The following is a 144,179-nucleotide window of genomic DNA, read 5'->3' on the forward strand; positions in this document are numbered from 1 at the left end:
TGTGGAAGAATGCCCTTGAAAAAAATAGACGAATCTTGTGACACTGTGAGTGACTGAATACAGTTAATGTTAATCTGATGCGTTTCAGCTAATCGTGTTGTTTTTAATCCTTACATCGGTACTCTGGTGCTCCTAAATGCCATGCACTCTAAATTCTAGTTTAAGAGGAAAATAAGAGGTCATCAGTTTGGAATGGCTCGAACCTGAATCTAATTGGATGTTCATCAGAAATGGTGTTGGTACCATGGATTTATGGTCCACTCGATTTCGTTCGAAAAACGTTATTGATGGGTGACAGATACAACTGCCGAATTATACAGATAACGGCGTTACAAGCCATTAGAGAAGGCAAGGAAACACGCAAATTTGAATTTAAATGGTTCGTTGAATTCTTGAAATATTTTAGTTCTCTTTCCTGCTAGACGATAAACGAAAGACAATCCAAAGTACTAAACCGCAAATATTTATCTGTAATTAAACAATATTAAGCGGATAACTAAACAAAATGAAACACAATTCCTTCAGTGATCGAAATTTTTTGTCTGTTATCAGCTTTTAATTATATGTAATAAATCGACGTCGTGTTCGGACACCGCGTTTTCATATGTTAGGTAGTTGCTGACACAGCAACTTCCGCAATGACTGTTTAGATGTATTTAAAAGAATGTGGTATTATTGATAACTCTGATTATGAGCTTGACCTTACTTTAATTAACAATAGTTTTTACATTACATTATAACTTAGTTTGTATGTATATATATCTGGCACGTATCAAAAAGTCCTTGTATCTTATAATACGTACTAATAATGTTTTATAACTGTATAAAATTATCTTCTCCTTGGTACCAGATATTACAGAAATGTACGGTATGTTCGAAATTCTTGTCATCCAAATACACGCAAGGAGCCAAGTCGAAAATTGTTTCGGAAGAACTATGGATGATTTGAACAGTATGTGAGGTCATTTCTCCTGCAATGCCCCGACTTTGTTTGTTACTTTACTAGGGTGAAATAAATACAAACAAATTTGTTTGGTGTCATGACTGCATCAGCAGTTCACGTGAAATAATCCATGCAACATACTCGATATCACTTTAAAACGGACCATCATAAGATATTATGTTTGTACTACAGGTTTTAAGAATCTTCGAAAATCACAGTGTTAGGTGGTTTTTATTGCTACACTTATACATTATCGTTTTTGTATATTACGACCTTTCCTAAGAGTACCTGTATGGCCCAGATAATTATTTGGATGTTTACATAGCGTATGGACTACTTGAAAAGAGATTTTTAAACACTGGATGTTAAAATTATTGATCCATTTGCTCAATGTTTTGCTGAAGATCTATAAAAGTTGTGTTACTCGCGTATTTCGTTTAACCACTAGGTTTTAAAATGAAAATGATTCACAATGGATCTGTTTCAATGGTCTTACCATTAAGTTCTCACGGTCCTTCCGACTTTGTTGTCTGTAAGTATTCATCGTGACTCATTTTGCATTGTATGACACATGGACCAGGAGATATGATGCAATCAACACTGAGATGCGAGAAAAATCTACCGCATCATACCTGAAGTTTAAATGTATTACCTGTTTGCTAATAACTTTATTCGCCACATATTTCGCAGAGATTATCCACGTATGCCATTGAATGTACCTACACAGATATGTCATATTACGATAAACAATTCAAGAGATTTGATATCATAAACAGTGAGATGCGTGAAAAAAATGTCACATCGTCCATGAAGTTTTAATACATTCATTCTTTACTAGTAAGACACTCCTACAGTCAACTTAAGGAAATCTCTAACACTAGGCAGCGCTTTTGACAGCTTAAAACTAGGAACAGGATACGGCTGCGGGCGAAATAATAGTGATCTACACATCTACGAAGATGCGTTGCCACAGAGAGATTAGCAAACCCGCGTTTTAGGTATGAAAAGCAGATACTGTACATTCTAATATAAAATTGACGTAATTAATACCCGGACAATACTGGATTTGTCAGATAGTGAAATATAGAGAAGTGGAAGATGCAAACTGCCAATGCCCATCGATCGTCTCCGTTTCGTAGGACCTTCGCTAGAAATCATCTCATATTATCGCTTTTAGCTATAAAAGGATGAAACTGGCGCTTCTCGCCGCCACTTATTTAGTGAATGCTGCTGGATATTCCTTCAGCTTCAGAATTGCTGTACATTTTGACGAACATTTTAAGACAATCATTTCTGAAATATTCAAAGGCAGACTTAGGAGGTCCTGAACTTTTCGTCTGATGGTTGCAATAGGAACCTGAAACTTTTAAGATGTTTTATATCCCCTTCCAACAAGCATTTAAAGAGGTACGATCTCTGCAGCCACCATCGGAGAGATTTCAGGCGGACTGCTACGGTCGCAGGTTCGAATCCTGCCTCGGACATGCGTGTGTGATGTCCTTAGGTTAGTTAGGTTTAAGTAGTTCTAAGTTCTAGGGGACTTATGACCTAAGATGTTGAGTCCCATAGTGCTCAGAGCCGTTTGAACCATTTTTTTTAGATTTCAGGCTACGTTTCTCAGTGATGCCTTGAAACCGACGAACGATCCGTCATATTTTGTCATACAAGAACTGAATTTATGAAGTTAAGCAAGTAAACAACATAACACTGTCACGATGTTTATTTACCGGAGGGCTGTTATATGTGAAGTCTGGAGTTTTTACATTCACATGGTTTTATCAGTACTTGAACCACAGTTGTACGTGTGCTGCCAAAATATCGAAGTCTTACTTCTAACAATGTCATTACGACCGATAGTTCTAGCGGACATCCAAGCAGAGATTATTGATTGTTAATGGCTTACTGTTGAATACGCAAAAGATTGATCGCCTGGAACGTAGTAGGAAGATGATTGGAAAGAAGATGCCGTCGACGATATTACTAAAGAAGGAACAAAGGGTCTAAATAGATCAGAATAGGACACGAGTTGAACTGTGACCTTGTAAGGTGCATGCTCATTTTAGAAGTAGTTTCACTAATGCAAGGTGGACCTAGTCTGCCCTCATAAAAACTACGCCTTTTAATAGTCCAGTAATAATCCAGCTAACACACCAAGAAATATAGTCTGGCTAACGAACTCATCGAAGTTAAATGAGCATCACACTTTTACAATATCCGTGCAGTGAGTAGTTGTGAACATGAAAAATCAGTCAGAAGATCCTACAAATATCTAAATTGTTGTGGTGAGCTTTCTATAACTGGTTACTGTGCCATGTGAATGTAGACCCCGTACTCTGTTCACAATAATCAAATGTGAGGAATTGAATACCTCCCAGCAATATGACTTGAAGTCGATTGAATAATATTGCAGTTCGAAAGATTTGAATATATATGGTTTCCCAAGTCGTGCTAGACACCTCGGAGTAGTTATCTGAGGTTGCTTGGATGACATGAATAATCACACTTCTGTAGGATCAGGCAGATCGTCTCTCCAACCAGATGCCGCCATCAACACCTAGATTGTCAACTGAAATGCGCGCATTAGAAAGGGGATATGTATTGTTAAAAATAGAACAATCCGTCTGATGTATGAAACAGTTGACGACATTTATCAAATGGTACGTTTAGAGGAGACAAACGTAGCGTCTTTAAACGCGCTATTACCAAATGGCAACAGGCACGAAGTTCAGATCATTTATACTTAAATACTCAGTAATGGTTGAAATGAGAAATAGTACTTGATTTTAAATTGTATGGTAGGCTCAAAACTGAATGAACATAGCGACATATCACCCCTTGGCATCACAAAGCCACGTGAACACAATTCAGATATATCAGCATCACATGTGTTCAATTTCATACACGACAAAAACAAATGATTGAATAAACTTAAATGAAGGAGAGAAAGACTGAATTGACGACGTAAGGTTACGGACTCAATGACAGTTCCATTCTATAACAAATCTCATGTCTACCTGGCTTGACAAACAAGTGAACTGATTGCAACTTCACGTGGAACCATGTTCACTTCCACAATTATGTCAAGTTTAGCGTGAAGAAATTAGCGAAAAATTTTGCTGTGGAAGGCAAACACTTCACCAATGATTTGATAGAATGATCTTGTATACGAAAATTCCTTTGTATAACCAAAATAAATAGAAATACTTCACAGACACTGCATTAAACACCAGTCAATGTCTTCGAGAAGCTCAAGAAACGAAGTGTCCTTTGGAAAGCAACTCATTGGTGTGCACCCAAGCAGCCGAAGTGCTAATTAGTCAATACACCAGTTTCTTTCTGATAACGAGCGGAAAAGTGGAGTGGAGGGAGTAGAGTTCTGTTTAGCATAGTACGGTGTAGTCTAGAAGTATAAAATACAAATTTTTCGATGTAGCATTGTAGCAAAGTAGAGTTGAGCAATAGCATGTGCCTTCTTGAGTATGGATGAATATAGATTTATGCGGCCTGTGACCAAAGTGTAGCATATATATTTTTAAAATCATATTTAATTTAAGTTTTTACATAGCTGTCATGCCATAATGCTTAGTTCTACTGACTAAGTTGAATTAGAGAGAAGACGCTGGTGTTTGTTTAGAATACAATTTATTGCGAGATTATCTACTCTTATTGCTATAATTTAATACCCAAAATGGTCATCTATATCAATGTAATTGATGAGTCAGTATGTGTGCCAGATATTTATCCAATGAAATCTTATCTTAATTAGTATAATTTCTGTGTGACACACTACGCCATAATCAAATATGTCTGCTTAAGATGAAACTGACTCTATGACGTTTCAGTGGATATGCAAAAATTGCTGGGAACTGAAAAAATATTGAAGTGATGTAGTACTGTTCATTATTTTAGGAAATTTGAACATTGTGCGAAATATAAGACGGCATGAAATGCAAGATATTTTGTTTCTGAAAAGCAATTACTGGTGTATTACAAATTTTAATGGTGTTACACATGAATCAGAAACTTTTAAAAATACAACAATAAGTAGCTTGTTTTCACACGGTATAGCTTCATTCAGGACTAGTTTTGTGCTTTATCCAATGTTAAAATGCTACAGCGAATGGCAAATACAGTCGAATACACTGCACCACAGAGTCTGCAGAGATACAGTGCACTGCACAGCCATGAGACTAGTTGCAGTATACTGTGACACATCCTGTGGTCTGCTGCCTTTTGCGATCTGCCACTGCACAACTGTTCCAATTATTCTGCAGCTCATGTACAAGATGTTACTCACTTACACTGTTGAGGTGCATAAGCAAATTCTACTGACAGCCCTTGGTTGCGTATTTAAAAATTACTTCACATACCACCTTGTGTAGTAGGAAGGAACGAACCAATTATGATGTCTTTCCCATAAACGTTCATTGTGACCAGCAACTGCCACAAACACTATCCATGGTGCATCATAACGTAAAAAGCTTCGGCACCTGACTGTCTGTTCTTTAACCAGTGATTGTTTGGGTGCCTGCACTGCAGACTAGCACTGCACTGGAATAAACAAAAATTAGCTGACACACCCCAAAGCAGGTGTTGATAAGACTTATCTATGAGACAGTGCACCACCTGCCTGAGGGACCAGCTGCTTACGCTCGCACATTACAGGATAGTGGATTCTACATTTACACATTTTTTAAACACAGTGTAGTCTATAGCAAATGCCGCGCAAGCGTTAATATTGCAACTAGTGGACATGTGGCATCACTCTCAAATCATTTTATTTAGCCACAGACACATTTTTACAAGCAGTAATTATGACATAATTTTTGTTGCATCCAGCGACCAACACTCATGCCAAGGTAGCAAATATAGTCGAATGCATAACAGGAATTTGTCCCATTCTGTTAAGAGTATATCCTTCCTCAATAGTGCTGTGTACAGCAATTTAATTTATTAATACTTACAAATCGCTTAGTATCAGTCCTGCATGGAAGCTTTTTTCCTTACAACAACCTGCCAGGAGGTGGCTGAACACAGTGCTGAGCTACTTCAAGAGTATGGAAAGATTTAGGTGTAAGATAAGATTATGCAACAGTACAAGACGGAGGTGATGCCGCATTCTATACTTTAATAAAGAAATTAGGAAACAATCTAAGTTATGCAACAAATTATGTATTGCATAGATTGAATAAACAAGCTGTGATAAAAGACTGTACTACAAATAATAGGGACATGACACCACATATCTGTACTTTAATGGGAGAATGACAAAACATCCTATGATATATATATATATATATATATATATATATATATATATATATATATATATCTCTTCCTCTTTATACTGCTTTTTCTAAGTGTACCAATAAATCAGTAATACTACTTAAATGGTGCATATATATATATATATATATATATATATATATATATATATATATATATATATATATATATATATATACACCATTTAAGTAATATTACTGATTTATCGATACACTTAGAAAAAGCAGTATAAAGAGGAAGTAACTGGACTTTAATGTGAACACTAGATATTAGAGGAAGATAACATCATATATCTATAATTTCATACGTACAAATATATGACATTAGAAGTTCCTCCACATTATTGCTGCTGCTAACTTAATTTAAGCCTCTTTGGAGATGATTTGCTTATTATTAAATGATGTGCTACCACCGTCATTTTAATAAAAATCTAATGGAATATCTATAAAGAATTGTGAGGATTTCATACTTTATATCAGAACACTTTTATTCATTTCTAATGCTATAATAATAATGCTGAGTTATGCTTCTTATATAATACTAATACAGGGAAATATAGTAATATGCATGATTGGAAATTAAACACATATAACTTTTTAAAAAAATATTCATTTTGCTACTGTCACACATGCAAATTTTTTAATGCATGGTTGGTTTTGCTATTTCCATTCGCCATGTGGCAATATTTAGCAAATAATTTCCTTTTGTAGACTTTAAATTCTGTTTGCAAGGTATCATCTTCACATGCAGCTATGCAGTCATTCAGTTCAATGGACACGTAAGCTTCATGTTCCGTTATACATTCCACTATGTAACTGATGGAACCTTTGACAGTATCATTTAACTGAAATATTATGTCTGTTGCAAAACACACCATATCATATAGACTATGAATGTTTGTAACACTTTTGCTTTTTAAATCATTTTATGCTATGCTTAGTCTCTTGATCTAACAGTTCCAGTGTCATACAACCTAACATTTTTATTACTGAGGTAGTAAAACGATTGGTGCTAGTGGTGGCGCTCTTGCTGGAGAAAACTTTGATGTTAAACTCATGTGGGTTGTATTCAGTGGCGAGTTAGTTCTCGATGTATAATAGATTTTTATATAAGTGTCTCCAGTCTGTCTGACTGAACCAAACATATCTACATTCCTGCACATCCTCTAGTTCAATTATAAAGACAAGCTCGATATATAGTACTATTCCATTTAGATCTCTAAGTGATGAGATAAAATGTAGTTGTGAACATCAACATCGTTTTTATGGCTAACTAGGTGGATGAACTGGCGCTTTTATAAAACCTATAGCCTCTCCCCATCTCAGTAACTGTTTAAATCATCATAGCTCACATCATTGTGAAATGATGAGGACGGCTTCTATAATGAATTTCCTGAATGTAGGTCATGTTGCTAGAGTAAAAGTGGATCATAGGTTAAAAATAGAAATGCTCGGATTTTATACTGGGGCACTTTACCAGTCAGTGGACAATTCCTGTATGGGTTCAGAAACATCAAAAATGTTGCAAGTAAATTGAGACTTTGTAGTCTGTATTACATTACTGAACAGTGGTGTAATACGCCTGACAGTCTAAAATATGCCTTCTTAATACATATGCACCACTACATTTCCTCACCATGTAGGTGCTTTTGTGCAGAGGGCAATGGTGTGCGTTTAGAATACTTCTAGATTGCTTGTCGTAATTTGCAAATCTGATTACAGATCTCTGATCACAAATGAAGAAATAGTTGATTTTGTGTCAAAAGAAATGCTTTCTTCACTGTCATTTATCAAAATACATAATAGTTAGAGCACGAAACGCGCTGGAAGGCTAATGAACTACAGGAAACATGCAGAGGATTTATGAGTGGTACATTGACTGAGAGCTAGCTCTGCAAGCACGTAAATGTAACATACATAAATAGGCAAAAGAGACAAAGCGCTCTACAACTACACTGTTGAGGACAAATCACTGAAAAGTGTAATAAATGCAAAATACATGGAAGTAGCCATAAAATGGACTGACTATGTAAAACAGAATGGAGGAAATGCTGGTAAATGGTTCATATTCACTGGAGGAGTCTTAAGAAAATTTATGCTGATCAGCTAGAACATTATGACCACCTACCTAATAGCCAATGTGTCCACCTTTGCCACAGATAACAGCAGTTATGCACCGAAGCTTAAGCAATGAGACCTTGAAAGGTCAATTGAGGGAGCTGGCACCTCATATGCACACACAAGCCATTTAATTCCCGTAAATTTCGGGCAGGGGAGCGATGAGCTCTGGTACCAAGCTCAAACACATCCCAGATGTGTTCGATTGGGTTCAGATCTGGCGAGATGGATGGCCAGAACACCAATTGGAGCTCACCACTGTGTTTCTCGAACTACTCCATCACACTTCTCGCTCTCTGACATGGCGCATTATAATGTTGGAAAATGCAATTGCTATCACGAAACATGAACATCATGAATGTGTGTACTTGGTTTGCAACCTGCATACAATACCCTTCAGCCATCATGGTGCTTTGCACGAGCTACACTGGACCCATGGGTACCCACATGAATAGTCCACAGAGCATAATGTAGACGCCACCAGTTTGTCTCCCTTCTGCAGAACAGATATCAAGGTGCTGTTCCGCTTGAAGATGACAGATTCGCGACCTCCATCAGCATGATGAAGGAGGTATCGGGAGTCATCAGATCGTGCAACACTCTGCCACAGCGTCAACATCACACTGATGGTCACTTGCTCATTTCAGCCGTAGTTGCCGATGTCGTGGTATTAACATTGGCACGTGCGTGGGTCTTGGCTGTGGAGGCCCTCTGTTAGGAGTGTTCAGCGATCTTTCTGTTCAGACACACTCGTACTGATGTTGGTTCCGCCACAGCTCACCTTCTGTCCTGTTTTACCAGTCAGCTCATCTGCAACATCCGACATCTGTAATGAAGGATGGCCATCAAACCCCACAACGTCTGGATATGGTTTCACCTTGGTTTTGCCACGTGATGACGACACTCACCGTAGCACTCCTCGAACATTTAGGAAGACGTGCAGTTTCAGAAATGCTCATGCCAAGCCTATGGGCCCTCACAATCTGTCCTCAGTCAAACTCATATAGATCACACGCTTTCTACACACAGACAATACACTCACCATGCATGTGTCTGACTCACAGGCATTCTTCGTCACGTGACGCTGCTATCTCCTGGATAGTTTTCTGTCAATAGTAGGTCAGTGTTCATAATGTTCTGGCTGGTCAGTGTAATTCAGTCACGATAGAAGTGGCTCACAAACTCATGTTTGATCGACCTCCGAGTACTGCTCATCAGACTATGACCCTTACCAAGTCACATTTTTACAAGAGGCAGACAAGATCCAGGGTGGAGTGACATCCTCGTGACTGTTAGGGAGATGGTAACAAAAACTCCATTAGTAGACGCTACAAGAAACACACTGTACATCATGGAGAGGATTACTTAAGAAAATCCAAAAGAGTATATTCATGACAATATATTATTTGCACCATGTACGTCATGTGAAATGAGCAGACGAGAATTATGAGGAATTAGAGAGGACTTGCGAGTTTTTCCGACAATATCCTTACCTCGTGCAATTCATGAATGGAACAGACACTGAGGTTAAATGGTGAATGTACTCTCCACCACACACTGTAAGGTGGCATGTGGGCATTACGCATCTGATTTTTGGTACAGCATTCGTACTGACAGCATCATCAATTGAGAAAACATTTTGGAAAGGAAGAAATTTGTGTTATGCATAATGCATGATAGTTCAATCAGATCTTGGCCACATCCTAGAGGCTGTCACAGGGCAATTCGTTAACCAGCAAGTCCATGGTGTTTCCTTGGAACGAAAAAAATATGGACTAAATGGCAATGGCAGATGTGTGATTGTTTTAGTAAATACGTCAGTGTCGGTCTGGCAAATGGTAAAAATTATTTTCCTTCATCGGATCATGATTTCTTTTTATGTACAATGTGCGTTTCGAAAGGTAGAATTACACCCACGTAATTGTACACTAGTAGGTGCCCAGGTAGTTTTGATCAGATAGAGTAGACACAATGTCGAATACATAGCCCACTAAATGCAACTAACAAGAGAGCAAGTTCACCTATGAGTGCTGCCCAAGGGACAGGAGATACACGCTTAGTTGAAAAATGTATTCAAAGTTGGCCATATCACCTATTCCAGTCTCAAATAGCACATGGGAACAGTGAACAATGCATGTGATAAATTGCTAAGTCATTCCATACTCTTAAAATAGCTCTGCATTACGTGCTGTCACCTTGAGGGAGAATGGTATTGTTTGAAGTGGTGCTGACATTTGGGTGTGATACCAAGTGATGTATAACTTAAATTACTATGTGATGAATGTTGGCAGCTACTCTCTCAGGCATAGCTGAGAGACATGTCTTATCTGTTACTGCTGCAGTTCAGGGAGCTTAAAGTGTCTTCAGGTGCAGTGCTAGTGCACAGTGGAGGTCTCAATGAAACAGGTGCTGGGCTAAGAACCGACATTACGATGCAGTGACTCTCTCCAGCACGATATGGCATGGGCAGATGTGGTAGTGTTCATTAGTCAGTGTTAATGTTTATAACGAAAACGTCACAACAGGTAGATCACTTCCTTCTACACCAGGTGGAACACGTGGTAATTGTCAAATAATGAACTGTGGGATATCAGTGTAATTTTCTTATGTAACTCAACTGTGTAATTTGGCAATTACTTTTATGTGATAAAGACAGCTGGCCACTTGCCGTGGCACAGGCACAACACTGTGAGTCTCGTGGCTGTGCAGCACATTATCTCTCTGAGGTCTCTGGTATGATGTGATTGATGTTCTATGAAGCATTTGTAATGCACAACTACTTTAATAATAATGTTGCCTGACTTGGACACATGTTGCTTCCAATGGATATAATCTTTAAAAAAGTTTTGGTACATACTTCACAATGCTAAAACATCACAGTACACCAGTACTTGATTTTAACAAGGTAACTGTTTTGCATATCATGGCATTTTATACATGCTGAAACTTCGTAAATAAATAGTCCATGACGTATCAACTGGGAATTTTTAATTTCAGCCTTATTTATTTGTCCAATGTAATTTGATGGTGCGACTCTTAGGCAGCCTTGTTTGTTTGTGATGTGCTAGAATGTCATTAATTATACTAATAAAGGTAAGGGTATCTTGGAAAAACTCTGGCAACGATATTGAGTCATACATTATAGCAATAAAAATATGGATCACATAATTTTGGAGGTGTCCAAAATGGATAATAGATTGATAGAGATAATTAACTGGGTAAAAAATTAGACTCTAAATAAACACCAATACCTACTTTCCAGACAATAGGATAACACCACAGGGTTGTCACTTACATTGTCAATAAAAACAACGTAATAGCCTAAGTGGCCTACTGGGCGAGGGGATTGAGGGGGTGATGAGAGGAGTGAAAATGGCGATGGCAGTTTGTTTACATGAGGGTCATAAATCACTGGGCCAGAAATCGCTCTGCCCTACTGCTCAAAGCTCCTGAGAAACTACATAGAGGAAGCACTTCAAAGATCGTGACTGTAGTCGGTACTGATTACGGAAACGTCGATGCAAGGTATCTGCAATGCCTAGCTTGCGAAATAAAATAAGAAAATAATTGAAAATTTGAAAAAAATAGAAAGTATCCAATTTACAGGTACCTTTCAACCTATCCGTAGGAAAGGTACAACTATCGATCTAAGCGATATGGTGAGACCACGAAAAACTCAAATATCGGTGACCTTGGCGGGATATTAACAGCGAGTTTAGTGCCATAACCATTGCACAACTTCGATCGATAATGCCAGTGAGAATTGAAGAAGTATATGAAAGAATTTAGTAGGAACGTATTAAGACTGAGATTAAGGTGCGGTATATATTTGTTAACTATACAGGAACTTGCTGCTGACCGTACATACTAAATAGAAAACGGAAAGCATTGAGAATGACAGAATGCGTGGATACTTATCAAAGGCCCACTTAAATAAAAATCATCCAAATCAAGTCAGACTGAGCATGACAAATACCACATTATGAATGGAGGACGAGAAGGATATGAGGGATGTGAAAACGAGACGTAACTGAGCGTACTACCCCAAGGAGATGGAATACTGAAGCTGCTTGACGTTCCTCTTTATTCAGTGATGAAGCAAAGATAACAAATTGGATGCAACTACTCGTTATGTAAAATGTTTGCAAAGGCTCAATTTTCACAATGCGGGGAAAAGTCCGTACCAGTTGCAGTGCTGCACTGCAGGCAATTTTTCGATCCTACATTCGCTGGTGGCTATCTCCGAATGTTCTTTTTTTCTGGTTCCGAACGACGTTCGTCACTCAATTAAGTAAAAGCACAGCCAATACACATTCGCTGTTTTGTAGAAGGAAGAGCTCATGCACAGGCTTTTAATGAAATTGTTATTTCGCTCTTCTGCATTGGAAATTGTTTCCGAAATGGAACGCATTTTTCTCGTCCTGTACGGTGTGCGCATGTTACGTATCTCCCTTTCCGTTTTTTTTTTTTTTTACTGAATGTGGAACGTCCCTTCACTGCTGAATAGACATTTCATACTGTGCAGAGAGAACTCTCGTGTTCGGCTATACCGTAAATCTACGAGGGAGCCAAATATTGCCAGAGCGCCGGCCTGGTTCCTCACTTAGCTGTTTGTTTGCCGTATCGATACGGTAATGACACGTGGAGGGACCAAATTTATGCTACCCCAGAAAGCGATTCGGTCCGTTCTGAATGTGACCCTGTAATGTGGCGGCGATGACCTCACAGAGACACAAATTACCTTCAAATAGAAAGCTCTCCTCTCAAAACTGTGTTGCTTTTTCTGCCACACTGCGACGAAGAGTCTAAATGTACTGAAACGATGCGAAAGGAGTTAACGTTTCGGAGTAATAGGGAAAAAAAACAAAGGAGACTGGAACAGTGAAATCACAAATTTATGGAGGATGTTTACGTTGGAATAGAATGAAGAGAGTGGGTAGTTTCTCTGATTTAACAAAGGGATTTGACTACGAAATTTTTCAATGAAGGCTAATTCTTTGCCATCAGCTGTATTTGGTACAGATTTGCCACCTGTCTGTGGCACATGAAAATTTGTGTCGGATCGGTACTCGGACCAAGATATCACTCTTATCCCGCGCAGTCGTCTTAAACACCTTTTCTTATATTTAACCGCCTTTTTTAAGACAAATGTGAACTTATTTTTTAAATATACAAACAGAATATGTTCGACGTTTATTCCAAACTTTTCATAAAAATAAATTAAAAAATGCCATTAAAGCAGAAAACAATAACAAAATAACCAGGTGCGGATTCCCAAAGTGAATTAAAATGACATCATTATCCAAAGAAAAATAACGTCCGTATCTCGAGGCATCAAACAGAGGATGGCCAGTCGTCTTCTCAGAATCTATAGTCCGTAAGGTTTCGCTACTGTATCCAGTTGAAACTAACTACGCAATAAAACTTCTCAGAGTTGGGAGACCCCAAACCTTGGGAGGATGCATGACTGTTCTTCTTAAGAAACTGCAATAATGTGTTCCATATTTCGTTCGGCGCAGTATCTTCTCGTGTTGTTCGTGTAAGTACCTCCAAAACTGCATCACTTCCATTCAATTATCATCATATATGCAACTCACCGCCATCCCTGCGATCCAGTTCATCGCATTAGTTGGTTGTTGGGTGAAGTATGTCACATTTGGGTAAAGAATTACCGACGGTGCGATCTCTGTCTAAGTGATACAGCTACGAAAGGCTATGATTCAACGCGTCTGATTCCACACTTCCATCACTTTTCCCCACAGTAAACGGTGTTCATCCATCAGCCCACTACTTGTGCGGAGAGGCAAATCAACTGCGTTTATTATGGGCAGTCTGACCAGTGTCATATACTTGCGACTAACTAGAACATACCACGGGGTTCGGGCCACCGAGCTCAAGCACGTGCGTGAGGGGGTGAGAAGGAGCCAGAGTGTGAGCGAGGTTCTCATTAGTTATCGCCGGTCCACGTCGTTTCTGTCATGATACCACATTAAGAGACGATAAATGTCGCATCGTCGCGTCTCTGGAAGCGGAAGCTCATGGCGGACGTACCTATAGTCTACAAGAAACGTTGCAATGTGAGCAAGTATCGGCGAAATGTTGCCAACTAGAATAGGCAGCACATAAGCTCTTTTCCCTCTTTCTGCGAGGTTTCTACACCATACAGCGTCTCTCACATCCAAGTTTCCATTTACCTCTTTCCAGCACTCTTCTCGCATGGCCCTGTCCAGAATCGCACGCTGTAATGTAATGTGAGCCCCACTGCCTTTTTTTTTTTTTTTTTTTTTTTTTTTAACTAATTTGTGCCGCATTTTATTCTGAGAAGCACAGTAAAGTATGTAAATACCATAAATGTAAATGTGACTCAAAAGGAGCTTGAAGTGATGTGAAGCGCAGCTGGACAGCAAGGAACTCTTTAGCACGCAATCGCCGCAACGGTAGTAGTTGTGAATCTTTGAGTATGGTCCCTAAAAAAAAAGACGATTTATTAAAAAAAAGAGGACTGTTAATCTGTATCTTGTGGAAAGAGGGCGTGTTGCTAGGCCGTCGATCAGAACGTATTGTTACGTTTAATGAAAATTGATATTTTAGTGACAAAACCGAGTAAAATTTGTGTAAGAGTTGCCAAACATTTATGTATACAAATTTTGTGGAAGTGAAGAATAGAAATATCTTTTTTTTTTTTTTTTTTTGGAAAAGGAGATTAACTTCATTGCCGTCGCTGTCTATCAATCGACAGAATTGTAAGTGTACAAAGTTCACTAAAATACAGGAAAAGAAATGCGTTCTCTATAGTTTTCATACAATACATAACAACCTCTCGTAATTTCTTAATTACAGTAATTGGATTATGTTCTTGTACAATAGTATGGTGCTGAACTCCACTGAAAGATTTTGATCTAGCAGGACATGTAGTTTGAAGGAAGTTTGTGTGCCAAGCAATCTCCTTTTCTCACGAAAACCAGATTGCTGTTTGATCGAATTTACTTGCAACAGTGGTCCCTTAGGTATGATGAGCTACGAAAACTTGGGCTCAAAGCTATCAGCAATACGGCCAAGTAACGAACAGAGTCGTACATTCCTTCAAATTATAATACTTCACCAACTGGTGCAGAAGCTGATCATTTAAGGAGGCAGCAACCAAAATTCAGGTACCAGTTACGGCTTAAAGTCACATTCAAAATCAATCTGTCTCTCTCCAAACACATATATAAATATTCAAATTAATAAGATAAAAAGTCATTTTATAACGCCTGACTCCATAGTTCCAATGTAGCCGGGCTCTCCCTCTTTTTCTGTGTCGTGGAGGTTTCCAGTGCTGTATTTTAGAGGCCCAACTTTCCTGTGGAATTCTTCTAAGATGTCCATGGCATGTTAGCAGTTTATTTTCGGCTGTGTCTACAACATCTTTTGTAGCTCCCTTTTGTTCTCGTAGGACTCATTTCTTATTCTGTCTCTTCTTGTTACCTCACAACGTCATCTCCAAAACTGTATTTCCATTGTCATTAATTTCTTGATCCTGGAGACTCCCCACAGTTCAGCACCGTACAGAGCAATAGTCTCAACTATATTTTCATATATCTTTCTTTTTCTTAATATATAAGACTCATCCTTTTTTTCCTCAGCGAAGATGACCTGATCGTCGTTGAAACAGAATGATATCACCTACTCTAAATCCCAAGTTTTTGACCTTCCTTTCCCAATTTTTCAGTGCTTCGTTCAAAAATATTTTAAAGAGGGCAGGCGCTAAACGGTATTTTTGTCCCAGTCCTTTGCTAACCTTGAGTTTCTGTGATACAAACTTTTCAACTTTGACACGACAGATTTACAAGTATTATCCGAATACAGCTTTCTAACTACTTGTACATAAGCATCAGGAATGTTCTGGTTTTACATTGCTTCCCCACATCCTAGAAAGTGGTACACTGTCATAGGCTTCTGCAAATCTATAAAAAAACCGTGTGTCTTCCAAGCTATGTGCCAGTCTCTTGTCAGTCACTTGTTTAGTGCTGCAGGCATTATTGATACAGACCTTCCTGCCCGAAGGCCACTTTGTTATTCCACTTATTCAGTTTGCCTATTTTTAAGTCTGTTACCATCTATTATCGATGTAGAACTGAGATTTGCGATAACTCGATGATTTGCACCGTCATGTTTGCTTCCCTTTTTAAATATGTTTGTGATGAACTCGTCTTTAAACTCGACAGGGATTTTGTCTCCACTAACACAGCGAGTAAAGAGCTTTCCGAGATGTTCAAATAACACGTTTGACACAGCTCCAGTCCTGGTCTTTTGCCATTTTTAAGTTGCTTAACTGTATCCTGTACTTCCGCTGTTTTCATCTTCAGGATTTCTATGTCATATCCGTTGCATGAAAGAGAGTTTACATCCTTAATTGGGATTGGTATTCTTTAAACAGTTGTTGATAATATGCCTTCCGTGTATCTAGACCGATCAGCTGTAGGTTTATACTACTTCTGTCATTTGTTATTAGCTGTTTTATTACCTTCCATGCTTCTTTGGACTTTGAAATCCCTATGCAGTTATTAATTTCTTCACATTTAAAGTCCCAAGTCGCAATTTTTGCTCTAACTATTGCTTTGTCTCTCCTCGCAGTCTGGAAAATATCTGAGATAAAGAATGTAAGATCGTGGTGTTATTTCCTCAGTCAGTGTCGACGTTACTATATGTGGTCCGGCCGTCCCATATCCTGAGCATCATCGCCCTCATGAACGGCGCCGACGCTCTAAGGTGGACGTTCGAAAGGCCAAGGACACGGTCCAACGTGTCGATGGTTAAAGTGGCGTAACAGTCTTAAGTATCATCCCGTATTGACAAAGTATTCGATGATCGGCAGAAGGCGATCCACAGTTCCTTCGGCAATATCTGTGCAATATATGCCAACAGCATCACAAGATATACGTTAATATATTTCAAATGTTGTATTATGTCCAGGACTTGTAATAAATTATCTCGCACCCGAACACGAATCATATGGAGCAGGTGACTATAACTCGCCGTCGCCGCGCTTCGTAGACCAAGGGTAAACGGAATTCACAAGCACTTCGTAGTTTCCACTGCTTGCAATTGGCCCAGATATCTATCCAGGCCTACTCTAGTGAGCATTATTCCCGATTTCGCCCTATTCAGAGCATTGTCCTCCGTGACTCCATACGGTGTGATCGAATCGAAGGATCTTCGCACCTCCTCTGCCGATCGCATCAGGAATAGCAGGTCGTCCGCATTCGCTCGCCAGGTGAAACTGTTACCACTCAACTGCAGGCCAGTGAGCGTCTTCCGCAGCCCGTACATGTGTGGTCCAATCGCTACTGCGAAGAGCACAGTTGGTAGCAGGAGACCTTGTCGTATCGAGATAGGCCGTTCACTATCACACTGCACAGCACCCCGTAGCAGCTGATTAAAAACGCCATGCGGCACGTACTGATGTTAGGAAGTCATGAATAGTCCGGTCAAAAGCTTTATGAAAGTCGACAGAGACCACAGTCACTCTTTGGGTCACAACGACGCGAGATGCAGTGCAAGTGGTTATGGAGAGGATCGCTGGACGAGGAAAAATGCAAGGTCGGCAACTTTTATAGTTATATACACTGACATTGCTTTATATCCTATTACAGTTAACAAACTTCAAAAGGTTCAAATGGCTCTAAGCACTATGGGACTTAACATCTGAGGTCATTAGTCCCCTAGACTTAGAACTACTTACACCTAACCAACCTAAGGACAGCACACACATCCATGCCCGAGGCAGGATTCGAACCTGTGACCGTAGCAGCTGCGCGGCTCCGGACTGAAGCGCCAGGAACCGCTCGGCCACAGCGGCCGGCTAACAAACTTCCTTTACAGTTGATGTGAAAGCAGCTTTAAACAGTTTTTTTCTGTCCGTCAGGCAATGGCATTTCGGCCACAGGTATCGAACCTCAAAACAATTAATAATGAGATACTCAGACAGCAAACCTTCTACAGTAGTCAAAGGTTATCTCCACATTAAATACACTGGTGTCCAAAACTGAAGCATCAAAGCATTGTTTCCCCGTCGTGTGTCCATTTCACGATAAAATAACGCAGACGGTCAGCAGATGACTATACGATCGTGTTCTGCGCGCAAGACGGCATGACGGACAACGGAGAACCACGCCAACGATGACGTCAGGGCACCTATCAAAAGAGGGGGGTGTTTACCGTGTAGTCCCACATCCACAGACGCTGTGTACACAGTCGCAAACCGTGCAGTATGACACAGAGGAGATGCCTACCAGGCTCTCTATGGTGGAGGAAGAATGGAAGCAGCACAGTCGCAAACTGACGTGTCCCGATGGCTTAATGTGAATCGTGTTGTTGTTTTTCGGATGTGGTGACAAGTTATAAAGACCGAAGCTGTCGCCTGAAGTCCAGAGCACGGCCGACCTCGTGTGACATCAGAAAGAGAGGACCATTACTCGGTTATAAGGACACGACGGTACCCCCTTAGTATTGCACGGCAGCTGGTACCTGACTCGCAGCATCCACAGGACGTGTTGTAAAAATGCAAATAACTCTGAGCACTATGTGACTTAACATCTGAGGTCATCAGTTCCCTAGAATTTAGAACTACGTAAACCTAATTAACCTAAGGACATCACACACATCCATGTCCGATGCAGGATTCGAACCTGAGACCGTAGCTGTCGCGCGGTTCCGGACAGAAGCACCTAGAATCTCTCGGCCACAGCAGCCGGCCGTCGTGTTATATCAAGGCAAACGTTGTACTGAAGGCTTCAGCAGAGTGCCCTTTATTGTTGGAGTCGTCAACATGCCACCTGGAGTGTCGAACAGTAGGCCACTATTGTTTTCGCAAATGAGTCCCGATTTGGTCTGGTGAGTGATTCTCAGTGGATTCGCATCTGGAGAAAACGTGGAATAGGATTTCACACCCAAAACATTGTAGCCGGCCGGTGTGGCCGTGCGGTTAAAGGCGCTTCAGTCTGGAAGCGCGTGGCCGCTACGGTCGCAGGTTCGATTCCGGCCTCGGGCATGGATGTGTGTGATGTCCTTAGGTTGGTTAAGTTTAAGTAGTTCTAAGTTCTAGGGGACTGATGACCACAGAAGTTAAGTCCCATAGTGCTCAGAGCCATTTGAACCCAAACATTGTGTAAAGAGACAGACATCAAGGAGGATCCCTAATGGTGTGTGCAGAGATTATTCTGACCACTCGAACACCCGTTCATGAAGTTTTGCTGGCGTATCAACAAGTTTTAACTGTTGTCAGGTATCACGCAGAGATCTTAGGACCTCAGGCGTGGTTTTTGTTGGGTGTTATGCGCCCATACTTCATATTGATGGACGATAATGCTCGACCTCATTGTGCACGACAGGATGATTTTTCTTGGAAATGGAAGATATGGCACACATGACGTGGCCTGCTCATTGTTTCAATTTGAACCCCATAGAGCATGTCTGGGATGGACTAGGAAGACGAATAGCATCACGACAGCATTCACCAATCAGTCTCCAAAACTAACGAGCCGCTCTGCAGAAAGAATAGCCGTTATTGCATCAACGTGAGTTTGATGACATCACTCACAAGAGGCCCCGTTTTTGTGAGGCTGCCAGAGGAGGTCCCATCCCATACTGAGTACGTTGAGCAGTGTTCTGAGTGTGTGGACAAGTCCGTTAAGGTGGGAAAGAAACGAAGAACATTTCGTCTTCCGTTCTGTGTTCTTTACATTGTTTCTACTTAACTATCACATGTTTTGTGACAAAATAAACGTTGGAAAATTTTCGTTTATTGCTTTAATTTTGGGTATCAGTGTAGTTAGTGACAGTATCCTACAACAGTAAATGAGAAACCTTATTCATAAGATTATATTTTAAACAATTAAATTTTATCCCAAAAAAATTATAATGACAACGGCGCTGTTGGCACAACGGAAAGATAACACAAAGTTTCCCCATCGAGATATCGCAACCACGCCACACGACTCAGTGGTGGCCAGTGCGATTACGTCTCTATCGCTAATGAGCGCCAATTGTGTGTTGCTATGTATTCTAAGGCACGTTTGATCTGGGAAAATATAGTGTGACACTGCCTTGAGCCGTATCACCATCAGTCGGGCAAAAATCATGTAATCACTATTAAGTGTCGTTTATGGTCGGTATCTGGAGAAGGTAGCCCTGAACAAAGACCCGCAGCTAGTACACGTAACGCTGCATGAGTTCATTGTACAATAAGGGGCATCACGAGGTCTGTAAAAGCCCGATGCAATTCTAGTGGTAAGCGGTCCGGTACAGATGATTTGTTTGCTTCCCGTTTTTTGAGTATCCCCAACATTTCTTCTTCCGTGATAGTTTCCAGGGGCCCTTCTTCACCCATCTGCTTCAATAATGCCCGTACAGGTCGTCTGATATCCTCTCCCATAAGGGGATCTGCCCGAGAGTCAGTGAAAAGCCGGTGCAATCTGCCAAAAATTTCGAAGCTATGCCCCTTCGTGTTCAAATGCCGACCATCGAAGGTGTAGATCAACGATCGGCGCAATCGTCGTTTTTGTCCAGTTGCATGATGCATTGTGAGAGGTTTCCGGATGATAGCAAAAATAGGAGCGATTTATGCAGAGTAAAACTGTGCCCTGTACGTTCGCTGGTCTGTGCCGGAAGGAGCGTAGATGTTGATGAAGTGCGTCCCGTGAATTTAACAGCCAGACCCCTTGCAGGTGGTAGAAAAGAGTGATCAATTGCCGGTATACCTTTCCGTATCAAGATCACTGTAAGTAAGACAGCTTGTCAATAAATAAAGAGATACCTTTGGGTGCACATTGATCTGTGCTTCTTGCACCAACAGGACGTCAGATGTGTAAGACATACACTATGTGATCAAAAGTATCTGGATACCTGGCTGAAAATGACTCACAAGTTATTGGCGCCCTCCATCGGTAATGCTGGAATTCAATATGGTGTTGGCCCAGCCTTAGCCTTGATGACAGTTTCGATACTCGCAGGCATGTTTAATGCGTCACCGAGTGCTGCTCTGAGGAGAAGTGTCAATGACGGTCTGTCAGGCCTGGCACGAAGTCAGTCGGCGTTCCAAAACATCGCAAAAGATATCTATAGGATTCAGGTCAGGACTCTGTGCAGACCAGTCCATTACAGGGATGTTATTGTCGTGTAACCACTCCGCCATAGGCCATGCATTATGAACAGGTGCGCGATCGCGTTGAAAGATGCAGTCGCCATCACCGAATTGCTTTTGAACAGTGGGAAGCAATAAGGTGCTTAAAACATCAATGTAGGCCTCTGCTGTGATATTGCCAGGCAAAACAACAAGAGGTTCAAGCCCCCTCCACGGAAAACGGGACCACACCGTAACACCACCGCCTCCGAATTTTACTGTTGGCACTACACACGCTGGCAGATGACGTTCACTGGGCATTCGTCGTACCCACATCCTGTCATCGGATCGCCACATTGTGTACCGTGATTCCTAATTACACACGACGTATTCTCACTGTTCAATCGTCCAATGCTCCTTACGCCAAGCGAGGCGTCGTTTGGCATTTACTGGCGTGATGGGTGGCTTACGAGCAGCCGCTCGACCATGAAATTCAAGTTTTCTCACCTCCCGCCTAACTTTCAGAGTACTTGAAGTGGATCCTGGCGCAGTTTGGAATTCCTGTGTGATGGTCTGGATAGATGTCTGCCTATTACACATTACGACCCTCTTCAATCGTCGGTGGTCTCTGTCAGTCCACAGAAGAGGTCGGCCTGTACGCTTTTATGCATTACGTGTCCCTTCACGTTTCCACTTCACTATCACATCGGAAACAGTGGACCTAGGGATGTTTGGGAGTGTAGAAATCTCGTGTACAGACGTATGACACAAGTGACACCCAATCACCCGACCAGGTTCGAAGTCCGTGAGTTCCGTGGAGCGCCCTGTTCTGCTGTCGCACGATGTCTAATGACTACTGAGGTCGGTGATATGGAGTATCTGGCAGTAGGTGGCAGCAAAATGCACCTAATATGAGAAGCGTATGTTTCTGGGTTTGTCCGGATACTATTGACAACACAGTGTCTGTTGTTGATGTCGACAGTCCAGACTTGCTGTTTGATGTTCATTATACGAGTTCGAAATGGAGTAAGGGATTAATTTGCATTGTGGACTCCCGCAGTTTCCACGGGAAGCCACATCCATGTAGTCTTCCAACATCAGCGTCTGAGTGGGTGGGCACCACTGTCTCGTCGACAACAGTGTGTGCGTTCACTTCTTTGATATCGTCTTCTTCGTCGCCTCTGTCGAGGATGAAGGAGCTACAACCCCTCCCTGATCCGAATTGTCGGGCTGTGTCCACAACGCCTCTGTCTGGAAGAATATCCTTAGGGGAAGAGTCATCAGAAATGCCTGACATCCGCTCATCATCTGAAAGTGCGTTGTTGCGTCATCATGGCGTTGCAGCCCTAGTGACGTAGGCTTTCAGGCGTTGTAATCATCGCTAATCTCAAATGGCAGGGAATGGGTTTCATCTCGATGAGTCGGCCTTTTTACATCGTTTCGGCGAATGCTGTTTACGCATACGTATATCGACGCCCTGAGTGAGCAGTTCATCTTGGTGTGTAGCCTCCATTTCGTCGCGTATCATGTCATGCATCTTTGCATCCACCTCCTGCTCAAGACTTCTTTTGGTAACCGCTGGCCCTGTCGGGTGTGTGTCGGGCGTAATAGCAATCTATGTATGTCAGCGAGTTGTTACTAAACGTCACACGTGACACCAAAATTCTTGTATTTCTGTATTCCTGAATTCCAGATGTCATAAATTTTATTGTGGAAAACGTGGAACGTAAAATAACTTATAATGTCACGTCGAAGAAGGTGTAATTAGATGAATGATGAACACTAACTTCACTTAACGAAGGTTTATTCAGCACTTGCACATAAAAGAGCGCGGAGCGAACTGCCTCCGGCCGGATCACACACAGTATATATACAGTTACAGAACATTCCAGTACAATGATTGCTGACATTTGTGGACACTTCTAGAATGTACTCGAACCGAATACAGTAATTAAAATTTTACAGTTCAAAGGACTCTTGAACTCACGACTCTCCATGCAACAGTCTAGTATCATAACCACTACACCACGGTTACTGTGCTCCTCAGCCTCTTCTGCGACATTGCTCCCTCCTTAAGAGAACATCGTCTCAGTGTTACGTCGTCCTAGTCCGGGAACGAGTCATCGGTCCTGCATACTCCGTCTCCCGATGAATGATGTTCGTCCTGGCGATGGTCGTCTTAGAATTTCCTTTGCCGCTACTCTCTTCGTCACCTTTCCGCTTGTTGCCTGTCACTGGAGCTTCGAATTTAGCATGGGTTGCAGGATCCTCATAGGGCTTGATTCGAAGGACGTGGACCATATCTCTGATCTTTCGTTGTCTTGTGTCGGGGTCGTAATCCTCAACTTCGTAAGTAACATCAGACAACTGTCTTACAATCTTATAAGGTCCAAAGTAGCGCCTGAGGAGCTTCTCAGAGAGACAAACCTTCCGAACAGGAGTGAAGATCCAGACGAGGTCACCAGGCTGGTAGACAACAGGGCTGTAGTTCACGTCATACCTTCGGCGATCGTTTTCTTGAGCCTGCAGCGTGCGGAGTCGAGCTATCTGCCGAGCTTCCTCAGCTCTGTTTAACACCTGACCCATGGAGTCGTCGTCCACGTCATCAGGATGTAACGGAAACACAGTGTCCATCGTCGTAGTCACCTTACGCCCATGCAGCAGGAAAAATGGCTTAAATCTGTGGTGTCTTGTTTGGCGGTATTGTAGGCAAACGTCAGGAAAGGTAGCACCTCAACCCAGTTGCTCTGCTCAACATTGACGAACACTGAAAGCATGTCGTCCAAGGTCTTATTAAGGGGTTCAGTAAGCCCGTTAGTTTGCGGACGGTAGGCAGTCGTCATGTGATGAGCAATGTTGCACCGACGGTTTATCTCTGTCACAAGATTCAACTGGAAAACTTTCCCTCGATCCGTAACTAACTACCTTGGGGCACTGTGTTTTAATACAATGTCTTCCACGATGATTTTGGCTACCTCGAATGCTTCGGCTGTTTTCACGGCTTTTGCAATGTCATAGCGTGTCAGATAAAAAATGTTTCAAATGAATCTGAGCACTATGGGACTTAACTTCTGAGGTCATCAGTCCCCTAGAACTTAGAACTACTTAAACCTAACTAACCTATCACACACATCCATGCCCGAATCAGGATTCGAACCTGCGACCGTAGCGGTCGTCGGTTCCAGACTGTAGCGCCTAGAACCGCTCGGCCAACCCGGCCGGCCGAAGATCAGATAATCAGTGCAAACAATAATCCATCTATTGCCACTAGCAGACGTTGTAAATCGTTCGAGTAGGTCAATCCCAATACCCCAGAAAGACGTTTCGGCTGGTGGAACTGGTATGAGTCGGCCAGGTGCTTTCTGAGGAGCTGCCTTTCTCCTCTGGTACTCTCGACAGTGCGACACGTACTAACGGACACACCTAAATAAACCTGGCCAGAAAAATCTCTTGCGGATCCTATCGTATGTCTTCATAAATTCTAAATGCCCTGCCTCAGGTGTGTCATGGAATGTCTGTAGAACACATAAGCGCATGTGTTTAGGAATCGCTGGAAGCCACCTCTTTCCAAACGGATCAAAGTTTTCCTTGCAAAGTAATCAACTAACTACCTTAAATTGTCCTTTCACATCTTCTGACCGATTTAAGGCAAGCATAATTTGAAATATCTTGCTGTCCTTCTTCTGCTCAGCAGAGAGATCCTGAAGTTGCTGGTCTTACACAGGGTTTCTTGAGAGACTGTCGTAATCATGGTATTTTCTCCCACTTTTGTACGCTATGGTAATGTCATACTCTTGAAGACGTAGTGCCCACCTAGTGAGTCGTCATGTTGGATCCTTAAGACCTGTCAACCAACAAAGTGAATTATGGTCTGTAACAACTGTGAATGGCCTTCCATAGAGATACTGTCGAAATTTGCACATGGCCCAGATCACGGCAAGACATTCTCTTTCTGTATTTCAGTAGGTTCCCTTGTGTCCTAGAAGCATAGGCTATAATCTTCTGTTTTCCATCTGAAATTTGCACCAGAACAGCACCGATCCCATACCCACTGGCATCTGTGTGTAGTTCTGTAGGTGCTCTCTCTCATATAGACCAAGTACAGGGTCTCTCGTCAGAGCTTTTTTCAGCACATCGAAAGAATCTTGTTGAGCACCACCCCAGATAAATCTAGCATCGGCTTTTAACAACTCTTGGAGTGGCCTGGGTTTGATACAAAAGTCTTTCATAAAACGATGGTAATAAGAACATAATCCGAGGAAGCGTTTTACATCTCGTCTCTAATACTTTTAGGAATAGGATACTCCGTTATAGATCTCACCTTTTCTGGGTCTGGCCGCACACCTTCGTTTGACACAAGGTGTCCAAGTATTTCGATTTCTTTTGCTCCGAAGAGACACTTCCTTGGATTAATTTGCAGTCCGCCTTGTTGGAGACACTTAAGAACGGCCCTGAGTCTTTTTATGTGTTCATCAAATGTCTCTGAGAACACTATAATGTCATCTAAATAACAAAGACACATCGTCCACTTCAGGTGACTTTGAAGATTATCCATCATCCGTTCAAAAGTTGCTGGCGCATTGCACAAACCAAGCGGCATCACCTGAAACTCATACAGACCCTCATGGGTGATGAATGCTGTTTTCTCACGATCATAGTCATCCACTTCAATTTGCCAGTGTCCCGAGTATATTTCCATGGTTGAGAAAAACTTAGCAGCCTTCAGACAATCTAGTGTATCGTCAACTCGTGGAAGAGAGTAAACGTCGTTTTTAGTTATCTTATTAAGCTTCCTGTAATCAGCACGAAAGCACCAACTGCCATCCTCCTTCCTGACGAGAACCACTACTGACGACCTTGGGCTCTGCGAAGGCTGAATGATGTCAGTCTTCATCATTTTTTCTACCTCGGCGCGAATTATTCGACGTTCCGTTGCTGACGCACGTATGCTCTCTGGCTTATTGGTTGATGGTCTCCAGTGCTAATCCAGTGCTTCATCGTATATTTGTCTAATTTGCTCTTCACCCGTGGATTGAAGCATTCAGAGAACTCTTGAAGACTGGCAAGTAGCTTCCTCTGTTGTTCCTTAGTGAGATCTGGTGATAGTCGAGCTAGAAGATCTTGTCTGGAAGTGGTAGCGCTAATTTCGTCCACCGACTTGGCATGGAAGGTTTCTATGATGCTCAGCTGTTCTGCAATTAGCGGCTCAGCGTTTGCTATGAACATGCATCTTGGAAGGATCTGCGGTTCTCGGCGAGAGTTAACTATACACAATTCACTGAATCCGCTCTTAAACTAGACGACAGAGGCTGGGATGACCAAGTTATTCTTCAGTGGTATGCTTCTCTTACATTCCACTACAACATCCATGCGTGGAATGAGACATAACAGTTACCTTTCTAGCGCTGACTGCAAGAATGATCTCTTCATCCAGCTCACATAGTCTCCACACACTCGGATGTGCATCTTCCTGTCCCCAGCATGTCATCTTGTCTAGCATAATCTTCGAACGACCACAATCTATAATTTCCTGAGAAGCTTTCACAAAGTCCCATCCGAGAATGACGTCATGACTACACTCCTGGATGAATTCTAATGGCTGTGTATGGCAACTTAAACCCACACGAATGACACATCTTCCTGCAGGTTCCTCTTTTCCCATTAGCCACGTTTAGCTGACATTTTTGCTGTCGACGAATACAGTTTTCCGAAATGAATAAATATGATGCTTCGGATTCCACAAGAGCTTGGACTGGTCGGCCTTCCATTAGGATATCGACGTAGTTTCCTATCATTTCTGTAGTGATCGACGGCGGAGAATTTTTCTCTTCGGCGGCCTTGCCTCCAAGAAGAGTCGCACTCTTTATTTTTCCAGGTTGCGGAGGCTAGGTGATCGGCTGGAGCTTCTAAACGGCGATGGAGGCCTTCATCGGCGTGTCGGGAAACGTCCTCTCCAGTGGATAGCTAGCGGCGATGGTGACCTACATCGTCCTGCACCCACATCTTCTTGATCACTTTCGTCGTCCCGGAGTTGGAGTTGGCTAAGATCAGTCTGCTGTCTTCTAAAGCGGGAGTCATCAAATATCCGCCGACTTTCTCGACAATAGCGCACCACATGTCCTGGTCTTCCGCAGTGGAAAGATACTGGTTGGTTATCCTGGGTCCTCCAGACGTCAGACTTCCTTGGTGCCCAAACAGGTTCCTCATGCGGCATTGTAGGAACGTAACTCCGCCTGGGTCTCGACTTCTTCACCGTATTAAAGGGAAATGAAGGACGAAAGATTGGATTCAATGTCTGTTCCACTTCCTCCCTTATGATCTCTTAAAGCGACTCAGTTTTTTACTCGCCGTGCAATCCAAGTGCCTTCTGAGATTCCTCTCTCACTATCTGATGAAGAACACGTGTGAAATCAGTTTCTTCCTCCATCACAGACATCGATAGTAGGTTTGGAAGCCGTTCAAACTTCTAGCGTGTAATTCTTTTTTTATGCATTGTTTCGATATACTGGCACCATTTTATGAAGTCGTCTGCTATCGAAACCTCCTTCAGGAGTAGGGCTTGATACGTGCCCTCAGCAACACTCTTCTTGAGATGTACAACCTTATCTTCCTCCTTCGTTCTAGGATCCACTATTTTACACAGCTCCAAGATGTCTTGAATGAAAAATTCTGTAGTTTCTCCTGGACGCTGTGATCTGCACTTTATTTCATCTGCAGCCTTGCACTTCTGTCGTTGTTTATCGCTGAAATGCTTGCATCGTTCCACCTGGAATACTTGCCAGCTTGTGAACTTCTCCTCGTTTTTCTCATACCATTGCTTGGCAGTGTCCTCCAAGTAGAAAAATACGTTAGCCAAACACACGGTGTCATCCCATTTGCTAAATTTGGCTGTACGCTCATATACCTTCAACCACTTGTTTGGATCTTGGCCATCGTCACCAGAGAACCTGGAAGGATGTCTCTTGTGGTGCCACACAGTTGCTGTCATCCTAACGTCCTCTTATTCTTCTGTCTCCGACAGGTTGCGATCTGTTGAATATGGCTCGAACTCGGGTTTCTCGCCACGTAAACGGCGGCTCTGTCGTGACCTGATGAGAGCCACTGTGTCGTCGATAATGTGCCATATCACAAGTTCCAATAACCAGCGTCTACATCAGAATAATTTCACGTAGAAGAAGGTGTAATTAGGTAAATGACGAACACTAACTTCAGTTAACGAAGGTTTATTCAGGATTTGCACATACAAGAGCGTGGAGCGAACTGCCTCCGGCTAGAACACATACGGTACATATACAGTTACGGAGCATTCCAGTACAATGATTTTTGGCATTTGTGGATGCTTCTAGAATGTACTCGAACCGAATATAGAAATAAAAAATTCACAGTTCAGTTTAGTTTTGAACTCACGACTCTCCATACAACAGTCTACTATCATAACAACCACACTACGGTGACTATACCACTCAGCTTCTTCTGCGAGAATGTAGATACCATGGGTGTCAGTAACATCAACATGTGGCTGTCAGAATAAAGCTTAACTGTAACAATACGTAATCTACACAGTTTCTGATACGGAAATGGTGTAAAAGCGAAATTTTATTGTTACAAGGTAGTAAAACGCACAGCGAAGTCCACAGTTTTAATTTCTCAAGTGTGAAGGTGAGTGTAATATAATTTTGGATGTATCACGTTCAAAATCTGGTCCAGAAAATACCTCTGTCTTCTCTACAGAAGTGATCTACACTCCAGAAAATGAAACGCGACGGCTTGTTTACTTTCTTTTATGGAATCTGTTAGCTCGTATGGGGTTACAATTTGGAGCAACTCTGTACATCCACCAGGAATATTCTCTGCTCAGAAAAGAAGGGCGATCAGACTGACCTTTTACGTAATTTCATAAACTTCTTGCACGCCTTTGGTCAGGTGCCTAGGAATTTTAACCCTTCCATTCCTGAACGTACAGTACATCTTGGTATTTGTCTCATTCAGAAGCAAGTGCAACATTCATTCAGTGAACTCTAGACGGAAAAACGGTATGTACTTGGATAACATTTCCTTAAACATCGTACAGAAGGTTTCATTTTCGACAGGTTCCCAACAGAAATAAAAAAATAGTGGGATGAATCACAAGTCTTCAGTTGGAAGTTGAAAGGTTTACTTGTGTCACACTCCAGTTCTGTATATGGCTTACTAGTAGTTGAGTACTTTTCCCTGTAATGTGTTATTGTTCGTATCCTTCTATAAAATTTTTCGTTTATAAACAATTTTTTGTTTTATAGATTTTCTGAACATCATTCTGCAAATTACGTACTCAATCGTACCATGACCAAGAAGCCGTGGCCCACATTATCAAACGGAACACGCCTACAGATACACATTTCTTGTAGGTTTATTACGTTCTTCTTAGTTTTGATGAGATTTTATTGCTGTTTCTTTAGTTGAGAGGTCAAAAAATGGCTCTGAGCACTATGGGACTTAACTGCTGAGGTCATCAGTCCCCTAGAACTTAGAACTACTTAAACCTAACTAACCTAAGGACGTCACACACATCCATGCCCGAGGCAGGATTCGAAACTGCGACCGTAGCGGTCGCGCGGTTCCAGACTGTAGCACCTAGAACCGCTCGGCCACAACAGTCGGCAGTTGAGAGGTCAGTTTTTGTAGATGTCGATAACCTACTTTTCTTATATTCTATGGCCCAATTGCACTAAATGATTCATACCATTCTGAATACCAAGACAACGAAACAAGGGGAGAAATACAGCGTACTGTTTCCAAAAGACGAATATTGTTAGATAAGACATTGTTGAAACTTCCTGGCAGATTAAAACTGTGTGCCCGACCGAGACTCGAACTCGGGACCTTTGCCTTTCGCGGGCAAGTGCTCTACCAACTGAGCTACCGAAGCACGACTCACGTCCGGTACTCACAGCTTTACTTCTGCCAGTACCTCGTTTGGAAGGTAGGAGACGAGGTACTGGCAGAAGTAAAGCTGTGAGTACCGGACGTGAGTCGTGCTTCGGTAGAGCACTTGCCCGCGAAAGGCAAAGATCCCGAGTTCGAGTCTCGGTCGGGCACACAGTTTTAATCTGCCAGGAAGTTTCATATCAGCGCACACTCCGCTGCAGAGTGAAAATCTCATTCGGGAAACATCCCCCAGGCTGTGGCTAAGCCATGTCTCCGCAATATCCTTTCTTTCAGGAGTGCTAGTTCTGCATGGTTCGCGGGAGAGCTTCTGTAAAGTTTGGAAGGTAGGAGACGAGGTACTGGCAGAAGTAAAGCTGTGAGTACCGGACGTGAGTCGTGCTTCGGTAGCTCAGTTGGTAGAGCACTTGCCCGCGAAAGGCAAAGGTCCCGAGTTCGAGTCTCGGTCGGGCACACAGTTTTAATCTGCCAGGAAGTTTCATATCAGCGCACACTCCGCTGCAGAGTGAAAATCTCATTCTGAAGACATTGTTATTTGAACCACCCTTGAAACTAAAAGTATCTAGCAAACAAGTATAGTGATTGTAACAATAAGGCCTGCACAAAGCATTTCGCTTTAGGTTATAATGCACCTAGAGTGTCGGCGGCTTTTGCCTTGCGTGCTGCAGTTGGTAACTGTGTAGTGAATTGTTGGGAGCGAGCTCGGTGAATGATTAGACAAGATGGCGGAACCAACGCTCAATAACTGTATTCCGAATTATATGGCGAAATACTGGATTATACTGTACCGAATGTTGTCATATGCAGCAGCATATTCCGTAAAATTTAAAGTGCACTCTTAAGTTAACGTTTAGCCACAACCTCAAAGTCGGAGCACTTCGAAAACACACCACACTGTCTTCTAAACAATCACGCGGCTGCGCTGCATGTCAGTCCATCATCGCAGTCAGTGTTGCTTTCGCGAACTCTCAATCAAACCATAACATTTCGGGCAACGATAGAGATCAGTCGGTTGCCAAAACTAGTTATCCTCCAGTCACGTTCATTGGCTTCGCCAACTTGCAACCATGATCTGTAAGGTTACAATTCGAAACAACGTCCCAAGAAATCTTGTCATATTCCGGAATATAAGCACTGCAAGAAATACATACGAAAACCAGTAACTAACTTTATAATTCCTAAAAACCGTCTCAACAATCGACAATCTCGCCTGTCCTTGTCGGAAACAAAAGTAATAAAATGTATCTTCCATCGATAGAAGTCATAAGATGTAGCGATTCTTATCGGATTCTGTACAGGTAGTCTGTCACCTGACTGGCTACAACTAACAGAAAATAAGTGCCAAAACAAGAACGCAGCGGAAGAAACTCGGACACCGGAAGTGCACTTTAACCTCGGTTTCAAATGCCACTGAGGGTAGAAGAAAGACCTCACGCTGCTACAGAAAAAAAATGTAGTCATCTTGTTCATTATACACACAAGTGACAAGTAATCATTGTCATCCACAGCCAAATTAGCAAAACGGAGTCTTAGAGATACAAGAAATAATTAGTAAAAAATATAAGTGGTAGGAATGTGAGAGAAGGAAGGCTATTTGAAAGTTACAATAAATTTCAAATAGTAAAGCGAATAAGTTGTTCAAAGGTCACACTATAAGGATATGGGAATGTCCTGCGAACAGCATAAGGCTCCACCTGGGTATGAAGATTCCAGCTGGATTACATCTTGGACAGACAGATTCCGAAATCATATATTGGATACCAAGGCATAACGAAGAGCATGTATAGGTTCAGTACACAAAATTTAGTTATGATGAACGGCAGGCAAAAGTTGAAGAATATTATTCGGAAGAATTATAGTGGAAAGAGGTGTGATACTACTGCAATGAGTACCACAGTAGGTAGCTGTTGTTGAACAGGAGTGGCCATCTCTAGAAAGGGCTCTCTCAAGTAAGACAGAAAAATGTAGGTTCCAAAAATGTAACAGCTTAGGAACGTGTGGGAAACTTTCCAAGAAGAAGGGCTAGGGTATAGGACATGTGTTAAGGAATCAGGGAATAAAACCACGTTCTGGAGGAAGCTGTTTTTGAGTCATAAGTCTTCTGTGTGGTCTGATGCGGCCCGCCACGAATTCCCCTGATGTGCCAATCTCTTCATCTTAGAGCAACACTTGAAACCTACGCCCACAGTTGTGTGCTGGATGTAGTCAAATCACCGTCGTTTTCTACAGATTTTACCCTCTCATTTCCTAATGTCTTAACAGATCTCATATCACCCTGTCCCATGTTCCTGTCAGTTTTTTCGTTTATTCCTTCCCTCTCCGATTATGCGCGGAACCTCCTCATTCCTTACCTTGTCAGTCCACCTAATTTTCGCCATTCGTCTGTGGCACCGCACGTTAAATACTTCGATGCTCTTCTTTTGAGATTTTCCCACGGTCCATGTTTCATTACTATACAATGCTGTGCTCCAGAAGGCCATTCTCGGAAATTTCTTCCTCAAATTAAGGCCTATATCTGATACTAGGAGGCATCTCTTGGCCAGTAATGCCCCTTTTGCCAGAGCTAATCTGATTTTGATGTTCTCCTTGCTCATTCCATCGTGGTTTATTTTGCTCCCCAGGTGGCAGAATTCCTTCACTTCATCTACTTCGTGACCATTAATACTGGTGTTAAGTTTCTCGCTATTCTCATTTCTGATACTTCTCATTCCTTGCTTCTTTCTACGATTAACTCTCAACCCATGTTATGTGCTCAGTAAATTGTTCATTGCATTCAGCAGATGCTGCAATTCATCTTCACTTTCACTGAGGATACAATGTTTTCTACGAATCTTAATACATATAATTTCACCTTCAATTTTAATCCCACTCTTGAATCCTTCTTTTATTTCCGTCGTTGCTTCTTCGACATATGGATTGAACAGCAGGGGCGAAAAACTATATTTCCGTCTTACACCCTTTTTAATCAGAGCACTTTGTTCTTGGTCTTCCGCTCTCATTATACCTCCTTGGCTCTCGTACGAGTTTTAAATTACATGTCTCTCCCAGTACCTTAACCCTATTTTCCTCAGAGTTTCAAACATCTTGCGTCATTTGAAAATGTCGAGCTTATTTTCAGTCGGCAGATCCCATGAATCTCGATTTTTCTTGTGTCTTGCTTCCATTACCGCAACATCAGAACTGCCTCTCTGGTGCCTTTAGCCTTCCTAAGGCCAAACTGATCGTCGTCTAACACGTCCTAAATTTACTTTTCTATTCCTCTGTATACTATTATTGTCAGCAACATGGATGCATGAGCTGATCGTGCGGTAACTCTCGCACTTGTCAGCTCTTGCAAGACTTCGGAATTGTGTGCATCATATTTTCCCGAAAGTCAGATGGTATATCATCAGACTCATACATTCTACACACTGACGGGAAAAGCCATTCTGTTGCCATTCCCCCAACGGTTTTAGAAACTCTGATGGAATTTTATCTATCTCTTGTGCCTTATCCGATCTCACATGTTTCAAACCTCTTCTACATCGACTCTTGTATCGTCTTCTATCACGTCATCAGACAAGTCTTCTCTCTCCTAGAGGCCTTCAGTGTACTCTTTCCGAGAATCTGCTCTCTCCTCTGCATTTAACGGTGGAATTCCCTATGCACGATTAACGTTACCACCCTCGCTTTTAATTTCACCGAAAGCTGATTTGACTTTTCTGTATCCCGACTCACTCCTTCCGCCAATCATTTCTTTCGCTATTTCTTCGCATTTTTCATGCAGCCATTCCGCCTTAGCTTTCCAACACCTCAACATTATTTCGTTCCTAAGATACTTGTATTCTGTATTCCTGAATTTCCCTGAACTTCCTTCCTTCTTACATCAACAGGCTGAAGTATTTCTTCTGTTACTCATGGTTACTTCGCAGTTAATTTCCATGTACGTATGTTTTTATTTCCAACTTTCAAGATTGACCTTTTGCAGATGTTATTTCTTCAACAACTGAATCGCTTACCGAGCTACTCCTTATCATAATATCTATAGCCTTAGAGAACTTAAAGCGTATCTCTTCATTCCTTAGTAGTTCAGTATCCCACTTCTTCCCGCATTTATTGCTCCTGACTAGTCTCTTAAATTTCAGGCTACTCTTCACTACTAATAATTCTTGATCTGAATCTATAATCTGCTCCTAGGTAAGTCCTACAACCCAGTACCTGATTTCGGAATCTATGCTTGCCCATGATGTAATGTAACTGAAATATTCCCGTATCTCCCGGAACGCAGAGCAGGAAAATACTGTAAGAGAAGACACAGATAACATTACGCCCAACAAATAACTAAGAATGTTGGGTGTAAGTGCTAGTGTGGGAGGAAGAGGCCGGCACACGACAGGAAGTCGTGACGGGCCGCATGAAATTAGTCAGAGAACTTATGACCCAAAACAAGAGCATTACTGGGAGAAGCCAAAGCGTCTTACAGAGCGTTCACAACATACTGCGGCTCCCATATGGTAAACATCTCGCTGGATCCCTTTATGAGAATCTATAAAATATCTGATGAGGTGAACTTCCGCAACCTTGAAACATATTTATAGAATAAAAACCCGTTTCAGTTGCCAGCAACTTTCATAGTTTATTCCATGACCGGTTTCGAAGCTTAAAGCTTCATCTTCAGATGGCACCAAGTAATTATGGGCTGACCGCTCCACATGTGTAATCCCGTAATTACGCGGTGGCACCTAAAGCTGAAGCTTTAAGCTTCGAAATCGATAGTGGAATAAATTGATAAAATTACTAACAGCTGACGCGGTTTTTTGTTCTATAAAGACAAAGTACTGTTTACTCAAAAGCGTTGTATATTAGGGAAGCTGTTCAAAGGTATCACGCGAATCTCACCACACGCTCCAAGTACCCTGGCGAGAAACGTTTCTTTTTCGGGAACTAGTGTCAATCACACGAGTTTGCATTTTTCTTTCTTTCTCTCTCTCTCCCTCTTTCTCTCTCTTTTTTAAGTAACCATCAGTCTTCTGTTTGGTTCGATACAGCGCGCATCGAACTCCACTCTTGTCCCAACTGTTTCTTCTCAGAGTAGCACTTGCACCCTGCACCCTCATTTATTTGTTGGATGTATTTCAATCTCTGTCTTCCGCTACAGTTTCACTCTCTATACCTTCCACTAGTACCATAGAAGTTACATGGTCCAGCCACATTATGATGACCACCCCTATGTTCGACGTCAGCATGCAACAGTCACTCACAACGGCATCTGACAGCAGTGGCGGTAGAGGGTATGTAAAGTATGTGTGTGTGGGTGGTGGGTGGGGATGGTGAGGAGGGGGAGAGGCAGAGAGGCGGAGGCTTTCGGACCATAGGTAGAAGAATTTCCGAAACAGATAAATCTGTAAACTATTCACGTGCCGATGTCGTTAAAGCATATAGTGAATGAGAAAATATCTCTATCCAAAACTGGCGCCGAGGCAACTGTGATGCACTACGAGCCATAGATGTCAGGGGTGATTGACGATTGCGGAGATGTGTGTGCAACTGCTGAGCCAGTGACCGCCCAGACAAAGCTACCAGCAATGTATCCTCAACGACTGTTCAGCAAATCTTGCTGCATGTCGGTCTCCGTGGCAGGCGCCTGGTTTATGCACCCACGCCAATTCTCTTCAACAGCGACGAAGGTTGCAATTTGCACGCTAATATCACTGGTGGACGTCCACCACGTGGCGACACACGGTCACTTCACACGAATCACGTTTTTTGCTTCATCGGTCAGATGGCTGTTGGCTTGTACACCCCGAAATATCGGAAAGCAAACACTCTGCATCCAGCGGGAGCGTTATGGTCTGGGGAAAATTTTCGTAGCATTGTCTGGGTGATGTCGTCACTTCGGAAGGCACAATGGAAAAACACAACTATACACCTATCCTTGGGGAGCACATACAATTTGTTTTAACCGGCACGACCCATATACCAGCAGAACAATGCAACGTGTCGCACTGCTCACTGTATACGTGGATAGTTTGAAGAGCATGCAGACTTTACCGTACTCCACTGGCCACCAAACTGTACGGATTTAAGTCCAGTGATTACAAAGTGTACCACCTGACATCTCTACACATATCACATCATTCTGTTCTTTCTTCTTGTCCGTGTTTTCTATATGTACCTTTATTCGCCAGTTCTGTAGAGTGCCTCCTCACGCGTTATCTTATTATTCCACCTAATTTTTAACGTCCTTCTGTAACACCATATTTCAAACGCTTCCAGTCCATGATTCACAACCATACTATGCTGAGCTTCAAAAGTATTTTCGGAATTTTCTTCCTCGAAATAAGGCGCTTGTTTGATGGTATCAGACTTCTCTAGGCTAGGAATGCCTGTTTTGTCTGTACTAACTGTTGCTTTGTATGTCCTGCTTCCTTCGTAAGTAGTTTGTTATATTGCTTCCAAGATAGCAGAATTCCTTAACTTCGTCTATTTCGTGGTCCTCAATTTTCATTATACGTTCGTCGCTAACCTCATTTCTGCTACTCCTCATTACCTTTCTTCGCTTTACTCTCAATCAGTATTCTGTACTCAATAGATTCTTCATTTCATTCAACACATCCTGTAATTCTTCTTCAGATTTACTGAAGATAGTCATGTCATCGATATCCTTTGACCCTGAATTTTAATCTCACTCTTCAGCCATATTTTAATTTCCTTCTTTGTTTTCTTATGTGTAGACCGAACAGCAGGGAAGAAAGCCTATATCCCTGTCTTACCACCTTATTAATCCGGGTAATTCCTTTTTCGTCTCACTGCCTCATTTTTCCTTTTTGGTTCTTATAGATGTTGCATGTTATATCCATTTGCCCATACCTTACTCCAACTGATCTCTGAATTCTGAACACGTTCAACAATTTTATAGTGTGTAACGCCGTTTCCAAATAAAAAAATCCGATGGGTATGTCTTGCTTTTACTTAAGTGCTGGTCCCAGTATAAATGTAAATGTCAGACTTGCCTCTCTGGTGCCATTACTTTCGAAAAACGAGACTGAGTGTCATCTAACACAACCTCAGTTTTCTTTTCAATTGTTATGTATATTATTCGTGCCAGTAACTTGGATTCACATGCCGTTAAGCCGTTGTTGCGACAGGCCTTACGTTTATAAAGCCTTGCTATCTGCAGGATTATGTGGTTGATAATTTTCCGAAGGTCTAGTTGTAAGTTTCCAGACTCACGCATATTGTACACCAACTTGAGTAGTCGCTTGGTAGCGAATTTCTCCAATGTTTTTATAATACCGAAGGAATGTCATCTATCCCTTCTGTCTTGTTTTAGAACAAATGCTCCGAAGCTCTGTCAAACTCTGACTGTCATAGCGGCCATCTATGCCTTCCATGTCAACATCCATTCTTTCCTCAGTTACGTCATTACCCAAGTCCATTCCAACGTAGAGGAGTTCAAAGTACTCTTTCCACGTGTCTCATCCTTCATCTGCGTTTAAGACTGGAATTTCCATTCACTCTTAATGTTGACACTGTTGGTTTTACTTCCATGGAAGGTTGTTTTGAATTCTTTGAATGCTGTACCAGTCCTTAATATGACGACTTATTTTTCGATTTCTTCACATTTTTCCTGTAGATATTTCGCCTTGGCCTCCTTGCATTTAGTGAATATTGCCATATTCCTGAATTTTCATGAGCATTTATATACTTACTCAGCCGGCCGGTGTGTCCGAGCGGTTCTAGGCGCTTCACTATGGAACCTCGCGACCACTACGGTCGTAGGTTCGAATCCTGCCTCGGACATAGGTGTGTGTGCTGTCCTTAGGTTAGTCAGGTTTAAGTAGTTCTAAGTTCTAGGTGATTGATGACCTCAGATATTAAGTCCCATAGAGCTCAGAGCCATTTGAAACATTTTTATATACTTCCTTCTTTTGCTGATAAATTGAAGTATTTTCTCTATTCATAAGGTTTTTTTGCGAGTCTTCTTCCTTGTTCCTGTGTATGTTCAGTTTCTGTGACTGAACGTTTTAGAGATGTCCAGTCCTCTTCAACTGAATTGCCTGTTGTGGTGTTAGTTATACGTATCTATAGCATCAGAAAACTTCAGACCCATCTCACTGATATGCCTCCAGAATAAAAGAGACGTCCGATCAGCGGTTCGAAGGAGCCAGGCAATTTTACATCCCCGTCCGAAACAATGTCTTGGATATGAGGCATTGATTAGGTGTACGTACGCAGCAAATGATAAATAAGACGTTAATGGCATGACAACAGAAGGAACGTGCTAGAATGACAAGCGGTTGTATGCATGCAGAAAAAGTACATTATCCTTGCTGAAATTAGGGCACTTGTTCAGTGACTGTCCTTGTTGTTACAAACGTTCCTTAGTTTTCGCTGTCCCAGGATTTCGTCCAAGAGCTTACGTTCGTGCTCCGAAACTCCTATATTTGGGCTCACCTATCAGCTTCTTCAGGTTTTGCAAAACATTTTGAATCAATCTGTTTATATACAGGCCGGTGTAATAAGTATTTACCAGCTATCGGACTTGTTATATATATTTCACCTACCAATGACCTAACATGGAATAGCTCTAGCATATGGTGTGTGTATTGGAATACTCTTTTGTCACTATACTTTTGTTTACAGATCAAGCAAAATTTGGAAGAGATTTGAGCAAAGAATTCGTAACGACCGATCTAAATCCCCGAGGTGCAGTTCAGGCTAGGTTAAGTTTAATCTGTGATCTGGAGTTGTAAGTGGCAGTCAGGTACGTCCTTACGTTTTGCGAGCAGGTGCTGTCTGCAGGCACTTTATTCCGACTGCTATTCAAGAATTACTACAACATGTGTCCCTGCTAATAAGCAGAGACGTCTCGGCCTGTGTGTGATGTGATTTCAGGATATTTTAGTGTTACAGTTTGTTTAGCACCAAGTGGTGTCTACCGTGACGGATAGGTAGAGGAGCACCACTTACATAGTCTGCACATTCTTCCTGTCTCATTCCTTTGGAATATTTACCTCTGTGGACACTTTAAAAACTGATTTAAGCAGCAGACATCCCTGATGTAGAAACGTGTCATTGACGTGTCATGAAAGCCTGCAAAACCATTCGACACCGTCAGGGACTATTTGAAAGGCTGATACAGTCCATGATTTGACGAGTGCATGGAGAGAAAATTTTAACGGGTATTATGAGTTTCTGTGTTGACACGCGCAGACAGTTTTTACAAGATAAGCTGAAAAAATATTTTAGTATATTTCGTTAATAAACTAAAAATTTTTGACCAAGCGTTTAAATGAACTTTTCTCTTTTTTCTGTGTAAGGAAACTGCTCCTAACATTTGTTATAGCATTTTTGAACACATTTTTGGACACATAAAATTGTGTATGGTCTTGATCTTTTTGTTTCAGATGATAGGTCTTTGAAAATACCCCACATCTCAAAATGAAATAGAATCTGGTTCTTCCAGCTCCACTGAACGTCTTAAAAATACTAGACCATACGTAGTCAGTAGAACGGTTAATGGAAGTACGCCATAACACCCATAACGTTTGTTCAGATTCAAGCCTCATTGAGACAAGAACAGAAACTGAAGTGTTTATTAGAACATAGTTGGAAGTGACGTGGAGATTCAGAATTTCGTTAAGTACGGTTATTGCAGCTTTCTCTCATTTCACTCTTCTCACTCACAGTTCTAACATGTAAGTACATTAATTATATCTTTAATTATTCGGAAGTTATTTTATCACATTCTCCGATCCTTTCAATTGGCAGATCTGCGGGCTAACAACCAAGTATGCAAATTCCAGAACACATGTAAGTTCTTGACTAAATCTGTGAGACCATCAGCAGAATTTGTTTTTATTTTTTATTTTCCATTTTAGTTTCATTTTGTTCCAGGAAGATATAATAAAAGACTGTTTCACAAAACACGCTCACTGTCCCCTTTACGTTACAAAGAACTTCCGTAACACAAGAAAATTTTTCATTGACAAAACTTGCAAGGCGTTAGATATTAACATCTAACTTTGCTCATCACTTCTTGACATACGAGTATGTCGACAGTCACACTACCTTACAATGATTTCCATTCTGCAACTAATACATTTTTCTTTTTTGGTTCTGTGGAACGGAATACTTTACCTACGGGTGACGGCTTTAAGAACTCAGTTCTGCAACATCATGTATATATCCTTACCCTTGCCTATTACCCGTGTACTGTGAGACTGAGCTTACTGAATGGCAGAATTCTGTGGATTTTAATGTGAACCTATTATATCAACGAACTGGGATTTCTGCAATTAGGAGACGACAATACACTATAGCAATAAAACTAGAAATCAGCTTGTCTACCATCATTTCATGTCATATATTTCTCAATAGGCCTGTTCTCTCATTCGTTTCAATATTTTGTAGATGTAGCACTCTGTACGATATTTGCTAACAGATCTATTTTTTAGGAAACCTTTGGGTCACCTGTACCTTTCTCCCTGTTCTTCCTCGATGGCCGGCCGCTGTGGCCGAGCGGGTCTAGGCTCTTCAGTCCGGAACCGCGCTGCTACTACGGTCGCAGGTTCGAATCCTACCTCGGGCATGGATGTGTGTGATATCCTTAGGTTGGTTAGGTTTAAGTAGTTCTAAGACTAGGGGACTGACAACCTCAGATGTTAAATCCCATAGTACTTAGAGCCATTTGAACCATTTTCTTCTTCGCTGTTCCACAGTACTCTTACGGGCGTTCTTGCGCCCAGTAAATGGCTATCTGTTTATACCGGTTGGATATAGTTAAAGTGCAACTACTCGCACAGGTTCAGTGTGAGTTGTAATTATTATGTGGCAGCAAAACTTGGTAGTTTAATGGGTTAGTGCAGAACCGCTTTACGCTGGAAAAAACTCAGGTCTAATTTTGACAACCACGAGCAACAATGCAAGAAAAACGTATAGAAGTGCCTCCATGTGTAATGGATTGGGAACAGGACGCGGGCAGAAAAGATCCAACGAGTGAGAAACACATTGTGTTGATTTTATTATTAACCACCATTTACAAAATTAGTTCAATGTGGGGAGTGGAGATATCGACGAGGTGCTGCATCCGCAAAACGACGTGATCAACAGTTGCTTGCAGCAGTTCCGGTGGAATCTGAGTAACGTGTTCCTTCATACTGGCCTTCAGATCTGGTAGAGACTGAACGTGTCCCTGGTAAACGATTCTCTTAGATATCTCCAGAGCCACAATCACATGGATTCAGATCAGGCGATCTTGCTGACCATGCATCTGAAAAACCACTGGAAATAACACGCTCGTGAAAAGTTGCATGAAGCAGATATTTCACGTGTTGCCACATTTTGCATGAAAACAGTCGTTTCCGTACAGTTACACTCTTCCAAAACAGGACTCACATGCTGTACATAAAGGTCTCGAAAACGTACAAACGTCACTGTACAACTGACAGGTCCTCAGAATGTATTCTCTTCGAAGAAGAACGGACCAGGAATAAGGGTCCCTGTGAATCCACACAACAAAGACACACACGGCGAGTGCAAAATCTCTTTGCGCACAACGCGAGATTGAACAGTACCCGACATTCGGCAGTTCTGTGTATTCACTGCATCCTACAATATAAAATGTGCCACGTCATTCTACAGAATGTTGTCCGGCCACATGTTCAAATGTTCAAATGTGTGTGAATTCCTAAGTGACCAACTGCTGATCTTATCGGTCCCTAGACTTACACACTACTTAAACTAACTTGTGCTAAGAACAAAACACACACACCCATCCCCGAGGGTTCAAAATGGTACGAATGGCTCTAGGCACTATGGGACTTAACATCTGAGGTCATCAGTTCCCTAGACTAAGAACTACTTAAACCTAACTAACCTAAGGACATCACACACACAACATACCAGAGGCAGAATTCGAACCTGCAACCGTAACAGCAGCGCGATTCCGGACTGAAGCTCCTAGAACCGCTCGGCTACAGCGGCAGGCATGCCGGAGAGAGGACTCGAACCTCCGGCCACATGTTATCAACTGCTATTCGTACCAGAAACCCAAAAGCAAATTCAGGACGTTGTTATGGATCATGAAGTTACAGTTGCTTCACCGTCTGGATCTTGTACTGGTGCTGATGAAAACCTATACTCGACGGAGCGTGGGGGAACGGTGGAGGAAATCCGCACTGCCGTACTAGGCAAGGTCCTAGTCGAGGTGGTTTGCCATTGCCTTCCTCCGACCGTAATGGGGATGAATAATGATTCTGAAGACGGCACAACAACACCCAATCATCTGGAGGTAGGTGAAAATCCCTGACCCCGCCGTGAATCGTACCCGGATTTCCGTGCTTTGGAAACCAGAACGCTACCGCAAGACCACGAGCTGCGGACTGTAAATTCTTGTACTGGTATCAACGTAAAATAGACTGCGAAGCTTTCCGTATTGTTGACCAAGCGATGGACAATTCTCGTGAGTCCGCAGCTCGTGGTCGTGTGGTAGCGTTCTCGCTTCCCGCGCCCGGGTTCCCGGGTTCGATTCCCGGCGGGATCAGGGATTTTCTCTGCCTCGTAATGACTGGGTGTTGTTTGATGTCCTTAGGTTAGTTAGGTTTAAATAGTTCCAATTTATAGGGGACTGATGACCATAGATGTTAAGTCCCATAGTGCTCAGAGCCATTTGAACCATTTTTAGCCAATTCTCGTGAAAATGCACGAGCCATAGTAGTACCTGGGTATGTTCTGCACGGTTATTTACAGCAACAGCAGTCTCGTCAATTACTTCCAACGGGATAGGATGCCTCCTTCGCCCAGGTGCCACACCAAGCAGAACCGTGTTTTAGAATTTCATTATTATTATACCATTTAATGACATCGGGCCTCACCCCCAGACCTACCAGTCGGTGACACTTTCTCAGTACAGCATTGTAATTGCTGCTGTTCACATAACACGGTTCCACCAACAGTGCACGATCTCTCTTCTCGGTAGTTGTATACTTCACTCATGTTACGGCTTGTCAAATGGCAGCGTGGATGTCATATCGTCATACAAGTAGTGTACAGCGCCAGATTTGCACCAGGTGGCTACAATTGGAACTACTTTTTTGCATCGTAAATCGGTTCCACATTAAGGCATTGGCATATCTACCAAGTAACTTCTGTACGATAATTACTGCCCAAATTGGATCTCTGTGAGCAGATGCACATTAATTATAACCACTCGCTAGCTCATTCTTATTCGACCTCAGAATGTTTCAATTCCTTTGAGGAACTTCGCTGACTGTCATAGACGGCCCCAACTGTATATTGTCTTCTGTCATTATCTCGTTCACTAAGTTAAATTTTGTTTTCCTAGCACCGTCTACTCTGGAATTTTTCTGACTTACGATAGGATTTCTGAAAGTAAGCTTCACATTATTATGGCAAGACAGGTACTTTTATTGAATGTTGCACTACACTAAATTGATGAACCAGCAGTCCAAATCCAAATACAATAATTATTTTGATTTTTTTACTTCAAAGTAACATAGATGTACTACATTATTTTTCAACTCAATCACCAAGTGCATGTAAGCGACGATCGGAACGTCCTACCAATCGTTCAGTTCCTTAACGATACAAATCCGGTTCTGGGTCACGGAGCCAAGCGAGTGAACGTCTCCTTCGTCGGAAAATCTGCGATTTATTAAGGTCTCCATCAGAGTTGAACATAGTATTTTTACTAGCGAATATTTTTAACATTGTCGTTTATTCTCAAAACGCTACCTACATTACAAAGTATAGTGTTACTAACAAAACATGAAATACGTATTTTCAAACATTTTGTGTGCGCAGATTACTGCACTCCAATAAATCTTTGATGACATACCTGCATTTGTAATGTTTGACCGTACATAATGCATTGTTGCTTTACCTCAAATCGGTATAACAAATGTAATTTGACTGTATTACTATTGTCTTGGTACATTCAAATGTTGAATGTTACGTTGAAATGCTATGTCCGTAACATGGAAATGTTAGCGCACGCTTTCCGTCAGAGGTACAAAATAGCATTTCGAACAGCAGGCCAATTAACGTTTGGATTAAGATATAAAACTGTAAAAAGGGAAAAAATAGTATTATCCATCGGGTATGTATAGGTTACAATGCTGAACATATGATCATTTTTATATACACAAAAATTTTGTAACTAGATACAAGGAGCGTGTCAACGAGAGTGCTTTGGGCCATCATATGTGAAGCACAAAACATACAGAAGGTAGTAGTGAAAATGCTATGAAAATTTTAAGCGTAGCACCCAAAGGAATGAAGTTAGACATACCTGGAAAATGGGAAATGGACAACGGGAAGGCAAAGGAGTCAGATAAATTGATGAACCAACGGTCTGAATCCAAATACAATAATCAATTTGCGCTTTTTACAAATGATTTGTGATTCAGGAAAATTGTTAGCTCGTAACATATCAGTAATTTTTAAGAGAATGCGACTATGTGTGTGCCGTTTATGAATACAGAATCTAAGTATTTAGTTGTAACATTATGATCTCTGCAGAGACCAGGCATGTGAACACATAATAAACAAAACGCAGCTCTGACCGAAACGTTAAGTAGTAAATTACAATAATTGATTTGCTGATTCTGTCATATTTACGTGCATATGCGAAAGAAAAAGCGTCATGCACTCATATAATTGATTCGCCTTGATGGGTAATGGATCCACAATCTTCAGTGCGGTCGCACAATTACATCCAACCTCCAGCGGGAATCTAAAATTACCGAGCATACCAGACATGAACGAGGACTGCTGATAGCTGGTGTTAGGTGGGAATGTGGGTCAGCCGAGGAGCGTGTATACATCGTCGGCGCGTTTCTGGTTTACGCTGTGAGTGGGTGGCACAGCGGTTAACGCAAGTGCCTACTAAGCAGGAGATCCCGGGTTCAAATCGCGGTCCAGCATGCATTTTCAACTGCTGCCGCTGATTCCGCATACAGCCCCGATGCAGCTGTTACCATTAGCTCCATTCGTTTCCTTTCTCTCCGCTCCACCTTCAATTTACTTAACACATAATGTACTTCTATGCCGTCTTTATTCTTACACCTCTTTGGTATGTTGTGGTACCACAATTCCCTGTGCAGCTGGGTGCATTTCATTTTCTACATATAAGCACCGTCGCAAGAAAGAAGCTCTGCAATGACTAAAATCATTTCCTGTTAATATATGCAACTGCACAGTTTGCAAGCTATTTCCTTTCTCCCTAGTCTGTCGTCTAGCAGTATTACTACCTAAAATGTTTCTCTTAATTAGTTTCATTTTGTGTGTCGAAAATCAGAAACTATTACGTACTGTTCTCCTGTTTCCAGTTATACTTACAGTATAATCTACGCCAGCTCTCAAGGTATTTTATATACTATTTCAACATAACGTCCATAAAAACTTACTACAGGAGATTAGCTTGATATGTGAATTTCATCCATTCATAATGACCGATATCGACAGAAACATCAGTCGATAAATACGTTCCTATGCAAACCTCCGCTTTTGTTTCCCGTTCCCTCACAAATGTAAAATAATAATCACTTCTTTAAAATCTTTGAACGATATGATTTTTAACAACCGAAAACCTTTTCCAACACAAACCTGTGAACTAGATCATCGTGTGGCGCGCTCGTTGCTCACCTACAAATATGCTAAACATACTGCTAACCAGATACGCGGATCATCTTCGTTTCTCCCCTCTTCCCCTGAATTTCCAGTGTTAGGACGCTACCGTACCTACAGAAACATGTGCCCAACCCCTTACATCTACGCGATCTCCACCACTCATCCTACGTTCGAGAGACATACATTCCCAGACCGCTAAATGTGCTGTGTAGTTTAGTTTTTTAATCTGACAAAATGCAAGGTGATGCCTTTCCGACTCAGCTGTGCTTCTCCTATAAAAGTCTTTATCACTGCGAATCACTCATACTTCAGTGCAGTTCTTCGATTTTTTCCTTGTTTAAAATTTCGTTAGTGTTTAGAAGACAAACGTAATTTTTAGTATCTATAATGCTTAATAGACTTCTCAAATAATTTAGAAAACCTTGTAAATTTTGTATACTTTGTTAGTAGATACAAAACTACATACAGTTTCAAACTCGTTTAGTTCGCTGGAGCAAACTGCATCATTGCTAACCCACTACGCACAGAGAAGTGACGAAGTGATATATCAAGGAAGGGAAAGACGTAGTTTTGTTACGAGCAAATAGGAAACAATTTTAATTTTTCTAAAAGAAATAAGTACCTCCAATAATTTGGAGTCAGGGTGCCTCAAGAACATTAATATATATGTAGTACAGGTTATTTATGAAACGGCATTATCGAAAAAAGTGTCTCGTAGCAATAGTCTTTTATTTATTTAAGACTTTTTGACGGAAGAGGTGTGCGCGTTATCGCCAAACATCTACGGCTAGAGCTTTCATCTTCAATGAGTATTATTTAGTCCGTGTAACAGGGTCTTATCAACAAATTCTTGTACTTTGATACAGAAAATAACCTGTAGAAAACAACCTTCTGCAAACTATTGAGCTTTGACATAATCCAAGTACTTTGCGGCAAGTAGTTCTCTGCAGCTTTTTACAAGAAGTTATACATACCGGGTGTGACACAGTCCCGTCAAAGTGTACCAAGTTGTTTCCTGTACCATCATACAAGAAGTTGCACAAAAATACATCAACGATGCATTGTAGCACCTAATCATTACAAATATGGCAAATGGCCAGTAATGCAAAAAGTGGGAATAAGTAATGTAAAGTTAATAAAAGCCTCTTTTTTCGGCACTTACGTGTAATAGATGTCTGCTACTAACAACTAATAGTTCAATAACTTAATTTTAACTGTGGTCCACGATTTCCAGTAGCATCTGAAGTGACTCCTAAGTCGTCAGAAGTTATCAGTCCCTTCATTTACTATTATACAATTTCGGTCATAAGTATGCACCCCGCTGTCCCGTAACTTCTTTCACAGACTCCTATCCTCACCTATTCATTGTAGTACTTCTTTATTTCATAGTTAACCTGTCCGTTTAATATGTGGCATCATTGGGTAATACGAAATCGACATATGCACGTAATTTTTCTTCTCCGCATTTGTATAATTTTACCACGCGTAAGCCTAGAATTTATCAGCTGTATGATGTTATAGAGTTTTCTTTCATAAGTTCTCTCGCTTCTTCGATGTGGCCTGGCGCAGGATTGTCTCGTGTGAGAACATCTGCGTTTCTAACACCCAATGTCCTCATTTATTTGTTGATTAATTTCATTGTATCTTCTGCTACAGTTTTTGCCCTCGACAAAACGCTCTAGTGCCGTGGAAATTATTCGCTAATACCTTAAAATTTTCCTATTATCCTGTCCCTTTTTCTTGTCAGCGTTTCGCCGATTCAGCAAAGAGACTCATTTCTTATTAGTCTCCCCAATTTTCAATATCGTTCCTTAATGCCTTTTATCAAATGCTTCGAGCTCCCGGTTTTTTACATAATCAATGATTCACCTCCATACTATGATGTGTTCCAAATATACAATCTCAGATACAGCTTTTTTAAATGAAGACCTATGTTAGATGCTTATAGACGTTTTCTAAAGAGGGATGCTTTCATCACCAGTCTGTATCTCATATAATCATCACTTAGTCTGTCATGTGTTAATTTGATTCCAAGGTAACCGAGTTCCTTATTATGTATGCAAAACGTTCCGCAATTTTTTATTAATTTTATCGCTAAGCTCATTTCCACGATTTCCCATTTTGTCGTCTTTCTACGGATAACTATCAATATCTACTCTGTATTCATCAGATTCGTTATTCCATTCGACATTCATTCCATTCCAGTAATTCTTCTTCACACTGAAGATATCCGTGCCATCTAGGAATCTTACCACTGATATCCTTTCATCCTGAGCTTTAATCTCATTTCCGATTCGTTTTTATCTTTCATTCGTTGCTTTCTCGATGTATAAACTGAAGAACAGGAGAGAAACAATGTCTCCAATCCTTACACCCTTTTTTAATCAAGGTTTACTGTTCTAGTTGTTCTCTATGGTTTTCTTGTAAATATTGCATAGAACCAGTCTTTCTCTACAGCTGACATTTCTCTCAGAGTTTCGAACATGTTGCACTCGTTTACACTGACTCTCGCTTTTTATACGTAGCTAATTTCATCGAAAGTGCCTTCATTCTTAATAAGTCTTACTTCATTATGAAGGACAAGGAGTTACATAAAATTTTATTTTCTTGTGTGTATATAAAAATCTTACAAGAGGACGATCAGTCATGTTAATCACGTGTTTTTCTGAGTCTGAGGTACGTTTCAATGGGTCAGTCCTGAGTGCCTGCTTAGTGGTTCAAATGGTTCAAATGGCTCTGAGCACTATGGGACTCAACTGCTGTGGTCATCAGTCCCCTAGAACTTAGAACTACTTAAACCTAACTAACCTAAGGACATCACACACATCCATGCCCGAGGCAGGATTCGAACCTGCGACCGTAGCAGTCACACAGTTCCGGACTGACCTGCTTAGTGCCTCTTCTTGTTACGATTCCCAGTTTCCGAGAAAATCGGTGCTGAAGATTTACGTGCACCTCCTATATCTGAAGCATTAATTATATTTCGGCCGAGCGTGCCTATTGCAGGGAGTAAGGTTCGCTTTTACCACGCTGGCAGTGCACGTTCATACCGTGCCTGTGTACACGCTCATTCTTTCGTAAATTTCAATTTCGCCGTACAGCTTATCACCAAGCAGTGTATGTCGTGCAAACTGATCAAAAACAGTCATTTGCGCCGTAGTAGAGTTATTAACAAATCAGTCATTACAGCACCCTTCCTTGAAATGGATATTCCTTTTGTAGTTCGTCGTTAAAATTCCAAATAATTTCACTGCTTCAGGGAGTGAAATTTTAACAGCAGCAGATGGAAGTACTCACCTCCATTGTGTCATTAATACCCATCAAACAGGCTGCCAGTACCAATCGATATGCTACAGGTCCCTTGCGGAACAAGGCGCGGAAACAGATTTGAACAAAATTAGTGATTGCTTTACACCACAGTACGCTACAACTCTGCAAGGGAAAGACAGTCACTTACGTTTTCTTATGCGTACAGGAATCGCACATGAGATTCGGTAGGATTGTTCAAAAAAGAGTTGGAGGGGCATTATGACCTGAACGAAACCAGGGCAGTTCACGGAAGTGCTGAACCCAAGAGATTTTTAAAACCTGCGTTTCTTCCATACGTAGGAAAATTAGTTTTTTTTTTTTACATTATTGATTCCTGGGGAAAGTCAGGCTAGTCATTCTTCACGATTAAATCTTTGTAGATCAAAGAGAAGCATTCACCTGCAACGTGAAAATTACCCCACCCATATGTATTCCACTTTTCTACAGTGTGAAGTTTATTTTTACTGGCAAGTTAGAATTTCCACGAAAAAAATTCAAAATACTTTAAACTTGCCAAAGCGTACTAGAGAAATAGTTTCGATGGAAGATCACCTAAAAATAAATTCTTCGATTTATAAAGTAAATTACTACGGCGAAAATATATCCCTTACAATAAATCGTCCAGGAAGTTTTAGCACACGCTGCCAGCATGGTACCCCTAAATTTAAGTCGCTGCACTGAACTCGCTTGGCAGAAATATAGCTAAGGTTACAGATATAGGAGGTATGCATACAGTTTCAACAGTGATTTTCTCAGCTACTATGGGCCGTTGCAGGAAAAGCCGCTAGCAGATTCCCACGACAGGAGCTTCTTCTACGTACCTAATATTCCCCGAAATCGTGGTAATTCCGGTGATCCCCTAGATGGATACAATATTGCTGAAACATAGTTTTCTAAAGATATTAACACTGAAAGAAAGGCTTTGCAGATGCTGTATGCAGCAACTTTTCTAGTGTGAAAACTAACGTATTGCAGCGACCACCCTAAATCTATTTACTGTTCGCCAGCAACGACCTGTCGGTCCAGAAACGCAAGACAAGAGGGTCACTGCGCCGCGCAGTTAGGCCGCACCGCAGCGCAGGCCCGCTGAGCAGCCACTCAGGCTGGCAGAGCGCTCGGGAAGCGAGGCGGCAGCGACAGCGGCCGAGGCTTGTTTCGCCGGCGTGTACCGCTGCCGCCGCCTTATTCAGGTCAAGAGCCCTTTTATGTAGCTCGTAGCCCGGGGAATGACCTTTGTGAAGCGGGGTAAAAATATAAATGGCCTCTTTACAGCGCACTGTAGTTGCGTGATGAAGACAAATGGCGGCAGGCAGACGGCCGGTGACGCCCGCGCCGCCGCGACCAAAGCAGGTGCCGGCGCTTGCCAGCGCAGCTGCTCGTTGTGGCCTCAGTACTGTTCTAGGCACGATGAATAATCCACAGCAACCACAAATCAGAAATGGGAGTATTAGAAGTGAAAGTTGGAGAAGAACAAGTTCACGTTAGTAAGTATGCAAGACACGGTTGAAGTTTATCACCAGTATTCTTCTTCTTTCAAACAATGTCATGTATTCCCTATAGTAGAAGCGAGCTGGCAATGATCGAATTGCCGCTCTCCCGCCATCACAATGTATAATTTACAAATTATAGTTCACATATTTTCAGAAAGTAGGATAATTGAATAATGTTTGAGACAAGTGATATTATATACATTCTCCTTCTTGCGCAGAGATATACTGGGACTCCAAATGAGGGAGACGAAGGGTTGGGATGTGGAACGTATAGGGTAGGATAATTATTTGTCTCCTTGTTTATTTATCCATTCTTCATAAATATTGCCTGTTATATGGAAAGCTAAATCTGGCCATACAACTCAGACGTGAGTGTAATGGAAAGTCTAGATAAGAATTATTTATACCTTCCATACATGTATTACAAAGAAACCTAATACTCCAACAAAGCACCAAAAAAGTAAAAAAAACACTACTTTCTACAAAAAATTACTCTCAAGCCCTGAACCAGTACCCAGCTACTAGTAGTACTGTCCCACGCATTCACTGAATAAAATTTCGCTTATAGATTAGAGTAGATCTAAACTGTAGCAGGCTGTATCAGGTATTGGAACTGGCTCAAATTATCCCAGTGAACAGCCACTGTCTGCTAGATTCCTTGGCTGTAGACCAGCATATCAGCAGCGTTCCTGCTGTGACAATAGATTCCAAGATACACTGCAACTTCATAGAATTCGCATTTCTGTAATCATTTGGACCAATACGATGACCGTGTTAAGAATATCATAAATCACAGTTAAAGATTTTTACCACTTTTGTCTTTTTTGGAAAATGGTGTCAACTGACAGCTCGTGGTCGTGCGGTAGCGTTCTCGCTTCCCGCGCCCGGGTTCCCGGGTTCGTTTCCCGGCGGGGTCAGGGATTTTCTCTGCCTCGTGATGACTGGGTGTTGTGTGATGTCCTTAGGTTAGTTAGGTTTAAGTAGTTCTAAGTTCTAGGGGACTGATGACCATAGATGTTAAGTCCCATAGTGCTCAGAGCCGGTGTCAACTGATAAGTGGAGTGTGAGTGGTATGCTAGCTGAGGAAGAGACAGATGGATTGGAACCTTCATTCTGGATGTGATGGAATGGGTGGGGTAGGTTACTGATGGAAGGAGGGTGTATTTCAGTATGGGAGGGGAGGATAGCACCGTGATCAAGCTCAGAGGACGGTACGACGCGAACTGCCAGCCCCGTCATCTTCCGCCGTACAGTGTCATTTTGGGATATGAAGGGTAATAGGATCAGCACCACACTCTCCCTGCCGTTGTTGCCTTCCAACACTTGGAGCAGCTACTTCTCATTCAAGTAGCTTCCCAGTTGGCATCATGAGGCTGAGTAGATCCAGTTCCAGTCTTCCCGCCAAGAGAACCACTGCGAGCACCAGAAACTGGACCTAGGACCTTTGCCTGGCAGTCAGCTAGGAGGTGGACATGTGAAGGGAAGGCGAATGAATTTGCCTTGAGAAAGGTCTTGGTGAATTTGGATTTATAAATAATGTTGGATGTGCTGATAGAGTTGTGGCAGAAGACAAAGGCTCTAAAGGATAGATGAGGCTGTTGTATCTTGGGACTCAAGTATATGGGAGGTCCAAGAGTGACTAAAGGTTGAGGAGGTGTGAGATCTTTGACCTGTTGTAGAGTATGATTGGGAGAATTTGGTAGATACGGAAAGTGAGTCTGATTGAATGATATCAAATGGTTGAAATGGCCCTGAGGACAATGGGACTTAACATCGGCGGCCATCAGTCCCCTAGAACTTAGAACTACTTAGACCTAAGTAACCTAAAGTCATCACACAAAAAAATGTGTGTGAAATCTAAGGACAAACACACACATCCATGCCCGAGGGAGGACTCGAACCTCCGCCGGGACCAGCCGCACAGTCCGTGAATGCAGCGCCTAAGACCACTCGGCTAATCCCGGATGTACAAACATACACATCCATGCCCGAGGGAGGACTCGAACCTCCGCCGGGACGAGCCGCACAGTCCATGACTGCAGCGCCTAAGACCGCTCGGCTAGTCCCGGACGGCACATCGCACACATCCATGCCCGAGTCAGGATTCGAACCTGCGACCGCAGCGGTTACAGGTTTCCAGACTGAAGCGCCTAGAACCGCTCGGCCACACCGGCTGGCTGATTGAATGACGTTCCAGCGTTTAGAGAGAGCGGTAAATGTGACAGAAACTGAAGAACATGCTACACCGGTGTGACGTGACAATACATCTCTCACCTATGGCAGTTTGAAAAGCAGTGCGAACAGAGCTGTGCCTGCAGGAATCCAACTCCATGATGATACTGTTAAAGGTAGCGCAGCGACGACAGCGCTGACGCGAGATGGCGTGCGAGAGCCAGTGAACACTTTGGGAACAACTTGAAATAGATGAAAAAGACTTTTGAAGTACCACCTAATAGCCGAGCAGGACGGTTTAGTTGGACTCCCGAGTAGCTGTGATGTAGTTTGCGGGTGATAAGAAGTGAGTGCTGTTGGATCAATGGAAGTACTGCAGGACCATTGATGTTTGCTACAGAGTATTTTGTTCCTAGCGGTTTCCTGGAAGGCACGAATTGAGGTAAGGTTTTGAACTGTGTAAGTTTGTTGTCACACAGTGGTTCTGTCGTTTCTGGTCCAAGTTGTTAACTTTCTCACTTATAACACTGGTATCTTGCTTGTAGGGAAGACCAGACTGTTCTTGGCGTGTACTTAGTTTCTTAGGCTGTGCAAGGGTGACTTCTTATTATGGTATGTCTGTTAAGCATTTCCCTGATAGAGTAACATCATCTTAAATACTTCTATAGTAATCATTCCAGCCAGTTGTGCGGGACCCCTCAGCAAAGCACCGGGATATTTTAATGGTTCTCTTGCCATGTGATATAAGCATATCTAAGTAAAGTGAACCCTTGGTGTATTTTTGGTGCTTCGATCTAGTGTTGTTGAGATATTGCTCTGGTTCCTTTTTGCAGTCAGTAACTTAAGGATCTTACAGGTTCTTGTTAATTATGTTGCCAATAACCCCGATTTTGAATACAGGGCCTAAAACTATATTTCAGATACTTTGTCACTCTATTATTTGGAAGAGACTGAGGAAACAAACGTTTATATATTGTTCTCACCGTTACAGAAAGATTGTATTTGGTGCTCTGGCCCTTGTACAGTTAATTAATTGTTGAATCTGGAATGTGTTCTCCAACTATTCTCTTTCCGTGGGTTGCCGTATTCTAATTTTATTGTGTTACATGTTTTCGATATTTCATTATATTTATTGCTGGATCCCTGCATACTTGGCCACCACGTTTCTTGGATCTGCTATGTGGGACATGCACGCCTCCTCCATCACACCAAGGCAGCTGTTTCTCAACAGATTGCTGCGCTCTTTACACCAGGCCTCTTGCGACCACCACAGCGTCTAGGAATGCAGATAGCGCCGCTACTTGGCGTGCAGTCGCAGCGTCTGTATTCCTCTGCGCGAGTACTTAGTACGCCGCCGAGCTATTCGACGGAGAGTTCTGCTCCGGCTTCTAGGTGGGTCGCCAGTCACGTTATGAGACTAGGCCACGCACCCCGACGCCTGTAGCTGCCGCAACACTACCAACACTGCCGCCTCGCACCGTTGCAGAGTTCCAAGGCACTGCCGTGTGACCAGCGATCCAAACGACCCTGCTTCCACTGCGTATCCCCTCTGCCTATGATCAGGACTTCTCCCTTGTGAGCACCGGCTACGTAATAGCTACAAAAGTCATTTCCGTTGTGTTCTTCAACCGCCACAGACGGTCATTTCTGTTGCATTCCTGAATCGTCGCAGAAGGACATTTTAAATTATATTGCATTCGTAGACTTCGTTCTCAGACGGTATTAAATTGAATTCATGTTCAAAAACAATGTTACTTCAAGCGTACCAATCTACCTTTGCCTTTGTTCACCAGTCTGCAGGACATTTCAGATATTACTGTCAGTATCTTGCGACTGATACATGGTTTCTGGATTTTAATTAATTGTTATGGTATTGTATTTTATCTTAATGGAGAGGACATTAGTCATTACTGATGATCTGTTATTCAGTCTCTTGTTCTTAGATATTAATACATAGTTCTTATAAGTTTCTCTTGATTGGTTGTGATGTAAAATCTGTTCAGTGTTGCTAAATAACGACTCAAAATTATGATTACTTACCGCTGAACCCGGACCTATCACGTCATTTTGCGTCACTAGAGTCGGAATTTATCTTAACACGTCTACGACAAGACAAAGATAAACTCCCATGTGGCATAAGGTAGGAACCCTCACCAGAAATAATAACCTCAGATACAGGTATTGTTCGGTAAGACAAAATTTCACGAGTTTCAAAGGATTCCAAACCAGCTCTCCCTGCACTGTTACATGCAACGAAAGCAACAGTTATCCATCCATTACCTAAAGATGAAGAAGTAGAACTTTTCATTAAAGAAAAATTAAACCTCGCGCCACAAAACAAAGTAGGGCCATTGATAAGAACAAATTGAGCAGTTTTACCTACTCCCCTTACTTCGTTCTTTTTCCCCTTCGCGGAAGATGTCGAAGCACCAAGAGTGCCGTCCACATTTACAAGTGTTTTGTAAACAAGCAATCGTCGGCGACGACGATAACAACGTTATCCACATGAGGGATTTTTGTCTATGGGTGATGGTTGCAGGAGTTAATCTCCGTGCCCGACCGGTTGGTAGTTTTTGCAATTTTAGTCTCGAATGAGCTTCCTTTGGGTGGCTACTAGATGGTGGTTCCGGATTTGTTCTTGATCGAGTGTTCGCCCTAAACGCTTAAGTGCTTTAATTGAGAGGTTTGGAAGGTTGTGGACATGTAGCCATAAATCCAACGCCTGCTCAGGTGTTTTTCTTTAGTATAATTATTGCCTGCGATTTTTGCAAGATTAGTGGGAAGGTACCACTGGTTACACAAGGACTTGAAGCCATCGAGTTCGACGGCAATACTGCCCAATGTGAAAAAGCAATAAAGGAAGGGTTAGAAAATTTCGGAAATGGCATTAAAGTTCAAGGTGAACAGATAATAACGATAAGCTTCGAGCCAATGATCACTGTGGCGGCAGCCGACAAATTGTAGTGTGGCACCGTGTGCCTTAGATGGCGCATACGTCACGCCTGTTTTGTGTCAGCTTAGCTGATCAAAGAGTCGTTGTGCGGACGCAGGGTGCAGTAAGAAGTGGGGGAGGCTAAATCGTCTTGTTCCATCACGGGAGGCCAAGTTGGAGGTGGAGGACAAGTTGTGGGGCGCCATCGGAGCCTTCTCGGCGCACTGTGTGTCGTGGGGAAGTGTCAGCAAACACCTCTTACAAAATTTGCTACCTTCATATCCTCCACGTTCTCCATCAAACACCATAAAATGGCGATAGCACTTTTTAGTGACTGTCTAACAAGGAGGGTTAATGAAGAGTTCTGTTGCCATTTTAAGACGTTTCTTGGAAGACATGAGAAGGATACGTCCACAGAAGTGGTATACGTACGAGTACTTACTTCACCACGATACTGCATCAATGCATAAGATCTATGTGATCGCTCTAAGCTTGTGGTTATAGCTTGATACCAGTGCCTACCAAATTTAGTTGTATATTACAACACTGAGGATGGTCACTAAGTGACCGAAAATCGATTTTTCTGACAATAAAACAACAAAATACGGCCAATGCTGATTTAAAGATCAAGTGCATTAATAAAGTACAAAAATAAATACTTCTTAATGTAGGAAGGTGACAAGAAGTTTGGAAACTAGTTACCAAAACAACTTTAGGGGAACATTTGCTCCCCCAGTGATACATAGCATGTCCCTGGAGAAACGGTTAATATCAAGGGATAAGGGAGGAACAGTTACTCGTAGCAAAAATTTCAAGTAAACATTGGCTCAAAAATACATATCTGAAGAGGTACCAGCACATTTTCATCTTCGATACTGTGAAAAAAATTCACTTCTACTGCGAGCTTTTTTGGTGGCATAATTCGTGAGGAGGTAGGCTGGATCAAAATAGGAAAAACATTTTCTAGTAAACATGTTCTCCAACATGCATACCTTAGGAGCTACAAGTAAGCATTTGTTCAGTACAAGAGATAGGTTTCACAGTAACGAGGATGAATAAGTGCTCATAGCTCTTAAGGTATGCGTTTTAGAACCCATGTTTAATTTCTTGCTTCGAATGATCGTTGTACTTTCCGTATCCACGAATACTGATCATTCCTTCTGGGACATTCTGTAGAGGCTGACTGGGAGGGTGTTGGCAACATCTTTTGGTTTCCGACATCCATGGAACGGTGACCACAAGGGTCGCGGCAAACAAGTCGCTGGGATCGGTGGGGCGGGGGTGTTTGCTGAACAGCTACAGTAAATAAATACACTTTGTGGCAGCCGTATCGGCAGTTATAATCTCGATGTTGAAGCTTCAGTACGCTGATCCTCTGATATAACATAACATGGGATTGATGGCTCCGTTCTCAAATGCTACATTAATCTGCACTTGTTTATGCAACCTCTGGCTTCTGGCACGGATAGTAACAGACACGAAGTAGTTTTGCTCTGGTAGAGTTGGCACTTTCACTGTGTCGGTAATCATTTTAAGAAAATTACCTGCAATAAGGTTCTTACCAGCACCTGTGACAGATATGATGGTGGTCGGAATTCCATCGAAAATGGCATTAATGCCAGAACAAGGAGGTTTCCACACAAAGTTCTCGTCTAGTAGCTACATCGTCACTGTGCCTCAGCATACAGAGCTGTTCAGTGGAAATGGTGCCTTTTATCCGTCCTGCGGCTGTCATACGAGTGCGATGAAGTCGCTTGTAGTTTGACGCTTCGTTCTTTACTGATGGTCGCTCACCTGTTCAAATGGTTCAAATGGCTCTGAGCACTATGGGACTAAACATCTGTGGTCATCAGTCCCCTAGAACTTAGAACTAATTGAACCTAACTAGCCTAAGGACATCACACACATCCATGCCCGAAGCAGGATTCGAACCTGCGACCGTAGCAGTCGCGCGGTTCCGGACTGAGCGCCTAGAACCGCTAGACCACCGCGGCCGGCTCGCTCACCTGTCACTTCAACTATGCGAACGGCGTGATTCTCACGTGTTGGCCACTTTGGTGGAGGTCCCGTATCGGACACGTGACGGTTGACGGAATTAGAGTTATAAGTGGTGGTCAATTCGGTTCATGTGCTACACTGGTCATCTGTCTGGGAGCTTTGTTAGAATTTCGAGGCGTTGGCGATTTCCCGTTACGTCGGTGCCACTGGTTTTGGTGCGGTCCATTGTGATTTGTATGATACCCTGAGTTAAACTTGTTGTTATTTCTCGGCAGGCTAGAGAGAGGCGCCGAGCTCTGCACGTTTACTCGACTGTTTTGGCTTTTTGGCTTTGAGCACTATGGGACTTTTTTTTAAAAAAATTCTTTATTACAAACCATAGTAATTATACAGTGTTAACCCACTTCCTTATCTCATTAGTGGGCCATAATAATTATACAACTGATATAATTATGTTACAGCTAATTACAATTTTCAAGTGAGCTGCAGTTGGTATTACATACAATGAGCATTTAATATCAAATACGTACGACTTATATCTATTTCTTATAGCTAGTTCCTATCGCCTGCAGCCTCACATGTGTGCCAGTGAGATATAAGCCTACTTTGATAGCCTTGCTCATCGAGCTAAACCCAAAGAGCATGCCCCTAGCACTGGTCAGGCCACGATGTTTATTCGCTGCAGTTCCCTACCTTGATTTTCCTAAACTAAGTCCTACAAACTAACTTATCCTACGTCCTATCCTTATCCTATGTCCCCTAGAACTTAGAACTACTTAAATCTAACTAACCTAAGGACATCACACACATCCATGCCCGAGGCAGAGTTCGAACCTGCGACCGTAGCGGTCACGCGGTTCCAGACTGTAGCACCTGGAACCGCTCGTCCATCCCGGCCGGCGCTACTGTTTTGATTCAGCGGTCCGGGCTGCAGCGCCGCGCTGCCGTTGCCATAGCGTCCGTATCCGGGCCCATGTTTGGAGAATGGACAAACACACCGTCATTTAACCATCGGACAAACACTCCCGCATGGACAACGTAGTAATAAGCACCCCGGCGTAGAGAAATAACTGAAGGATTTGAATGCAAATAAATCACCAGGTCCTGAGGGAATCAGTTCGATTTTACAAAGGGAACTCTACGGCATTGGTTTTATCGCGAAACTCTCGCCCATCACAAATTCCCAAGCGACTGGAAAAAGGCGCAGGTGACTCCAATACATAAGAAAGGTACAGGAACAGACCCGCAAAATTACGGACATCCCTAAATTCTAAGGGAATTAACTTTCTTGAGACAGAACCTTATGTCCACGAATCAGTATGATTTTAGAACGTATCGCGTATGCGAAATTCAGCTTGCCCTTTTCTTGCATGATACAATGGAGACAACCGAGCGAGGTGGCGCAGTGGTTAGCACACTGGACTCGCATTCGGGAGGACGACGGTTCAATCCCGTCTCCAGCCATCCTGATTTAGGTTTTCCGTGATTTCCCTAAATCGTTGCAGGCAAATGCTGGGATGGTTCCTTTGAAAGGGCACGGCCGATTTCCTTCCCAATCCTTCCCTAACCCGAGCTTGCGCTCCGTCTCTAATGACCTCGTTGTCGACGGGACTTTAAACACTAACCACCACCACCACCACCTTCAATGGAGACAATGGATGAACATTCCATATACCTAGGTTTCCTGAAAGCATTTGGCACGGTGCCCATCGCAGGCTGTTAACGAAGATACGAGAATACGGAATATGTTAACAGATATGTGAGTGGCTGGAAGACTTTTTAAGTAATAGAACCCAGTACGTTGTACTCGACGGTGAATGATCCACGCAGGCAAGGGTATCGTCAAGAGTGCCCCTGGGAAACGTGATAGGACCGCTGTTCTTCTCTGGCTGCATAAATGAACTAACGAACAGGGTGGGTAGCAATTTTCGGTTGTTTGCTGACGATTATGTGATGTACGGCAAGGTATCGAAGTTGAGCGACTATAGAAAGATACAATACGATTTACACAAAATTTCCAGTTGGTTTGATGAATGGCAGCTAGCCCTAAATGTGGAAAAATGTAAGTTAATGCGGATGAGTAGGAAGAGGAAACCTCTAACGCTCCGTTAACGTGTCACTAGTGTCCTGATTGACACAGTCAATTCAGTTAAATATCTGAGCGTAACGCTGCAGAGCGATACGAGATGGAACGAATATGTGATAACTGTGTTAGGGAAGACGAATAATGAACTTTGGTTTCTTGGGAGGGTTGGAGGAAATAGTGGTTTACCTGTAAAGGAGACCACATAGAGGATGCTGGTGCGATCTATTCTTGAGCACTGCTCAAGCGTTTGGCATCCGTACCCGGTCGGATTGGATTCCGAGCTGTTAGAGGTGTTACCGGTAGGTTTGAACGATACATAAACGTTAAGGAGGTGCTTCGGGAACTCAGATGGGAAGGCGACGTTCTTTTCGAGAAACACCGTTGAGAAAATTTAGAGAACCGGCATTTGAAGCTGAGTGTCGTACGATTCTACTGCCGCTAACATACATTGCGCGTAAGGATCACGAAAATAATATATTAAATATTAGGGCTCATACGGAGGAACATACGCAGTCGTTTTTCCCTCGTATTTGCGAGTGGAATAGAAAAGGAAATGACCAGTAGTGGTACAAGGTACAGTCGGCAACGCACCGTGTCGTGGCTTGCGGAGTATCTATATAAATGTAGATATCTTGGCCGGCGCGTCGAAACGCATTCTCGTTCTCAATGGCGGGCGAGTCCACCCCTCTATTCCAAACGACGTTCCGTTAAAAAAAATAAAAAGAAGACCTCACACATCCCATTACCTCTTTCGTCAGTTTCGTGATGAACTGCATATCTTCTCGTTACCAGCCGTAGTAACAGTAATATTTCTACTTTGAATTCGAATAATTTACAATTAAAAATTGGGGACGCTATGAGTTTGCGTTTGGTGCATGTTAGTCCACATGTCGCTGTGTACGAAACGGAGCTAACGTACTGAGTTTTCCTTTAAATTTGATACACGATCTATATCTACAGCCAATCTCTAAAAAATGGATTGCATGTAGTGCACTCGCATCCGACCGTCTGCGCAAACGCGAGTCAATTGAAATAGTCTTATCATCCTTCAGATCTCATAAACGGTTCGAGTTACCGATACGAATTTTTAGCAAATGATATTTTGTCACGTAGCTAATATGCGAAACTTCTTTATCTACTGCGATATAAATGAAAACAAAGTAATGCTTTGTTGGCCTATAGAAAGCTGGTGAAATGAGAATTAGAATGGATTTTGTAACACCATAAACGAAGCAATGACACCTTTATCTTTATACTAAGCATGAGCTTTTCAAAAGCTGTTGATCTCCTCTTGTCATCAATTGTTTGAGTAACAGTAGACGCTTTCTCTTGTCATCAATTGTTTGAGTACTAGTAGACTCTTTCAGCATTCTGGCGCAATTGCGGATCCAATGGCGCGTTAGTGAACAAACACCGTTGTATTTCGGGAATATAAAGTAATTTTAACGTGGTACCAGCAGAAAGAAAGAAAGGTGTACAAGATAGGCAAAAATAAATCGCTCTCTCTAATCCAATTTCTGCGTAATCCTATACCTGTTGGGTTTTCAGCAATAAACGGTTTACATGTTGAATTATTTGTTGTACTGGCATTATTTGTTAATACAGTCTTTTTTGTAGAGTCGCTAGTAGTAAATTACAAGTTCTGCATGGTAGACACTAATATGAAGGCTTCAGCTGTGAAACTACACCTCCTTTACCACGCTGTCCTATCTAGAAGAGAACCCATCCCACCACTAACGCACTCTGTGTTGCTAATGGCCAAGTAATACATTGTACACAAAATGTTGTGGCCACTACATGCGCAGTCGGCTGCGGAAGTGTGGGGGTGTGGGGAGAGCGACAATGGTGAGTGGTCGCTCAAAGAGCTGTAAGGAAATGCCAAGCACTGAAGGGGAAGTGCCGTTCTAAACTGAAGCCTACGCTCACATTTTCTGTAAATATTAAATTGGGCCCATCCACGCCCATGCTTGCATGCTGACCATTCAAAAAGATCTGCTGTCACTTGCATGCTGATAAATATGAAGGCTTCAGCTGTGAAACTACACCTCCTTTACCACGCTGTCCTATCTAGAAGAGAACCCATCCCACCACTAACGCACTCTGTGTTGCTAATGGCCAAGTAATACATTGTACACAAAATGTTGTGGCCACTACATGCGCAGTCGGCTGCGGAAGTGTGGGGGTGTGGGGAGAGCGACAATGGTGAGTGGTCGCTCAAAGAGCTGTAAGGAAATGCCAAGCACTGAAGGGGAAGTGCCGTTCTAAACTGAAGCCTACGCTCACATTTTCTGTAAATATTAAATTGGGCCCATCCACGCCCATGCTTGCATGCTGACCATTCAAAAAGATCTGCTGTCACTTGCATGCTGACCATTCAAAAAGATCTGCTGTCACTTCTGCTTTCGTTATTATATAAAAAGAATTCTGCCCAAAATGCAGCGATTTATTTTCGACTAGCTTCTTAACCATTTGTAACTTCCAGAGAAGCGTCATGAGTAGCAAATTTTGAGTAAAACCTACACAGTTTTCTGGCTCCCATGTCATAACTTGCTTTCTTTGCTAACACAGAGTAGTTTACACAGTCTCACCTTACTAATACCTTGCTCAGATACAACAGCGAGAGAATTTTGAAACATTCGTCCATTAAGTGAGGAAAGTCAGTAGCTTATGAAAAAGCACCTCCACGGTACAAGGAACGTGTAATGTCTTCACATATATTGTTCCAAAACTCATATCATTTGACCATCTACCGATGGCCCTTAAGAATTACACTCTTGCACCGAGAAAGTCCATACTTATTTTAATTACACGGTAGATAACGAAATTTTACATAATATAGATATGGTAAAATACTGTCCTCTTTGCATGCTATCAGTGGCCACAATCTCATTTCGATATCTGAAACAATTTGTGAAATGTGGGGAATATTGTGGATATTTCACTTCGCCTTTATCGCTAGCGCGGCGCGATCGCAAATCAGTGTGTTACATCAAGTCAATTTTGTCGAGATTGGTGACAGATAGATACCTCTACGTAAGTCTAAAGGAAAATTCATAATGTTATCTCATTTTCATACGCAACAACATATTATGTAATATGCACAAAACGCAAAATCTTAGCGACCTCCATTTTTCAGGTCTCTCGTAGTGACTTAGTTTCACGTAAATATCACAAAAACTATGCCCATTAACGAAATGAAGGTCACATCATGATGAACCTGACATATATAAGTAAAGCAAAAATGGAAGTTTTTTATCGAATAGTTTTTGTAAAATCGGTGGGGGAAAGACTGCAGCGTGCGGTACTGGATTCTGTCCTCCCTGGCCGGCCGAAAGCCTCAAAACAATTATCGGCCTCCTCTTCCGAACAAACGAATGAACTTGCCCAGCGCTTTGGACGAGAACTGCTCACTGCACAGCGGCCATCGTATCCTGCGCAAGCTGTACTAGACGCATTCTACAGGCTGTATGCTGCTGTTGCCGTTAGCACGTTTAAAACCCTCCTGGATCAGGTCAGTTGAATCTAGGACTGAGAGGAAGTACTCCAGGCTATTGTCTGGTCTCGCGATTAGGTTTTTACGGATGCCAATCAGCGACTTGGCCTTTTAAATACGCAACACTTATTTAGGTGCTGTGGGATCATTCCAGTAGCGAGTAGTACTAATGTATCTGTCGAAGTATTTCCTCGGTCTACCTTGATTTAGACTGTAAATTTCTGGATTACAAACCGTTCCTTCCGAATATGGTCCTTTATGTATCTTAATCAATATTTGGTCAGGAAGGCGTTTTTATAAGGACAACCGCTTGTGCGGACTTAGTTTCAGGTATGTACACCTGAAACTAGCGATGCTTCAGCAAGTTTATTCTAACAATATGACCGTGATCGTGGGTCATATCGCCACCGATTCAGTAGTATAATCTGTGTGTGTACTAACTTGTGCTACCTCATCACGATAAATTCGGTTACAAGGATCGGTCGCCCCATACATTTGAGGAGCGCGGCTTGCAGCGGATCTGGCGCCATGAGGCGGAGACTTTTATTGCTGTGACTTCGGGCTGCAGATTACTGGCTTTGGCGGACACCCGGTTGCGCCACTCAGGACTGTCGTGGTTTAAAACACGCTTTACGCTTTCCCATTCATTCTGTATTGTTTCACCTGCAATACCGGATTCACATGATACTTCAGCTCCAGTCCACCATATAGCATCTCTCAACTCTGTATTTCATTAAGTTGGTTAAGTTTTTCACCTATCCATTTTGAAAAATCATTACAAATTCTCTGAACTTGAGCGTCTAGGCGCACTCGTATCACTTTTTCAGATTCAAGGACTAACTTTTCTACCATTTGAGACAGCTGCTGCTCGGTAGTTTCCATCGTGGGCTCGGGCTGTCTGCAATTTATGATCATCACTGGCTAAGTAGGCTAAGTTTTGTACTACTTTCTTTTTACCCTCATAACTTTCCTTTAACTAAGAAATTTCGTTTGAAATACTACATAAATCAGAGTCTATGCCCTTTCCTAATTACTTATCTCGCTCAGTAAGTGTACTTCTCACTTGATCAGAAACTTACGTAAACAGTTCTTGGTCTCGTTCTGTAAGTGTAGGGCTCACTTGAGCATACATTTGCGCAGCCAATTCGTCCTGCTCAGCGAGCGTAGTGTCTATTTTCTTGGCGACTTGTTAGTCTCATCCGTCTATTCCCTGTTAATAACTGTTGATGACGGGTATTCATCTTCTTCCCATCTTTCTAATCAAATCTGTAAAAGGGTCTACGCTTTCAGTGGTTTCGATTTGATTGAGGAATAGCGAGATTTATTTCCTCTGTTGCCCGATCAGCACTGCCTTCGAAATCGACCTTATATTCAATATGTGTGTTATGTACGGGTTCCATTGTTACTGTTTCTCCAATTTTAGTCATAGCATAAAATGATCACTGTTATTTAAAACCAATTCTCCTTAAATTGTAGATATTAAATGCTACAACTATGCGCAGCAAAAATTGTTTCTATATGCAGTTAAACAAAACTGAAGCTACATTCTAAAACAGAGGAAAGCCATCTAAGGTCCATCTTCCATGCTTGCTGGCTAAAAGATACCATATTCGTCACAGTTTTTGACAAAAACAGAATTTACAGGTTTTAACGCATTCCAAAGAAACGCTTGTAATGATTTAATTCCAGCTGAGAAGTGCTCAATGACGTATTTGGTAAATGGAAAAATCGTGTAGCGTGGCAGTCAAGCAACAGCAAGGAAGGGTACCCCTCACCTTTACTCCTTTCATGACGTGCCTGAGGAAAGTGTGACACGACCACTATTATCATATATACACACACATGATAGAGCGGACAGGGTGGGCAGCAGCCCACGATTGTTTGCTGATGATGGTGTACTGGAAGGTGTCGAAGCTGAGTGACACGGCAGACAAAATTTCTAGTTGGTGCTATGAATGGCAGCTAGCTCTAGATGTAGAAAAATTAAAGTTATTTTTACGTTCGGATACAGAATTACGTGTCATGATTGACACAGTGGTATTGTTTAAATATTTGCGCGCAACGTTTCAAAGAGATATGAAATTGATCTAACATGTGAGGATTGCGGTAGGAAAGGCCAATGGTCGACTTCCGTTTCTGGGGAGAATTTGGTAAAGTATGGTCCATCCTTAAAAGTTACCGCACGTAACACGCTAGTGCGACCTACAATTCAGTACTGCTCGAGTACTTGGAATCCGACCCGGTACGATTAAAGGAAGATTTGGAAACAATTCAGAGGCTGGCCGCTAGGTTTGTTAAAGGTAGGTTCGAACAACATGCACGGGTTAGGGAGATGTACTGGATTCTACTGCCACCAACATACATTTCGTGTGAGGACCACGAAGACATGACACGAGAAATTAGGGCTCCTACGGAGGCATATAAACATTAGTTTTTCCCTTGTTTAATTTGAGAGTGGAAAAGGAAAGGAAATAAATGACTAGTAGTTGTAAAGAGTACCCTCCACTACGCACCGTGTCGTGGCTTGTGAAGCAACTATGTAGATGTAGATCTATATGTGGTGCTTTTTCCTTTCTTTCCCAAAAATGAAATTCCTTCCTTGATTTATCCCAGTATCCTTTCTACCCAAAACATATGATACTTTCCTTAAATACCGCTGATGCATTTCGTAATACGGGTACGCTCTTTTAACCTTCATCCTTGTGCCAAGGCGGTTTATTACACCAAAACAGCACATCCTACATGAAACAAAGAGAGCCGAGAAGTAATTACATTCCGTAATTTTCAAACGAGCGGCATCACGTTGGGCACCAGATGTGGCGTTACCTCCCGTATCGTGTATGAGATGATCACAGAATGTGTTTCTTAAAGATCAACCCACGGTGAGGATGGTAACCGTGTGCATAAACTACGCGCTACAGTACAGCGTATAGTAGCTTCTACCGTGTTCACCCTTCAGACTCTTTTGTGGAGCCCATTCTCGTACTTATTCGGTCATTTTTGTGTTATATAATGCCGGTGAACAAGTTGAGCGGCGGCATTCTACGGAAACAGTAACCGATAACACTCTCTTAATTTTTGCAACACAATAATTCACAGAACGGAAAAATGATGGTCTGAAATATCTCATGGGGTCCTGGCAGTAAATAGAACAGAATTTAGCAAAAGAAAATCGAAACTGTCCAACAGTTCGTCTCCAAACAATCTACCGCAAAACTCGCCTGCTTTTTTTCCCGATATAAATGTAACGTAAATGGAACAAATGATTATGAGACAAGGTGGTGGATTGAATCAATTATGGAGCTTAAACAATACATAAATTTAATTATCAGTTTCCATGAAATATATGACAACTATCAAACATAGATCTGCTTAGCTTGAGCTCCTAAGAACAAGATCTAACAGGAAGAACACAAGTGAAGCTTACACTTCCAGATATGTCAGGGCCTTGCATTCACCATGTACATTTCATTTTCTGGAAATATCAACGTTTTAAACAGAATTTCTTTTCATGGAATTAATATTATCTTTCACTGCATAGTTTCTTTTTCTTATAAATAGAAATATGTACTCTTATTAGTGCTATTATATCATTAATCAACTAAGCTAAAACACAGAAAAGAAAGAACTAATATGTGATAGTTCAATAATAATACTGAAAATTGCAGTAGAGTATTAAATGCAGAGTTTCCTCCTGAGTTGTAGTGTTGTAAGTCAACCTGCGCCGATAATTTTATTGTTTCCATCATGAGCTACCTGAATAACTTCACTTTCACAGACAGTGAGCAAAGGTACATGACCCACATGTTTTTATATTTAAGTTCAAAGATTATTTAAGATACAACGTACCGTAAATACATCAGAATATATTTTGTTACGCCCCAACTGAGCCATTATTATAAGAATAAAAGCTAACAGAAAAGCAGTTTCCATTTATTTATAGTAAATGATACAGGTGATCGTTTGCCTTTAAACGGCTTTTTCACGGCTAAAATAATGAAAGGCAACAAATATGAAAATATTGGGGTTCCTTTGGTAATATTTTTCTATTTTTGTTATGAAAATAAATCGAGATTTTTAACGGAAAAACAAATAAAGACTGTTTTTTCTTTATTGTTTCCACCCATTCTTCGCACTCTAAAAAACAAACGCGATGTGCAGTATCCAGGAACAGCGTTTTCCATCAGTAATAGTATTTCATTTTTATTTTCTTCTTTCTTTGCAGATTAATGCAACTCCTCACTTACATAAATAGATTGCATGGTTTAAGGACATAATGTGTAACTCCGAGAAGATATGACAGCTTTTTTTTCTATTATAAGTTGCCACTGTGCTCTCCATTCACCTTGCGATTTAATTCTGGCCGTCTTATCAAGTTAAAAGTCCCATAATACATTATGTTTACTGACGAAAACTGCATATTGTTACTCGTAAGGTTCTGAGTTGTTTCATAGCTAACTCAAAACAATATTTACACATTTAGCTAGCTGGGAGTGAATCGAATAAACACTCTCAGTTGAATCAAACTGTTGTAAATAGCGCTTCTCTAATAACAGAATAACGTTTTGCAAATGACAACACTTAATGTTATACTTTTCTACGTAAAGAAAACATGATCTGCAGTAGGTTGTATTATTATTCATTAATTGAGCACAATTAATAAACAATGATATAGCCCATTACAGACCACGTTTTCCATGCTTATTTATGCCTGAATCTGCCATTTGGGCAACAGTTGTGTTAGTAAAAGTGTTTTAGCCCAATAAACGGTTACATAGCTACTGCTTTTAAATTGACGTACTTCAGATAGAAAATGCAGCTGATGATGATCTCTTGCATGAAACAAACGTTTCACACTTCTTGCCATCTGTTGCATAAACCATAAAGCTGCTTGAAGGTGCTAATATGCTCGATACTCGTCAGACTTGTTTGTTAATCTTAATTGTAATCTGTAGCGACGTATGAATTTCTTGTTTATAAAATAATGCGTAATATCTGATACTGTTTTCTTTTTTCAGTTCATGGGTCACATCTGAATCAGTAAATAGGAATCATAAACAATCAAACCAGAATGTGAGAACTCTGTTGAAAGCTAATGAGAGACAATTAGAATAAATACGAATTGCTGTCTTACAGACAGATATTCTGCACTTGTCTCGAAACGTGCTTTCAACGTGACAGAATATTTTAAGTATAACGTATGCCATGAGTTGCACATCATTTAAGATAGATGGCACATTCTCCTCCCACCTTTTAGGGCGATGTATTAGATTCAACTCTTCTGTTTTGATAATGTGTAATTTAACTTCACATATCACTTGACGTCATTTGAAAGGAACTGTCAATAAAGTTTAAAACGAAATTTCTCAAGGAAATTAGTCAAGTACATCAACAGTGATCTAGAAACGCCAAAATGACTGTTGCCATATTATATAACGATATGACTGAATTATAGGCTCAGAAATGCTTAGACATATATCAGTAACACTTTCAAATAACAGAAATTCCTGTCTGTTAAATGATGATGAAATAATTTCGAAATGTGTATAAACGTCAGTTCAAAACGCTACTGTTAAGTCGTCTGAAAACATCAGAAGTGATCATCCAGTGTTGTATATAGTTACCCATCCGTCAGACAGTCGTAAAGCAATGGCAAGTCCTTGTCAAGTAATGTTATTTCGCGTTTTTTGTCGTAAATATATACTCTTTTCTATTTATTTTGGTTTTGTTTTTGTTATTGCTCGCGTAATAACGCATATACGAAAAGAGCCGCGAAATACCTTTTAGTAATGCTGTGCCAAGAATTTCTTTATAATCATTAATTTTCAACAAAACAGAATATATTGGATTCTTATTGTTCTGTATCTGGCTTTCTATTAAAGGAACATTTTTGGTTACTGTAACTCACTATAAAAAATCAACATATCTTCCCTACTTTATAGTTATTGAAAATGGAAATTATTTTGTTATGAAATACTGATGTTACAGTTCGCAAAGATTGTTCAACATTTTGCAGTGGATTTTTGTTAAGCGTAAAACACCAATAATTACCACGACTAGCACAAGAACATGAGACTATTGTCGGAGAAAAATACGTTTTCACTATAAGGTTTGCCAGACCAGAACTAAGCACAACAAAATTCCTATTATGTTACGAAGGTAAATTATCTCTTTTGTACTGTTAGCAATATATTATCAGCAGCCCGCGTCAACCTGCAAAACACATCATAAAATCTGCTGCTCTGCTCTGCAAGTCCGGAAGCTGAAAGAGATGATTTTATTTCACTATTACCTTCCCGCTTCTTTGCGGTATGATCGATTTCTTTTAATGCAGTTTGAATGCGCCGCGGCAGCGGCTTGTTCGTTCGTAGCGCAGCTCTGCACCACGGATAATATTTAAATAACTGAAAATGTCTTGAAAGGATGGGATAATAATTTAAGCAAGCTACTACAAATAATAATGCAAGGTTTCATTAAATAACTCTATTCAAAACATTCAAATATGTTAACTTATCTACAATACACACCTTTTTTCTAAAAATGAGTATGTAATGGCGTACATCGATTAACCATGACAAAAGAAGACTACGTTAGCGTGTACAACTGCGACACTGGCTATCTTACTCCCGTAACTCCAAGAAGAAGACAAAGAAATTAATGTTCATGCTGTATTATTTATACTAGTGATGTTTTTCATCTGTGTATGATATTTATCGTCTGTGCGGTTTCAGTACTTGCCGACACAGATATTATCTAAAATAAATAATAAAAAAAATACATAATTCCATACAATAACAGAATACGATGCACAATATTTTCTCTTTACTACAAAATATGTCTTTTGCTAAGGGACGTTACAATGCCCCCTGGCAGCAATTGACTAACGTTAGGAATGTTCGGCAATATGCTTCCACTAACGTCCGTTTTGTCATTGTCTATCACCTTGTTTGGAATATTCACTGTTCACTTCTTTGCTCTTTTACATTATAGTTTTAATTACACTTTTTATAGTTTTTTCACACTTTGCGAGGTGACCGTAAACCTAGTCCCAGGGTCATTACAGTTTTCTGGCTCCCCCATTTGGGCTACCTGCGATCAGAAAACCTGGGAAAACTGCGCCGGAGCCATGGTCATCTAGCCTGGTTTGTCTTAACACACGGTTTTGTTCATCAAACAAGGGTGGACTTTATCCAATGTTCACAGATAACAATGATTATTTATGTCAAAATGTTAAACCTTTTAGTCTCTCTATTAAAAATGTACCTTCTACACTTTTTCACATTTGTGTTCTCTGTCACAATCAAGGTCAATCATTAAACAGTTCGATAGCAATGTAATGGATTGTCTCTACACTTACTCACGACAAATGTTCTACCGTTGTATGGCATTCGTGTCAGTTTGTTTCACTAATATGACGAAAACATATGACATATATCATCGAACAAGTGAATGTTTTGAGTTATACTCAGCAAAAAAAAAAAAAAATGTTTGTCACGTAATTTCGTGTTCAATAAATCATTTTCATATTCGTACACGAACAACGTAGTTGGTAATGCTCGGTTGAACGTCAACAATGTCGTACGGAGCGGGCGGCGCGAAGCAATTGTTGCGTAGCGTCGTCTGGAGCGCGGCGTGCCAACGACCGCTGAGGTCGACGACCTGCTAGCAGCAACATCGACGGCGTGCTGCGGTGGCGCCCGAGCAGTCGCGAACCGCGCCGAACCATTCACCAATGTCGGCGTGTTGCAGTGGTTTCCTGCGACCGGCTGGCTGGCGGCACGGCACCCGTCTCTGCTTCTCCGCATGGCTCCCCGTCGTAACACATGAAACAAATATTCCACAACGGTGTACTGTCTTTAAGGATACAATTTATTAGCTGTGGAAGAAAATGCACTTTGGTTAAAAGCGTTTATTGTTCATTACGCCGTCGTTTCGCTGGTATGCACAGGATGTTTTGGCGTGATAACAGGTTTCTTGTGGCATTGTGACACTGGTATTCAGGGTTCGTCACACGCACATTGTACTACACACTTTCACTTGTTCTCACGGTTGATACACTGCCAGAGCGTCTTTCAACACGCGAAAATATTTCGGTACACACATACTAAATGTCTCCGTCGAGCGATGTTTGTTTGAATCGACTCTGAACGGATCACTAACTACCGTTTTTACTCACAGTGTACTGTTCGTTGAGCACTGCGCTATGACAGTTAGTCACTCAACACTTAACTTATACCGACGTATATATTGGTGCAGATACAACAGTCATTTTCTGTCCCTACTACACACAATATTCCGTCCTTTCCTAGATTGTTTGTGCACACAGTTTATTTTTAATGCATAACAACTGTTCTTAGCATAATCACTCTCATCTACATTGAGTCCATTGTGTTACCTTCTCATTACACACTTTTAATACTATTACTAGGCATATATTGCTTTTTTTGTAATTATTTAAAGGTGTGTGATTTTTTTGTACATAGCTTTCTTTTCCTCTTTTAGTGTGGCTTGCCAGGTTATCACCCATCTAGCAAACAGATTTTACCATGTGCATGACAGCTTGACTTGGGCATATTGTTCAATAAATACTTCATTTAGTACTAGTATTATTTTTAACGGTCCGTCCTACAGGACTACAGTGTAGTTTCCGCGTAACTTGATTCGCGTACCGCGTAATTAATATTCAAGAACGTGTACCAAGTACACAGGCTTCAATTGAAGCATTAATACATACAAAGCATAGGTTACACGGAACGGTTTTGTTTTTTATTGGATTCTACTCCAGTGTCGTTCTCAGATCACTATTGGCAGTGAACATTACATCACATAATTATTTCGTACTACAAAGTCAATTTTTGGCTAGTATAGACTCTCTCTCAGGGTTCCTTAATTCTAACACAATTACATCTGCTACATATTTATATGAGATTTCATCATTAATTGTACTTACTTACTACAAAATGATTCAAGAAATTAATCATTATTTTATCAACAAAAGATTATTCATTGCTTGAAGAGCATGTAGTATTTTAATGACACTAACTGTCTGTAAACAAAGTCTTCCATTTGCATATTATTGCTCAGTTTACTGATTCTACTTCCTCAAAATTGTAACTATACATAAATTCTTTCTTAAAACTAACATACTTATACTCTAAAACACAATTGAAATCTTCTTACCACTACTATTTACATCAGACATGTCACTGAATAAATAACTTTACATCTTTACGTGGATACAGTCCTTTTATTTTCCCCGTCTGGGGATGTGCTAACAAATAGCTACATTCGTGTGGCACCTTTATTACTTCAAAGGGCCCTGAATATACCATTTGCCACTTACTATTTCGCTTTAGGGTGGCTGAGGATTTGGGGTGGTTACGAATAAGCACCATGACCCCCACATTGTATTTCTGTTTGTTAGTTACACCTCGGTCGTACTTCTTTTTTCTCTTTGCAGCACAGCTGGTTAGTTTGTCCCATATCTTTTTTCTCTTTTCCTCTCTTGTTTCTACCGTGGCTGGTAGTCTCGGTAAAGGCGTCAGCCATTCATTCTGTGTCTCATTAACCCCTTTCAATATCTCTACTGGTGGGTATCCTGTACTTGAGTGGGGTGTTAAATTGTGGATTTCTACAAATTTAGGTACCAACTCAGGCCATCTGGTGTGTCGGTTCCCTATGTAAATTCTAAGGAACTTATTCAATTCTCTGAACGTTCTTTCGACTAAACTTGCTTCTGGATGGAACCGGGATACTAGAATATGCTGTATACCTTGTTCCATTAGGTAATTTTTCCAAGTGTGACCCGTGAAATAAGTGGCATTGTCAGTCGTTATGGTTTCAGGTTTCCCCACTTGAGGCAAGTATTCTTGATTGATCCGTCTGACTATGGTTTTGGCAGTAGCTGATTTTATACAATAAATTGCCAAGTATTTGGAAAAAATATCGTACATGACCAGTATATATTTCATACCTCCTCTGGCCATGGGGTAGGGACCTGCTACATCCACAGATACTAATTGAAGCGGCCAGAATGGAACTATGGGATGAAGTTCAAATTTGGTGGACCTATTATAATGTTTTGCTTTCTGGCATACAGTACAAGTCCTAACTGTTACCTGAATTTGGTGTTTCATTCGGGGAAAGTGGCAGTATCTCGCCATGATTTCTGCACACTTCCCGATTCCTGGATGGCCCCATGCCAAGTGCGTGTGCCATATTATGACTTTGACAGACTGGTTAGGTATGCATACTGCCCAGCCGTCTTCTTTCGTGCTAAGTTTATAATACAAAATATTGTCCACGATTTTAAAACCTTGGTCGTCTCTATTGTTGACACCATTTTCAATATTGTTAATGATTTTTGCCCACATCGGATCTGACCTCTGTAGTTCAGACGTATTTTGACATATATATAGAAAATCCTTCCTGTACGCATTGTCTCGTACTAAAAGCACTTTATATTCGGCGGATTGTTCTAGCATCTCAGCTAACTCCGGTAATCCTACCGGCAGTCGTGACAAAGCGTCCGCTACTATGTTATCTTGTCCTTTTATGTACATAATCTTTATTCGGTATTCTTGTAATGTAAGCATCCATCTCCTTAGTCGGGTATGGAATAGCTTGCATGACATCAAAAAACTTAACGCCTGGTGGTCACTATACACTTTAATCTCCTTTCCATACAGGTAGCCCAGACTACGGCGAGCGCTTCCAGTTCTGTTGCCGAGTAGGCTCTCTCGCAGCTAGTTAAAGTCCTACTGGCAAAGCCGATAATCTTTATTGCTGCCGGGTCGTTGCCTTCCTCCCACTGGAACAGGCACGCTCCCAAGCCATAGGAACACGAGTCCGTCGCAAGGCAAAAAGTTTTTGATAGGTCCGGGTGCTGCAAAATATTTGCATTCAGCAGGGCTGTTTTGATTGCTTCGAAAGCTTGCTGACATTTGTCAGTCCAAACCCACTGCACATTTTTTCGCAGTAGATTTAACAATGACGCGTCATTTAACAACTGATTAGGTACGAACCGTCTGAAAAAAGACGTAAGTCCAATGAATGCTTTCAATTGCCTCTTAGTTCGGGGGCTCGGAAATTCTCGGATCGCCTCTAGTTTTTTGTTTTCTGGGCTGATACCAAGCGGCGTGATAAGGTGTCCTAGGAATTTAATTTTATTGCGTCCGAATTTTGACTTTTCTAAATTTGCTGTCACACCTGCGTGCTTAAAGTTCTCTAATACTCTATGCAGCAATTCCATATGTTCGTCCCAAGTAGCAGTAGCGATTACAAGGTCATCAACATATACTGTGATTTTTTCTAACAAGTCTGGACCCAGTACCGTGTCTAGAGCCGTAATATATACTCCAGCACTTACATTCAATCCGAAGGGAAGTACCTTGAATTGGTAACTTCGCCCTCCGAATATAAAGGCTGTGTACTTCCTTGATTCTGGTGTAAGTGGGATTTGCCAGTACGAACTTTTAAGACCAACCGAGGTCAAGTACTGCACTCCGTGGAATTTTTGTATCTGCTCATCTAAATTTTCTGGGCGAGTTCCGACGGGTATAATGATTTTATTGATATCCCGTGCATCTAACACTAGCCGGATTTTTCCGTTGGCTTTCGCCACTGCTACAAGAGGACTACTGTATGGAGAGAGAGAGGGCTCAATGATATCCCATTCTAACATCTTCCTAATCTCTTTAGCCACTACCTCTCTCCTCGACCAAGGGATGGAGTAAGATGCGCGACAGTATGTTTTGTGAGGCATCACCTCTATGTGATAGTGGTACCCTTTGACTATTCCTGGTCGGTCGGTAAATACCATGGTATATTCCGATAACAGTTGCGTCAACTGTTGCTTTTGTATGTTACTTAAACTTTCAGATTCCTGTACTTTGGTTCGAAATTCATCAACATTTGGTTCAAAATTTCTATCTCCTACATTCGGATAATAGAGATCCGTCACAGGTGAATAATCATTAAAGTGTAGTACCCAGGGGTTCCTACCTTTGATATTAATTCGATTGCAACATGGCACAAGTACCTCCTTCGATTTCATCATAGACAACTCAATCCTCCTACCTTTATTAACTATACTTAGTTTTCCCGAGGAGAGGTCGATCACTGCGTCCCTCTCACGGAGAAAATCTACTCCCAGAATGCAGGCCACCTTTAACCCTTTAACAATGAGGAACGAGCTCACTATGGCTTCGCCCTCCTTATAAATCTCCACCTGCACCTGGTACTTAACTAACTGGCTCTGTGCACTTATAGCTCCAGACACCTTGCAATTATTAACCGGGAAAGTCGGTACACTACGTCCCTTCCCTAGCGCTTTAAACAACTCTGTACTCATTACACTCACTGAGGCACCTGTGTCAATGATTATAATCACTGCGACATCATTGATTTTCGCTTCTATTATGGCTTGCACATTTTCGTTGCTATCTTTCTTACATTCATGCGGTTCGGTCAGTAGATCTTTATCCATACTGATACCGTCGTTGTATCGCAGCATATGTATTCCAGGGATACTATTGTTATTCGTGTTGCTCTCACTCCACCCCTCGGCCAGCGATGGAGAGCATATCGAGGCCGATTCTAGTTTGTCGGATGGCTTGCTTGCGAGGTACTTGGACGGCTATTATCCGCGACCTCTACTATGTTTACGCTTTGGTTTGTGGGCCGCCACGACTGCGCAATAGGCGCGTTCTGCAGAGGTGGTCTGTTGTTATCGTACCGGTCATTACCCTGCCGCTCTGGGCTTGGTCGCTGATTCTGATTCCAATTACGATTACCGTCATTGAAATTGCTATGCCACTGACCTCGCGCATTTTTCCAGCGGTTGGTCCCTGGCAATCCGGAATCGTACCGGTCGTCAAATCGACGCTTTTTGTTATGGGACGGCTGCCCATACCCGTTCTGACTTCTACCATTATTACAATTTTACGAATGCTCTTGCCGCTTGTTACCACCCCCACCATTTCCATGGCTGTGGTTTTGTGCACTATTATTTCTGTCATGTTTACATCCTGATCCATTATTCCGCGAGTGCTCACACGCTGCTTTTGCGTCTTCCTGGATTAAGTCTATTGAATCTAGAACAGACAGGAAATGTTCCATGTCGCTTTCTGGTACGTGTATTAATTTCTCTTTGATATGAAGGGGTAAATGTGATTTTAGGAGTCTTATTATGTCTCTTGGTGAGATAGGCTCGTCCCAGTACCGCGTTTTGTTTATGTACTTCTCGAAATACCGTCTCAGATTCCCAAGACGGGGTGAGTACGGTTCGGGATTGTATACTTCTTTTCTTAGCCGCTCTTGTATACAAGGCGACCAGTATTTCGACAAAAACGCCCTTTCGAACTGTTCATATGTCATGCAGCTGTCTGCTACTTCCGTAGCCCACAATGCTGCATCACCCTGAATGTATGACATTACATATTGAATTTTCTGTGCTTCGTTCCACACACTAGGCAAGATATTTTTAAAGCTTTTTATGAATGCTACTGGGTGTACTGACTTCCGTTCAGTAGCAAACGTTTGAAACTGCCTATTTTTTATCAAACTTTCTTCAACTAATATTTTTGGGCTATACTGGTTTGCTCCTGGGACATAGGCTGTGTGCTCCGAACCGAAGCTACAGCTCTTCGCATTATCGCCTAAAGATTCACCATTGTTGCGTCGCGTATAAGTTTGTGCGTTGCCAGAAACATTGGCTGTTGGCGACATAGTTTCGTGTTCAAGATGTTTGCTACTTTGTGCTAAACCCTTTTCCAAGTCGGATATCCGTTTCTTAATATTCACTTGCCACTGCGGAATATCCTCACTGAGTATTTGTTTGATGGTTTGCACGTCGTTCTGTACCTGACTATTTATTGCGGTACTGAACGAGTCGGAATCTCTATCTGCCATAGCTGCTTGTACCTTAGAATTAATATTTTTGTCGATCTCACTCTCCTTCGCTTCTAGCCATGAGTTGAATTCGGTTTCAATTTTAGTCGCTTGTTCGTTCCACTTCTGCTCTACAAGCTGTGTGGAATCTACCTCTAGCTTTTCTAACCGGTTGGCTAAGACACCTATCTCGTCTACCATGTTAGTGTTTGCTACTTGCAGGTTGTTGACCTGTTCAGTCAACTCCTGCACGGCCTTAGGTATCGACTCATAATTCTGTTTCATACAGGCAATCTCTTTTTTCATATTTTCTAACGATTGCACAAGTTGCTGGTCCCGCTCAGCTTGCTGGCGATCTCGCTCCGCTTGCTGGCGATCCCTCTCAGCCTGCTGGGCAAGTAAATTTTCTGTTAATTGGCGATCTCGCTCAGCTTGCTGGCGATCTCGCTCGGCTTGCTGTTGCGCAAATTTTGCCCGGTAATCCAGCACGCGCACTAATATCGCCTGAAGTGAATTCCCACCAGGCAGATTACCACTCTCTGGTTCCTGCTTTTCTGGAGGTGGTGTAATTTCTTTATCTACCTCTCCTTGAGCACTGGTGGGCGGTGGCACCACTTCCTGTGCCCCTGCCCCCACATTTTCGCATGGTATATCCTCAAAGAGAGTACTTGTACTGCTTAATGCACCCGTTTCTACATTTCCTGCACTAACTAATGGCTGTTCCTCAGTATCCATATTGCTCGGACGTTGACTACGCTATTTAACCATATTCATAAATTACCTACTCGAACACAAGACCTGGCAGTTTTTTCACTTGCACACAAAATATGTTAGTTTCTCTACGATCAACTTTGTCCTGTCATAAACACTAACATCAAACTACACACCACTAGCGATATGAGATCACTTCACTGGAGTTAAGCTTCTACAAACAGGACAACTACACTGTAGTCTTACCTTTTATTTATCTGATCTCGGGGTTCGGCTGCCCCCGAATTATGTAGTCGTTACAGTTTCTCAGTACTATCAGGATCGTTTCCTCTAACTTGCTTGCATTGGTGCGGTTTTTCATGAAAAATTTTTGTACATTCATTAATACATAGCATTAATCATGATACACATACATACATTTATCACTATATACATACATATATATAACAATAAACACTGAAAGAAACTACATAAAATATTCTTGTTTTCGTGGCCACTGCAAATTCGGGCCCCGCGTTTTTGGGCGACAATTTCGCGTTTTTTGTCGTAAATATATACTCTTTTCTATTTATTTTGGTTTTGTTTTTGTTATTGCTCGCGTAATAACGCATATACGAAAAGAGCCGCGAAATACCTTTTAGTAATGCTGTGCCAAGAATTTCTTTATAATCATTAATTTTCAACAAAACAGAATATATTGGGTTCTTATTGTTCTGTATCTGGCTTTCTATTAAAGGAACATTTTTGGTTACTGTAACTCACTATAAAAATCAACATATCTTCCCTACTTTATAGTTATTGAAAATGGAAATTATTTTGTTATGAAATACTGATGTTACAGTTCGCAAAGATTGTTCAACATTTTGCAGTGGATTTTTGTTAAGCGTAAAACACCAATAATTACCACGACTAGCACAAGAACATGAGACTATTGTCGGAGAAAAATACGTTTTCACTATAAGGTTTGCCAGACCAGAACTAAGCACAACAAAATTCCTATTATGTTACGAAGGTAAATTATCTCTTTTGTACTGTTAGCAATATATTATCAGCAGCCCGCGTCAACCTGCAAAACACATCATAAAATCTGCTGCTCTGCTCTGCAAGTCCGGAAGCTGAAAGAGATGATTTTATTTCACTATTACCTTCCCGCTTCTTTGCGGTATGATCGATTTCTTTTAATGCAGTTTGAATGCGCCGCGGCAGCGGCTTGTTCGTTCGTAGCGCAGCTCTGCACCACGGATAATATTTAAATAACTGAAAATGTCTTGAAAGGATGGGATAATAATTTAAGCAAGCTACTACAAATAATAATGCAAGGTTTCATTAAATAACTCTATTCAAAACATTCAAATATGTTAACTTATCTACAATACACACCTTTTTTCTAAAAATGAGTATGTAATGGCGTACATCGATTAACCATGACAAAAGAAGACTACGTTAGCGTGTACAACTGCGACACTGGCTATCTTACTCCCGTAACTCCAAGAAGAAGACAAAGAAATTAATGTTCATGCTGTATTATTTATACTAGTGATGTTTTTCATCTGTGTATGATATTTATCGTCTGTGCGGTTTCAGTACTTGCCGACACAGATATTATCTAAAATAAATAATAAAAAAAATACATAATTCCATACAATAACAGAATACGATGCACAATATTTTCTCTTTACTACAAAATATGTCTTTTGCTAAGGGACGTTACAGGTTGTATATAGTTACCCATCCGTCAGACAGTCGTAAAGCAATGGCAAGTCCTTGTGAAGTAATGTTATTTTTCGCGATTTGTCTGCAACAGGCTTTTAAACACGCCAAAATAATATGTTGAAACCTCTTACCATACCCTCAAGTCCGATTTTTATGTGTATTTTTTATTGGCATTTGGGATACCTAACACATAGTCAGCACCTTATGTGTGATACGTGAGGCGATCCAAACATTGTGTGAAAATATACATTAATACATTGTGATTTTTAGCAAAAATTAAATAAACATATTAAATTACTGAGAAGAAAGTAGTAAAGAGTACTAGTAATGTAGTTTAGTATAAAACATTTAAGTTACATGATGTTTATTAAGAATATGTAGATATCGTAATTCGATTGACAATCAGTGAAGTGAAACAGAAGATCTCTTTATCAAAACTCCTTAACATTTGCTCACATTACACTGTCTTAAAAAGTGTAAGACAATTCTGTAAATTACTGTATTTTCCAAGCAATTATATTATTGATAACAGTGGCTTATTGTTGTTTCAACTCGTTAGTACTGTGCAGAAAGTTACTTGCTGGTCGTGGTACTACTCTCAAGAAAGTACTTGGTGATTGAAGTCCCTTCCTGACACAAAAAATTTTGGAGTCTGGCGCCAATCCTGTGAAGTTTTCACGGTGGAAGTGCTTCCTCGTGACAGCCGTTAGGTGCCATATATCACATGTCCAGTCTATAAACAAGAACGTTTTTAATTGGAAAGGGTGGGGGTGAAGAAACTGGCTACACATTTCATTGTTGGAGGACTCAGAGCAGTGTTTAATTCCACTCATCGTTCCACATCAAATTTATCCATGCTTTGAGTTGATATGGACAAACATCCTGAAAAGCAAGTGGTTCTTGTGAGTTAAGTCACTATATATATATATTATCAAACTTTCTGCATCAAGGCACACAGCTGGAAAAGCATATGAAATTCCTTAGAGAGGACTTAACTAGCAATAGGCACTTTCTTATCAGCTACACGTGAATACTTGGACACTTCAAAGTGTAAATTGGCACAATGGAGTACGTACTTCAAAAACGACCTGGGAAACAAACTACATAGGTATCACCAAACATGATTCGTGGTAAACAACAAATTGATCACATTTCTATAAATAGATACACTACAATGGAGGCACTTAATACAGAAGTTGTTGAGCATGCCACTTCAGATTCATAGAATTATCATGAAATTCAATTTTAGAGTATTGTTTAGAAAAAATAACTAATGCTACACCAGAAAGTGTGATAATTTACTTAAGGAAACGATTTCAACGCATTGATTTTTGGAACGACGTTTAACAGATATATTACTCTGGATGCAGAAGAAATTGTTCTTATTAAAAGGAAACAGAAGACAGCCTTTTGAAATGATGATAGTGATGAGCTGAATAGAGAAACAATGGGCTTGGAACAAATGAAACTATAAAAATGATAAAAATAGAGAATATTTCATAGAAGTCAGGTAATAGGCAATAAAATGTCTCAGTATGGTCAGAGTGCGACATATAAAACATCAGCTAACGTCAATTGAGTCATATTTTAAGAAGAATGACATTAGATGCTTTCACAAAACATTCCAAAATAGTACACAGAATTAAACTCCAGGAAATTCCAGTTCGTGGATCCAACAACACAGAAGAATGCCTTAAATGACAAATTCAAAGAACTACTCAATTGCGAGTCACAAAATGAAGAGTTTATTATCGATTATACAACCACACTCAAAGTCAACAAAATTAGAAGATATCAAAGAATTTAACAAACAACTTAAAAAAAACAAAGAATCAGGGTAAAATATAGCTGCCGAATTACAGAAACATTCTAGTAACATCATTCTATGTTTAACAGAAATCATTAACGAAATATAAGTAACAAAAGCTTACCATCAATATCGAACTTGGAATTAATACATATATGACTCAAAAAGGAAAGAAAACAGATCCTAACAAAAATAGACCGATCTCACTTTTGTAAGCAACAGATAACATCATTTACATCGCACTTTTGAAGATAGCTGAAGGAATACTTGACGCAAATCTTCCAGATTATGATATAGAATCAGGAAGGGACAGTCCTGTGCAGAACAAACATACAACCTATAGAACATAATAGATATGAGGAATTTACAGATTTGGAATATGTGATAATTTTTGTAGATTTTAAAAAGACTTGTGACTAAGTTGTTAGAAATGAACTAATCAAAATTAAAACGAAATTCAGACTAGGTATCAAACCATCAGAGATAAAGAATGTCAACGAAAAAATCAAAGATAAAATTTATGGGGGCACTATCAAAACCTCTTCAACAAAAAAACTCGACTCAATGCCCCTACTTTTCAATTTTTCATTAGCGAATGTGGTGAAAAATGGAGGAAATCCGACAACGTTACGAGATATTGTTAGTAACAATATAAAACATTCAACACTCAATACCCATTTCAATTATCATAAAAATTATAACAATTCAGAATGTCAAGAGTTATGTGTTTCTAAAAGCCTCATAGCTGTATGAAGGTCTTTATTCGCAATTACTGGTTTCACATCAGTATAAACGCATCTTCAGGTTTATCTACGGAGAATATCTATCACTGTGTGAAATTTATGAAATGGTAGAAATACAGAACCACAGATAGTGTTGTCATTAAAAAAAGACAAGTGTGCACAGTGGTTATATTTTAATAATGTAGATGAACAATTATAGAGCTGCAGAATTTCGGACCAAAAGGGCGTTTATCAGAAGTGTAGAGAGCATGAATGTTGAATGAGCCGGGCTAGAGAAAAACGGGGAAGAAACAAACAAAGAATGGGACACCAGTGTGAGTGAGGTTAAAATGCCTAAAAAATTAGCTGATGTCCAGGGAAAGTACTATATGTACACAGAAAGATATCATCAAAAATAAATACCATAGTACGGAATCGAAACGTCGGGAATGGAAGAAATATGAGAAATAGCTTATGGTATAACATCTGAATGACATATTACAGGATTCGGTGGACACCAGTTGTGTACAACTGATGTTAGTAAAACTTAAAATCCTATATTATGGGCATATATCCTCCGTATTTCTAAAGGGCCGATTTCGTAAAAGCATCTAGTGGAGGCTAGCAATACTCTGGACGGCGAAAGGCCACGGTGCCGAAAAGGAAACAAAGTAAAAGAATGAACAACTACAAGGAGGAAATCATGACTTGGAAACGACTAAATTTAGCATATTTTATGATCTGGTTTGAACCTTCGTTTAATTTCTAAATGATTTTTGATGCACTGATTTCTTATCGTTTCTTTCCATGAGAACACTTCAAAATAGCCTTCAGCCGTAATTGAACAGCAGCACAACAAACAAAGTAAATCTTATCTAAATTGAAAGAGAAGGAGGGAGAAAGTAAATGAAAGGGAAGGAACTGATAATACCAGGTCGATCCAGACTTTATGCGGTATCTATGGATGTCTACCATATTGTATAAATATATTGGTTTGGAGTTATTTATTATAGAGCACTGTTTGTTTGTATGACGACTTTCATTACTCTAATAACTATACGTAAGATAATTAAGATTTTTTGGTTCTTCATCAGAATCCAGAGCAACGATTTTAGCATGTCTCAGGTGTAATATTTATTTGTTTGTAGATACTATATTTATTTTTCATCATCTGTTGACAATTATGCTTCAATCATGAGGTCATGCTTTGCTTTATGAGGTTTTCATACGTTTTCGACTATAGGGCATTTCAGTTGGTTCTAGCCTCTTCGTTTTTGTAGTAGGGATATATGTTTCGGCCCTTAGTATTCTAGCATTCCACATACTCATCTTGTGGATGTATGTATTGGTTTGCCTAATTTATTCATACTGCCCTCTGTGGTTTATAGAGGTTGAATGAAATAATAGGACCTGTCATATTGATACATAGGTCCCCGTCTTTTTAGTAAGCAGGATCAGTGGTGGGTTAGCGACTGTTATTCCTGCTAGTATAATATGACCTGCTACCTTATTTTTCTACATGAGTTTTTCTTTTGAAGTTACGGTATATTCACATATAGTCAGACATTTTAGTAACATTTGCGAGTACCGGCTGATGGGGAAGATTGATTGATTTGTGATATATTTTGGACTTATTTTACTGACAGGCAGCCCTATTTGGTTCTGGCCGGCGTTCGGTTCTTATTTATCTGACGAACCATGATCCATAGTTATACGTATTTTATCGACCTGTCAAGTGGCATTTTGCTGGTTCTTACCTTACCATGATGGTGTAATTTTGATAGTGAGTTCAGCTGTGATTTGTATTTTACCAGTCGTCGTATAATGATTACTAAGGGTACTCGTTCTGTAGCACGTTATACCTTCCAGAGATCGCATATGAGTTTCTATGATAAGCATTTCTTGTCAGGGTATGCTGCACAGGTACTAGAATAAGGGGTTGGAACTCCTGTCAAGTTGTTTGTGTCTACTGAGGCCGTAGATTTTTATTAAGGCGTGATACTTTGTGGTTTGTTATAATGGAGGTGAAGGTTCTGTTTGCATTTCTTCTTTTCCCTTTGACTCCATATACATTACACCGGTATGTCAAAGCATGTTACATTTCAGATATTTCAGTTTATAGTTTTCGTAATAAGTAATGGGTGTTCCAGAAGGGATTGTACCAAATTTTTTTGTTGTTGTTACACCTTATCTGACGGTGTACTGGCCTACATGTTTATGTATTATGTATGATTAGAGATCAGAGGGTACCATATTGTCTGAGGCACCCGTGCGAAATCCTAAGACAATTAAGTTGTAGTAGTTAGGTTGCAGGTATTTAAATATGTTTGCGGGTTCTTAGGTTTTATTTCTAGGACGGTTTTATTATGGAGGATGTACTGTTTGAGATGGGTAATCTAGTTTTTGTTTCTTGCGGTTAGATGTTTATCACACAAGGGTGTAATAGTGAACGTAATATTTGAGGCCTGGTGTATTTGGTTATTTACGGGGACATAGTTACCAGAGGTTAGAGAGGAGAGCCTTTTTAGTACTTGGAGACAGGTTGTCACAAATTTGTGTGGTTCTTGTACGTTTGCAATGGGCCTCTTGTTAGCGTCTACCAAGTTGGTTTCACCTTTACCGTTAGGTTCTTGCATCATTTATACACCTTTGGCATATGTCTTTGGGCATTAATGAACATTTTTATTTGGATATGTCTGATATTTGGGACCCTTTTTTAAATTTGTACCGTGGAACATTGTGCTGTTATAATGATCTGGTTGGAAAGGAGTGAAATTTGCTATTTTAGATGTAAATTGTTTTTACATTCGACGACGGCAATTAGTTTTGTGACTGTGAATCAAGTTTATTCTGTGTTTGTGTTTTATACGCTTTTACAATTCTGGACTAGAAAAAAAAGAAAAAAAAACACGAAGGTATTGCCAAATGTGCTCCATTGATACTTCGTAGAATAGTACCTTATGGTTACTTCAACTAACATATTAGAGTACCATAATTTTATGTGGTCGTTGTTTTTTAGTTGTTCAGTTTTCAAATAGTGCCATTGTCTTATGGTTCTTCGGCAAACAGGGCCTGAGGATGGCGGTAATGTGCCGCGGAACTAGTCTTGTGATAGTATAAGGACATTCTCAAAATACAGTTGTGGTGGTACGTTTTCTCATATATTATGCGGAATTGGCAGCGACGCGCATGGAGGACATGGAGAGAGACCGCGGATAGTTTGCTGTAGATGGGAATGTGGGTCGGCTGGGGAGAGTGCCGAGATAGAGTTTACTGCACGTGCATGGTCTATGTTCGAAAGAACAGACACCAAGCATTTCTATCAAGTAAATCTGACATCTGTAGGCGAGATTTATACAAGCTGTTGCAGTTGTTACTCTAAGTTCATTAAAAAAATATCAAATAATGTGTGTTCCTTATAGACTGTGATTTCAACTACTAACACTCCAATAGTCGTCGCATATAGTCGTTGTTACGCTGATTTAAAAATGAAAATAATGACAGGAAAAATATCTTCAGAAGAGTTGCAAATTAAACGGCGCAAGTTGTGGTGTAGTACATGTAGCAAGTTTTACTGGTGGTGGAAGCTGGGAGGTTTATTACGAAAGTATTGTCGCGTCTTTCGTCGTACGCCTATTAAAATTGCGTCACGACGATGTAGAATTAGAACCTGGCCGGCTTAGTCGGCGGCACGTAATCTGGGACTACAAAAGAAGTTATAATTACGCGGAGGAGGAACAGACTTAGCGGGAAGAGGGCGGTCTTTCTGCTTAAGCCCCGGTGGCTGAGCCGCGACCATGAAAGTAGCGTTAATTAATAAGCTGCAGGCTGGCTGTGGCCGCGATCAACCTCCCCCACCCTCCCTCCTGCCGGTAACAAATAAGCAGTTACTGGCCACCAGCCTGCTCCTGAATATAGGCCAAAGGCGTGAAACGACAAGCTACATTGAGTGTAAGGTGATCGACGTGCTGTAATTTTCATTGCTGTTTCCGTAGAAAGGGATGACACAAATGAGAAACTAATTCCACTACGTCATTTCCAGTTTCAGTTATTTATCATACTAGAATATCTGACAGAGTGGTACAATGGCGTGCATGTGTTACTTATCAAACTAGGAGCCTGGCTGAATCATAGTGAGTGAGGTAGTAAGTTGATAAAATCTCTGAACCAGACTCAAACACACCAAACGCATGTCAGTTATGTAACATCAAATGAATTTTATCGTGGCTTATAGCCTCTAAATATCAGACAAACTTTCAGCAAATTGGCGCACATACATTAATGGAGAAAGTAATAGTAATGGTAATAAGCATGTAGCACTTCATCGGTGCCACAGACGATGGTAAGAAATACGAAGATCAAGAAATTAATAGTTGCAGTGAGTACAAGGTTCTAGATGAGCTGTCGAAGAATTCCGTTGATACTCTACATACTGCAGATGTCTGCGAAGTTCGAAGCGAATGCTGCGAGATCTACTTGACTGACACCAGGAGAACAATTTGCTGTCGTGCGTCAGAGTATGAACGCTACATGTAACTGGGTCACCACAACAAATCAGCAATAGTTGAACAGCACCAGGACTTTGTCCGATGTATCCATTTTCAAGAAATTCGTATATTTGAAGCAGCAACTGTACATTCAACAGCGAAAAATAAGAAAAAATGGCTCTGAGCACTATGGGACTTAACATCGGAGGTCATCAGTCCCCTAGAACTTAGAACTACTTAAACATACCTAACCTAAGGACATCACACATATCCGTGCCCGAGGCAGGATTAGAACCTGCGGCTGTAGCGGCCGCACGGTTCCAGACAGTAGCGCCTAGAACCGCTCGGCCACTCCAGCCGGCGAAAAATAAGAAAGGATATCAAAATAATTAAACTCTCTGGCAGTGCGAACAGGGAGAATGGCTTCAAGTTATTAACGGCCTAACTGCCAGCAATCCCAATTCAACGGCCAGCGTAAACAAGCGGAAATACTGTGCGTCATCAATGTGTTGGTGCCCCGGGTACAAATTCCCGATTCGTTGTTGTCTACCAATCACTTAACAGAGTAGCACACGCAGTACTGTACAGCCACCGTTCCATAGAACCCTTTACTTTGACGTATCCAGTTGCATTCAAGAACATCATGTTGGTAGCCCCTGACCAACGATACATAACTACAGGGGAAGATCATCGCTAGAATCCAACAACTAGTTGAGTTGAAGAGCGTCGCTGCAAAGAAGGTCGAAACGTCGGTGTTTTACTTGTTGTTGTGCTTTAATGCACAAAATGATTTTATCCAAATTGAGACTGCCCTTGGAAGCTTATGAACTTACATGAAAGCATTTATTATTTTGAATTCGATGTTTCGAATAAACACATGCCATAGCGTAAATTAACGGGAAAAGAACTACAAGAAAATGCAATGGGAAACAGTAAAATTCGTTTGGTTCTAATCAACATCGAAAATGAATTTAGTTCGACACCATTCCACACTGTAAATAAACTGTTGTTGACTTAGAGCAGATGTTGCTGTAGATCAGTACATAATACGAGTGTCTGAACCACGAATCGGTACCCGCATGTGCCTTGCATAACTGTCTGTTTCGCACTCGCAAAAATCAATTCTGAGATTGTGACAGCTGCTGCTGATATACCAGCTCACCTGGGAACTTCGTCTTACATTAAAAGTACGTTGGTTGTCAAAACGGATCTAGAGAGGGCAGCACAGTTCGCACTTCTGAAGATTCCATGCGAAATTTCGAAAATGTGGTTGTTTTTCATGCATCAATAATTGTCGTCTATAGTCGTCATATTGTTAACTGCTTTCCTATGCATGCAGGCACATGTCATAGACGTGACAATGTGCAGCAACCCAGAGGAAGAAAATGAAATAATCGCTAAATTTCTCAGCTCACTCTAGTATGTACATTGCTTTCGATTTACGCATGTAAAGCAAACAGACCTTCATCCTTTCCCAATACATCCATCAACACCAGAAGCAATACAACCTACATCCCTATTTACCAGTGTTACTTCCTTTCCAGTTTCCGCTCTGATGACCAGTTCCTGCTCCCTAGCCATCTACTATTGCACCAGCTCAATACCTGTAAATCCGTTATTTTTGTCTCCTTCGACCTAGAGGAGGCATCCCAGTCATATTTTCAAAATTCGAATTGACTGTGTCCGCCTTATTGCACCTTTCCTACCTTAACAATACCATTCCCCGTAACTTCGAACGAACTACAGAAGTGCCCCAAGGCTCCATTCTCTCTCCTCTGCTTTATTTTCTGTACCCTGCTGACATGCCCAAATTACATCCACTAATCAATCTCCTTCAGTATGCTGATGACACCACTTTCCTGGCCTTCTACCCTACTCTCCAGGAACCCAACGATCCCTCCAAGTCCAACTGAACCAGTTTACGTCTTTGTGTAACCAATGGCTCCTCAAGCTCAACCTTTCAAAAACCCAGGCAATAGCTATAGGACGACTCACAAGCACCCTCCGTCTGCACGACTTTAAACTTACGACTTAATACTATCCTATTCAGTTAAATAATACACTAAAATATCTTGGAGCAACACTTGACAGTCAAGTAACATGGAAAACTCGTCTACTAACCATCCAAGCCCATAGTGCACTATGACGGCCGGAGTGGCCGTGCGGTTCTAGGCGCTACAGTCTGGAACCGAGCGACCGCTACGGTCGCAGGTTCGAATCCTGCCTCGGGCATGGATGTGTGTGATGTCGTTAGTTTAGTTAAGTTTAATTAGTTCTAAGTTCTAGGCGACTGATGACCTCAGAAGTTAAGTCGCATAGTGCTCAGAGCCATTTGAACCCCTAGTGCACTATAACTACTAACTACCCGAATTTGAGGATTACACCCCTCCATTGTGCTCCACAACTAAAAAACCCTGATCCCACTCATCTTCTGCTATGAAAATATTGCTTGGATATCTGTCCCACCAAAGTTCTTTAAGTCTCTTTATATCCTGGAACGCCACGCACTCCGCCTCGGTCCCCACATCCGTTTTTCATCCCCACACGGCTCCCCCACCATCTCACCGAGTTCCAAACCCTCTTCAGTCTGAAACCGCGCTACTGCTACGGTCGCAGGTACCAATCCAGCCTCGGGCATGGATGTGTGTGATGTCCTTAGGTTAGTTAGGTTTAAGTAGTTCTAAGTTCTAGGGGACTGATAACCTCAGATGTTAATTCCCACAATGCTCAGAGCCATTTGAACCATTTTGAACCAAACCCTCCTCACCCACATCGAACGCCTCCACATCTCGTATACAACTTCAGACTAGATACTAATAACCCCATTGTCTCCCACCTGATAAACAACCCTGGTAGGTTGCCGCACCTGTACAAACACATCCTATCATGCCTACACTTAGAAACACTCCATATCCGAACCACACGCTACGTTAACGAACTCTCTATGTCAAACAATGAGATCCGCCCCAAAAACTTGTCCCTCCTACCAACTTTAACTCTTCCCCACGAGCCCATTCCACATCAGGATTCTTCTCTCCTTTTGCCTCTTCATCCGTCTCTGTCCATTTACTCTTGATACCACTACCCTAACCACAAAAGGAACTCCTCATCACTTTTTGTCTTTCCCCCTCTTGTGTCTTCTTACCTATATAGTGGACCAATATCTTTTCTACCCACATTTCTCAACCCTATGGATTTCAATCTCTTCTCTTAAAAACCTTCCATCCCGATATATGTCCATCATATGTCTTTCAGAATTGATGTGAAAATATAATGATTTTTCTTAGAAGAGTTTCACCATGCTAGAATGTGTTTTTAAAACGTGCATATTTTCGTTTTTCAGCTGTCTGGCCTTCGATTTTTAATTTAAAAAAGAAAACAGTCCTACTGTTGTTTTTCATGTAGACGCAAACAAAATTAATCCTACTCACTGTTTTAAACTTATATGTAACGTTTAGTAACATTTCTTCTGATCTTTGTTACATTTCACTGAAGAGCAAAATATTGTGCCCCTCCCCTCCCCACTCCATGACCTGTTCCCCCCACCTGTAGTCTATGGGAGTGAAATAAAAAGAAGCTCTTAGGACAAAAGGGTAGTAAGCACCTTGGAGATTGACCTCTAAAGTCGTATAACACCGTCTGTAAACTTGATAATGGATTCAGTTACGCGAGGGCATAATTGCGGATTCTGCGTCACCTACTACGTGTAATTATTTTTTCCTCATCACGATGGCTTCTACCAGCTAGACAATGCAACTTGTCACACAGCTTGAAGTGTATGTGCGTAGTTCGAAGAGCACAGGATAAGTTTACCGCACTCCACTGGCCACCAAAGTCCCTGGGTTTAAACCTAATAGAGGATCCGCGGGACCACCACTATCGTGCTGTTCGTTCTATGGATCCTCAACCAATAAACTTAGTGCAGTTGGTCATGGCAGTGGAGTCAGGATGGCACCATAACCCTGTCGGTATCTTCCAGAACCTCACTGACACTCTTCCTGCATGTCTCGCAACGGTCCGCGCTGCGAAAAGTAACTTTTCAGGCTCTTGATGGATGGTCACATTAACGTGACTGCACAGTGTATACTCACTTCCTTATTTAAATAAATCTATAGTTGCATTGAATATCTCTTCTCTTCTTAGGAATTCATATGTGTTTCCTACACATAAGGCTGGAAGTCTTATTTCAGCAAAGAGTGATGTTCAGTTTGATTGCTGACCAAGTATGGCGCCTAAGCAAAGATTTTCGTAATTCAACATCTCAGTGCAGTTTAAAATTTCCACATGTTTAACACTGCTTTTTTGTGTCCAATTCCTGTTATCGTTCCTTAGGAACCCTCATCATTTAATAGATCCTGAGTTCCACTTGAGCTAAATTAGGATATTTCGTCTCCATATCTGGCGATTCATTTACTACTGGCGTAAGTAACATTCTTACATAGTTGTCCATTTTATCTATATTTGTATGAGGTTCACTTTCTAAAATACAGAATTTTCATTAATATGCAGCCTGTGTTATTTTCTTGTCAAACCGACTTTCAGCCTGTAAAGGAATCTGCTGTAATGTATCAGATTATTTGTCAGCATTTGTTTTAGTAGAGGCCTTCTGCTGCACTTTATATGTGAATATTTGCAACCTTCCATAGACATCTACTACCATATCAGAATGTGGTGATTTTGGTGCTTCGATTTATGGACTTTTCCGTTACTTCTTGGTAGAACGGTTTCATATTTAAGGTTGAATAACAAGTACACAGTTTTTCGTCTTCTGATTTTTGTTTATTTGAAACTAGTTTTTGTCTTATTAAGCCATCTTCAGGAAACAACTGACATCAGTCCTGAAGAGGGCCCAAGTAGCCAAGAAATAGTCTGACATAAATGAAAACCAGTAGAACAAAAACAGTGTACTTGTTATTCAACCTTAGGTAAAACATCAATTTCTTACGAAAGAAGAACAGCTGTACTACTCGAAATTAATATGTATCCATAGTATTTCTTATACCCTTGTTTCCAAAAATGCCCTGTCTTACAAGACTGCTTTGACAAAACTCTCAGGTACAATAATTAAATTCCAATTAATAACTTCATTAATGTAAATTAATCCCAAGCTAGAAACGAGAGTAAAATATGATTGAAATTAACCTCAGTGATTGCCACATCCTTTTAGTAGATTTCGTACTAAATTATTCTTCTCCCCTAAGCAGGGGAGGTAGCCAGTGTCCCGCGTCCCGCAGTTATGTGGGCCGCAGCTCTTTTCAAAGGACAAACGCGACGAAGGGGATGAGAAGACTGAACAGTATATTGCCTGTGAACTAAACTACGGCAACAGTCACCGTCGGTGTTGTGTCCTAAACGACGGAATGCCATTGTATTTTTTTTCTCGTGAGCAATCAGCTGGCCTCAGAGGGATACACAAGGCGTAGGCGATGAGAGGACACAATTGAATGACGCCCTGTTCTCATCGGAAAATTAGAAGTCAGGTAATTCGACCTGAAACAATACAAACACAGAAATCTGAGATAGGATGAGACAGGAGGCTGTCTAGTATTCTGTATTTAAGAAAAAGGGACCAAGACCCGTCGGGCCTCTGCCTAGTTAATTGCTGTACTGTTGTTATTTTTAAGAAATAGTGAAGTCTGCTACCTTACGATAGTGTGGATAAAATATAGTGTGTGAGAAAAGTAATCGCTATGCGTACGTACAGGAGACCTGGTTGGCTAAAACCTGCATGTTTCTGAACTCTGACACTAAAGTCTCATACTAATGTTTAATTATATTTAAACTATGGAAGGGAGACTGTTGCAATATTAGAAGGGACTAGATTCACCGGCACTTGAAGACTCACTGTTACTGGTAAAGAAAATCTCGCACAAGTAAAAATTTTGCATCTTGCTTGGGGCGTTCTGTGGAGTTTACTTCAGCCGTAGAAGCGCCAGAGGACGCTACAACAGAGAGAGGGACAACAGTTCTGAGAGGGAGCAATCGTCGGCGCAGGCTAGATGACTTAGAATTTTCAAACATCACAGCCACCATTACTAATCTCGGACTCAACATGTGCTCAGCCAAGAAACTGGGTGCATGCATTGTTCTTTCCGTAGTTGTTTATTTCCTCTTTGACCAACATTCAGGATCATTGCACAACTTCATTGAACTTAATCATTCCCATCCAATGTTGTGCTTTAAAATATTCACCTTCACCTCAGTATCACTACATGACTTCAGTGAATTCAATCGTTCCCACAGTGTTGTGTTGAATTTAACGTATTCACTTGCTCTTCATTACCAGATGTTTGCAGAGCTACTCTTACTTTAATCGAGTTGTAAATTTGTAGTAATACTCAATTAACGCAATGATTTCATGTCAAAGTGTAGGTGTGTTTAACCTACAGTCCACAGAAAATTGTAATAAATAGGATTTTTATTGACTTTTGTTTCATTCAGTAGTTTGACGAGACTACCTATTTTATCATCTTGTGGGTTACTGTACTCATGTTTCACGTATGCTAGTGCCACCCCAGTTTAATGGTTGTATTCATTAAGGGGGATAGGACGTCAAACTGGCCGACTTGGAGCAGGAGAGGCACAACAGGACATTTTAATTTCCACTGTCTATACTTTTACTAGTAAATTGATAAAACTTTGTCAGTATGACAAGGAAGGATTCAGGTTTCACACTCGTAGCAGCGGAAGTTCAAACACATAACAAAATAATTTTTTTACGTGTGAAATTTTATAATTTTTTCACTTACTATTGGCTGCATTTGTTGCTATAGGTACACTTTTCTTCATAAGTAAGAGAGACTGTTCGATGAATTTTGCACACCATACAAACCATACTTACAGGTGACTGAAACTCTAGAATCTATTTAACGTATGAGAAAATGAATGAGCTGTTACGTTTTAAACTTTACGTTTAGAAATAAATAAAATTTTGCAGTTAATTATCTCAATTTTTATCAAAGTTTTTAATAGATTTGGAAAATTCTAGAGTTTCATACACCTGTAAGTATGGTTTGTATGCTGTGCAAAATGTATCAAAGAATCTCTCTTACTTGTGAAGAAAAATGTACCTATAGCAACAAATGCAGCCAACAGTAAGTGAAAAAATGATGAAATTTCATATCTAAAAAAATTATTTTGTTATGTTTTTGCGCTTCCACTGCTATGAGTGTGAATCCTGAATCCTTACTGGTCATACTGACAAAGTTTTATGAATTTGTAAACGTATAGACAATAGAAAATAAAATATCCTGTGGTGCCTCTCCTGCTCCAAGTCGGCCTGTTTGACGTCCTAGCCCCCCCTTCAGTATTCCACAGTGCGACACCTGTCATTAAATTCGTATGATTCTATGGGGAGACAGCTGATTATAAGCAAGGTCACATGGTATAGCGCTTTCTGACACCCACATGGGCATGGGGATGGCTCAGCAACTAACCACAGATTGAAAATGGGGGTCGTCAGCCATGATTTTGCCTTTAATTAATAGCCAATGCGGTGCAGAAAGAATCATCATTCAAACCTTAATAATCATTTAACCAACGAAATTAATATCATTAAGTTGCTAGTGCATAGCTAACTCATACACATTCTTTCAGCAAAAGAAGGTGGCTTGTGTTAGTTTGTCGTAGGCGAGTCGAAAATCGTCATTGAACTTTTGGAGTCCTTATCTTACTGTTTTAGAAGGTTTCATTGTGTTTTCTGTGTAGGTTTATCGAATTTGGTCGAGATGCTGTAACCGTGTTCAAGTGTCACAAACATTCAAGGTTAAATTTAAGAGAGGTTTCCAGAACTAAGGCCACAGAGGCTAGAATCTTAGTGAAGATCAGTGAAATTGGGAAATAAAAATATCAGGTGGTTTAGAAACAATAGATGATCGGTTGAACATGGAAATTCCACAGGAAAGTAGTCTGTAACATACTATCATGGAACCGCAGTGTGGAGGTAGAAGAGGAACAGGTCAACATGCAGAATAGTGGGAACACAATTCATAGGAGAGGACAGTGTGACAAGTCCATAGGCGATGGAAGCATTTGAAGCCACTGGTCATGAAACAGGGGCGCAGAACATCGTAAATCGTGAACCGAATCCACAAGACCCAACAATATTTGATTTGCAAAAATTTTTGACTCAAAATTCTAAAAATAAAGGTAAAGTCCGACGAACAGTTCAGAGAACAATCAAAGAAGGCACATGAATGGGCAAAAAGCACAATGAACAGTTCCAAAAGACAGACAGGAATATCTACGAAGACTGAAAGAGGAATAAGAAGCAAAATAGGAAACTCGCATAGGAAGTCAAGCAGATGTTGGATCAGTTACTACAGGTGTCTGGCGAACACGTGCTTCATAGTAAATTACAGACACTGATGCAAAACATTAAACTATAGCCGATGACTTAAGAGAAGGTGTTGTTGTTGACACAAGGATTATAGAAACAATTAATACATAAGAAGAACCAAACACAGAGAAGGTAATGATTGTTTTAGATTTTATCAAGTTGCAGAAAAATGCAATAATGAAAGAAAATGAGCGAGATGAAATTTTGATCACAGATGTAGAGCAGTTGTCTCTGACTAGTGATTCGTCATCTGATAGAACAATTCTGACCAGTTCGCGCGATCATGAAGAAATCAAAGAATCATTGCAATTTAAGGAAATACAAGCTCACGTCAATCGACAGGAGAGGAAAGCGTTAGTTGCGTTACAGAAGGAGAAAGAGAGGCAAGGCAACTCTAAAAGTAATGAAAAAGATAGTGACACAAGCATGAACGAAGCAGAAAAGAGGTGATAAAAAGAAGAAATACGAGACCCAACGGACAGACTTTGTCGTCTTACAGGCGTGGCCAGACATTCATCTCCACCAGTAAATTCAGGCACAACAGCAGGCACAATATGTCAAGACGTTGACGAGGACGATATCTGAAAATACTTTTGTTTAAGGAAAAAAATACTTTATGTTTCTGGATTCTTCGAACAGTTTACATCCCAAAATTTGGGACATAACAGCTTCAAGAGGCATTGCCAACGTCAAGGTCACATGCACTGAAAATAAATTTTGTTAATTAGTTTTCGTGGAGAAGGACCCACACGAATGTAATTGTGGAAGAGTGTAAAAGATATAAGATTTTAAGCAAAAATACTCAAACAAGTATTGGTCGAAAGACAAACAGGATAAATGAAAGCTAGGAATTCTCAAGATGAAGGCATTTGTAGATATCAGAATGTATTCAATACTTTAACGACATGCTTAACAGCAATCAGTATCTAGACACACCATATGAAGTGGTAGATTGGATTAGGATTAGTTGATGAAGTTGCCCTATTGCCCTCAAAAAGAAATTAAGATAACAGGTCGTAATACACAAAATGAAAGAGCTTACCAACACTTATTGAGGAGCTTTGATTCAATCAAGGCGCAGGAATGAAGGAGTTGGCACACTTTGTGCTCACTCACTTTCAGCTAGAAAGGCATGAATCAGACAAACAGAACTGGGGAGCGTGGAATCCACCTGAAAGAAACAGAAATTGAGGGAATTTTCAGAGACAATTTGGACAATGGGGGACAGCAATATAGGCCAGATGAAAGAAGAAATATGGGAGGACCAGATAATCAGTACAGGAACTGAACCGAAACAGTATAAATACACAATAAAAACTCTGGGACAATTCAGCAGAGTGTGGACTAAGGAAATGATAAGAGAAATTAATTAGCAATACAGGCCACGACTTCACTGTTAGATGATATCAGAGTATTGGGAGCCTTGTTTGTAAATTGCGACCAACTAAAAGAAGCGTTATCACAAAGACAAAAGAAATTCGACAACAGGACAGAGGACACTGGATACCTGCTTATAGGTGTTAATATGGACAGTATCATAGTACTATATGTGTTGGACTGGGAAACCGAGGTGTCAGTAATCAATAAAGAGGTGTATGAAATGTGCGGCACAGAGAAGAAATGGCCAACGTTCAAAATGCAGGGCGTGAAAATACATGGAGCGGTAAACGGCAAGTAGATGTATGTGTGAACTTTCTAGTGATACACAACCTAACAGATCAGAGCTTCACTTTTGAAATATTACTGAGCTGTTTTGCGCTTGAAGGGCAGATTTGTTGTGTGGCATCTGAATTATGAGAGGAGTGAAATAAAGTTTCAGTATAATGCAGGGGAGTCAGGAAGCGGAAGATCTGATGCAATATGTTACAGACTATGAGGAGGAAATATCACCAGGAAGCAAAGCAGAACATGTGAGAGATATGAGCAGCGAAGAAATTAGTCTCAAATATGAGGGCAACTGTGGATTTGCAAAGCTACATAATTTCTACGTACAGAGAATCAGCGAGTGAAAATTTGTACCAAGACTGGGAATCGAACCCGGGTTTCCTTTTTACTAGGCAGGTGCGTTAGCCAATAAGCCACCTTGCCGCAGGGTTCACACAACTGCACGAATTACGCTGGCAAGCCACCCTCCTCGATCCAAATTCTCAAGTCTGCCTTAAATTCCCCCTTACACATGAACAGAATTGCTGAAGCTCTCCTTGGCTCTGGAATGGCACCTCAGCAGCGAACGTAAACGGGAAAACCAGCCTGAAACTCTGGTGCGGGTATTTATTCAAAAGAGATGACACAATTTCAGGGACTTACTGAGCTCATACACATATGATTTTGTGTATATAGACTGAAGCTATGAGTGAAAATTTGTACAAAGGTCTGGAATCGAACCCAGGTCTTCTGCTTACTAGGCAGGTGCATTAGTCACTAGGTCATCTTGTCACAGTTCAAGTGGGTTTGAGCCCAGTAAAATTTCAAAAATTGTCATTTCATTTGCAGTTAATTTCCGGGTTATTTACAGGTAGCTGTCTACAGTTCTGTACGCACTGAAATCCCTGAGCCACAGTACCATCACTCGTGGCTAGCGAAGCCAAAACAAAATTGCACAGCATGTTAGTAAAGGAGTATTGTGCAGCAATTCGTTTTCGTCAAGTTGGGGGGAACAGACGATAACAATACATACTGAGTCAACAAAATTCTTCTGTGTTTGAAGCCGCATTGTCAACTACGAAATTCCGACATTTCGGTTATTGTCCTCAGGGTGTATTGCTAGCATGGCTAGGAAGGCGCCTTGCACCAGTCGGAATTTTATAGTTGACAATGCGGCCTCAAACCCAGAAGAATTTTATTGACTGTGACAAATGCCGCAGAAGTCTACGTTTACAAGGCATACTGAATTGGTAGAAGTTCACAATAGCAATCTACCGCCATTCTCTAGAGCAGTCAAACAATTTTGAACGTCGAATATTTAAGTGACAGATCATCTCTATGAATGAACGTGGAGGCCACAGTGATCGAAGACCATCGTATCACATTCGAGATGATGGAGGAGAAGGTGAAAATCAGTCATGCACCTCTTAAAACATTTTGTATGGCATAATGTACCTGAGCAATGTCGCCGTCCACTAGGTAGTGCGACTGCACGCACCTGTTCAAAAAACCCAAGGAACCAAAGTAGCAGCAGAAAAGTAGTAGGTACGTCGGCCCAATCCAGATGACTATTTTGGGCGTCTAATCACCATGGACGGGTACTAAATGTATCACTGTGACACCAAGTGGAGCCAAGCACGCAGTGGCAACATTAGGAACACCACTGATAAAGGTGAAGTCCCAAACATTATATGGCAAACTGGTAATGATTGTATTTTGCAATTTTCGTAGAGTTTTCCTGAAAGATCATGCTTCTACAGAGCAAACAGTCACAGATGCAATACTACTGAAAGGTACTGAAAAGCTGGGAGATGCGGAAATCTGTTTCAATGGATGTGACAGTATCCATGACGACGCCCGGACTGATTCCTAACAGGACACAGTGACAAGTGCTGCTTCTTAGGGCTGTGAAAGATTACCCTCAGTACACACACACACACACACACACACACACACACACACACACACACACAGTATTATCATTGAAACGTATACAATGACTACTTACTTTTCCTTGGACGAGGAAACCATTGGAGCACAGGCATTTCTAAAAAGAACGCGACGTGAATTTCTAGTTGGAACGTTTCCTGAAGACCCACTACAGACCTCTACAACAAATGTCTTGGCAAAGTCATCTATCGTTGGGAAAAAAGTGTGGTAGTGAAGGCTGAATATGTAGAGAAGGACTGATGAAAGTATTTTTATCACAGCTTGTTTCTTTCGATGCGATAGTTAAAACTCTATGTCTACCTCTCCTACACAACACAGACCTTTTCCTCTAATATATTATGTATTTCGGTACAGTTTTCGTTTCCAAACAGCGTATTATTTTCTTGGGTACATCGAATTTTGTTAATACAGCCCCTTGGTTTTACATGTTTTCAGCTGGACAAACTTAATACCCGCATGTTTCTTTCTTTACTAACCGTTTGATACCTGTAGGAATGCCTTGCCAAAGATGAAACCACTATGGCTCTGCATAGAAATGTTAAAACCACCAGACGAGTCCAGCCTGTGTGTTGTTCCTTGTTCCCCATACGCACCCTTCATCTTCCACGACATCCCGTGCTATAAGCGTGTCGTTACTGGCACGAGAACGTCCGGATCGTAAATTCCCCATCGGCCGTTAATTTAGTTCTGACCGCTAAAGCTTCGCATGCAATTTTATATAGAAAAATATCGTTAATCTGCGGTCATATATTAGTCGAACGCTTTGTTGGCAATAATTTACTGGATATTCACCCTGCTGTAAAACTGTTTACTGCATCTGTACTTTATTATGGTTACCTCACGAGTTTTTGGCTTGGAAATAATAAATTACGTTTTTCACATCCCTGAGACTAGCTTTAGATAACAACGTTCACACAGAATAAACTAACGAATAGTAATAAATGTCAAATATGATTCCGGGTTTCAAGTTTCAAACTTCTTATGACTTGTGAAATTCTTCCGCGGAAGAGACAATTGCGAGGAGAGTATATTAGTAGGCAACGTAACCCTCCTAGCTGGAGGTTTGAGTCATACATAACTGATTTCAACAGAAGAATTGTATTCTTATAATATACTGACACAGAAATGGGGAAAACTTTCCTGAATATGTACACTTAGAACACCTTAAGGAAGAGAAACACCGACCAACGGAAACCATGAGAAGAGGAAACTAGAATCATATTCCATATTCCGTAGTCCACGAAACACTTCAAAAAATCGATGCAGATAAAGCACAAAGAACAACGCAACAAATGAGAAAGTATGTCAAAGATAAACTCTACTTTTTTATAATTCGAATAAAATCATTTTGGGTGTTGAGAACTATTGTGGCACGAGCAAGTACACCAAGTCGCGACAGTGTTACCATTTTGAGTTCTGTCAGCGATATAGAAGGTTCCAAAAACTTTCTTGTTTGTGCACGGCGCAAAACACGTTACCTTTCTCGTAACCCCGTACGAGTTCGGCAGTTACACGTGGATTCTCTGTCCCCCAGATGAATATGTTGTGTTGGTTGACCTTTCCCGAAAGATGAGAAGTGGCTTCATCACTGATTAATTTTCTCCTAAAGTCGTCATTTGCAAGATAGTTCTGCAGAACTGCTGCGAAGTAAAATGTCGTCATGGTTTGTTGCTTTCAGGACTTAAAATTTGTGATTCACTCAAAATTGCTTACGAAGGATTTTCCACATTTTTGGTTGAGAGATGTTCCATAATTAGCCTTTTTCGGAATTCGCAACATAGTGTCCCTACCAAGTTCCATTGATTGTTCTAATGCGTTCTGTTGGCCCGAATGTTTTCCATCACTCAAATATTTTTCTCAACTTTTTTGTACCACTTCATTATACGAAGACTGGAATATCCAACAGTATGCTCGTATGCTACCCCTGTACGAAACAATTATCACCTGAATTTGGGCAAAGATATTAGTTCAAAATGGTTCAAATGGCTCTGAAAACCACGGGAGTTAACATCAACGTTCATCAGTCCCCTAGAACTTAGAACTACTTAAACCTAACTAACCTAAGGACATCACACACATCAGTGCCCGAGGCAGGATTCGAATCTGCGACCGAAGCAGTCGCGCTGTTACGGACTGAAGCGCCTAGAACCGCTCGGCCACCGCGGCAGGCTAAGGATATAAGTGTTGGTGACGTATGCTCGCTGTCTCGTCAAACTGAGCGTCAAAGTCCAATGTTAAACGGCAAACAAATCGTTGCAGCTCTTACAAATCGTATTATACAGCGTATTATCGGGGCAGCTAGCGTAAAACTTCCATACTTAAAATTTAGATGTTGAAATTTGAACTGGTGTACAAACTTTCATGGAACATAGCTGAAAACCATTATGATTAAACCAGCTGTCAAATAAAAAGATAAAAAAACGCATTAAAATCGGGCCTTTGGTTTGGAAGCTGTGATGCCACTGACACACACACAAACACACTTTAAACTTGTAACACCCCTCTATTTGCGTCGCCGGTTAGTAAGGAAAAATGTGCAATAGTAGTCTAGTCTTCGGGCATCCATGCATCACATCCATAGGAAGAGCCCACTTCGATGTGCGTGGATGTGTCATATATCACAACAGAAAAACTTTGTTGCGTTCTGACAGAAGATCCATAGTAGCAGAGGGTTAATTAAAAGCTGAGTTACCACACTGTTTATAACACTGAATTATGAATACGTTACTTACCTCTCTTGAAGTTCGGAACTGAATTTTATAATGTGGTATGTTAGATTTGGGATATGATATGGAAATAAAGTATAAAATACTTTAACAATGCCAAAAATGTGAGAAGTTACATGTTGAAACATCCCACTACTGGGACTTGGATTTGATTTGTAACAACCGGAACATTTAGGTGTCCCGGCAGAACCCAGTCGAGACAGGGGAGCAGAACTCCAAAATCCGGAAGTGTCCGGGCCAAATCGGGACGTCTGGTCACTTTAACTCATATTGATGAGTAAAAATTCCTAATTAAAACGTTATTGAAGTTTCAATAACTTAATTTCAACAACATAGAACCTGTTGTCATAAACAAGGAACTCTCATTGAGTAGACATAAATCGGTATTGCATACTTTATTAGATGCTGGACAGGGTGTCTAAGGTGTTCAGACCGGCCGGGTTGCCTCCAAACATGTCTCCGACGATTGTCTAGTTGAAGGCATACGCGACACTCATCGGTGAAGAGAACGTGATGCCAATCCTGAACGATCCACTCGACATTTTGTTGGACCCATCTGTACTGCACTGCACGGTGTCGTGGTTGCAAAGATGGACCTCTCCATGGACAGCGGGAGTGAAGTTGCGCATCATGCAGCCAATTGCTCACAGTGTGAGTCGTAACACGACGTCCTGTGGTTGCACGAAAAGCATTATTCAACATGGTGGGGTTGCTGTCAGGATTATTCCTAGCCACAGTCCGTAGGTAGCGGTCTTCCACTGTAGTATCAGCCCTTGGGTGGCTTGAGCGAAGCATGTCATTGGCAGTTCCTGTCTCTCTGTATCTCCTCCATGTCCGAACAACATCGCGCTGGTTCACTCCGAGATGCCTGGACACTTGTTGAGAGCCCTTCCTGGGACAAAGTAGAAATGCTGACGCGATCGACCCGCAGTATTGACCGTGTAGGCAAGGTTGGACTACAGACAACACGAGCCGTGTACCTCCTTCCTGGTGAAATGACTGGAACTGTTCGGCTGTCGGACCCCTCCGTCTAACAGGCGCTGCTCATGCATGGTTGTTTACATCTTTGGGCGGGTTTAGTGACATCTCTTTACAGTGAAAGGGACTGTGTCTGTGACACAATACACACAGTCAACATCTATCTTCAGGAGTTCTGGGAACCGGGTAGATGCAAAACCTTTTGGGTGTGTGCATATAAGCCACAATACACTGACGTTTTTTTTTTTGTTGTAAATTCCACCATTGTGCAATAACAAATTGTCCTTCACTGATCCCAACAAGTCGACAATCTTAGAGAGTGAGCCTAAAGCACTTCCAACTGAAAATTACGGAGGGATTTTAACGAAATACTGGCAGAAAGTTGAAAGAAAGCTAGAGATTTTTCAGGCGTGCTCTTCTCTTTATCCACTTCCTAGTTCTTGGTTTTAACTGATAGTACCCACTTAATTTGCCGGGTAGAATATCTGTTGTTGCTGAACACTGTCTTATGTGGACGAGCTCTTCAGGAAAACTGTCGGCATCTGAGCCTGTGTGAGCCCAGTGTACAAGCGGTTTAAGCACACTCACAGTTTGCGACGTGTAATAACAACTGTCTGATTCCCAATACAAGTCTGGGCCTACAACATATTGGATACCGCAAAGAGGCATCATCATTTCGCTTAACCAAAACATCCAGGAAAGGCAGACAACCATCTCTCTCCAATTCCATAGTAAACTGCGTGTTCCTATGGTTGCGGTTAAGATTATGTAAAAACTACATTAACTTTTCTTCACTATGAAGTTACGCTGTGAGAGTACGTCCACACATCTGCAAAAGACCGTTTAAGGGCTATTTATTCAGGCCCTTTCTGCTCAAAGTCCTCCATAAAAAGCTTGGCAGCAAGGGGAGGTGAGAGCCTTTCTTGGCGACGCCGTAAGTCTCCTCAGTATGTTCATAGTTCAACATAAATAGGTTGATTAAAGAATGTGCCAAAAAAGGAAAGCAGTGTTGTCTGCCTGAAAATAATTGCCAGTTACTACTAAAGAATCTGCTGAAGGACTAATGTAAATAGAAATACCTCCTCAAATCTGGGTAAACGGTCTGAACTGCTTAAACAGAGAACCACCAGTGTATTGATAAAATCGTCCAAGTTTCCACCAATGGCTTCAGGAAGGAAGGTGCTTGGCTTTGTCCTATGTGGAAGCACCAACGTTGCGTACTATCGGCTGTAAAGACAGACTTCATTTATGCATTTTTTTATGCTTTATCAGGTTTCAGTACCACTATATAAGGATCCTCGTAAAGATTTCGTAGTGCAGCCCGTTCTGTGCAGATTAAGTTACTGCGATGAGGAGGAGCTTTCAAAAGAGCGGGAAAAATTTCCCTTCTTGTTTCTTCAGCAACATCCAAAGGAAGGCGTCGTACTACACTATGCACAAAATTTACTAGCGTCTATATGCTTTAGGTGAACTTTCACATAGAAGACGTACAACGACTTGTCCCGTGACAAGGAACGCAATAACTGCATTCTCTTTCCTAGGATGCGTAATCATTGCATGGCAGGAATTTCTAAAATGCCGACGAGTTAATATTCGAGGTAGAATGTTTCCTGACCAGTCAAAACACGGAGGAAAAATAAGTTGCATGCTGAAGTGGGCACATATAAGGTCCAATTATCACAATATCTGTACCTATACACCTTACACATTCTCAACTCGTATTATTAACCTTAGGTGATAAATTCAAAAACGTCTATCGAAATGGTGTCCGCTCACTCAAGTGTATATATATAGCATAATATCAGTACTGTTATAGTTCGAAGTCTGCAATGTACGAAACATTTGCTGTATAAGATCATGAAGATTCCTAGATGTTGGCTTGTATGAAAGTGTTTGTTCCAAATCGAATCGCAGACAAATTCTCTGGGAGACAAGTCAGGGATATGAGGTGATGAGCTGACGATTCATACATTCCTCAAGAGGCTTGTAATGTTAGGTCTTGCATTATCCTGTTGAAGTGTTCCCCATTGGATATGACACAACATTTACCATACTTGTGTGGGTGCCTTCTACCCTTCCAAAACCAATTTGGTCATATCCAACAGCTCCCCGTACCATTATTCGATCACTGTGAGCCATCCATAACCATCCCATGCTTCTCAGCTAGAGGAAAAAATTAGAATTTTCCAACTGATTTTTGAATTTTCCACTAGTTTTTGAATTTACCATCACTGGATGTAGGGGAGTTACACTGAGCCATTATTCTGGATCAGCGTTCTTGTGTTTTAACGCCATAGTTAGACAGCGCCAGTATTCAAAACAGAATGAAATAAAGAGAGTACCCTGCATCCTACTGCACCAGCGATATGCAAACTGAATTTTTATAAATCAATGAACATATTACTATTAATTATTGTTTTTGTTATGTTCTCTGCAATGCAGTGTAACTAGAATTTGAATTTACAGCGAAAATTCGAATGTACCGCAAAAATTTGAATTTCCCTTCCGATTCTTAATTTCACATCATGCTGGGTAAGTGGTAGTTAATAGATTAATTTAATTAATTAGTCAATTAATTTAATATCAAAATTGTGTGGAACCCCGTCTTTTACCTTAGTAACTTTAAAGGCAAAGGTCTCAAGTTCGAGCCTTGGTCTGGCACACAGGTTTGAAATCCCAGAGGTAAAGACTGAGGATCTCCCTGAAGGGGAAGGGGAGGGGCCTCCCAATAGGTGAGGATTTCCCAGAGGGGGAGGGGTAATTAATTGATCAGTTTTATTGATTAATTTGATATCAAAATTGCGATGTTGTCACATCTGCAACAAGGGGAGGGGCGGGATAGGAGGAGGGTCTAATGTCTTGAATAAATTGAAACTATCCTCATAGCCCGTTTGTCCCTGTACTAATGGCTACAGGGAAAACGTGAAGAAATTTAAAATTAAATGATTGTCGGAAGGACTAACTCAGCATATAGAAAAGCCAAAACAAACTTCGGTGAAATGAGAAGCAAGATAGAGCGCAATTGGAACTCCGCAGTTAATTGCAATGGAGAGGGGACGGGTGGAAAGAGTGAGGGGAAGGACTTCTATGATGACGTGGCAGAAAAAGAAACCAGAATCGACAGGGAACAGTATCAGAATCGTATTTTAAAAGTGCTTTGGATGACTTAAGATCAAATAGATTGTATTCCATTAGAATACCTAAAATCATAAGGGAGAGTAAGAACAAAACGACTCTTCACGGTGGGGTGTAGAATGTATTAGACTGGTGATATACCATCACACTTTCCGTTAAACACCATCCACACAACTCCGAAGACAGCAAAACCCGACAAGTGCGAGAATTATCGCAAAATTAACGTAACAGCTGATGCGTCCCAGTTGCTGACAAGAATAAGATACAGGAGAGAGGGAAAGAAAATTGAAGATCTGTTGGATGACGATCAGCTTGGGTATAGGGAAGGTAAAGGCAGCAGAGAGGCAGTTCCGATGTTGCGGTTAATAAAGGGAGGAAGAACGAGGAAAAATCCAGAGACGTTCACATAATTTGTCGACCTAGAAAAATGCGGTAATACGTATACAGCAGGTACAACACCCAAGATGGAACAATTAGACTGTAAGACCAAGAACGAAGTCTTAGCATTAAAAAGGGTGTGAAACAGGGATGTAATCTTTCGCTCCTGTTGTTTAATCTGTACGTAGTAAAAGCAATGACGAAAATAGTGTGGTATTAAAACTCAGAGTGAAAGGATTTCAGTGATAATATTCGCTGATGACATTGCCGTCCACAGTGAAGGAGAAGAAGAATTAAAGGGAATGTTGAATGGATTGAACAGTCTAACGGTTACAGAATATAGGTTGAGGGTAAATCGAAGAAAGAAGCAGGTAATAACAATTAGCAGGATAAGAAGAGAGTGAAACTAAAGATCAGAATTCGGGATCACTAAGTAGACGAAATTAAGGAATTTTGCTACCTTGGCAGCAAAAGAGCCTGTGATGGACGGAGCAAGGAGGACGTAAAAGGCAGACTAGTACTGGCAAAAGGAGCATTCCAGACGAAGAGAAGTCTACTATAGCAAACGTAGGCGTTAATTTGAGGAAGAAATCTTTCGAGAAATTGCGTTTGGAGCACGGTATTAGATAGCAATGAAACATGAACTGTGGAAAAATTGGAAAGGTAAGAATCCTAGAATTTGAGATGTGGTTCAACAGAAGCATGTCGGAAATTGGGTAGACTGATAAGTTAAGGAATGAGGACGTTCTCCACGGACTTTAATTGATAAGGAAAGGAATATATGGAAAACATTGAAAGAAGAAGTGACAGGAGGATAGTCGTCTTTTAAGGACTCACTGAACAACTTCAACGATACTAGAGAGTTCTCTAGAATGTAAAAACTATAGAGGAAGACAGTGATTGGAATGCATCCAGCAAATAATTGAAGTCATATATTGCAGGTGCTCCTCTGAGATGAAGAGGTTGGTACAAGAGATGAACTCGTGGCTGGCCGCATCAAGCCAGTTAGAACACTGGCTCAAAAGGAAAAGAGTTTTTCATTGTCAGCCGGGACCATCATAGCATTTGACATCCTGTCGTCTATACGAGAATAAATCCCATGGTGCTGAGAGCCAACCAATAAAATTAAATCTGAAAACATAATTAATAACGGCGAACTCCGCTTTAACAAACTGTATTGCGTGTCGCCTTCGGGCAACAACTGCTCAACCCTGGAGACTTGTGTGGTGAAATTAGAAATCGGGAATATAAAACAAACTTAAAAACCCATTCAAGCTACAGTGGAGTCGGCGCAACACGACGTGGGCAGTTATAAGACGTGACTATCGAATCTGCCAATGGATTGAAACGCCCCATCGCCAGCAATTGCATGTGAACGGAGACTTTAGCGCTAATGTCATCCAATCTCGTTCACAGCACTCGGGCGTAAAGGCGCTAGTAGGCCAATACACTTACGAATTGGCGTCGCCGTTGTTTACGGACAGATGGAGTGAATAGAGAGGCCGGCGCGAGCGCACAGGAGATTGCCTTAGGCCGCTGATGGGACACGCGCTGCCGGCGATATTGATTCGGCGGCCATAAAGCGCGCATCTGGCTGCGGAATTCAGTTTGGGGCAGCGATGCCATCTGCCGCGCCGATGGCCATCAGCGCACCGATGGCCCATAAAACAGCCTGATTTCCGACTCTGTGCTGCCGATACAGCGCCGTGGGCTGCTGCCGGCGTCCTGGCTGTCGGGTCGTCCCCACGCCGCCCCACTCTGCCCTTTTCCCCTCCTCGACTCGCCTGCCGCGGAGGCCGTCTAAGCGGCTCTCTGCACTGCCTCTGCGGAGGCGCCCCAAAGACGCCGCCTCCTGCAGGATTTTGCCGACGGAACCACAGCCCACGGCAGGGGCTAAAACTTACTTAAAAGAAGCACTTAAAGAGGGAGACGAGCACGCTAGAAAGAAAAAAAACCACTCGCAGTCCTTATCAGCGTTTAACAGGTCGTCCAGTCATATTTAACTGTGTTAGATTTTGCAGCCTACCTATGCACCTTACGCCAGAAAATGTTGGCGAGACAAGAGCACGCGATCCGTGAAAAGGAAGGTTATACATTGTGCAACAAAATTAAAGCATCACCCACTTGCCACGCGGCCATTTGAAAATTGGCTCATAGGTGCCTACAACTTTCCTCTGAAACGCTGCAAAAGTATGACGTCCTGTGACGTCACTCTCGGGCTCGACGACGCTTCCTACAGCAAGGTGTCGACACATGCGAAAAAAGACCGTAGCTCAAAAGGTTAATGCGAGCTGTAAGATGGGTTAATGATTTCACATTGGCACCAAAATTCACCACAATTCTGCCTAGCGCCACCGCAGACAGAGGATACCATTAGCCGAACTTATAACTGTTAACATTTAACCCAGAATGTTAATTCCGTTATTGCTTCTGCGATGTATAGATTGAACAGTGGGAGGTCAACATCCGTTTCAATTCGAGCACTTCGTTCTTGTCTTCAGATATTACTGTTCTCTCTTGATTCTTGTAAGCATTGTATATTTTCTCTGCTGCCTTTACCTCTCCGAAAGTCAAACGTCGTTATCTAACAGATTCTGAATTTTATTTCCTATCAACAACTTAGACAGATTAGCAATTAAGCTGGTTGTACAACACTGATCTGGTCTTGCTTCCTTCGAAATTATGTGGATGCTATTTCATAATTTTGATTCCAAAAGTCAGATGGTATATCTACAGTCACATCTGCCATGTAAGCAGGAGATCCTGCGTTCCAGTCCCGGTCGGGGCACACATTTTCATGTCCCCAATGAAGTATACCATTGACTGTTTGCGGCTAGGGTGTCCATTTAATCATCATTTCATTCTAGCAAAGCTGCACGGTCATCAACGGTTACTGTTCTTTCGGGAACAGATACTACCGTCATATTTACTCAAAAAACTTGAGCAGTCATTTGGTTGCCACTTCCCCCAATGGTTATAGGACTCCGAAGGAATGTTATTTATGCCGTCCGCCTTATTTGATCAACTTACCCGAAGGTCTGTGAAACACTGGCTCTAATATTGACACCCTATGTCTTCCACATAATCTCCAGCTTCTTCTCCTTCTACCACATTATGAAACAAATCCACTCCCTCGCCGAGACCTTCAATATAGTCCTTACATCCACTGCCTCCTTTCCGTTTAATAGTGCCTTTCTCGTTAACTCTTAATGTTACGACCCTCGCTTTTGATTTTACTAAAGGTTGTCTTGACTTTCAAGTATGCTGCATCAGTTCTCCCCACGACTATTACTATTTCGATTCCTTCGCATTTTTCCAGTAGCCATCTCGCTTTGAATTTACCGTACATGCTTTTTATTTCAATATAGTATGATGACGACTGAACTAAAATTCAAGAACATTAAAAGAAAAAGTACATGTAAATGGGATTTGACAAACCTGAAAAACAAAAATACACTGAAGCACTATCAACTAGAAACAGACAAGAAAACAAATACACAGGGCTGCAATGACATCCAAAGCAGCTGGGAAAAAATAAAAACTGGTATTTTAGAAGCAGCAGAAGAAGTAATAGGAAAAGAAAGGACAGAGAAAGGGAAGGAATGGATCACTAATGACCTACTAAATATGATGGAAGAAAGAAGGAAATTAAAAAATTCTGTGAAGAAGGAAGACCAAGAGAAATACAAGATTCTGAAAAGCAGAATCAACAGAGAGGCAAAACAAGCAAGAGAAAAATACCTTGATGATCTCTGTATTTCAGTTGAGGACAACATGAGCAGGGAAATATCGACAAGGCCTATAAATGTGTGAGACATTGCTTTGGAGACAGAAGAAACAAATGTAGGGCTGTGATGGATGAAAATGGCAATATGTTGGATGACGATGATGAAGTTGCAAGAAGATGGAAACAATATATAGGAAAACTGTACAGCGGACCAGACCTGTCTGAAAACATCATGGAAGAAGAAACAGAGGTAGATGCACACAACATAGGTGAACCCATATTAAAGGTAGAGTTTGAACTAGCTCTGAAAAAATTGAAAAACAACAAATCGCCGGGTATAGACAATATCCCAGCCGAAATTCTGAAATCTGGAGGAACAAAACTGAATCAGGAGTTGTATAATCTTGTTTTCAACATGTACGAGCAGGGTAAAATTCCTACAGACTTTGAGAAAAACATTATGGTCCCCATTCCAAAGAAGGCAAATGCTACAAGATGTGAAAATTATAGGACACTCAGCCTAGTTACTCACGCCTCTAAAATATTAACCTCAATTATCCTAAAACGCATAGAACAAAAAGTCGAAGCTACACTCTCCGAAGACCAGTTTGGATTCCGGAAAGATAGAGGAACCAGAGAAGCAATATTTGCTATAAAACTAATAATAGAGAAACGACTAGATAAGAACCTGAAAACATACATAGCTTTCGTAGATGTAGAGAAAGCCTTTGGTAATGTTAAATGGGATAAGATGTTTGAGGTACTCAAAAAAGTAGAAATAGACCATAAAGATAGAAAAATGATATGGAACCTGTACAAAAACGAGACAGCAGTTATCCGTGGACGGACAAAACAAGAAGAGGTGCAGATACGGAAAGGTGTCCGGCAAGGTTGCGCACTATCCCCTGTTATCTTTAACGTATACATTGAAGAGGCGCTGAAAAAAGTAAGGGAAAATTCACAGACAGGTGTAGTAATTCATGGCCAACGAATAGATATGATAAGATATGCCGATGATATAGCTGACCTGGCAGAAAGTGAAGAAGGTCTTGTAGTCCTACTGAATAGAATGGATAAAGTTATGGGTGAAGATTATAATATGAGAATTAATAAAGCAAAAACAAAAGTAATGGCATGCGACAAAGAAGATCAAGTGAAAATCCAAGTTCATGTAGGCAATGAACTGCTTGAACAAGTTGATAAATTTACTTATCTGGGCAGTAATATTACCAGGGATGGAAGGAGCAAGGCAGAAGTGAGAAGTAGAATAGCTCAAACAAAGGCTGCTTTTAACAAGAAGAAAAACATATTAACATCTAAGAGCATCAGCCTTGAAACCAGGAAAAGATTTTTGAAATCATATGTGTGGAGTGTGGCATGCTATGGGTGTGAAACATGGACTCTCGGGACAGCGGAACAGCAGAAGCTAAATTCTTTTGAAATGTGGTGCTATAGACGCATGCTCAAAATAAAATGGATCGACAAGGTCACAAACGAAGTGGTTCTGGAAAGAGCAGGTGAGAAGAGAAGCTTCTGGAGTTTCATTGTTAAAAGAAGAGTGCGATTTACAGGCCATCTATTAAGACATAAAGGACTCCTGAACACAATCATAGAGGGATATGTCGAGGGAAAAAGACCAAGAGGAAGACCACGACTGAGGTACATGGATGAAATCGTGAAAGATGTGGGATGTAACACCTATAAAGAAATGAAGAGAAAAGCTGAAAGACGCACAGAATGGAGACAAGCTGCCATTGTAGCTGTTGCAAACCAATACTTGGATTGACCACTACAGAAGAAGAAGCTTTTTATTTCATTCCTAAGTGGCTTATATTGCTTTACTACTGTCCTTCCTTTTGTACTTTGCACTTTCATTGCTCATGGCTTTCATCGCTCAACTCCTATTTATTTCATTCCTACGTAAATTATATTGCTTTATTCCTGTCTTTTCTTTTAAACTTATGTACTTTTTTTCTTTCTTCGCTCAACTAACGTATTTCTCCAGTTACCTACTACTTCTCTGCAGCTACCTTCGTTGTACTTGTGTTCGTCTGTACAACTTCTGTGACTGTTTTTTTATTTTTATTTTTGGTATGTTCATCTACCTTCAACAAAACTGCTTGCGGTGGCATTCATTACCCAAGTATCTAAAGTTTTAGCGAACTTCAAACGCGTCTGATCTTCCGTCAATGCGTCAGTTTCCCGATTCTTCCCACACTGATACTTCTAGACAGTCCTCAATCTTCATATTTCTCACTTTCATTCTAAATTGTTATCTGAGACTATATATGCTCCATGGTACGCCTTGCAATATCTGATTTCGGAATCTGTGTCTAACCAAAATTTAATCCATCTTGAATATTTCTGTCTCTCCGCACCGTATACAGGTAAACAGCCTTCTCCTGCGACTATTACTAGCCGCAGTTTACTGCAGATCTCGATTAGTCTTTCTCCCCTCTCATTTCTACTGCTGGCCGGCCAGTGTGGCAGAGCGGCCCTAGGCGCTACAGTCTGGAACCGCGTGACCGCTAAGGTCGTAGGTTCGAATCCTGCCTCGGGCATGGATGGTTGTGATGTCCTCAGGTTAGTTAGGTTTAAGTAGTTCTAAGTTCTAGGGAACTGAATACCTCAGATGTTAAGTCCCAGAGAGCTCAGAGCCATTTTTCTACTGCTGACTCCGTATTATCATGGAACTTCCTCGGTTTCTTCCCCTAATATCACGCTCTAAATCATCCTGACTACTAAATTTTCGTCTCGCTTTACGGACTGAACTTCTACTTGTGACGTGGCATGTATACCAACACCCTCCTATGCTTTCCCTCCCTCTTTATCTTCTGCTTGTGACGTGGCATGTATACCTGAACTGTTGTTGTTGGCGTTAGTTTTCTGTCATTTCTAGCAACCCTGTCACTGAACCGTTCACAGCATCTCACTCTTTGCTGTACCCTCGTAGTCACGACGGGTTTCACTCCTCTTATAGCACTATCGGCATGGCACTACCTGACCTGCTTACCAACCTAAAAACATACGACTGGTACTAGCTACATCTCCAAATGATCTAAATACTGATATAATGTTGTTCAGTACACCGTCCCTCAGTCACCAATAGAAAGGTCTGCACTTATACCAGTTACACCCCGTGTAAACAGTAGAAAATCAGTTCTCTTTGACGCAGAATGGAAGATACCATGAAAACCAGACTGCACGACACGAGTTAAGACGTATTCAATTTTCAGAAGATGACGGGCGGTATGGAAATGACGTGTGGCACCAGTCATCGCTCGAAGTTCCACAAGAAGCGGAGACGCAAATGCTGATTCCACTACACTGTCGGCGTCTGCACATCCCAAGTACTTGTCGCTGCGAACAGCTAGCGCTTGCATTGGGTGTCACTGAGGTGGAGGTCTCGATCTATCCGTTCGGTTATTCTACAAAATTCAGATCCTGCAGTACAAGAGAATGAAGATTACACCGAAGAACTCTCGCCTGATGATCTTGTAGTGAATGAAGGATAACTAATTGTACACTGATTAGCCAGAACATTACGAACACCGATCTACTATCGATATAAATCCATCCAGGCGATAGCAGCGTCACCTGGCGAGGAATGACTCATAGGCACACAGAGAGTGCATTTCGTATCAGTGAGCATGCTGTCCATGTGAAGAATGGGGAAGATGCGCGATCTGTCTGAGTTTGACTGAAGGCACATTGTGATGGTCTAGAGGTTCGGCACGAGCAATTCGGGAACTGCATGAAATGACGGGTGTTCGATGATGCTGCGGTGAGTGTCTTCAACACGTGGCAAAACTAAGGCGAAATCACGTGCAAACGTTGTGGGGTTGAGCGGGCTCTCCTCATTACAGGACGTCGTAGGCTGCACAGACTGGTAAAACAGGACTGGTGGCGGACTGTGGCAGAACATCAGACTTTAATGCTCGGCAGAGTACAAGTGTGTGTGAACACACAGTGCACCGAACACTGCTAACGATGTGCCTTCGCAGCTGACGACCCATGGATGTGCCAACTTTAACACCACAACGTCGGCAACTACGACCGAAATGGGCATATGACCATCGACACTGGACGTTAGCTCAGTGTCAGAGCGTTGCATGGTCTGATAAATCCCGATACCTTCTCTATCATGCCGATGGGAGGGCGCGAATCCATCTTCTTCCAGGGGAACAGCTCCTTACGTATGTACTGCAGGATGGAGACAAGCTGGCGGTGGCTCCATTGTGGTTTGGGGAACATTCACGTGGGCATCCATTGGTTGAATGGAGCTCGTGCAAGGCACCATGGCGGCACGAGCACTGGTTGCGGACCACTTACACCCCTTCCTGATGACCATGTTTCTGACGGCAGTAGAATTTCTCAGCAAGATAATGCGCCACGTCACAACGCCAGGAGTGTGATGCAGTGGTTCGAGGAACACAGTGGCGGTTTTAAACTCGCCAGGTCTAAACCCGATCGTACACGTCTGGGATGTGATTGAACGCGGCGTCAGAGTTCACAGACCCTCCTCCCCGGAGTTTACGGGACTTATGTGACTTGTGTGTGCAATGTGGTGCCAATTCCCTACCTGACCTACCAAGACCTCATTGCCTCCATGCTACGGCGCGTTACCGCTGTTATCCGTGACAAAGGTGGGCATACCGGCTATTAGATAGGTGCTACTAATATTCTGGCTGATCAGTGAATGTACTTACTTTAAATTCTGTAAGCGATGTATGTGTTTTCTATTAAAGCAAACGATCTGAAATTATCATGACTAATTATATTTTTGTGTGAAGTTAGTAAGAGAAAGTGATCTTCCAATAGCAGGCAATTTATGTTGGATACAATGTTACCAAACCCAATTGACTCTAAGAGACCCGCTTCATATATGATCATACGAGTGTGATATAGTAGTTCAGGAGTAGTTTGTAGTCATCCGGAGACTATCATTCGTTTGTAGTAGTAATATATTGGCAGTAGATGACAATTAGATTTTATTGCTTTTGTTTATATTTTATACTAAAATTTAATGTAGGTTACACGAAAAATAATTTGTTTTGTATTTGGTGCATTTGCTAGTGGAGAATTAGAGGTAGCGGTATGGATCCTCGATCTCTAGGGATATGGAACTCGGTGACTGAAACGGTTTGAATACCGAGGATAAGTAGGATAAAAATCACAACAGGAATATATTTTATACATACCATAGTCCTCTGCATACCGTACAACATTTGATAGTCATATAGTCTTTTCAGCTACCTGATATTGTAAAACAGATAGTAGGCCGCCGTCATGCACAGAATAAATATATAAATAAATGAATGAATCTCCCTGTGAATACTTGTCTTGCATCAAAGTAGCCCATTTCCTGTCTCAAGATGTGTGATGTGACTGTACTTCCCTTCACGGCCAAGTAAACGATATTTCTGTCCCCTTGGGCGCCAGTAGCGAGGAGTCGTTGAGACCCTACATGATGTTTTACCCATGACTGTAGTCGCGCCAAAACCGACGTGTACGGTGTCTGTTAATAATAGAGTAATTGTCTAGTAAACGTATCGACAAGCATCTGACTATAATCAAGCACATTTAAGCAGGCACCTGTATACATATCGCGCAGTGGTACAATCTATATTACCCTCAAGATGTTCTCGTGTGGCGTAACCAATATGTTACCTCTGAATGACACTAAAAGGCAGTTCCCATCTTTTGGTATACTACGAAGAAACTAAATCATAGATACGTTTACTGAAACAGGGACTGAAAATACCATATCACCTGAAAACAATAATATAAGAGCAGTTTCGTCGTTCTGCAATGTGGCTTACCATTCACCTATAAAATTTATCATACTATACAACAGTGACTCCTCATAGTCATCTTAGGAAGAAATAAGTTAAAAATCTAGAGGAGTGTTAATCCCAAGATCCTTATTTTTTTATTAATTGGAAAAGATATGTGGTGCAAACATTATTCTAAGATATAGAAAATGGAAATTTCAAATTAACTCCTAATTTATTAGAATAATTACTATGACAAACCCTCAAATAGAGTAATGAAAGGCAAAACACTCCATTACTGAAGCGCATACATCAAGAAACATACGCACAGAAATATCGCCAGTTTCTTTGGTGAATGAAACAGCGACATATTAACTTCTGATCATGGGTTAGACATGAGATGCACTTTAACAGAAATATTGTTTACTGAACTCAGCCTGTCTATCACTCTGCTACACGGTTCGTAGGGGAAACTAATCAGTCGCATTGCCTTCACAAATACACCAACCCGTGAGGAAAAAATACCTCGTCTCGTAGAGCAGAATAAAGAAAAAAAACGACATGTGCCTGTCGTAATAGGTTCAAAATATATACACTCCTGGAAATTGAAATAAGAACACCGTGAATTCATTGTCCCAGGAAGGGGAAACTTTATTGACACATTCCTGGGGTCAGATACATCACATGATCACACTGACAGAACCACAGGCACATAGACACAGGCAACAGAGCATGCACAATGTCGGCACTAGTACAGTGTATATCCACCTTTCGCAGCAATGCAGGCTGCTATTCTCCCATGGAGACGATCGTAGAGATGCTGGATGTAGTCCTGTGGAACGCCTTGCCATGCCATTTCCACCTGGCGCCTCAGTTGGACCAGCGTTCGTGCTGGACGTGCAGACCGCGTGAGACGACGCTTCATCCAGTCCCAAACATGCTCAATGGGGGACAGATCCGGAGATCTTGCTGGCCAGGGTAGTTGACTTACACCTTCTAGAGCACGTTGGGTGGCACGGGATACATGCGGACGTGCATTGTCCTGTTGGAACAGCAAGTTCCCTTGCCGGTCTATGAATGGTAGAGCGATGGGTTCGATGACGGTTTGGATGTACCATGCACTATTCAGTGTCCCCTCGACGATCACCAGTGGTGTATGGCCAGTGTAGGAGATCGCTCCCCACACCATGATGCCGGGTGTTGGCCCTGTGTGCCTCGGTCGTATGCAGTCCTGACTGTGGCGCTCACCTGCACGGCGCCAAACACGCATACGACCATCATTGGCACCAAGGCAGAAGCGACTCTCATCGCTGAAGACGACACGTCTCCATTCGTCCCTCCATTCACGCCTGTCGCGACACCACTGGAGGCGGGCTGCACGATGTTGGGGCGTGAGCGGAAGACGGCCTAACGGTGTGCGGGACCGTAGCCCAGCTTCATGGAGACGGTTGCGAATGGTCCTCGCCGATACCCCAGGAGCAACAGTGTCCCTAATTTGCTGGGAAGTGGCGGTGCGGTCCCCTATGGCACTGCGTAGGATTCTACGGTCTTGGCGTGCATCCGTGCGTCGCTGCGGTCCGGTCCCAGGTCGACGGGCACGTGCACCTTCCGCTGACCACTGGCGACAACATCGATATACTGTGGAGACCTCACGCCCCACGTGTTGAGCAATTCGGCGGTACGTCCACCCGGCCTCCCGCATGCCCACTATACGCCCTCGCTCAAAGTCCGTCAACTGCACATACGGTTCACGTCCACGCTGTCGTGGCATGCTACCAGTGTTAAAGACTGCGATGGAGCTCCGTATGCCATGGCAAACTGGCTGACACTGACGGCGGCGGTGCACAAATGCTGCGCAGCTAGCGCCATTCGACGGCCAACACCGTGGTTCCTGGTGTGTCTGCTGTGCCGTGCGTGTGATCATTGCTTGTACAGCCCTCTCGCAGTGTCCGGAGCAAGTATGATGGGTCTGACACACCGGTGTCAATGTGTTCTTTTTTCCATTTCCAGGAGTGTAGATCGCTCTCTCGAGATATAAAAGTTTACCCACTCTCAATAACAATTCCATTCTCTTTAGCTGACAAGGATCCCATCAGACCTCTTAATCAACGTTTCTGGCGAGCCTTAGATATGTTATTAAAATTCATTCATCTTGCTACAAGCAAAGTGTGGTCACGCCAGAGGCAGAGACAGAAGCAGGGAATAAGCGGTATGTCAAAAGTGGGTCAGGCCTCAGCATTCTACGACACCACGGCAAGAGAGAGAGAGAGAGAGAGAGAGAGTGAGAGAGAGAGGACGAGCTCAGCAAAAAGTGGCGGGGGCTGGAAAACCAATGGAAACGTAACATGCATATTCGTCAGCCCTTAGGAGATGTCGAAATAAATTGCACCTATCTCATAAGAACCAGTACGGCAGTCAAGAGCCAGTTAAGCGAATATTGCAAAATAAGGATACATGCTGTCATTACGAAGCGGGAGTCACGTCATAGCCTTACGTTAGCTCCCTTTAAACACTCGAGCTCTCCAGCTCTCGAGGAGTTGATCGTTGTAATCGATGACGTTCACAGAAACACCACTCGGTTCCATGAATTGAGGCACATTTATAAACGTGCTATGTCAAAAGTATCTTTTGTAAAAATAGCCCAGCCTTTTAGTTTATCATACTTCAGAGACAATTCTAAGGAAACTTATTTGGTATTAGTGAGATGTGCCATTTGTAATTTAACGGGTCACAGTGAACCACGCACTAAGTTTGTATCGGTAGCTTGTTCTACTTATAGACGCTGTAGTCGTGCAGCACAGGAATGGACTGAGTGTCGTGAGACATGATCAGGCAAAATAAGTAACTCCTTTCGTACAGGGTAAGATGAATTTTCTTGTTTGGTGTATGGTGGCACAGATATTTTGGGTAGACGTTTAACGTAGTGCAAAATTGCTCAGATATGTTAGGCGCAAGGTCAGATACTACTACTGATAATATAGCCGCTTTAATAGATCGAGTGTCACAACTGTTAGGGAAAAATGCTCAAGAATTTACACAGTGAGAAATTGGTATCACTGTTAGAATCTTAGCGAGGTGCGCGAGATTCACAGCCGGGTTCGAATGAATTTAATTCGTCAATAGCAATGCCCCACTTCCCAGTCGTTTCTTCAATAGCTAACCTTATCAGACCCTTCTCCGGCTCCGGCTCCCTGCCGCCGTTGGATAAGCAGCTGAGCAGCAAGTCGTATACTCCTAGCTCACTCATTTGTTACATAGTTTAATTCTTAATTTCTTTGCGTGTTTTTGGTACTTGCATTGTTTAATTCATTAATTTCGGGCGTATTATAGTATTTGAGAGTTGTAGCATCGCGTTTTAGTACCTGAATAGTGTAAATTCGCGTAGTCGTTTGTCTTCTGTTTTTGTTTTGAACGGTCAGTGTCCGTTGGTCACAGTCAGTGTGCTCCCTGCCGCCGTTGGATAAGCAGCTGAGCAGCAAGTCGTATACTCCTAGCTCACTCATTTGTTACATAGTTCAATTCTTAATTTCTTTGCGTGTTTTTGGTACTTGCATTATTTAATTCATTAATTTCGGGCGTATTATAGTATTTGAGAGTGTAGCATCGCGTTTTAGTACCTGAATAGTGTAAATTCGCGTAGTCTCCTTCCGCCGCCGAGCAGTGTCAGCAGTGCGCAAGTAGCAGCATTACTGCATTTACTAGGCAATCTTGTATTTTAATAACCGTTTAAATTTTGTTGATTTGTTTGCGCTCTCTGTAGATTAGATCAGACGTTCTTTGCAAAACAGTTTTTAGCATGGATAGGGACTGCAACTGCTGTGTTCGGATGAAGGCTGAGTTGGCATCCCTTCGCTCCGAGCTTCAGGCAGTGTTGGCTTCGGTCACACACCTTGAGGCTGTTGCCAATGGGCATCACTGTGGGGGTCCGGATGGGGGTTTGTCGGGGATGGCCAGCTCGTCCCACGCATCCCCTGATCGGACTACGACTGTGGTTGCCCTGGATACTGCCCTCATTGAGGCTGATCCCTCACCTGTGGTAGAGTGGGAGGTCGTCTCGAGGTGTGGCAGGGGGCGAAAGACATTCCGGAGGGCTGAACGGAAAGCCTCTCCAGTTTGTCTGACGAACCGGTTTCAGGCTCTGTCACAGGCTGATACTGATCTTCGGCCTGACATGGCTGCTTGTCCTGTTCCAGAGGTTGCCCCTCAGTCTGCAAGATCCGGGCAGTCGCAGAGGGTAGGCTTACTGGTAGTTGGGAGGTCCTACGTCAGGCGCGTAATGGGGCCCCTTAGGGAAATGGCAGCAAGAGAGGGGAAGAAAACCAATGTGCACTCCGTGTGCATACCGGGGGGAGTCATTCCAGATGTGGAAGGGGTCCTTCCGGATGCCATGAAGGGTACAGGGTGCACCCATCTGCAGGTGGTCGCTCATGTCGGCACCAATGATGTGTGTCGCTATGGATCGGAGGAAATCCTCTCTGGCTTCCGGCGGCTATCTGATTTGGTGAAGACTGCCAGTCTCGCTAGCGGGATGAAAGCAGAGCTCACCATCTGCAGCATCGTCGACAGGACTGACTGCGGACCTTTGGTACAGAGCCGAGTGGAGGGTCTGAATCAGAGGCTGAGACGGTTCTGCGACCGTGTGGGCTGCATATTCCTCGACTTGCGCCATAGGGTGGTGGGGTTTCGGGTTCCGCTGGATAGGTCAGGAGTCCACTACACGCAACAAGCGGCTACACGGGTAGCAGGGGTTGTGTGGCGTGGGCTGGGCGGTTTTTTAGGTTAGATGGCCTTGGGCAAGTACAGAAAGGGCAACAGCCTCAACGGGTGGGGGGCAAAGTCAGGACATGCGGGGACCAAGCAGCAATCGGTATTGTAATTGTCAACTGTCGAAGCTGCGTTGGTAAAGTACCAGAACTTCAAGCGTTGATAGAAAGCACCGAATCTGAAATCGTTATAGGTACAGAAAGCTGGCTTAAGCCAGAGATAAATTCTGCCGAAAGTTTTACAAAGGTACAGACGGTGTTAAGAAAGGATAGATTGCATGCAACCGGTGGTGGAGTGTTCGTCGCTGTTAGTAGTAGTTTATTCTGTAGTGAAGTAGAAGTGAATAGTTCCTGCGAATTATTATGGGTGGAGGTTACACTCAACAACCGAACTAGGTTAATAATTGGCTCCTTTTACCGACCTCCCGACTCAGCAGCATTAGTGGCAGAACAACTGAGAGAAAATTTGGAATACATTTCACATAAATTTTCTCAGCATGTTATAGTCTTAGGTGGAGATTTCAATTTACCAGATATAGACTGGGACACCCAGATGTTTAGGACGGGTGGTAGGGACAGAGCATCGAGTGACATTATACTGAGTGCACTATCCGAAAATTACCTCGAGCAATTAAACAGAGAACCGACTCGTGGAGATAACATCTTGGACCTACTGATAACAAACAGACCCGAACTTTTCGACTCTGTATGTACAGAACAGGGAATCAGTGATCATAAGGCCGTTGCAGCATCCCTGAATATGGAAGTTAATAGGAATATAAAAAAAGGGAGGAAGGTTTATCTGTTTAGCAAGAGTAATAGAAGGCAGATTTCAGACTACCTAACAGATCAAAACAAAAATTTCTGCTCCGACACTGACAATGTTGAGTGTTTATGGAAAAAGTTCAAGGCAATCGTAAAATGCGTTTTAGACAGGTACGTGCCGAGTAAAACTGTGAGGGACGGGAAAAACCCACCGTGGTACAACAACAAAGTTAGGAAACTACTGCGAAAGCAAAGAGAGCTCCACTCCAAGTTTAAACGCAGCCAAAACCTCTCAGACAAACAGAAGCTAAACGATGTCAAAGTTAGCGTAAGGAGGGCTATGCGTGAAGCGTTCAGTGAATTCGAAAGTAAAATTCTATGTACCGACTTGACAGAAAATCCTAGGAAGTTCTGGTCTTACGTTAAATCAGTAAGTGGCTCGAAACAGCATATCCAGACACTACGGGATGATGATGGCATTGAAACAGAGGATGACACGCGTAAAGCTGAAATACTAAACTCCTTTTCCCAAAGCTGTTTCACAGAGGAAGACCGCACTGCAGTTCCTTTTCTAAATCCTCACACAAACGAAAAAATGGCTGACATCGAAATAAGTGTCCAAGGAATAGAAAAGCAACTCAAATCACTCAATAGAGGAAAGTCCACTGGACCTGACGGGATACCAATTCGATTCTACACAGAGTACGCGAAACAACTTGCCCCCCTTCTAACAGCCGTGTACCACAAGTCTCTAGAGGAACGGAGGGTTCCAAATGATTGGAAAAGAGCACAGATAGTCCCAGTCTTCAAGAAGGGTCGTCGAGCAGATGCGCAAAACTATAGACCTGTATCTCTGACGTCGATCTGTTGTAGAATTTTAGAACATGTTTTTTGCTCGAGTATCATGTCGTTTTTGGAAACCCAGAATCTACTATGTAGGAATCAACATGGATTCCGGAAACAGCGATCGTGTGAGACCCAACTCGCTTTATTTGTTCATGAGACCCAGAAAATATTAGATACAGGCTCCCAGGTAGATGCTATTTTTCTTGACTTCCGGAAGGCGTTCGATACAGTTCCGCACTGCCGCCTGATAAACAAAGTAAGAGCCTACGGAATATCAGACCAGCTGTGTGGCTGGATTGAAGAGTTTTTAGCAAACAGAACACAGCATGTTGTTATCAATGGAGAGACGTCTACAGACGTTAAAGTAACCTCTGGCGTGCCACAGGGGAGTGTTATGGGACCATTGCTTTTCACAATATATGTATAAATGACCTAGTAGATAGTGTCGGAAGTTCCATGCGGCTTTTCGCGGATGATGCTGTAGTATACAGAGAAGTTGCAGCATTAGAAAATTGTAGCGAAATGCAGGAAGATCTGCAGCGGATAGGCACTTGGTGCAGGGAGTGGCAACTGACCCTTAACATAGACAAATGTAATGTATTGCGAATACATAGAAAGAAGGATCCTTTATTGTATGATTATATGATAGCGGAACAAACACTGGTAGCAGTTACTTCTGTAAAATATCTGGGAGTATGCGTGCGGAACGATTTGAAGTGGAATGATCATATAAAATTAATTGTTGGTAAGGCGGGTACCAGGTTGAGATTCATTGGGAGAGTCCTTAGAAAATGTAGTCCATCAACAAAGGAGGTGGCTTACGAAACACTCGTTCGACCTGTACTTGAGTATTGCTCATCAGTGTGGGATCCGTACCAGATCGGTCTGACGGAGGAGATAGAGAAGATCCAAAGAAGAGCGGCGCGTTTCGTCACAGGGTTATTTGGTAACCGTGATAGCGTTACGGAGATGTTTAATAAACTCAAGTGGCAGACTCTGCAAGAGAGGCGCTCTGCATCGCGGTGTAGCTTGCTCGCCAGGTTTCGAGAGGGTGCGTTTCTGGATGAGGTATCGAATATATTGCTTCCCCCTACTTATACCTCCCGAGGAGATCACGAATGTAAAATTAGAGAGATTCGAGCACGCACGGAGGCTTTCAGACAGTCGTTCTTCCCGCGAACCATACGCGACTGGAACAGGAAAGGAATGTAATGACAGTGGCACGTAAAGTGCCCTCCGCCACACACCGTTGGGTGGCTTGCGGAGTATAAATGTAGATGTAGATGTAGGTGGCCGAGCGGCTCTAGGCGCTACAGTCTGGAACCACGCGACCGCTACGGTCGCAGGTTCGAATCCTGCCTCGAGCATAGATGTGTGTGATGTCCTTAGGTTAGTTAGGTTTAAGTAGTTCTACGTTTTAGGGGACTGATGACCTCAGCAGTTAAGTCCCATGGTGCTCAGAGCCATTTGAACCATTTTTTTAGTATCATTGGGGACAAAAGAATTGGCTCTGAGCACTATGGGACTTAAACTTCTCAGGTCATCAGTCCCCTAGAACTTAGAACTACTTAAACCTAACTAACCTAAGGACATCACAAACATCCATGCCCGAGGCAGGATTCGAACCTGCGACCGCAGCGGTCGCGCGGTTCCAGACTCTAGCTCGGCCACTCCGGCCGGCATTGGGGACAACACGGCTCGTTTTTATAATTGGAACTATAGAGTGACATAAGCATATGGAAGTGTTGCCAACTGAGGGACAAGGGTGGTCGGTGATTCTTGAACTTGACTTCCCGGATAGGCATCATGCATGACTTCCCGGATAGGCATCATGCAAAAATTAATCTTTCACTGCGCACAGTTAAGCTTGGCAGGAACTTATTTACAATGGGTCCAACAGCTGTAAGTGTTTCAATATCGCAAGGTACACCGATTACTAAGGCATCGCCAACTGCATAAACGCACATTAAAGATTATTATGCGTGACAAAGCACCTGTTAGTGCAGGGTAGTTGGTCTGGCTGTCTATAGATGCCGATGCCACAACAGAGATGATGTGTGGGTGAGTCACTACAGAACAATGAAGCATTAGATGAAATGGATGCATTTGTAGGTAGACGAGCGGCAAGCGTAGCCAAGGTTAACAGGGAACTGATGATTCTGGTAAGCTTTGATAACTTCGTGACAGTTGAAGTTAATCTCCCACAAGGATTCCTGATAGCAAGTTAACAAAATTCGAAGATGAGGATATCGAAGGGTCATGCTATGATCAGAGCATCAAACAAACCATCAATGCATCTATATACTACGTGACTTGGTTCAAAAAATGTTCAGATGTGTGTGAAATCTTATGGGACTTAACTGCTGAGGTCACCAGTCCCTATGCTTACACACTACTTAACCTAAATTATCCTAAGTACAAACACACACACCCATGCCCGAGGGAGGACCCGAACCTCCGCCGGGATCAGCCGCACAGTCCATGACTGCAGCACCCAGACCGCTCGGCTAATTCCGCGCGGCTCCAGGTTCGTCACTTTAAAGATAGCGAACGAAAAGCCATGGAAGCCTTGTTGTTAGAATATTCAGACTTCATAAAGTCAGATGGTCCACTACCAGCAACACCGGTCACACAACATCGATGCCAACAAACGGTAATCCACCAGTTTATAGGAAACTATACAGGATAACGAAACACCTACAGCCACTAGCAGGCGAATTTATAGATCAGCAATTACGTGAGCCATTAAGAGACTAATTTATAAATCAGCAATTGCAAGACGCTATTATCGAGCACAGCAGAAGCCCTTCATGGGAAAATATTGTCCTTGTACTCAAAAACTCAGTTGAAACTACCAGAAAATATCGATTTTGCCGTGACTATCTTTGCTTGAACGCACGAACCATAAAGGGTGAATGCCCAATACCGAACATAACAGATACATTTGACAACCTAGGAAAATGTAAATATTTCTCAACAATTGATGTTAGAGGTGATTATTACCAACTTGAAGGCAGACCCAAAACTGCTTCCACAGCAAATTCAGCTGATTACCAATATCGATTCACGCCGTTTGTATTGAAAACGACCATTACATGGAGTCCTTGGGGGCTTAAAACCGAAAATCTATATGATTTATCTTGGCGATATAACAGTCTAATCAGAAACTATAGAAGATCACGTTAACCGTCTGGATGAAGTGTTTGGTAGATTGAGGGCAGCACACCTTGCAGCAAGTGCAGAGAAATGCCATTTTGCTCAGACAAGAGAAACTTATTTTGGTCATATTATCAGTGAAGACAGAATGAGGGCGGATTCTCGACTTACTTCCGCTGTTCGTTTGTTTCCAACACCACAAACCATTAAACAATTACAGTAATTCATTGGGTTATGCAATTATTACAAGTTCGTGAAAGGGTTGACTGAGATTATGTGACCATTAACGAAGGTTCTACGGAAGGGTGTTAGTTTTCAGTTGATATCACAATGCCAAGAATCGTTTGAGAAACTCAGGGGGATAAAAACATCAGATCCTGTGTAAATATTCCTTGAGATTGAACGGAAGTTTATATTTGCATGAGATGCATTCAACAATGCTTTTAACTGTGTCTAAGTCATAATGTTGTTGGAAAAGAATATCCACTGGCATATGCCTACAGCCTATTGAATAAGGCTGAAAGTAATTATTCAACAACTGAAAAGGAAATGTTAGCAGTTGTTAATGGAATGTCTTAATTTCATTGCTACTTGTACGGTCATAAATTCAAAGTAGTTACGAATTATTTTTAAATGATTATTAGGGTTAAAAGACCCATCAAGTCGATTAGCAAGATGGGCATTGAAATTGAGAGAGTACGTTTATGAGGCAATTCGTAAGCCTGAAATCAAATAAAAATGCTGAATTGCTAAGCAGAAAGATTGCAACTTTGTGAGTAGTAGGTATAAGCTGGACAGATTGAAGAAAGGCACAAGCAGCTGATAGTGAATGTCAATTGTTTCGAAACCAGTCTCACTTTGAAAAGCGAGAAGGCTTGCTGTGCTAATCTACTAAGTGCGGACCTCGGATTGTAGTTCCTGAAATGCTGCGACTGTGTCTTACGTCAAGCGCACGACCACCTATTATCTGGTCACGGAGGAAAACTGGCATCTTATAGACATGTAGCTGAAAGATGTTGGTGGAAAAAGCGTCCATATGTAAGGATTCTCTTTGTTGTGGTCGAATGTCATGCGATCTTTTAACAGAACACAAGCAGGTGACAAACATGCTCTTAAGATGGTAGATCATTTATCACGATATTTAGTTATGGTAAACATTCCCGATCAGAAGGCGAGTGCAGTAGCACAGGCAACGGTAAACAATTGGTTATTAAAAAATTTTCTGTGCTAGAAACCATTATTACCGGCCAACGCAATAATTTTGTATCAGATCTAATGAAGATTAGATGGGTAGATCACGTAACTAATGAGGAGGTAGTGAATAGAATTGGGGAGAAGAGGAGTTTGTGGCACAACTTGACAAGAAGAAGGGATCGGTTGGTAGGACATGTTCTGAGGCATCAAGGGATCACCAATTCAGTATTGGAGGGCAGCGTGGAGGGTAAAAATCGTAGAGGGAGACCAAGAGATGAATACACTAAGCAGATTCAGGGGGATGTAGGTTGCAGTAGTTACTGGAAGATGATGAAGGTTGCACAGGATATAGTAGCATGGAGAGCTCCATCAAACAAATCTCTGGACTGAAGACCACAACAACAACAACCTAATGTAACAGCTGTGTAGTTTATTAAAAATTAAGAAGTTAAGTACCAGTCCATTTCATCGTCAAAGGACAGGCTGCCAGAACGAGTCCACCATACGCTACCCAAACTGTTAAGCTGTTACGTGAATTACATTCAGATTGGGATATATATTTACGTTCCGTTGTCTGCGAATATAATTCAAAACTTCATACCGGATCTGATCTGTCGTTGTTCGAGGTAGTGTACGGCCGGAAAATGGCGTCACGTTTTGATGTAGTTCAACCACAAGCTGATACAGTGAAAAATTCAGCAATGAAGTTGAAAGAAATTGGACCAAGGGTAAAGCGTGCCAACACAAAAGCTTTAGAGAAGCAAGAACGTACTGGCTAACGGGCGACCAAACTGCCGCAATACAGGGTAGGACAGTGGATATTACTAGGTAATCCGTATACCCCAAAGGGCTATTTCTACCTAAATGCCGTACCATGGTCCTTACAAAGTTATCGAAATGACTTTTCCAGTCAATGTCAAACTGCAGTTGCCAGCTAGAACTTCTATAATACATGCAAGTAGCGTCAAACCGTTTAAAGGTGAGACCGATGAATTACAACAAATTCCTTTGGCCGTTACGGAAAAAGTAGAAATATAGAGACAGCAGGTCTCAGTGAACAGTACCTTGTTACATCTAGAAGTAAATAGCGGAAGTTCTGGAATACGATGTACATATTGTATCTGTCACTTAGGCTACTCTTAAATTTTTTTCTTGTCTGTGTTTATTTACTTGTATAGAGGAGGGAGGGGATGGATGGCGCTTCCCTTTCTCTCAGGTGGTGCGCAAAGACACTCACCAGAAAACTTTTACTGAGCACAGCCGCTCCTATAACTGTTTCGGAGGACACGTGATACGGAATCAACCGCTATACAACGGAATTTTATATCCTAGGCAATCACATGTTCTACTAATGAGTGACAGATGGACGGACGCGTTTACATTTAACATTTGGGAAATAAGGACTTACGTACAAATATTGCAAGATAGACTTACAGTTTTACAAGAGTAAGAAAAAAATGGATTATTGGCAGATATGCCGAACGAGTATAAGGAATGAAAACTGTCGTGTGAGAAACTGAGAACTCAGTTGCAGCAGACAACAGAAACTCTACCAGAAACGTTAATACGTAAGAAACTTGGTTGGTTAGCTGCCGGAGGGAAACTGTTAAAACTGTGATTGGAACAGCGGATAACAAGGATATTAAGTTTTTAAACAGCACCATAGAAATGTGCCATAGTTATCAGAAGATACAAAAGCAAAAGTAGAATGCCACACAACACTTATATGGAACATAGGACAATACTGTTCGAAACCAAACATAACCCAGGAATGTCTTAAATCGTGATCTAGAGAAAACACATACTCAAACTATTATTAATTTCTAGAGAGAGAGAGATGCTCATGTCATCACGTCTCTAGCAGATTTCAAAGATTGTATTAGAGATAATGTTATTATTTGTGCAACAAGGGTAATACAGACGAACAACAATTCAGGTGAAATACAGTTGTTTTGTGGGAAAACGGAAACAGGAAAATGCGTGGAAAAAGTCTTACCGCCTGAGACAAAATTTCAGAAAACTTGAGATCACTGGCTTTACCCCATATTTGCCTCAGAAACAGTAATTATCACTTGCTATGGGAACAGAAAGCCAACGGCCTTGCCACAGTGGTAATACCGGTTCTCGTCAGATTACCGAAGTTAAGCGCTGTCGGTCTGGGCTAGCACTTGAATGGGTGGCCATCAGGTCTGCCGAGCGTTGTTGGCAAGCGGGTTGCACTCAGCCCATGTGAGGTAAACTGAGGAGCTACTGGATTGAGAAGTAGCGGCTCCCGTCTCGTAAACTGACATATGGCAGGGAGAGCGGTGTGCTGACCACATGCCCCTCCATATCCGCATCCAGTGACGCCTGTGACCTGAGGATAGCACGACGGCCGGTCGGTACCGTTGGGCCTTCCAAGGCCTGTTCGGACGGAGCTAGTTAGTTATAGAAACAGTAAACCAATTGAGATAATGAAACTAGAATCACAAAGAACTGTAATTAATGGAACGTGGAGTGAGATAGCAGAAAGACAATTTCACCTTCTAAAAACCATCATTGGCACAACCATGATTAACGTGTCCTGGCCAGTGTTGCATTGGCTGGAGGAACCACCACATACCTTATATAACCAAAATCTAACTTTCATTAACGATACCGTAGACTTAGCTTTTATATAATAGATAGACGAATTAATAACTTCAGAAAAAGGATAAATTTCATTCAAATATTGCAACGCGTGAAATAATATCCCGAGAAACGTAAATAAAAAAAAAGAGAATCAATTACAGTTTATCAACGACAGGCGTAGTCATGGTTCTAGTATATATTTGTGCTACTTACTTTCGTATAAAGCGTCACATATCTCATTCAAATGATCCAACCAGTCACCAGATAACTGTAGAGTGGATATGTGCCGGTAATATGTATTAGAAGGAGGTATTATAAATAATGTAGCTCACAAAGATAATACGACAAAGTAGATTAATGAAACTAACTAAGATTCAAGACCGATTGTGAAGCAACACAGGAAACAGATGTAAACTAAGTTTTTAAGATGTAAGACATGTATCGACTAAGCAGTTATAAGTAAAACAGAGAAAATTCTGGACGAATTTTGTTAAAGAGGAGGGGTGTGCTACAGTACAGAACAGTGAGCGGCTGAAAATTAGAAAATTTTGTTAAAGCTCATTCAGCTTCCTACAAGCAAAGAGCGGTCACGCCAGAGGCACAGACAGAACCAGTAAATAAGCGGTATATTGCAGTGGGTCAGGCCTCAGCACCGAGAGAGAGAAGGACAGAGAGAGAGAGAGAGAGAGAGAGAGAGAGAGAGAGAGAGAACGAGTTCAGCAGAAAATAGCACGGGACAGAAAACCAATAAAAACGTGACCTGGATATGTCAACTCGTAGGATATGTCGAAATAAACTGCACCTATCTCATAAGAACCAGTATCAGAGAACTGACACAGCAGTCAACAGCCAGTTAAGCGAATATAGCAGAACAAGGAAGACATATGCGGTCATTACGAACCGGGAAACACGGTATAGCCTCGCATTAGCTCCCTTAAAATACTCGAGTTCTCCAGCTCTCAAGGAGTTGACCATTGGGATCGATGATCGATGGCGTTCACAGTAATAGCACTCAGTTCCATGACGATGACACTGTAGCGAATCTATGTTCTAGATACTCCAGAAGAGTCTACGAACCAGCTGATGATGTACCTGAGATGACGGTCTTCGACTGATGAACTTCGTACTGTTCGCCGCCTACCACTGCTGATGGAGAAGCTGACTGTCTTTGGACACCACCAAATCGCGGAGTGCTGGCAGCACCGGACCTCAGCGTGGATACCGGCAGCAGGGCCTCGTGAGGTCCATGTTCCTGTTCAACACTTAGGCACCTCTAGGTGCTGAAACCTATCTGGCCAGTAGGGCGGAGGTCGACCGAAGACACGACTTCCGACAACACCACATCTCGAATGGGTCATAAAGAGTCATCATTGAATTCGGCGTGTGATCGAGCACATTCGATCATCTAGTACGAGACCACTCGTGCTGGACCAGAGACGCGCCGGCAGCGCGCCGCTGCGCGAGGTGACTCACTCTTCTCCTGGGACTGACGGCAAGGAGCTTACTCGGCAGCTGTCAGAGGGAATCGAACACATCGGCTACAAGGCGACTGTAAATATGGTTAATGAATAATTGAATTTTGACAACGTTTTAGTAGCGTCAGAGACACTTCACAGGTACTCAAGTGCTGTCCTAACTTGATGCAGAGGAGTCTCCGCTCGACCCATCTCTAGTATCTACTATATCTGTAACGTTAGTGATGTTTCGTCCAATAGAGCGTAGCGCAGCGGCTAATGTACGACGCTACCACGCTGATGGTACTGGATCGGCTGCTATATTTATTTATTTTCAATTTCATAGTAATGAACATCATAAAATAGTGTATGACACGAAAAAGTATTCAAATGCAGTCATTTTCGCCTTAGTAATTGCATCAATAAATCACCATTACGATCTGTAATCCCACACGTTACTAGTATTACCAAAGCTTCCCGATCACCTATATTTTATCACATATTTTGCACACGAACTTTTGTCTATAACAAATGCTATTGTCTCACTACTGTCTTCTATTCGCTCTTATTCTGTCCTAGCCATCTTACTGATCGGATTTAATAATAGGTGATGTCTTCTGATGACCGTTTAAAGAACCTGAACTGTATAAATCTGAAGATTTATTTCATTTACTTGTGTTACCTTACTTCTTGTCCTCGACTAATAACTTCTAACTTTTTCAGCAAATATTCGTTGTTGGTTTACTTAATATGATTATGCAATAGATCGCCCGCCATTGCCGCAGCCTTAAGTGCTCACAGTACGTTCCAGAAAAAGAACCTTTCTTCAATTAATTACATGATTACTCAGTCCGATGCCGATTTACTCAGAAGAGGGCCCTCTACGATATACCTATGACTAATCGAACTCCGTGATTAACAGGTCCAATGGCCCGATTGTGAGTGGCATCAGAATTTCCAGACCACTTGTAACGTGCGCATGGGGCACACAATACTCATTAAAGCCGGTACTATGGTAAGTGAGTGGGGTTTACCTTACGAGACAGGATTTTTGTATAGATATTGACCGCGTGTACCTGAATGGTGGCAAATCAGACTTACACCCACTCTGTAATAACAATGATACGTCAAATAAGTCCGAAATACAACTACACGTCAGGACGGACAAAAAGCAACACATCAGATGCTACTAATTTGTTAATAATACGATCGCCAGCCTAATTAGGCATTAACTGAGTTTCTTCTCTGTACAAGTTGATGTACATTCATGCAAAACAACACGTAGTAACACTGCATGATATAGTAAATTTTAGAACTAGAAAATCTATTAAACTGATAGTTTCACTTTCTGTACTGATACGGAAAAACCATGAATACGTAACACTACACTATAATGTATACTACCAAACTTCGTACTGTCTATTGATCTGATTATAATCGGGCATAGGTTACCCTAGAAATAGTAATTTCGAGCCACAAACAAAATGTCAATTTTAATAAAGATAAAACACTGAAAAATTTTGGCTTTTATATTAACTTTAACTTTGCTGGTCAAATCAGTTTAAAACACTTCAGAATTCAAATGAATAAAAAAGGGGGGGGTGGACCCTGAAACTGTTATGATCACTGTATTAAAAAAATTAATTACTGACACCATTATGCGCTCAAGATTTCCAATATATGAGTTACTACTCTCTTTATCTTATTTCCAACTTATTTAAATACCTTTTTATCTGTCTCGAAATAATTAAACTTCATTACTAAATCAATATTAAAGTTATCTTCGAACTTTGTCAGACCTTCGTTATTCATTTACTGGTTCATTAACAAAACAGTTCTTTAAACACCATTCTAACATAGTTAGGTCTGCAAGTAATTATTATTAACACAAAATTTAATTTTTCATTTCGGGACACTCGGATTGCACAACATTTGGAAAGGACCATATCTAGGTCAGTTGTGAGGATGATTAAATGATGGGAAAGTTCTGGTAAAATTTAAGTTGTTATTGAACAGTATGGAACAAAAGTAACACTGGTCCATACGAATACAGTATTAAAAGTTTCAACCTGTTTGTATCGATGCGGCGGTTGGCAGGCGGCGAGATGGCGAGGCACAGAGCACACATACAACCACAGCTATGGCTCTTGATGTACCGGCACTTTATTTCTTCATAGCGTCGCAATACTTTTCCGTTTCGTGCCTATGGAATTTTGCCATGCTGTATGGGCGTTGGAACAGCATACCCGAGGCTCAATGAAACTACGTTTTCCAGGAGAGCCTCCTCGCTCTAGAACGTGTTGCTCAGACCAATGCCAAACTCCAACAACTACTGCTGAGCCCGTTGTGCCGTGCAGCGCCCGTGCGCATTTTCCCGCGCTCGCCTGCCATCCACCTTTTACCGCTCCCTTACAGACAGGGTATTCACCCGAGGTTTTGCATTCTACATATCTTAACACATTGCCTATGTATGGACCAGACGCACAGTTACAATTTTAAACATCTTACAACAGTCTCAACATTTGTTACATTTCAATTCTATTACAATATTGTTTGACATTTGACATAAACATTAATATTCACATTGAAAATTGTTTACAGTTTCTAAACACAATGGCATGAAACAAAAAAGAAATGAAAGCAGAACATCGATTACACTAATTTGTCGAAAAATCAGAAGAAAAAAATGTACTTATATGTACAATAGTACAGCGTTGTTGTTGTTACACACTGCTTGCCTGACAGAAGCAACTTTTATACGGCCTCTTCCGACTCAGTACTGCTTGATCGCACAGATTCACAATAACGGGCACTTCATACGTGAAACTACTCAGCGCCGACTAACTAATAATAACACGCAGTACATTACATGGCGAGACCACTCGGGACTGTCAACGTTTGAACGCAACAGGCTGACTGATCCCGAGCAACTGCCTGTCGTTCTTCCTTTGAAATTCTACGTGCTCAGATGGCATGACCACATTATAACCGTTCATTGGACCGTGTGGCACAGATTCAAATCGCCAACATCAGATCGGAAAATAAAGGTCAATAACTCTCCCGTAATCGATGGGAAAAATACATGATCCAGATGATGGGTGGTTGAATCAACAGGTACCTTTAAAAGGCAAGCAGAAGTCTCTGGGAGTGGGGAACCGCCCTCTCGTAGCCCACGTTCCTGCACTGTCGAATTCCAACAGCTACTGGTAGACCTGTCTCTTCCAAGTAACAGGCATAACACGATTTCCTCACTAAGAAACAACGTTCAACTGAGATTTATGAACAAGAAAACTGCAGTGCAATCTGTCTTTACATTCAAAATGAAGATGGCGTTACTTCTAAGTACATTTTGCGTATGCGCTAAAATGTTAGTGAAAGATGTTCGTTTATTTGAGCACATTTTTAATTAGAGTCTAACCTATCACAATACTTTATCATTTTAATGTGCCGTCATTATCACTTTCTCGTCGGACCCATGACTATAGGAAGTGGTCGTAGGGTTCATGTTTTATTTAATCCTGACTTTCTCTTTATGATCAGCTGCCTCTATTTAACGAACACTTGCTGTCTTACATGAACTCCATTCTCTTAGTCTGGCTGTGGGCTATTGCGAATTTTCTGCTCTCTCCAAGCTTAGAAACGGAGGGTTGAACCGTTGGAATGCACAGGGCAATAGCAGGTCGTGGAGTCGAACGAGGGGTGAGATAGTGGCAGAGGACACCAGCACTCTCAGTCATGGATAAGTGACCAGCGCGTCTGTTTCCATTGGTTGCAGGAAGTACGTGGTAGACTTTTCGAGATATTTTGAGAGAGTATATATGTTAAAACGGCCGGACTAGGAATACACAGCGCGCGCTTTGGGCGCTAGCCGATTGAACCGTCGCGTTGCACACGCAAGCTAGAGCGATGATTGGCAGGAAGGTGCGCAAAAATGAGGCATTTGAAGACTGGACGTATACAGACTGGACACTTTGGAGATGTACGACTGCATAATGAGTCAATCACAATGAGACACACTGCTGCTCCTTGCTGGTCTACCGTTACTTATGTCGTGTTCAGAGCTTGTTAGTAGGCGTAATTCTTTGTATCAAACTCTTTCCGAGTTAGTGAAGTCCTTACTCCATGGGACGTAAGATAAATGCTATACACCAACCTGTTTTGGGCGGAGCAGTGCGCTCTTTATCCTGTTTCAACGACCATGATTAGCATCAGTTTTCTCTAGCCCTGCTCTTGTGCTGTGCAAATCGATTAACGAAGTTTCAAGTTATTAGCATTGAGAATTTCTGTGAATGACTAGTAACAGCTTTCTCTCTCTTTCTTTGTCCTCAGTAGTGCTCAACTCTGTTGCAACGTGTTGGATCATCCACAGCCTTATAATATCCCTTCCGTTCTCTGCTTTCACAAGGGACAGTAACGTGTAAGAATGGCCGTGCGGTCTAACGCACTGCTTTCCGGACGGGCAGGAGCGCAGGTCCCCGGCACGAATCCCCCCGGAGGATTTGTGTCGAGGTCCGGTGAGCTGGCCAGTCTGTGGATGGTTTTCAGGCGGTTTTCCATTTGCCTCGGCAAATGCAGGCTGGTTCCCCTTATTCCGCCTCAGCTACACTATGTCGGCGATTGCTGCGCAAACAAGTTCTCCACGTACGCGTACACCACCATTACTCTACCACGTAAACATAGAGGTTACACTCGTCTGGTGTGAGACGTTCCCTGGGGGATCCACCGGGGGCCAAACCGCACAATAACCCTGGGTTCGGTGTGGAGCGGCGGAAGGGTAAAGTGCACTGCGGTGGTCGTCGTGGAGTTGCGGACCACTGCGGCTGCGGCGGGGACGGAGCCTCTCCCTCGTTTCTAGGTCTCCGGTTAACATAACATAACGTGTAAGAACATCGTTTCTAGCACAATTGAACTTCATTCATGTACCAATCACTGCACAAAATCCAAAGATTTAGTTTAAATATTTTACTTAGATCCTCGCAGGTGATATGAAGGTGCGTGAGGCAACAGATTAAGAATTATATGAGGTGCTGCTATCGTTCCCATAAGGCCATACTGAGCTGTTTGGTTCAGTTTCGCCAGGGCACATAAATTGTTTTCCACGCTTTCGGGGCAGAAATTTCTTCTAGTTTAATTAACAACTGTGAGTCCATCGCACTTATGAGGCACAAAACTAGCATCAGTGGACGTCTCAAAAAGAAGGAAAAGCGATAGAGATTAGTAGTTACTATATTCAAGTACCGTTTTTGTCTAATCTTATCCGAAATCAGAGATTAAAATCACTAGTTTAACGTCACATCATACCAAAGTATGACACATAAAAAGACACCCGGCACCTCATAGTAGTCATTTGCGTATCAAAGCGTGTAATGCAGTTCAAACCTCCTTAATTATATTGCAATTATAACAGTTCAGCAGTATACTTTAATGCCTGATACGCATTCTTCTAACAGCATGAAAGGCAAAATGGCCCATTACCCAAAATTGGCTGTAATTAATTGTATTATGAAGATGTTATTGGCTTGAATACGAATACCCAATGGGCAAATACCGTAATACCGCCGTGTGCCCGTTTAGCAACAGTGCATGTTGCCACGAACAGTTACTCCAGCGGTTTGTATTGTTATGTTACGGGTCCGCCAAGTAGTGTGTTCACTAGGCCGATTCATTTGGCGATTGCATCCGACCGAGAGATAATATCGCACACAGCGAGGTAATTAGCCCCCTGGTGGCGTAGCGCGAAGCACGCCCCCGCACGCTGGCACTCTCGTGTGACACGAAACCTAAAACGTTGCTCAGGGATTGCTTTGCACAGTCCGCTGCCAAATGACACACGATATTAACGTAAGGGCCACTCGGGTTTCGTCAAGGCACTTACTATAATGATACAATGCCAGTCCGACGATGATGAGACACTAATGTACTTCCGGGAATACAGAGGCAGTAAACAGTAATGTACTGGCGTTATATTTCGTAAACAATAACACTCATTCCGGCAGTCGATGCAGTTAAGCAATGTGTATCAGACCTTAGCGAGGTAAGTATAATTCTGTATGTGAGAGAATGTGACAGATATATCTGACTTACCCTTACGCACTATAGAAAGAGATATATTTCTTCTATTCGACTATCTGATGATAAAATATCAGTATCTCTTGAGAAATGGTTCAAATGGCGCTAAGCACTATGGGACTTAACATCTGAGGTCATCAGTCTCCAAGACTTAGAACTACCTAAACCTAACCAACCTAAGGACATCATACGCATCTGTGCCCGAGGCTGAATTCGAACCCGCGACCGTAGCAGCAGTGCGGTTGCGGACTGAAGCGCCTAGAACCGCTCGGCCACAGTGGCCGGCATCTCTTGAGAAGAAAAGTAATAGAAAAGTTCCTTTCTTTATCTTTGTACTTTTTCTCAGTCATTTGTAAATCAATAGGCCCAAGGTGTGTGTTACTCCTGTGGTATTTTTCTTCCCTCAAGAAGCTATATACTCCATCGGTAATCAAACAGCTTTCTTCTGTCGTTCTGTGTATATTATCCTCATACGTAATTTACATGTGTGACTTCTCAGACTGGTAAGATCTCAATTTCCACCTTTTATCGTTTACCTTTTCCTCATTTAACTTTAAATTTTTTTCACGTTGTTGTGACTCATAACAGCTGTTTCCATAAGTTAGGTTAAGTAGTTTTAACAGAAGCAGGCTATGCGGAGAAAATAATTGGTTCAGTAAAGAGGTTTGAATTATTTGAGCTAAAAAACCGAAGCCATAGTGGAAGACATACCTCTAAAGTTTTAACAGTTTGTGAGAGAAGTTCGAAATACAGAGGTATTGACCTGTTGACAACATGATTTTAAGGGGACACTTATACGATCAGTAGAGGATCACAGCAATCGAAATAATATCCTCGCCACTGCAAGAAGAATCACATTTGTAACCTGTTGACTAGTATAATATACGAAAGACTGAAAATATTCTGACGGACGCATTCTTTTGACATCTTATTTACACATAGTTTCTGCAGTTCTAGATCTATTTACATTTGACACACATTACCTTGTGTCTGTGAGAGACTCATGCTGACCAAACGAATGCATGCAAAGCATGCATCTCCAGTTCGAACCTATTCTTCCTCAACAGCTAAGGTAAACTGGTGCGTTTACAAAACTAAAGGAGAGAGTCGAAAGAAGATAAGTAATCGGACCGAGAAGAATAGAATGGCAGAAATGCCCTCATCATAAAAGCAAATCCGCGTCGTTGTACATTCATTTTTCCTTCATTGTAGGGGAATAAGAAAATATACGAAAGTGCATACACTCAAAAATCATGTCGATCGGTCTGAAATATAGAACAAAAAGAGGATAGAAGAGGCCCTTGACAAAGATTAGTTTAAGTTCAGTGAAGTATTTCTGTATTAACTTTTACAATTGAATGTAACAACAGAGATGATAATGTGAGTGTTCATAGCATTAATATTCTCAAAGAAAACCGTACATCTTGCACATTATATGGTGGAACAAGAAGTTCACTTTCAGAAAGCTGTAAGGTAGTATTCGATCTCACTGTCATGCATTCAAGGAACCAAAGAAAGCTATGAAAGGAAACACGATTCAACTGTGTGAGAAACGGAAACCAAATCGAAGATTTTGGGCTTAGTCTCAGGAAGGAAGATTTACAATAAATCATGAATGACATGGTCATCTGGCTTCGCACGCAGCTGGGATTGAGGTACACAGAGATAACAGGCAATGGATGCGGATTGTTGAAACTAACAACGTGATAAAATAGAAGCCGCTAAAGATGTTTGGTGTATTGGGAACAGAATAACACAATTACCAGTGTCGTCATGACGACGCCATTGTTTCCTCTCTCCCCCCTCCTCTCTCTCACTCTCTCTCTCTCTCTCTCCCTCTCTCTCTCTTTCTTTTTCCGACGGGGTCATAAATTCGCGTTATTGGTTTGATGAAGCTACTCAAGGCTTTCTCCCCTGCACCAATCCTTTCGTATCAGAGCACCGCTTGCACCCAACTTTCCTGATTATTTGTTGAATGTTGTAAAGTTTGGTCGCAATTACTCCCCAATGTCTTAAGGCATATCATTTCATTCTGTCCTTATACTATGAGTTTTGGACATATTCCTTTCGTCGCCAACTCTCCCGAGTACTTCCTCTTTCGTTATAAGGCGTAATTTTGAGTATCTTTGGTTGAACTAGTTGTAATATCAATTCTCGTCATTTCCGTTTGTAACATGGTTGTTATTTTTATAATTGGACTGTTAGTGTAAGCAGAACGACCAAGAGCTCATCTAGTTGAACAATGTATGCCCTGTTATAAAAATATTCATGGACAAGTAGTCAATTAATGAACGCAATTTGGCGAAGATTGTGAAAACTAAATAAAATGAGCAGATCGCCCTTACAATAATTACTCCACTTAATAAAAGGCCGGTGTAGTATGAATATAATAACATCAATCAACATGAAATAGCTCAGAAATTCCTATCAAAACTGGCGAAGTAAAACACTGAAGAACTTATAGTCGATCATCATGCAATGGGGATAGAGGACCGCTAATGCAATTATCTTATCACAGAACTCAAATACAAAAAGAGAACAACATGTAAAAATTTGACTTAGATTTGGCTGAATGATGTTGCAGTTTGAAATACTTGGATATGCGTAAGTTTTAAGGTAATGCTAGCCTCGTCGGGATAACAGCCTATGTAATTTAGTTTGTGCAAAATAAAATGTTACGTTTTATAGAATCAGCCACAACATCGTTCCGCTCATCGGCCATCGTTAAGAAAGAAATTCCTTGCCGAAATTAACATGCATAAGGAAGGGGGTATGCATTGTTATAAATAAGGAAACACTCTCAGATATTAAGTACTTGTCAAATTGTATCATGTTGTAATCTTACCTTCCCCACACACTACCATTAAATTTTCAGTCTCTTCAAAACAATTAATTGCTTAGTTTCAGACTCTTCGAGAAGAGGAAGATCTACAAAAGATGTAAAAATCTCTACGTATTTTCATTTTGTCGTTGTTGGCTGCAGTTCTCGCATCTAGGGGTAGATTTTTGAGGCTGGAGTTTTGACTTTGAGCATTCCAGTTGACCAGATAATTGATGAAGTAATTTCTGTTTCTATGACTCTTTCTTATTTTATCCTTTTCTTCTATATCACACTGACTGTACAATCTCAACTTCTATAAAACCATCAATTACATTGTTATTGCCAAAATTAAGAATACGTCCGTTTGCATCAGAGGTATGCCCACTACTGCCAACATTCTGTAGTACTCACAATATTCCAAAGAGTTTACAAAGCAAAGGAGTTTACAAACCTTCTTGACAAAAGAATAATCTTCACCAAGTTATATCATTGTTTTATAAATGAGTCCAGAAATAAATTTAATAAATATCGTCAGATTGTGCAACGCAACTAATAATAGGAATTTTAAGTATGCCCGACATTTCGTAATTTCAAATATATCTAAAAGAAAAGAATATTAACCGTGTATACACAGATTGTACATTTGATTGTAAGAAAATTTCTTTTTATACGTTTTACCCTAAAATATAATGCATCGTATAAATATCATTTGAAATGCATTTAGTTAAACAGCTGAGGTAATTTTCATCCATACAAGATTCGAAATTAATCCTGGTATCGGCTATTTCTATGTAAAAAAAAGGTAATGTTAGTGGAGAGTGTCCCATTGCGGTGTGCAACATTTAGAGACAAAGGTGGCACCTTGTAATAATTGATCACGAAATGGCAGTAGAACAAGATCATGGCACGACATTCGTCAGTATTTAAGTAATCGAATTTGGAAAAACGAAATAAGAAGAAGCACGTACAGCTACGTTATACTGGGCGGGGAAATTAAAAGTGGCCTAGGGAAGAAGTCGAAGTGGAGTATTCGCCCCCATGATCGACGTGATATGCTGGTCTCTTGCGACAGGCGTCGGTTTGATTTGGTAGGATTCTGAAGCATTTTCAGGTGAACTGCAGCTACATTTTCTGGCGTGCGGTCACTTTTCGGAATGTTTATCGTCTTGTTCAAAACAGATCCTGTCTGACGCCATTTTCGGACCAGACGTTGCATGGCACTCTTTGCTGGAACACTGACGCCATTAAACTTCTTAGCAAACAATTGACCACACCTTTTACACAACAGTGTTATCGCCACTTTGACAGCATGAAACTTCTCAGCAATTAACTAACCACACTTCTTCCACAACTTTGTTGTCACCTTTCTTTTCGCCCGCTCCTCCACTGCGAGCACCATCGTACATTTTGCACTGCCCCACCACACCGACACAGCCCCCACTACGCTCTGAACCGGTGTGGATCACGTGGCAGCATTTTCCAGTATACGTACGCAAATGGCTGAAAATGGCAGAGAGAAAAATGAACTATTAAGCAAATCACGACTGCATTGGTCAACACCCTACTGAGACAGAGAGGGAGGGAGTATTTTTACTTCAGTACTCGAAGAGCGCACGCTGGTATCCAAGCATTCGATAAGCGCAACGTGCATTTCCACGCGCTTACCAAAAAGCTCAAAATAATGGCCTGTAGTTCATCACTGACTTTTGACACCCTAACAGCCAAGTGAATTTAAGAATTCTTTTTTGTGTGTGTGAGTTTAGGGTGCTCAACTACTAAGGTCATTAGCGCCCAGTCACAAACGTTAGTGCACTAGTAGCGTAGAAAAACGCAAGAGGACAACATCAGAAAGTACTTACAAAGACGCAGAGAAACAAAATAAAAGAGTCTGATCTTTTAGGACAATTCTGTCAGTGTAATAAAACGAAGGACACGAGCAGCTGCTCGAGCGTCATCATCTAAAAGTTCCTGTAAGGTAGACGGCAGACATAGGACAACACGAGAGTGAATAAAACGGGGACAGGACAATAAAACATGGCGCACCGTCAATGGATGACCACCGGGGCACTGCGGGGCGGGCTCACCGGACAACAGGTAGCAGTGGCTAAATCGGCAATGCCAAATCCGCAACCTGGCCAAAATGACCTCCTCTCGCCGGGAAGGGCGTGAGGAGGTCGTCCAAGCCGTCGGGATCGGTTTGATGGCCCTAAGCTTATTTGCGTGGAGAGAGGACCAAGCCTCATGCCACAATCATGAAATCTACCGACAAAGAACCCCACGAACATGAGTTGATGGGACACAAAAGGAAGCTGTCCAAGGCAGAAGGGCAGCAGCCTAGGCCGCAGCATCAGCAGCTTCGTTCCCAGGCACACCGATGAGGCCAGAAATCCACAAAAAAAGGACACGAGCGCCCGTATCAACTAGCGACTGAAGGGACCGTTGAATTCGTTGCACGAGAGGGTGGTCCGAATATGGGTCACGGAGACTCTGAATGGCGCTCAAAGAATCAGAGCAGATGGCATAGGGAGAATGACGATGGCGGCGGATATACTGAACAGCCTGATAGAGAGCAAAGAGCTCAACTGTCAACATGAAGGTACTTTACTCCATATGGACCATACGGCGAGCTCTCACCGTTAACCAGACGGCGGTGACACGAGCAAGACCGCAGCCTTCAGCACGGCGCGGCTTACACGCCCTGCACCACGACCCGTTGGGCCAGCTACAGCATGCTGCACTCTCGTGTTTGTGTTCCGGGCAGCGGTGCTTACAAGACTGCCCACTCCCGCTGCCTGTCCGTCTAGTGCTAGGGAACTAGCACGTGACCCCGACAAGGGCCGGTTTCCTTCACTGACCAGCCTACGTTCCGCTCTCTTGTCAAAAGTTAAAACAAGACCCGGTTCCGCGCTAGCTCGCTCCTTAAAACTGTTCCACATCGCGATGCGCACCCTCTCGCTAACAGCACGACGTGTAACTCTTTGCGCCAGTGAAGACGACCAGGGGGAGAAATGGATACTTACGTATCAGTCTGCTTTTCTAAAACTACAGTCGGCAGGATAATGGGTCAGTAAATGGAAACGCATTTTATACGTTGTAACCCATAATTAATGACATTAATGACTGTGGCTGTTGAAATGTTTAGAAAGATACGAAATTATTTCTGCTTGGATAGGATACAAGGAGTATCTGAGTAGTCAATGTCATATGCGTAGTTTTGAGGACGAAGTTGTGCAGCACAGATGAACAAAATTCAGAAGGATTGCTCCATACGCTTCAGGTCAGTAGGTCCCGAGTAAGGTTTTGAGCTGTACGAAAGGCCCATAGTAGTACAATAGCCGTTTTAGAGAAGTGCTGCTACGAAAACAGAGCGAGTTTACCTCATATTTAAGCAAAGTCAAGGCCTGGTTGGCAATCAAAGGCTGAATGAAATCAAAATAAGAATAGGAAGTGAAATGCGAGAAACGCTTAATGGGTTTGAACGTAAACCTTTTCTGCTCGATCTGACAAAAATCCAAAGAAATTTTGGTCGTACGTAAACAGAAATGCGATCGAAATCATCTATTCAATCTTTCAGTCACCATACTGGTATGAAAATGGAAGACGGCAGAAAGAAAGGTGAAGTTACTGATTTGATCTTCCGAAACCGTTTCACCGCGGGAGATCGTTATATGGTTCATCGGGCGAATGCTGGTTTGTCAGATATTGCGATAAGTGATCGCGGAATAGAAAATCAAATAAAAGTGCTGAATAGTTGAAAGGTAACTGGACTGGATGAGATACCGTGAGATTCTATAGAGATTACACAGAAGAACTTTCTCTCCTTTCTGCTAGTTGTTGGAGCAATGAAGGCCTCCAAGCGACTGGTGGAATGTACAGGTCAATCCCATTTTAAGAAGTGACGTAAGGTCCGACGGACATAATTAAGAGTGTTTATTCCTCACATCAATCTGTCGCAGAATTATGGAATGCGTTTCATGCACATAAATTATGACTTTTTGCAGAACGAAAATCTGCTCTACAAAAATCAATATGGATTCGCAAACAGAGATCTTGCGAAACTCAGCTCCCTATCTTCTTCCATGAGACCGAGAGTGCCGTAGGTATCGGCGCCTAGGCTGATGCCGAGTTCCTTGATTCCAAGAAGACGTATATTATAATTCCACACTGTTATTTAGTGAACAAAATATGATCTTATCGAATATCGACCAGATTTGTGGTTGGATTGAGGATTTCCTTGCAGACAGAACTCACCACGCCGCTCTAAAAGGAACAAAACTGACTCATATAAAGGTAAGTTTAGGAGTACCACAAAGAAGTGTGATAGGGGCATTACTGTTTAAAACACACAGGGTGTTTCAGAAGTGATCGTTAGTATTCAGGGACATGAGCTTAAAAGCTATGAGCACTTGTTCAATGGAAGAGTTGTGTTTCAAAGTAGCAAAGATAAACAAGTGCTCCCCCGCTCCCCCCACCCCTTCACCCACACACCAACCCACCTTCAATTTAGACGTAACCTATCACAGCTCCGGATTCTGCGTGATGTCTGTTCTTCCGGACATTTCCGAAAGAATAAACTCCACGCATTCATATACAAGAGATGCATGTTAGGGCACCTGTTTACTGGACATTTTTTCTTGTTTTGGTCCATACTATCACTTCCCAAAGTATGGAAAGCAGGAGCTTGCCTTAGAAGAGACTTGTTTCACAGTATCGAAGATCAAGAATTGTTTAGAGCTCTTAAGGTATGCGTTTTAGAGCCCATGTTTACTTGACCCTTTTTTTTCGAATGATCATTCCTATCACATCCCTGAATATTGACCATCACTTCTGAAACACTCTGTATATAAATGATCTAGTGGATAATGTCGGAACTGTACGAAGTTATTAGCATATTATTCAGTTTTCTGTAGCGAGGTAGAAAAGTCTGAATGCTAAACTGAATTGCAAGTACTGGAGAGGAGAAATGATTGATGTAGGAACTAGCATTTAACCATGAACAAAAATAAATGTAATGAATTTCGTATAAATAGGCAAA

Source organism: Schistocerca serialis, chromosome 2, assembly GCF_023864345.2.
Source record: "Schistocerca serialis cubense isolate TAMUIC-IGC-003099 chromosome 2, iqSchSeri2.2, whole genome shotgun sequence".
NCBI classification, from domain to species: domain Eukaryota; kingdom Metazoa; phylum Arthropoda; class Insecta; order Orthoptera; family Acrididae; genus Schistocerca; species Schistocerca serialis.